Source organism: Nesoenas mayeri (genome assembly GCF_963082525.1).
Source record: "Nesoenas mayeri genome assembly, chromosome: 6".
NCBI lineage: Eukaryota > Metazoa > Chordata > Aves > Columbiformes > Columbidae > Nesoenas > Nesoenas mayeri.
The window spans coordinates 26,753,565-26,893,984 of NC_137545.1; the positions used below are offsets into that span (position 1 = coordinate 26,753,565).

The 140,420-nt window shown below is 39.2% G+C and overlaps 1 protein-coding gene across 2 annotated transcripts; it reads left to right on the top strand.

Annotated features, from left to right (window-relative positions):
* The first annotated feature begins 15,449 nt into the window (after positions 1 to 15,449).
* On the top strand, positions 15,450 to 112,333 carry RBMS1 (RNA binding motif single stranded interacting protein 1). Of its 2 annotated transcripts, none has more exons than XM_080346747.1 (14): positions 15,450 to 15,690; positions 45,147 to 45,322; positions 71,654 to 71,712; positions 74,600 to 74,691; positions 86,408 to 86,565; positions 89,579 to 89,658; positions 98,408 to 98,523; positions 99,390 to 99,439; positions 99,532 to 99,625; positions 102,928 to 102,978; positions 105,219 to 105,329; positions 106,001 to 106,081; positions 107,239 to 107,323; positions 109,777 to 112,333. In XM_080346747.1, the coding sequence occupies exons 1-13, from the start codon at positions 15,628 to 15,630 to the stop codon at positions 107,314 to 107,316; spliced, it is 1,209 nt and encodes a 402-aa protein (XP_080202873.1). In that variant the 5' UTR covers positions 15,450 to 15,627; the 3' UTR covers positions 107,317 to 107,323; positions 109,777 to 112,333. The 2 variants fall into 2 exon arrangements, with proteins under 2 accessions (XP_080202873.1, XP_080202872.1); XM_080346746.1 differs by having other exon boundaries at positions 15,510 to 15,690; positions 98,408 to 98,514.
* The last annotated feature ends 28,087 nt before the right edge of the window (positions 112,334 to 140,420 follow it).

Sequence of the window (140,420 nt, forward strand, 5' to 3'; positions counted from 1 at the left end):
GTCTAGAGAAATTCCAGGGCAAGGTAATTATCTAGTGTGAAATGGTGAAGTGGTGGGGTTCTCTTGTCATTGCTTAATATGCTATTTTACTTTATTTTTTTTTGTTAACTGTATTTTTCTATGGAAAATATAGGTGTAAATTGTAGTAATGCAACAGGCTAGTCATTGCAGTACAGATACTTTGCAGTTCAGATACTTTTGTATACAGAATATACATCGGAAGTTTTATTTTACTGCAAATAGAAATAATTGCTTTCACCCAGCTTAAGCTTGGTTATGGCTCTTAGGGAAGCCGAGTATACCTTAAGGCTTCAGCTGCTTCATGGTTGTACCACTGCATTTTAGTTGGCTTTTTCGTAAAATGTAGATTATATACTCATCTGTTGAACAGCAAAGCCCTCTTGGGAGCAAAATGTGTTTCTTCCTTAGCGTTTCTCTTTATTTTATTTAACTTGAGATAACTAAAATTAAAATTCTGTCCATCCCAACCAGTTTTTTCCTTTTTACTGCCAACAAAAGAACTGAGCATTTTTTCCATTCCTTGTCCAAATTGTTAAGATGCCCCTGAGGACCTTTGTTTACAGTGTCTTCTCATTCTTTTTTTCCTTGACATTCTCCCCTCCCTCCAGCAGTGAGATACTAATTAAAGAGAGGACACAGTGACCCTGGGTTGTTCAGAAGTCACAGGGGAGGGGTGGTGGCACAATGACAAAACCATCCCTGCAGGAAGTAATCGGGCCTGAGACTCAGCACAATACTCACTTCCATCACCTGAAAAACCCTTTCAGTTTGGAGATCCAGCCCAGAAGCAGATTTATTTTCCCTTTAATAACGTATCTTCATTACAAACAAAGCCTTCGTATCTCTGTGTGTCAGTCTGTTTGTTTAACAGAGTTGTTATACAAGTACGGGTGCTTTCTTAAACAATTACTGAAAAGTATTCCTAGAGTTTGTAAAGTAAAAGCAGCATTAATAATAGCATGTTACTGAATATCATGTAGTTTTGTTTTTCATTTCAAGGAAACTAATTGGTTTGCATATTATCTAGCAGGTTTACAGTCTTACCTAGTATATATGAATTTTGCAATATTGTTACGGCTATTATTACTTAATTACTAGCTCATTGATACTTGTGCTTTACAAGCAGCTAGCGACAGAGAAATCCAGGATTCATTCCAAATTAGATTTTGTAAGTGGACCAAAAAGTCATCACTTTGGATTTACACCTGTGAAAAGAAGATTTCTGTTTATCCCAAAATCTCGGCTGCGGGACACTCCCAGCGGCAGGCGCAGACCGGTCCCTGCATCGTTCTGCGGGCAAGGCCGGGGACACTCTGCTGATGTGTTAGTGCGGCCAGTTAGATAAATCAGCAGGCTCCAGCCCTGGCACTCAATCCTCAGTGTTATCTGTACAGTTTTATCTTGTATCCATAAAAGAATCCAGTTGATTTCAGTAGCTATCTACTTGGGCTGGCTTGCATAAATCAGATTGCAGTGTTGAAGTTAGCAACATGATACCTACCATTTCTGTTGAATACATGGAAAAAGATCCTACTGTCTGGGAGCAGGGTCACACTGCAGACAATATGCACTTTAAAATGCATCATTAAAGGATTTTTTTAATCTGTTTTTTTGTCTTACCCCTCCCCCCCCTCATTTAAGGCAGAGGAAAGAACACCATTGTGTCTTACTCCACACCCTGAACGAATCATTGTCTTCTTAAAAATAATCTCTCAACTCTGAGGTTTTGCCTTTTTTTTCTTTTTTAATTCTTGGAGGTATGGTGATACCTGGACAAATAATAAATTTTAGTATGTCCATTTCACTGAGTATTGATCTGTGCAACAAGGTTTACACTTAATTAAAAATTGTCTCTTCAGCACAATTTAAAATCTGATGTAACCCAAGTATGGTAAGACATGGATCCATCAGATCTGTCAGTTTCATGTATCTAACATACTTTTCACTTTCAGTGTTGAGGGGTGTAAAATATATGACACCCTCCCTCCCAAAAGAAAAAAAGGTCAGTGTATATGTTTTTTGAATTATTTTGCAAAATCTTTGATTATAGCAATCAAAAAGATCCTGATCAAATGTAAGGATTCATGTAAGAGTATCTATATTCCAGGTAACGGGCACCAGAATTTTGATAGCATTTGTTCTTTGAACTTTTTTTTTTACTTTTTTTTTTACTCTTGTTTTTTAAAGCCCTACTGATCCCTCAAAAATTAAGGTGCTGCCAGTTTTGATCGGTTAGTGGCCTTGCATCTTCGGGAAGACACCATGCACCAGCAGCCTAAACCAGCCTGAAAAACAGATCGTGTCCTTCCCTGCAGTGAGTGACTCTGTGACCCTTCACACCCACCCAGAGCATGAGCTGCCAGCGTAACTAGAGATCTGCAGAGTTCTTACTGTCTGGGCAACAGAAAAGGGCTGATAGTGCTGTGGTCTCACGATCATTAATTGCAGATCTGTGCCCTGGGGACTGCTTGGCAACACAAACATGACCAGATGAGGGATGAGCCCAAAGGGGCTGCGTTGCTGCTGCCAAGGCAGAGTGAGTAGTGCTGGGCTCATGGTCCCGAGGTGGAATGGTACCTGTGCCAGCCCAGCGCTCCCCGCTTGCCTGTGCTGCTGCTTGTCCTCGGCCAAATGCAGCTCCACAGCCAGGTGGGGCTTCTTGCAGTGCTGAGGGAACAGACTCCCCATCTCTGATGCAGCAATCTCTGCCCTGGCTTTGGAGGTGGTGACCAACTCCCTCCAAGGTGCTGGCTTTTTGGGGGGTTGGATCATTTGTGAGAGGCAAAGACAGGCGTGAAGGCAGTGACTGTCCAAGAGAAACAGCCTGCCTAAAACGAGAACACTGACATTTTGGGCACCACTGAGGGATGCTATGTCGGAGTAGGAAGGAGACAAAAAGGGACTTAAAAATTCCTCTGTCGGGGTAATCTTCAGTTGCAGAGCAGTACAGATGTTTGAGACTATGATGAGGCATACCTATCGCTTGACTAAAACGTCACCTTTCAAAAATTTGGAAAAAAGGGACATACAGTTTGGTTTTTAAATAACTTTTACCAAGGAGAGCCCATTTTTGCTGAGTGTTCACTGCGTTGCATCATGTGGCTAGTGCAGCTTTGATCCAGCAGTCTCCTAAAACTTGATTTAGTATCTCAGGGTATCACAGCATAATTGATTCAGACCAAAAAGTAACAGCCAGTGTTCTTGACATCACTGTTGGTTATTGCGGTGCCAATTTGACTGGATTGTTATTGTTCGGATTCCTTTCTGGTTTTGTAATGGCTGTATTTCACATTAAAGTTCAATGGTTTAATTAAGGAAATGACTGAATAGGAAGTTACTGTAACCATGATTTCAGCTTTTAAAGAAAGATTTGCCCTACACGTGAAGAAAGTTGTGAACTTAAGCTTTTTGTTAAATGTGCAACATCTCCACTTTTTAAAAAAATGACCGATATTCAGATGCATAAATCACACCATTTCCCTTCTCTTTGTGGAGCTTCATTAATTTGTTTCCAAGCATATAGTATATTGCAGTGTCTTTCCCTAAAGTATGATTTTAAACAAAGATGATTTCATTTACAAGTTTAATTGAGATCCAAAGACAAAACTAAAGGCATTCTGTGTTTGCAAACGTCTCTTGAAACGAAAATATTTTATGTGCTGCTACATAAACCCCTGAGTAGCTGCTTGCTTTCGGTTTTGCGTCTGGTCAGGGCTCTGCAGTCAGGCTGCGTCTCGACATTGCTGTTTCCTCAGCAATTGGGTGGGATTTAGAAGTTCCTGCCTCTGTGGCCAGGTCCAGCCAAGCCTGTTACGTGTTACAGCTGCTCTCTACATCAGAGCTGGGAAATCAACCCCTTAGCAAAAATATATATGTATATCTGTAGATTTAAACTGTATCCGTTTACTTTTCTGCTTCACAGCATACCCGCATGAACAGTTGATTCAGTCCAGTGAAGGAGTGTGGTAATGTCTGCTCCGAAGGGTGAATAAGGGGCTGGCATGGATGTGCAGAAGGAATGCTGCGGTAGGGAGGGACATCTCACATCAGATCTGATACAAAAGGAGTGGAAGTCTCAGTGAAAAATAAAAAAAGCTCACATCTACTCACCACAACAAGTACCCACTCTGCCAAATGCTATGTTTGTTAGTTTGATCAGCTACCAAATAATTACAGTGGTGCAGTAAATAGCATTAAGTACTATGCGTCATCTGAAGCCTGGAGTTTCTCAGCATGAAAAGGCATGACTTTTTTTTTTGTTGTTTTTTCTTTTTTAGTATGTTTAGTTTATAGTTTACAGTTCTTGAAAGGAGTAAGGAGCAGTCTAGTTGTCCAGCACAAACTAAGATCCATAGATAGGTATTATCAAATAATTTCCATTGCAGGGTGAGCTGCCTAGCAGGCAATTGACACTGACAGTCAAAAAGTAGCTGGCAGTTAATGACAGGCACATTGCCTGACTGTTTTAACATTTGAACAAAGGAGCTAGCACAGTTTTGATTCAATTCCTGAATTTTATCAGCCAAACATAATAGAAAATCAGTAATTAGACATTTTAAAGCATTTAAACCAACTGTAGCCAAGGAATCTAAAATATAGATTATAAAAGCATGTATTATTTCAAATGGAAATGTTATGGTAATACATTCTAGAATTAACCTTTTAGTTAATTTAAAACTGCCTTTTGTTAAAAAAAATAAAGGTTGTCTACGTTGGTGACATTTCAAAGACAAACTGATTTTTTATTTTTTTTAGGAAAATAAACAGATTTTTTCTATATTCTACAATGACACTAGTAAAAACTACAGTAAGGAAGCTCAGCATGAGTTTCTTGTTTGGTGTGATTCTGCTCGAATGGATTTGTGGTCAGATTTTATGTGTTTTGATTCAAAATATGTAATTTTTTGTTTAATTTTTTTAAATGGAGATTCAGAGCGCAGTTTATTTTGCAGTTTAGGTCATTTATATCTCAACATTTTAGCTTCTCCTATTTTTCTTTTCCATTCTGTGAGTAAGAACAATTTGGTCAAGTCTGCTGGTGTAGCCAATGCACAGCCCACTGAATATAGACACCAAGGGATTAATACAGCACTCTGGCTTTTTTTCACTCTGGCCTAGTTCCTGCAAAATCATGTGCCTACATGATTTACTCACATGAACTGTCATATTGTATGTCGTTGCTAGGAAAAAGGCTTTATCCTTTCTCAAGTTACCGAACACTGACGTAGATAAAGAAAAGGTAAAAACCTAATAGTGTCAAAAAAGTTGGTAGTTTTCATAGGTTTTATCAACTGGTGTCAGGAGCCTGCAGTTGAAATTAGCATTGCAACATAAGGATTTTTCTTTACTCAGACCTCTTGTCAGTACCTCCGTCGTAGATTTAAGAACGTTTTTTCTCCAGGTAATGTCACTAGATTGCATACATGCAAGCACAGAAGTTAATGCGTATGCTTAAATGGTCTGAAGCAGTGTTGGGAACAACCCGCCTGTGGAATGGAGTAACAACTTTAGTGGAAATAAAATGAATAAGGGGATTAAAATGGAAGCATTTAGACATATTTAGATTTTCAACTTTCTTTTCACGTCTTTTACATGATGTCTGTAATTCTGATAATTCTTCTGGAGTTGCGAAACAGTGGGCTCTACTCAGAAAACAAGCCGAAATTTCTTGGATGCGAAATGTATTTTTTCACTTTGTGCAGAATGTGATTTATATAACATCTCAGCTGACATGATCTGACATGTTTTTATGAATTCCTTTGCAAGGCAAAAATGCATCTAGTTGCAATTTATAGTAATGAGACTGTCTGCTGTATAGTAACTGATTACAATGAAGGTATAAGAAGCAAGGGTGTTTGTCTTTCCAAGCCATTAACCTCTGCTCACTGCTGGACTACCTGAGCCTGTGTTCTGCAGCAATGTTATCTGTGGGTCTCCAAACTCCATTACTTTATCCAAACATAATTTTGAGTGTCCTTCACCAAATATAGTTGGGTAGTATTTTGGACTGGAGTTCAGTCAGTCAGGTTAAATAATAGAGACAGATAACTGTGAAAAATACGACAAAGCTCCATCTATAATTATGTAAACAAATATTCATGTGAACACTTTTAAATGATGTTTAGAATAGTGAAAGGTAAATTGTCTCAGGGTCAAAAGCAATATTATGGTAGTACCCAGTTGTCTTTATTATATTCTTCTGGATTACATTAGGGGACAACTGGATCAAGTCCTGAAGTGGGCATTTGATAATTCAGTAGTTTTGATTGATAGGTAGCAAAAACCCTGATGTGCATGCAAGGGCACATACTCACATAGATTCATATTAAAATGCTATAGAGAAAATTATCCAAATTTGCTTCTCGCTAGAAGATCATCGTATTTCCTGCTAGTAAGTAGTCCTGGAAGGTTCCTGTAGCCATTTGCTGAAATCCTTTTTGTCTTAAAGCCATGTTCAGCAAACACTGCTGGGAGTTTTGCTGTGCTCAGAAATAAGTGCAGCAAGTTGTACTGCAAGCACTGAAACATTGTGAAGATCTAGTCCCCAGGGAACACAGTGCAAAATTCTTTTTGAAGATCCCAGAACGGAGAAAATCCTGGCTATGCAGAGCCTTTGACAGATGCTGCAATAGTGGAAGATAGGGGAAGGAGTTGCCAAGGCAGTGAAGAACTTCAAAGAATGCTGGAACTAGGGGCGAAAGTTCAACCTAATTCTTGTGTTATCTGAATTTGCTCACCCAACTCTGTTGCAGCGCATCTGCACAGAATGGCTGGGGTCTGGTTGGTGCAATAACCTCACTTTTCTGGAATCTGACTAGAAATGTATGGTTAAAAAAAATGGTAACCAGTGAAAACTTTTCTGAGTAAAATTCCATGAGAGAGCCCTAGACTGGGAGAAGCCACCCCACCAGCAGCACCTCCTCCCACAGACACACGCACTCCTTCCCCACCTTGCCTTCTCTCAGCTGCGTGCTCCTGCCACTTGGCTTGTGATGGTCTTGTTAGACACCTCGGTGACTCAACTCAACACCTTGTCGTGGCACAAAGGAAAGTAGAAAGATTTCTGCTGGGTTAGTGAGTTGAATCAGCAAGCAGAAGAAACAGAGGATCAAGGAAAGGGCTTGAAACCATGAAGCTTAGAGCAGGAAGGAGGAAAGGAACAGAAGATTTCTTGCTTTTTGGCATTGCTGAGTGGTTAAATGCACTCATTAGATCACAAAAGCACAGTGTAAGAGCTTTCATTCTGGGTGCAATCTGGGACCTGCTGGTAAAGCTCCTATTGATCAGGCCAGGATTTCATTCCATGTTTTATCTTTGATGTATTTGTATTGGTATTGGTGAAGAGACCTGTGAAATACGGTTGTGCAGTATCTGATAGATACTTTGAATCCAACTTGAGAGAATGTGTTGAAAACAACTTTAAGAATCTATTTACCTAAATAAGTATAAAACTTAATTATGATGCAATGAAATATTTTCCCACCCTGATTCTTGCTGCTGCCAGCCCGTGACACTTAGTATAGAACAATTAGTAAATAACTCTGTGAATTACTCCCTGAAATAAATTGTCTTAGCCACCTTGATTAACTTACTGATTACTGAATATAAATATTCAGATCATCTCTGAATTTAAAATTACAGGAACTGAAATGATGAAGGTGAAGACCCAGACTTGGGATAGCAATGAAGTTTGTTGCTAGTTTAGCTCACAGTAGAAGTGGAAAAAAGCCTATTTGCAGCTGGTGGCTGTACAGCGTGTCAGAAAATGGCTTTGGTGTTCTGCTCCTGCTTTTCACCTGTCTGTGGTGCATCAGCCACATATACCTGAAGGTATAGGATCCTATAGCCCTTCAGGGAAGGGCTGCGTCTGCAGTAGCCACATTCTCCATTCACCCCCGAGAGTGGGCTCTGCGAGTTCCAGACAATCCCAAGGCCTGAGAAACCTTTCCCTGCAGACGCCAAGTGCCGTGCTGGTGGAGGCCTCGTGCTGCCATTGCCAGCGGGCAGGTGACTTGTGTGAGCGCTGAGATTACATGGGAGGAAGAATTTTCTTATTCTGAAGATGCATCTGTTGATAATGTTGTTCTGTGTTATATTGGTGGTGTGTAGGTGCTATGAAAGTAACAAGTATCCAACTTCAAAACTCAGCGGGGTAGAGCATGCATTTTTAGGGAAGAAAAAACCAAAACAAAACAGTTTATGCCTTCTTTGGAAGGCTGAAACCCATAATACCTGTTGGAGATGTAAGCTACACCAGGTACTTTGGGAACAATTCTATCAAGGTTTATGTAGATACTTTTATTTTAAAGATATTGAAACTGAGATAAGATTCAGACTCGAATATTTGCTGAACTTGTGCCACATGATCTCGTTTCTTCCCTTCATACTCTAAATTAGGTCATTATAATCAGATTGTCTATTATAAACAAATGTCTTTCTGTTTATATGTGATTATAAACCAAACTTGGAGGATAAAAGCTGTAATTTTGAAACAGATACAATGTATATGCTCCTTTGAAATCTACAAGGAAATTAGTTTCTCACACGCCAACTGAGATGGTGTAAATGGACACCAGAGAGTCAGTACAGTGTTGTCAGGGTACTCGGGGGAGTTTGAGTGCTGTAAAGACATTTGCAGGTCAGAAAAGAGGTTAATTGACAGGGATGTGTGTGAGGACAGGAAAAATTTGCACAGTGCTTGTCAGCAGGTAGAGCTGTCAGTTCTTCACTTGACCACTAGTATTTGTCGAACAAACACAACAGGACTTCGTTCCAGGGAAAGAAAAAAAAAAGGCAAGCAGAGTCATCTTAGGACAACAGCATTGTTTGGAAAGAGCTGTGTTTTGTGGTTTTTTGCCAAGATAACCACACATATACACCTACGGTACACAATCTCCAGCCTGGCCTGTTGCTCCTGCCCATGTGGCTGCTATCTGCAGCACAGGCTTGTACAGCGGTATCTGCTCTGGTTTTTCCTCAGCTATTCTTCAAGCCCATGGCTTGAGTGTGGAAGCCTGGTTGTGCGCTAGTGACAAGAACTCCCTCTTTTATGGCATATCATATTTTAAGTGACTTTTTCTGCCTTTTTCCTCTTTTTCCATAATAATCCATTTTGGATACAGTGTGTGTTATGGTTCCAACCTGCTTCTCATTGCTCTAATACAAAATTTGCTTATAATACAAATAGTGCATGTTTCATTCAAGGCTTCAAAGTATATGTTCCGTTTTATAGATGTGGAAAGACCAGGTAAGGGTCTAATTTTTTTTTTCTGTAACCACAGAGCAATGACAGATCTGAAGTTATTTCATGGGCTTAGATACCAAGAAAACAGCACACAAAGGAATAAAATTTATGTCTGGCTGATTTTCAGTCGGACCTTCCACTCTGACTACTGTGGAATGATTTATCTTTTCAGTGTCTTTAGCTGTTCTCAATCTTTAAACATATTTTAATCATAAGACCATTTTTATTTATTTTCTTTCTTTTTTCTAAGATTCTAGTAAAATAGAAACGATTCAAGCCTGGCCCACATGATGAAAAATTTCATCCAAGAAAATCCAGCACACCAAAACTGAATAAATGGTGGCTAGAAAGAGTCTCTTTTCTGTTGGAAAACCAGCAGATATAACTCTACTTTAAAACCATACTAATTCTGAAGGTTTAAAAAAAATATTTGTGTATTTCCAGATTTTGCTTCATCTTTTATTAATATTTCTATTAAAATGTAAATATGTAAAATACATTAAAAAATCAAACAGCTGTATAGAATAATTATTTCCCAGAAAATACTTAGGAAACATTTTTGCTTTCTTCTTCTACTGTTCCATAAATTTATTCTGCACAAAATGTAAAAAATATGCAGTCAAGAAAGCGTGTTGAAACAGTGAGCTCTTAGTAGTCTCACTTAAAACATAAATGTGTTTTAATATAATGATGAACAACTTCCTACATAGTTAATAACAAAGCAGAAAAAACAATATACTTTCTCATTTCTGACAGACTTTATTATTTTGTTTTATAATAAATCTGGAAGCTGTTTACAGGCTTTGACTGTTTTATCATTTCAAACAAGTGTCTGGCAACGTTATCAAGCTAATGGCAGAATTCAGATCTTCTAGAGTCAGTTTATTCCACAAATCAAGATTGGATTCTGTCCTGTGTTTTAATTACTGATTATGAGCAGCCTCCATAAATTCCTGTTACATAGTAATCCTTTACTGTAATTCTCTTTCATACTTGTGCTTCCCAGAATATACAGAATATAATTAGGAAGGGGGTATTTGTTTGGCAGTGGAAATACTTCTATAAGGGAATATCTTGTTGTGCCTTTCAAAGAATAAATAATGCATTCCAAAATACAAAATGCTGGCATGGCATTAACAAGAGATTGTGTTGCTCCCTATGTTCATATTCTTAACACCCGTCATCAGTGAAGGAATGGCAACAATTACTTATTATTGTGCAATTTATAAAGTGTCCTTCTAAGAACTTTTAAAGCAGCATGGAAGGAATGAACTGCAAGCTAAAATGGATAGGAGGAGCCGGAACATGTCATGGGAGCCACAAACCCCCTGGCCACAGCAGAGGCTTCTGTGTGCACTGAAAGGAGCAAAGAACTGCTCTTGTTTTTGCAGAGAACTGTTGGATTTAAGGGAAAAAACACGCACAGTCGAGGTGGTGGGAAGATCAGAGACAGGTTGGAGGATTCCCAAAGAGAATGAGCTGATGGGTTTGAGTCAAAAGAAACCTGTTATAGTGACTGTGCACAGGTGTTTTATGATGAGTGATAAAATGGCTTTTATTTTTTGTATTCTAGTCTAGAATATAAGTAATTTGGTATCTTGGTACCAATATTTGAAATGGTACAGCTTGGAAAGATTATTTGTTTTCCCTTTTTGGTTGTGATCGTCATGGAGATTATTGTTGTTCTATATATTGTGTGATTTAAACAATGGCTTCTTATTCTGTGTGCAATACCTCACTCAGTAGATCGTATACTTCTGCAAAAGTCATTGTTTCTTAAAAATCTTCTTATTTGAAAAAAAATACAGAAGTTTTTATATAGAAAGTGTTTTGCATGTTAGTGGCATTACTGTGTCCCTTTTCTACTGACCTTTCCTTCTCATCCCCACTTTGCAAGATACAGTTTGTGAGTTTTTTTGTTTAGTGTTTCTTTTTGTTGTTTGTTGTTGTTTTTTCCCATTACCTGTGTACTGGGGATACTTAAATAATAATTAAGTCAATTAATTATGGGATTTATTTATCTCTAAAGGAGTGTTCCATGTAATGAAGTTTACTTTTTTCCTTTGGCTGTTATAAATGCTTTTCTTGCTTTCAGTCCTGAATAAATGAATTTAAGCCTAAAATTAAAAATCTATTTCTGTACAATACTTAGCTTCCCATACCCCATTATTAACATTTTTCAGGAAATGCTTAATATCTCTCAAAGTTGAGCCTTGCATACTGTTTCCTGGGCTTGCGTAGGGTATTTCAAAGTATTTTTGCATTGTCGTGGCTCAGCCTCATGCCTCCTCTGGTTTGTATCTTGCTACATATGACTGGGTGTGATGAGAAGATGGATCGTCAGTGAGCATTGTGGTGGTAAGCCCATAGGTCTTCTAGGTCTGGTCAAGGTCGGGAAATGAGGTGCTCTCAATCACTCCCTGACTAATGGGTCTTCAGGAGGCCCTGAAGTGGCCAGGAGAGCAGGGTTGTGAGGAAATTGAGGACATCCAATCTGGACTCACAGGGTTTTGCAATAGACTGAAAGTTTCCCTTTTAAAGCAGATCCAGGGCTCAGGGACCATCTGTCCTACAGAGGCACTGAATGCCCTGAGGGGAAATAGCTACTTAGGTTGAATTTTGAGATAAATAAGGGAGGCCATGGATTTGATTTAGAACAGAAATGGTAAAGTAGCAGCTTAAACGTGCAGAACTGTTCTCAAAGTAATGGCTTAGTTTTGCAAGTCCACTATTTGTTAAGACTGACAAACATTACTGGAAAGATTCTTGAGGACTTCCAGTTCTCTCCATGTTTTCAAAGAAATATTTTTTTCTGTATTTACCCAGTCTCCCTGCAAACCTAAATTTCTGAACTGTACATAAAAAACCCAACCCAAACAAAACCAAACACAAACAAACAAACAAAACCCCAAACAAAACAGAACAATGTGATTACAACATTGTAGCTCCAAAATGCACCAGATCTGCTCAGCAAGTTTTCCTTATTTCTGAGTAAGCAACTCTGGGTAATTTAAAGAAGCTCTGACCATAACTATTACAGACTCTTGGATTTTCTTAGACCCTATGGTCACCTTTGTCCCACAGGATCAAAATGAATTGCTCATTTATAACTGTAAGCAGCAAGATGCCTGGCTACCTGCAAGTCTGTTCACACCTGCTGTAACACAGCTAATAATAAAGTCCTTGAACATATGATTTAAATTATCACATCTGTACGCATTGTATAGATTAGGTGTCTCAGTTTAGGGATTGCTAAATGAATAAGACTGAGACTGTTCTTTGCAAACAAGGCATGCTTCTCGCCTCCCAGAAAATATGTAGGGAAACTTTTATTAGTGTGTTGAACTGATACATCACTGTGCATGTACTGAAAAGCCAAGGGAATTATCTTGAGCCTTATCAACTTAATCTCAAATACAGGGTTTTACACAGAAATAATTTTGCCTGTATTCTGGAGTAAGAACAAAGCAGCTTTTTCTTATGAGCATAGGTTCAGGTTGGAAGGCACCTCAGGGGATCTCTAGTCCAACCTCCAGCCCAAAGCAGCATCAGCAAAGAGATCAAGCCAGGTTGCTTAGGGCTGTACACAGTCTGGTCTTGAAAACATTCAAGGATGGGGAGTGCAGAGACTCTCTGGGCAATGCCTGCTGTCCTTGTGTCCCGTCAGAAATGCTATCATTTCAGTTTAGGTCTGCTGTCCCCTTCCCTCCAGCCACGCTGCTGTAAGGAGTCTGGCTCTGTATTCTTCATAACCTTGTCATAGCTATTGGAAAGCAGCTATTCCTGTGTTTGAGACAAAAATGGAGACAGATTACTCAAGCAGTTTAGAAAGAACAGAAAATGATTGTAGGTAGATTAGCGTGTAGGATAGGACTTCAGGTCTTTCTAGAAAATTCTGTGATGTGTTTTTCTTCAACAACAATAAATAAGCAGATAGCATTCAATTGTGATCTAGTAGATGTTTACAGGACTATGTTTGTTGCGTTCTGTTTTCTTACTATGTTAGGAACGAGAGTAATGGTAACCAAGGGAAATGTGTCACATACTGAATCCAAGAGAGGGAAATCTGTGTCCGAATCACGGAAGTCGTGGGACGTGTGGTGGCAGAGAGGGCAAGACAGCAGTTTCAGATCCTGCTTTGGAATGTTCTTGAGTGCCTTCCCTGGTATGACAGTGACTGAGAATAGGCCAAATCGAGCATATAGTGTTTACATCCTCCAGCCTCTTCCCTGGGGGATGGGGCAGGAAGAGGAGAGGGAAGGAAGCAAGGGATGATTGATGGCTTTTGAAAAGCTTTTCCCAGCAGTGGGGAAGGTGTGGTCACTCTATGCATCTCCAGTGAACAAAGCCCCCCTGTAGGTGTAGCAGATGTAAGCTTTGTCACCCCTTTGGTGACCAGAATACTGTGCAGAAAAATATTGTTCCTATTTTTTGTTTGGGAATACAGATTTGAGCAGAAATAGCCTGTCACTGTTAACATTTATACTGCTTTAAGACACTGTTTCAGCACTGAATCCCATTGCATCATCTGTGACCATGGGACTGTAAGACTGGAGCACAGATCGCCTACTATATGTAGTACATTTAGGGAAGGCATGAGCACACAGCTCCATTTCTATCAAACTGAGCCACAGGTACATTAACATATCAAGCAAATAACATGATACTGCTGCCAAAACAAACAGTCATATCCACCCTCTTGCCCCTGCCTATTTACTCCCATGCTACCTCCTCCATTACTCTGGCACAAGCAGTAGCACAGCCACATGCTGAACCAGACAGAGGAAATGATCTGGAAGAAAACTAACCTGATCAGAGAGAAAAAATGAAGGTTTCACCCAGAATAATTTGCTGAACCATTGCGTTTTCAGCAGTGATTCCAATTGATATTGTAAAGTGGGCATGAGGCTGCAGCCTTAACCAGACCAGGGAATATGACTTTATCCTAGCTCTAAGCCTCTGTGCTAACTTTATGCCAGCAGTGGGAATACAAACGATCCATGAAACAGCATGAAACAGTACAGACAGGCAGTACCTGATCTGGCATAAAGTCTGCCGGCACAAATTTATTCCATCAAACATTTTTCAATGGCAGTAATCACTGTGTGGCTGCAGTGCTTTTCATCCAGTACTAGCAGCCCTTAAACTTGTGTTATCAAATCCAGGCCAAACTGAGAGACATCCATTTTAGAACTTGAAAGAGAAAAAAGAAGGAAAGTTATGCAGAATGTAGTTCTGCCAAGTGACGGTGCTTTCCTACCGTCAGCTGTACTCTGATCTGTGGTGGCGATATATTAGGATACCAAAATAGTTGGTTATTATTTGTAGGGCACTGAGTAACTGAAGATTATGGCTTCTGTAGATACTGGTGTTGTCATATGGTGCTATATTACTTGGCCTTTCAGTAATGAACTACCTGGCAATTTTTTTTTTTTCCCCAGCAGTTTCCCATTGTCATGTTTGTGTGTGTGAGCCTGTGGCCGTGGTATTACCAGAAAGAGGAAGAGAAACCAAAAGGTGCCTGGTGGTGCATGTCCATACCAGAAAGCCTTCTGCAGTGTCACCAGTCAGAAACTCAGTGGCTTAACAGAACTATAACTTGACTTCTTAAAAACTGGATTACCAGCATCACTGGGGAATGTAAATGTAATAATGTAAACAATGCAGTACTCTGCATTGTTTACATTATTACATTTACATTCTCCAGTCAGGGAAGTTGGAAACCCTTTTTCTCTGTGTGTCCCAATCTTGTTACCTAAGAACTGTGATGTTTCCTAGGCCCTGGACCACCTCGGGGGTCGGGACCGAGCCGGGCGCACCTCGCGGCGGAATGCGCGGCACGCGGGGCCAGGCGCAACTTGCGCCTGGCCCCGCGTGCCGCGCATTCCGCCGCGGGCCCGCTGCCCCCCACCCCAGTCCCGCTTAGGCGCAACCATTGCGCGCCGCGGGGGCACCCGCCGCCCGTCGCCGCGCCTCCCCTGGCGCCGCGCCCCGCTCAGCACCGCCCCGCTCAGCACGGGGGCGGGGCGCGGGCGCCGTGCCTGCTCCGCGCTTCCCCGCTGTGGCGCGGCGCTCGCGCGCGCCCTCCCTCTTTCTGGGCGGTGGTTGGGGCCAGCGGGAGGTGGGAGCGGCGGGGTTGGGGCAGCCGGCGCTGGTCAATGAGAGCCCGTTGATGGCAGCCGGGGCGGCCGAGGCGGGGTAGGGTCGGCGCGGAGCGGGGGACCGGGGGTGGGGAGCGAAGAGCCGCAGCCGGCGGGGAAGGCACGGAGGCGGGGAGCGCCCTGCAGCCCCGCCGCGCCGCAGCCCGGCGGCCGCCAAAGTTGCTCCCCATCCCGAGGGGCAGCCGGGGATCAGGCGGGGCGATGATCTTCCCCAGCAGCAACAGCAGCGCGGCGGGCAGCAGCCGGACCCCGTATCGGAAGCAGGTAAGAGAGCTCCCTCTCTTGGGGGGGGGCTGTGGCTCCCCAACTCCGCTTTCCCTTCACACCCCCCCCGAGGTGCTGGAGGAGGAGTGGGGAGAGGGGTGGCGACTTGCGTGAGTTGCAGCTTGCAGCCTGTTAGCTTCTCGAGAGCTGGGATTTATAAAAATAAACTATTTTTACTTTTTTTTTCTTATTTTTTTTTCTTTCTTCCTCTCTTAAAAGCTGCACTGTGACCTTGCCGAGTGCCCAGGCGGCCTCTGTCGGGTGACCTTAGCGGCCAGGCCCCGCCGGGCGGTGCGGGGCGTGCGGCTGCCCAGGGCCGGGCGGTGTGGCCCCGCTGAGCTCGGCAACAAGTTAGAAAGGACCCGGTGTTGTAACACGGGCCGCAAAGCGAAACTTCGGGCTGGATGTTTTTCGCTCGGTGTGAAATGAGCGAAAGGGTCGCGGCGCGTGATTTTTTTCAAACAATCCTCCAAAAATCCGCCGCCGCGCTTCAGGCTTGCACCTTTTCCCCCGCCCTGAAGCGCACAAGGGAAATCCTGTGACATTTTTATGGGCAGACAGATCGCTCCGATAAGCTCAGAGCACTCGTATCTATGAAGCGATACTGAAAGAGGTATTTCTTTGTTTGTTTGTTTAGTCACTGGAAGTAAAATGGTTGAAATAGTTGGGTTACAGCCTTGCTGGGCCCTTGTCTCTTTGGCTGCACTTTGAATTTTTTTTTTCCCCAAAAAAACGTTGTCATTAATGCTACATTCCTTACTGCAAAGTGTGTTATTTTTCATGAATTCTTTCATTTAAAAAAGAAAAAAAAATTAAGTTCATTGGAAAGTGTGCTGTGTGTTTGTGTGCCAGAGGGTAAATGGAGTAGAGGTCACTGACGAGCTCCCAGCTTGACAAAGCTTGCCAAAAATACTATGGCAGGCTTCTTTCCAGGTGAGGAAAAACCCTTCTGTGTCTGCTGCCCTTAGCAGCTGAGACAAGTAATTTGAAGGGCTCAGTTAGCAATACTGGGGGAGTTGTCCAGTTTTGCTCAGGGTCAGAATTCATTAAGAGCAGAAGTAGCAGATTGGATCTTGCTGCCACACACAGTGGAGAGTTTCCTAGAAATAATGGGGATATGGGCTTAGAAATTTTGCACTCTTGGTGTGTAGTTGGAATGGCGTGTGATCAGTGTCGCTAACCTGTGTGACAGTGGAAGTTAAACTCATATTTTCTTGAAGCTTAAATGAAAACTATTTCCTTTCTCCTCCTCCCTTGTTTTATAGAAATATCATTTTGATAAGAATTGCTGGTGTGTTATCTCAGCAGCACTCTGAAGATGCTGCCTAGCAGTGCGTGGAGTTATCTTTGTATCTTGTACTCAAAGTGTTCAAGTCCATACATAATAAAACAAGCTTATTGTGTGTGCTGGTTTTGGTTTGTTTTTAATAAATGCCCTGCATTACGCCCACACTGGTGATCTTGTCTGGTGCTTCTGCATACTTGGTAAATGAAGCCAATTTATTAGATACTATTTTCTTACTCTACCTGAAAAGACCATTAATTAACGAAGGCCCCTTGGGTGCTGGGCAGGGTGGGAGCAGGAGCAGAGGGCAGCATGGGGAGGCCTGTTGCTGGTAGGGGTGTGTTTTGCGTGTGGATGAGAGTTCACTAGCTGGTCTGGAGCAGGCTGATAAGATGCTCTTCTTTTCACAGTGCACTCCTTAGATTGGAAGAGCTGAAAGGGCTGACTGAATCGGAAAAACAAACAGACCCTTTTTTCCCCAACAGGCAGAGAAAGAAATGAATGTGGGGGTATTATGTGGGCTTAAGACCCCGGGTACCAAAGGTTTCTTTTGTTAGTGTGTAGCCATTCTCTGCTCAAACACTTCCTACATAAGGAGCAAGGGCCTGTGCCTTTCTCCATTTAAGTCCATGGAAAGCTCCTATTAACTTGATTCATGTAGACTAAGGTTGTTTAAAGATTGACTTTCTGATCTCCCTTTCACTCAGGCTTCACCTGCAGGGGTGAGCTGATGTCAAACAGTGCTGAAGAGTGTTGTGAGCCTAATTTTTCAGCTCTTGATAATTAAGAATAGTCGAGATTAAGTCTCCCTGTGTGCTGCGTAACCCATATTCAGACAAATGAATTGTAATTTTCTTTAGTCTGAGATACTAGGTGCTGTTAGTGTAGGAAAAGTAGTCTACCATCGTCTCTGGAAGGGGAAACTAGATTTCCTATGCTAACAGCATGTAGGGTATGAAGCTGGAAAAAAAAATCAAATAACTTTAAAATGAAATTAAAAATCTTTGGAGTAGTTTATATGCTTCTATTAGTACTGTAACATACGTGATATCGGAATGGTATAAGAGCACTTCAGTGTTAGTACTTTCCTGTTACGTTTTTAGGGGTCTACAACAGATTCAGATGGAAAGATGAGTGATCTATGGTTAAAAGGCAAGGCGCTACTCCTGATTTAAGGGACTGTAATGTAATGTGAAATTCTGCCTTTGTTTAAAACATTGACAAAATACCAGTTAGCTACAGTGGGTCCAAAGTTTTGCCCATGTTCTCTTTTTGTTTTCCCAAAGAACTATGTTTTGTTTTATAAACGAATCTGTGCTTATAGTATTACGTTTGTTATCTGCTATATCTATTTCAATGTGTAGCTCAGGCATGTAGGAGCCAGTTGACATCCTTGGTTTCAGGTTATGTTCAATTGGGTGGTGCCTAATCTTTTTCTGTCTCTTTCAGAGTACTTGTAAGAACACTACAATATGGTCTCTAAAGTTATATTTTCAAACGGATTTCCTGTGTTATGGGTAGACAAGCATATTAAAATACTTGTACCAGGCTTAAAAGTTAGATGTTGCTTAAATGAGTGGCAGCTCATCTGAGAATTGGCTTAAAATGCAGATTCAGGTCTAGATAAAGAATGGAAGCCATACAGTATCTGCAGTAGTAACCTATCACAGCACTCATGGCCAAGTGTCCTATCTGGAAAAGTTAGGCATGAACTAATATTTTTACTAACAAGGTTACTTGTGCTATGCAAAGAATACACATGTGCATTGGTAACGTTAAGGAAACAAAATGACATATGACATCCTCCTTAATGCAGGCTTTCTTAGCTCTCAGTTTGTGTGTGCTGAGAACGTGATGATTCTCTGTCCCTCCTGCTTTCGTTATTCTCATGCAAATCTGGAGGCACTCCACTGATGTAAATATTTCTACATTCTGTAAAATTATTGTAAATGGAAAATTAGGCTTTCTCCTGCCAGCTGCTCCTCAAATCCACAGAGCTAGTGCAGCTATTTGATTAGGGATTGTAAATTGCTTTGTTCAGGGAGGTGTCTCTGCTCTCAGATTTCTCCAAGAGGAAGCCAGCAGCGGCTCTGGGGGCCGGGAATGGAGGCGAGCGCGGGGTCCCACCTACCGCAGCCTGGGTGCTCGGGAAGCCCAGCATGCCTGTGCCTTTTAACAGCTTTATCCAGTAACAGTGGTTCTTGTTACCTTTCGGTGAGTGTAATGTTTATCTCGCCAGTGTAAGGAGATTTACATAATTTGCTGCTTTTGAGCAGATTAACTGGGCGTAGCTGCATGTGAGGAATTTAACACTGATTTGATGTTTGGCCTGTGCAAAGAGAGACATACAAAGTTTTTGATTAATCTTTTCATGCATATTAACATCAAGTGCCATGACACAGGTTGGGTTTTGTTAAAGGCTGAAGATTATGGTGGGTTTCTAATGATGGCTAAACGAAGAAAGTTTTTGCCAATCTTAGGCTAAAAATGTAGATTAGATTTTCACTCTATCTGTAGGTTTAAAGTAGCAGGAAACTACACCTGTAATCCTACTTTATTATTTCCCAGCTGGTGCTGTGTGTGGTGTCTGTGTGTGAGAAAGAACCTCATTAAACTTGCAAGACCTGAGCACGGTCATAACTCAAAACATGCAGCTCCACATGCAGCCTGCAACCAGACCGATTTGACATTACACCTCTCATGTGCATACACGGTGCTCTGGGGGAGGCTGAGGAGCCTAAAAATGAACTTTGGTTACCTAAATAAATGTGGTTAGTTTATTTTAGTTTCTTTCTTTCAGAACCATAAGAATTATGTTGCTCTGTATCATCAGCTTGTGCTGACAGAGTCTGTTTCCCCTTGCATTACATACTATGTTAAAGGATCTACCTGGGTTTAACAAGACTTAGCTCTTATATTAAGTACCAGCTATTTTAAATTTTTAAGTGCATCTCTAAGAATGTTTGTGAAGTTCTCCTTTACTCTCAAGGGAGCAAAACTGCTCAGTCAGTGGGTTTCTATATTTGTAACACAAACGTGAATGAAAGAAGTAGAAGGAAGGACCTTATCTTGTCAGGCATGATGTTGTAAATTATGAAAAGCAATATGATTGTCTTATCAGTATTAGCAATTTGAAGTTTTTGTTTAGTGTTTCTAACATGGTGAATAATGTATTTTTGTCTCTTTGGAAGTGTTATTGTTTAAAGTATGTATCTTTGCCATTAAGCTTCACATGGAAGGGAAAATAGAAGCCTGTGTCTTGAACATCTGCTGGTTTGGGTTCATTTTTTTTTTCCCTGAAACTTCCAACTGTTAAAAAATTTTGCTTGAGTTAACACATTTCAGAAGGGTTAGGTCCTTTAAACTAGGATTACTGGCAGGGAGGAGAGGGGAAGGAAGGAAGGGAGGGAGGGGAAAATCCTTTCCTGAGAGCTTGAAATGGCTCCTAAAACATCCGCACAGTGCTGCAACCATGTAAATAAAAATAGTGGTTGTTCGACATGATAGCTGTTTTGGGCTGCATTTTTAAAAACCTTACAAGTCTTCCTTGAAATTGATCTTTGCTTGTTACATGAGATGGTATATAACAAAAGAAGTCTGTGGAGAATAGGAACTCTTTTTACTGGCTTTCCCTCACGGCTGTTTCTAGCTAATTATGAATGTTTTTCCTTGTTTCTACATCAGATTATTTTTAGAACAACTTACTTAGGGACACTGTGAAGGCTTAGGAAGCTGTAGTCCTAATGAAGAGGTGCATGGAGGTGTTTTGATCTTGAATGAAGGTTGTTGGTCAGAAGTTTTCTAGAAAGCCAACAGAACCACATTTAAATGCTCTCAGAAACTTTGTTGAAGTAATGGTTACTTATTTTGCATACGTTTCAGAATTGCAGTGTCCTGTGGTAATTATAACAGCCCTGCAGAAGCCACTGTATTTGCAGCTTCCTGATGCAACAGGAAAGGGAAGGGATGAGTTACAAATAGAGGAGAAATGTGGGGGGGAACCATGGCTTAGATAAGAACAAGCCTTTCAACAAAAAATCATGTGCTGTAGGGGTGGTTACTGGGATTAGCACAGGTTTAGCTCTGTTTCCCTCAAGACACTGCAGTTAAAACAGTGTTGCTGCAGCTGTGTGTTGACACAGAAAGTAGTTTTTAACTGCAGTTCAAGTAGTTGAGTGCTGGTGAGGGATTGCTTTAGGCAGATTCAAGATCAGCTGGGTTCATGTCAGTGTAAGTTAGTTATTTATAGCAGTTTAAATTTAGTAAGATTTGTTACAGTTTATGTAAATGGCCTTTTTTAACGATAAAAGTTTATACCAATTTTAGGGCCTAACCTGTGCACTAAGATGCTCTGGCTTAAAAATATCCAGCAAGTATTTTGAAGTGTTATAATATCTTCAAAACAGAAACATAGTTATAGCACTTAATGTCTTTTTCTGTATTTGGTGCAGAATGATGATATATCAGCTCTATAGTCTATGCAAAATAAAAAATGATAATTAGAGATATGTACAAATAGACAATAGTATAATGCATAATAATATGTTTTTGTTCATGCGTCCTCATAAAAGCAGTGTTGTTTGCATAACCATGGTAGTTTAGGAAATCACTGATGTGTGTCTTATTTGTTTAAAGCATTCTGCTTTAGAAAAATGATGTGTCAAATAGAGCAGGTGTTTTGATTTTACTTACCTAGTTGGTAGAACTGTAGAACTTGGTGATCTTGCAGTGGAAAGAAATAGAGGATTGTCCTGGGGAGCCTCATTTGGGCTTCGCTTGACTTGGTACCTTGGATTTGACTTGCTTACTTGGTTGAAGAACAGCAGAAACAGCAGGTACGGTGAGCATCAGACTTAGTCTAGCCTGACATTGACCTGTTTGTGAAATGAGATACTTCTTTACAGCAGCTAAATATATGTAACTTTATATTTCATTATTGAGTCTATTTCTTGACAGTGTCTTTCATTAGCAATGGTACTTTCACACCTTATTCTAAGTGTTTTTTTTCTGTTTCTCCACTTAGATGAGAAGGGGATTTATTTCTTTCCTTACCTTCTATTGTGTTTTGTTCTTTTATATCTGAATCTCCTCTACCATATGGTGCTTTGCTTCAAGGAAGTGGAAACATGACTCCTTAGGTTAACTACAGCTTATATATTGTCATCTGGCTACTACAGTGTAACAATGTTATAATTCAGTCCTTTAGGATGGCCGAGGTACTTGTGTGGCACTTCCATTTTTAGTGTGCTTGGGGAATGAAGTCTAGGATTCAGGTGCAACTTTGTGTGTTACTGGGAGCTTTTCTCAGGATTGTTGGTCCCTGCAGGACACTTCTTTCATGTCTGAGGTGTCTCCAGCTCCCACTGTGGTTCAGTGGAGGAGTATCCAGTTATCTCTGACAAACTGAAGCAATGTTTGTAGATGTTTGACTCCTCCAAGGTGATTCAGAATCCTGTTTTAGGGTTTGTCTGACCCACAGGAACATCATTAGGTTGTGCTCATGCCACTGCAACAATCTGAAATCACTCAAACCACCAGGCAGGTGAGAGCAGAATCAGATGCAGATCCTTGTTTACAAATCCATAAACAAAAATATAAAATTCTTAAAACTGAGGAATGGAAAAAAACCTCTGTAAAATGGTGGTAGAGGACCTGAAATTTTCTTTTACTTTGCATGCAGCTGTCTGGCAGACAACCTCCAACCTTCCCAGGGGGACTGATTATTGTGCAACCCTATTGCCTCTGGTTGTGTTCAGAGAAGACGCTGATTTAAGGCTCCATATTTCCTTTTATTTTTGGCACATTTGAAGGGTAAGGGGTAGAGGTTTCTTTTTACTTTTTAAGTCTGTGACTCTTTCACTCAGCCTTCTTTCTCGAGACCATAGGTTGTTTTTTCCTGCATTGGAAGTAGTAATGTCTCTTGGGCTTCGCCAGGTGCGATGCTGCCTGTGCAGACTTTGGAGTGCCTTCAGTGGAGCTCTGAAGAGATGGTTGATTTGTTGCAAAAGACATTTTATGCTATGATGGATTAATTTCAAGTCTTCTCATGTTTTTATTTCTACCTACATGTATAATTTGCTAATAATGCTTTAAACAGTTGTGTAACAGATTGTACTTGGGGCTACTTTTGGAGTGAGGGAGACCCTGTTATTGGAGCCACTGCAGGTGACTGACAGCTGTGCCCATCTTTGAGGATGGTCATGGTGACCCATTTTAAACCATTTGTATTGCTACATGCATGTGTTTGCTCTGGCTTCGTTTAGCTATTGACTTATCTAAGATTTTCAATAATCTATTATGACAAATAATTCTTTAACACAAATTTCTACTGTACATTACTTCTTGTACTTTAATTTGGCCCTCTGCGGCTGTGCAGTGGGAAGGAGGGACAGAACGGGTATGCTGGGCATCTGAGGATGCATCTCATGGCTGGGAAGGTGCCTCCTGTGAGCCCGGGAAGGCAACACCCCCACCAGATCAACCTGAGCTTCGGCAGAGCCAGGCACAGTACCACAGATTTCTGTCTGGTATGAAAGCAGCCGCCAGCAGGATGAAATCCTTTGAAGTGTTTAGTGGTCTGTCCTCCAGATGAGTTCAAGAAGAGTTCTAAAAGTGTGGGCCTGAATTTTAAGACTCTTGCTTATGCCAGCGCATATTTACATACCCAGTGGTGCCACTGCCTGCAGTGAGACTACTGACATGAAAAAAATGCTTATTGAGACAGAGAACCAGAAGACTTTTGAATTTCCCCAGTGAGAAACCTGAGATGAACATTTGGTGTATCCTACGTTTGGTATAGTATTAGACTGACATTCAGCTGAATCAAACAGTATTTAAATTACTTTAATATTATTCCATCCAATCTATTTGCCTTACGTGATCCTCATTATGACAGTACTTGTGCGTATTTAGTAATACTTCTATGTGATTTGGGAAAAACATTTCAGTTAGGTATTAAATACAACTGCTTAGCTACTAACCTTTGAAACAGGAACCGTTCTTGGCTTTTCTTCGGCATTCCAGGAGATGTAGCTCACAAGGCTACTTGTGAGAAGTGCTTACCCAAACTGGGTTTTTAAAAAAGCATTTCTGCAGTGCTTAGCTTAAACTAAAAGATAAAGGATAGCTGTTAGTTTATTGTCGTAGGGCAATGGTGCTTCCAAAGCACATGTATGCATGTAAGTATTCCAGAATTAGGGACCATTTTGAAAGGAGAAAACTGGCAGCATCATGCAGTACTGAGGAACTCTAGAGCATGTTTGAAAGCTTGTGTAATTTTTATGATGAAGAATACCAAGATGCGATTCCCTATGTAGAATTTCAGTTGGTTAAAGGTAATAGTGAAATTTAGGGCACACCATGGCACCAGTAGAAGAATGCAGTGGTTTTTTTTGGTTGTCTGAAGTTCCCTAGGAGCTGCTTCCATTCCCAGTTCCAATATTCCACAATCCTATGGAGGTTAAATGCAAGATGGAAATGGTTAACCAAGTCATTCATTGTTTCAGCATTGTGTTGATATTTTAATTGCTGTAGTGACAAAATCAGGTTAACTTTTGAACCAGACTTTGTCAGATTGCCAACAAACATACTGTTCTTAGATCTGTCAGATGTGCACTGTCGTGGTCTCGGGGAAGTCACAAAGGGCTGGAGACTGGTTTAGTCATTAGAAAAGGCACTTTGGCTTTTCATGTAACCATTCTTTACATGTTCTGATGTGTTACTGGGAATTCCCTGCTCTGAAGCTTCTGACCATTTTGTGCTTTCTGTTTTAATGTTTCACTTGCAACTTCTTTGCTGTAGTATTGTTGATGTGTGGTTTTGTATTCCAATATGTAAGATGATAGAATGAAAGATTTAACCTATCTGCATGTTTAATCCTTGTATCAAAAGACCTTTTTTGGTGTAATACTTCTCTGATGACCCTCTTTTGAAATTACTGAATCTTCAGAGCTGGTTTCCATCTCCACCTTCCTCCCCTGAAGTAAGTTCTATGTTAAGTCATTATCTTGGGTGATAATAAAAGTCCTGGGTCAGCCACATCTGTAAAGTTTATTCAAGGACAGTAAAGGTATTAAGATGGTAACATGAAGTTGAAATTGTCCTGTCAGCAATATTTTGGATAATCTTGGGTAGACTGTTTAGGTTTGGCTCTTCAAAAGGTGTTTGTTAATACTAGTTTCCTTCCTCCCATGGATTTTGTACAGAAATATACTAACATCCAGAAATGGGTCAGATATTACAGCACTTAGGACTAAATATCTTATATATGTGTGTGTGTGTATATATTTATATATAGTTATATACATTTAAGTCATTCTCTAAAGCTGAGGACAGAGCAGTTTATTCCAAATGATAAAGGTTTGTGTTCAAGTTCTGCCTGTCATTTACTGTGTGAGTAGTTTCTTTACAGTCTTATGAGAATGTTCATGTCAATACTAGTATTGATATTCTGGATTAATAACAACAGCAGTGTTTGTTTTGGCAAGAAACTGGGCTGGTAAAACTGTCTAGAACTCTAGTTTTAGAAAGGAGTAGATGTTGTTTTTCTGTCTTTATTTCGAAGCAGAAATTCAGTGTACAGTAAGCCAGAGTTCAGCCATTAAAATATTACTCAGAACAGGAATAACTCCATGAAGTTCTGCAGGTTGAATTTTGCAGGATTTTTATCTGGGTAGCGTTGGTGGTTTTGTGGCCTTATCTTTCCTACTAAATTAACTCCTTTTTTTCCCTTTCATCTGTGAAGTCCTTATTCCAATATTCTGCTGTCCCATTTTACTTCTGAAAGCCAATTAAAATGCATAAATTCAAATAATTGGTTTATTCTTTTAGGAAATGCAATGCGTGGTCTTTCAACTTTAATTTACTGTGACTGTTGTAGCAAACTAATGATGACTTACAAGATTATTAGTGTTGAACATCCAGTGGTTGCACAGATTGATAACCTGCAAAGGTTAGATTGCTGCTAAGAAAAGTGGAGCTGTATGTTCTTATTAAAAATAGAATTCCTTGAAATTGCTCTCAATGTAGGACAGCCTGAAAGCAATTGCTCAGGACTGTAGTTGTGCAGTAGGTAGAGCCAAGTGGTTAATTTATCTTAAAATGTTAGCTGGGCAGATTCCCTTTCACTGCCGTGTTTTGTAGTCATTATCAATTCCAAGTGTACTTGTGTACTTATCAAAAGTATTTTCCTTTATAACTTTCCAGTGTGTTCAGGAGCATGATTCCTCACCTGAGTTCTTGTACCAGGGGCCAGAACGTGACTAATAAAGCTGTGGATGAATTGGGTTCTGTGCCCAAATGAAGAGGTTTATTTCTGACTGGTGTTTGACATGGTGTTCATTGTCACCAACCATACAGAGCACCAGACGTGGTTCAAGTGAAATGTCACCTGTCAGAGAGGGCCCGTCTCGTGCCCAGGTCCTGCAGCTGTGTGCCAGCTGTGCTCAAGTGTGGCTTGATGGCTGCACAGGCTTCTAAATACATGGGTGGCTGCTGTAAGCACGACTTGTATCGCTTCTGCAGTTTTGAGCTGTGCTTGTTTGTATGTCTGAATTATACTATTGTTTGTGCTGCCAGGACCACTTAATCTTGGCAGTCAAATTCCTTGTATATTTAAAGTGTTGTGTTAGCAGTACATCTGGAAGCTTTCCTAGGTGTTATCTAATTCTTGTATTTTTTCATTTCAGAATTAACAATGATGTCTAGTAGTGTCTATGAAAATGATTCATTATGCAGTCAGACATTCACCCCAGCAGCTATTTGGAGTGTTACTTCCTTTAACTTTTATGATGCACCAAGGAACAGCATCCTACATTTGCTCAGCATACTGTTGCTAAATATTTGTAACTTAACTTCAGAGCTAAGTTTCTGGATGTAAAAGGAATAATTCATTATCATGCACTGTGAAGTCACCAACGTTTTAATTTTAGAATAAGTCATACCGTGTTGCATGAGTTTCAGATATCTGAATGACGTTCCTAACCACTTAAACCCACTTTTATCTCAGAATTAAAAATCTCTCGGAGTCAAAAATTAGCTGCATGAGTTAAAACTGTAGTTAACAAAAAATAGTTTATATCTTGATTCAAACGAAGACTGAAGTTTCAAATTAGAAGGCAAAATGCAAGGGAAATAGAGTATTGTACAAGTGAGTTAGAATAGCTCGTCTGTCTGCATTATTCAAATATAAATTTCAGATTTCAAGAACAGGAAATGATAAAACAGACTAAGTACACAGGTGTTTTGGAAGTGCATGCGAAAGGATTTTGGAAAATATTGTCATTTATAAGGAGAAGATAGAATGTTTTCAGCAATCTGAAAGCATTGAATCCAGTAAGTGATAAGCATCTACTAAAACATCATCCTTTAAAGAATGAAGAAAGACTGACTTGGGTTTGTTTCAGCTAAGGTTGTAAGGAAAATCTGACCCTAAGGCCAGAGTAGCATTGCTGCCTGTGATACGTATGTGGGATTTCACCAAAGGTTTAGCAGGCAGGTTTGTTCACGCTGCTTGTTGCCTTACTTGTAAGTCTTTGTTACAGACATAGGTACCACAGGTATTTACTGCAGTTGTCCTAGTTTGTGTATGGAAAACCAAAGTTTGTTTAATTCCTGATTGTTTTGACAGCCTAATGTTATTTTGTTGCTACTTTTGTGAGTCAGCAGCTATGGTAAAAGAAGCAATCTGAACTTTTTTTTTCTTTTATTTTGTGAGTGGGACACACTGGGTGCGGGGCAGGAACAGCTGTAGGGGCAAGGCTGGTGCATTTTGGCAGCAAGTTCAGCTCAAGCTGTTCCTTGAGCTGCCATCTCTCACACTTGTGGCTCTGGGGCAATCCAGATCACAGAGCTGATGCAGTTGAGATGCACAGGACCAGCAGTTGCCTCTGTTGCACTTTGGTCTTCTCAGCCAAACTGAGGGAGAGGTTGGCTCGAAAGCTGAACTGCCAACAGGGCTGGCAAAGTCATCTTTGTTCTTTATTTCGTTCTGCACCAAAGCCAGCTTATCAGACCAGCAGATCTAACCACCAGTGTTAAAGCTCTTTGATTTCCTTATACCACCCTTTTCCTTTTCCTTTTCCCTGTCTGCACATCCTAGATCTCTCACAAAGTGCGGTTGCTACTTCACAGCTTTATCTGGAGTTGACTTGCCGTGTTAAGACACCCTATCAATAACGCTTGAAAGATTTCCGTGCTCTGTGCTGTTTTTAGTTGACATGATGCCATGTTCAGACCATCAAAGGTTAGTACAAACAAATCATCCCTAATGTGCAACTAGACATCTGCTGTGGGGAGCTCCACCAGAAGTTACCTACCCTTGGAAACCTTGCCCTAGTGTTTATGGATGAATCTTCAGTTTTAATCTTGCCTACCTTTACAACTTCAAGAATTTCATCCTACTGAAGGAATACTGGTTTTTTTATTTATAAAGAGAAACAAACTGCTATTTATAAAAGCAGACTCGTGCTGGACTTTGCTATGTTGATTTTAGCATACTCCTTACTGTGTTTCATCAAGTCCCCAGATTTGTTGTGTTCACAGTATTGTGGTGAATTGCCTTAGTGTATGAAAGGACTCCTTATCTATGCGTCCTTGATCACTTGCATTTAGGAAAATATTAATTTTTTTAATAACTTTGCAGAGAGAGTATTAGATTTACTAATTGGTTAGATTCCCTAACTACTACTTTTAAATTAAATGTGTCATGCTCCTATTTGTTAAAATTCGAAAGAGATAATCTTAAATCAGTGCTCAGCAACGTTGTGCTTTAAACAGACTTCTAAAGTCAACTTTTCTGGGCCATGGAGGTAGACGTGCTGCCTGAACTGGTTTTTATCAAGCAAAGCAGAAACAGAGCGGTTTTGCTAGAAACAGCCTGGATCTGTTGAGGCTGATGCCAAGCAAATGCCAGCAAGCTCCACTTGATCGAAGTTGAATGTCATTAAATAGTATTTGTAGTATACTAAGAATTGTGTTCTGGAGTATCCTACTCCCTCTTCCCTCAAACAATGCTGGAAAAGTGATCTCTCCATCAAATATGCTGGTAATGAAACAAGTGATATATGTATTACTGTAACATAAAAACTATCCTTAAAGAAACGTAGTAAATGCTCTTGTGCATAACAATTGTCTAGCTGGGGAAAGAGAAAGGTGTCAGAGATCATAATCACTGTGCGCTGTGAGGTGCAAAAGGTGTACTGACTGGAAATGTGAGAAGAAAGTGCTTCCATCTAACTTCTAGGAAGCTAAACCAAGCTACAGTTGCAGGTTAGTAGTTTATGGACATCTAGAGACAAGAATTATGCCTTCCTTGTCTTTTCCATGAGAAAATTTTCCAAATGTCAACATTTTCCTTGTATTCTTTGTAGCACGTAGTTTAAAGAAAGCAGATCATAAAAGCTTGTGGAAGGAAAAAGTAGAAAGTTCGTGATAATTGTCTCAGTCCTCAGTCTTCAAACAACCTGGAGTTTAATTCAAGATTCAAGTAGATGTGATACACAAATCTAGAAGACCACAGATATAACTGCTTTATGTATGCATACTCACACACATTCACTTTTGCAGGATGGTGATAAGAAGTCAGAGAAACAACCATAATTTCTTGCTGCTCGCCTAGCTACGTTTTCTGCTGCTAGTGTTTGCTGATCAGCTGGGCCATCTTAAGTTGTCTGTGTGACTTTAGCAGCATTTTCTGTAGTAGCAGCAGCTGCAGGATAAGTGTTGTTTGGTATCTGAACAGTTCATCAGCTGGATGAGCTGTTCTTTTTTCTGTCTTTCCCAGGAGTTAAACATAGCTGCTTTCGTCATGCTAAACTGATTGTATTTTGCTCTGTGGTGCCTGTGCACAGGTAAAACTCTGTGTGCTACATAGGAGAAAGCTGTGTTAACCATTCTGGGGATGACAGACCACTCTTTCTTTTCCTGAAAAGCAGACGGTATCCTGTCTGTGACTATATTATGTCATACATCTGTAGAAAATGGACCTTTTATGCTATTTATGCTGGATATGCTATAGTGAACATTTGGCCAAAAATGTTTGATGTGCTTGGCTTTGGTGTGGCTATGTAACAGTGCAAGATCATCTCTGAGGAATGTCAAATTTCACTGGTATCCACTGGCACCAAAAATTTAGAAACAGTTCTCCTTGATGGTAACACCTAGTTGTCCAGCACACAGCTTTCTCAGCTCTTGCTTTAAATCACTTTTGCTGGGTATGAAGTGTACTTAAAGTTGTTAGCATGCATGTAACTGCACTGATATAGTTGCATTAATGCAAGTTGTTGGTCAGTATTCCTGCTATGTCACACCCAGGCTGCGGACACTGAAGCCAGACACTGGCACTGAAGTTTGCATGGGGTTTGCAACACTCCTTCCTGAATGAGAAACGATGCAAGAGTAAAATGTTTTAAAAGCAATGAAGTTCAAATCCAGTTCTTTTCTAATGGGATTTGAGCATCTATGTTTTATTTTAAGAAGCCATGTAGAATCTCAAGAGTAATTTAGAAGACTTTGGGAATTTCATTTGCAGTCTCATTCATGCTACATATGGTCTTGTTAAAGGCAAAGAAAATTGCTATATGTGTTGCATGTGCAAACCAAGCAGACTTTGCTCCCTGGTACTCTACAGGGAAACCCTATGTTGAAAAGTTTTGCTAACATTATACACTTGTGTCTTCTGGTCTGTCAGCTTTATACAACGTTGAAATGTGTAAAACTCTGGACAGGTTTTCAGCTTGTGTAAATGAATGCAGAACCGCTGTTTGAGAGATCTTTAAATTGAAGTTGCTGGGGTAGAGGGACTTCAGTTTATCCCACTCCTCCCAGTTCAATGCTAGTGCCAGCAGTAGGTGCCCAGAACCTGGAGAAGGATAACAGGACAGTAGGAGAGCACCTGAAGAGCAAGACAAAGGAATCCCAGCCACTCCAGCCAGTAAGCCAGCTTCATTTGAGGCCCAACTTAAATGCTTCTATGGAAACACATGTAGCATGGGCAGTGTACAAGAGGAGTGAGAGATGTGCAGATGCCTGCAGGGCTGTGAGCTTATTGGCATCATGGAGGCTGGGATGGCTCCTTTGTCTGGAGTGTTGGAATGGAAAGATACAGGCTCTTTAGGAAGGACAGAGGAAACGAGGAGAGGGTGTTGCCTTCTGTTTCATTGACCAGCTGGAGTGCATGGAGCTCTGTCTGGGGATGGATGAGGAGATGACAGAGAGTTTATGGGTCAGGATTAAAGGGAGGGCAGGGACAGGTGACATTGTAGTGGGGGACTGCTACAGGGCACCCAGCAAGGAAGACCAAACGGGTAAGACTGCCATTAGACAGATAGGAGCAGCCTCGTGTTCATAAGCCCTGGTCCTCGTGGGGAAATTGAGCCACCTCGATATCTGTCGGAGCATAAGCAGAGCATAAGCAATCCAGGAGATTCCTGGAATGCATTGATAATAGCTTCCATCTTCAAGTGATAGAGAAGCCAATGAGAAGAGGTGCTATGGTGGACCAGGTAGCCTGGGAGGAATACAGATAAATTGTCTGAACAAGCAGTGATCAGGTTAGGAAAGCTAGAGCCCTGATAGAGTTAAATCTGGCCAGGGACATCAAGGGCAACAAGAAAAGCATCTATATGTACATCAGTGATAAAAAACAGACTAAAATGCGGGCCATCTCTGGAAGGAAATGGGAGACCTGGTTACTCAGGATATGGAGAGGCTGAGGTACTCAATGACGACTTTGCCTCCATTTTCACTGGCAAGTGCGCCAGCCACACTGCTCAAGTCACAGAAGGCAAAGACAAGGACTGGGGAACTGAAGAACCACTCACTGTAGGAGAAGATTGGGTTTGAGGCTATCTAAGGAATCCAAAGGTGCACAAGTCCCTGGGACCTGATGAGATGCATCTGTGGGTCCTGAGGGAACTGGCAGATGAGGTTGCTAAATCACTATCCATCGTATTTGAGAAGTTGTGGTGGTTCAGTGAAGTTCTCACTGACTGGAGAAGAGGAAACAGCCCTCATTTTTAAAAGGGGAAAAAAAGAAAGACCCAAGAACTACAGGCTAATTGGAAAGACACAGGTTCCACGGATAGACCACTCGGTAGATAAGGAATTGGCTAGATCATAGAATCATAGCATGTCATGAGTTAGAAAGGACCCACAAGGATCATAGAGGCCAACTACTATCCCTGCATAGGACAACCCCAAAATTCACTCTGTATGTCTGAGGGTGTTGTCCAAATTCTTCTTTAGTATTGTCAGGCTTGGTGCCATGACTGCCTCCCTGGGGAGCCTGTTCTGGTGCTTCACCACCCTCTGAAAAAATGTTGCATTCAGAGAGTTGTGATCAACAGCTTGATATCCAAGTGGAGACCAATGATGAGTGGCGTTCCTCAGGGGTCTGTATTGGGACTGGTGCTGTTCAACACCTTTGTCTGCAACACAGACAGTGGGACTGAGTGCACCCTTGGCAAGTTTGCTGACAACACCAAGATGTGCAGTTGACGCACTGGATGGAAGGGATGCCATCCAGAGGGACCTTGACATGCTGGAGAGATGGGCCTGGGTGAACCTTATGAAATTCAACATGGCCAAATGCAAGGTCCTGCATGTGGGTTGGGGTAATCCCAAACACAAGTACAGTCTGGGTAGATAATGGATTGAGAGCAGCCCTGTGGTGAAGGACTTGAGTGTGTTAGTTGATGAGAAGCTTAAAATGATCCACCAATGTGTGCTTGCAGCCTGGAAAGCCGACAGTATCCTGGGCTGCATCAAAAGAAGTGTGACCAGCAGGTTGAGGGAAGTGATTCTCCTCCTCTTCTCTGCTCTTGTGAGACCCCCCCTGGAGTACTGCATCCAGCTCTGGGGCCCGCAGCATAGACACGGACCTGTTAGAGTGAGTCCAGAGGAGGGCTGTGAAGATGATCAGAGGGCTGGAGCACCTCTCCTGTGAAGAGAGGTTGAGAGAGTTGGGGTTGTTCAGCCTGGAGAAGGCTCTGGGGAGACCTTATAACAGCCTTCCAGTACTTAAATGGGGCCTACAAGAAATCTGGAGAGGGACTTTTTACAAGGGCAGGTGGTGACAGGGCAAGGGATAATGACTTTAAACTGGAAGAGGTAGATTTAAACTATATACAAGGAAGAAATTATTCACCATGAAGGTGGTGAGATAGTGGAACAGGCTACTCAGAGAAGTTGTGGATGTCCCATCCCTGGGAGTGTTCAAGGCCAGGCTGGATGGGGCTTTGAGCAGGAGGTGTCCCTCTGTGTGTGTGTGTGTGTGTGTGTATGTGTTAACCTGAGCAACCACAATAGCTGCTCACTCACTCCCCTCCTTACGCATCAAATAGGGGAGAGAATTGAAAGGGAAGGGAGAAACTTGCATTGAGATAAACACAGTTTAGTAAAATAATGAAACACAAATATACTACTAGTAAATACGTACATATAAAATAGAAATAGAATGTAAAATAAAAGATACTCAATGCAATTCCTCATGAACTCTGTCAGCACTGAGCAGCCAGTCCCAGGAAACAGCACCTGGTCCCGACAGCTGACCCTGGTGAGAAAAGAGAAAAAAGGCAGAAAGGCCCAGAGGTCTCTGCAAAATGGCAGGATGGCAAAAAGCCAAACTAATGAAAGTCCTGAACAGAATTCCCCCAACAGGTCTCTGTCCTGGCTCAGACTGAACGAGGAAAAGAACTTAGCTGAAAGATCCTGACTCTCCTTAAATATGAAGCATGATGCTAATGGCATGGAATATTATTGATCAGTCTGGATGCCCCTTCCAACTCAGGACATTCTATGATTCTATGTCAGTCAAGTTCTGCCCCTTCCATGCCCTCCTTACTGGCTTCCTCACACCTGTGGGCAGAGCACTCAGAATGTCCTTGGCTCTCAGACTAGAGCAACTGAAATCATTAACTCTGTCCCGGGGTTCTACCTTTTTTTTCTCAAACTAAATCTAAACAATGACCGTGCTAGCTATGAAAAAATGGTTTCTAACTGCATGAAGAAAACTAACTTGTTTTTAGTCAAACCAGCACACTGCTATATTAGTTAGACCTGGAGACACAGAAATGCATTGGATAATTAGAAAAGGAAGAACATTTGCAAACTGAGTAGGAAAGATAAAATATTTAAATGGATGTCTACTTTATAAGTTGTGCAGCTCAAGAGCCTGCTCATGGAGTCATCTGGGTTCAGTCTCGATGATTCAGTCTTGCAAAACTAGCTTCTTTTTCTGCAAGGTTTTTCTGACATGCCACGTTTCCTGCAGCTGGAGATGCTGGCTGCAGTGAAGTGGGTGTAGTCTGTCAGAGAAAGATTAAGATTTAGGAGTGTAGAAGAAAGGGCCAGAGTCAACTGCCTGCACTGTCCCATCTATATTGTCAAAGAATACATCAGGAGAAGCTGGAATAATCTGGGATATACTGTATTGGGCTACCTATAAAATACTGGATGGCCTTGCCAAAAAAGCACGTACATCCTTTTCAAAACAGAATGGAGGGATGCTCAATAACAACACAGCCACTGTGGTGGGCGTAGCACACTGCCTATAAGGAACCAACAATTGTAGACAAAGGGATTTTGATAGGAATTAACTCCCTTGTACATGGTTGGGCACAAGTTCTTAAATTTATTTTTTAACTTGAATAAACAGAAAATGACATAGCAGATCCTGTGTCAGCCAAAAGAGCCATCTGTGGTCTAACCCTGTGACAAACAGTATAGCAATAATTCCAATGCCACCAACAGTGTGGAGTTTGCCAAAAAAGCAGATGCTTCTTTCAACATGCATCTTCAATGTGGTGCCGTTTCTATCCTATAATTGCTGTCTATGGAGGGAAGGTGGATAGAATAGTCAGATGAGCAGAAAGATGAAATTGTAGTTTGGAGGGACAAAACAAGAATTGGGAAAATAATAGCAAAAAATAAAAAAAGAAACCCTATAAAATTAATTTTGAGGAAAAGCTGAAATAAAGAACTGCAGAGTTTTCATATGTGCTTCATGAAACCTGTGACACTTTTTAAATAAGAGACAATACTTGCAAGAGCTTATCAGAAATCTTAAGTATAATATAATGTGGAAGAACAGTAAATAATACTTCAGAAACATTTCTGCAGAGTTTTTAGCTTTTGAAAAGAAAACCTTTCCTTCTCTATTATTTTAAAGAACTAAAGGTTGGCCCAACATACTGTTTTTTACTGTACTGCCACTCTTTTTGATACAGATACTCCAACAGGTCTCTGAATAAGCCGTGGTGAGTATCTGTGTGTCTACTGTGCTATTTTTTAATGTGGTACGTAGACTCATCAACAACAGCTTTATGAAATATATAGACTTAGCTGGACTAAGTATCAAAATACAGTGATGGATGGCATCCTTAATTGTTGAGGAAAGAGGATGGCCAAATGAATGTTGCATATTTGCTACTTTTTGAAATTAAAAACTTAATTACCTACTCCCATAAAAATATGCATTTTAACATATCATGAATGGAAATACTTGAAAACTGTAAGTATTCAGTCCCATTGAGTATTGTCTGGCCTCATTTGTTGACACTGGAGGCAAGACTTCACAACAAGTAATGACAAAAAAGGTGAACAAAACAGCAGTTGAGCTGGAGATCTGCATTCTTCTAACAGAAGAGTCGATTCTCTGAACAAAAGTAACTGTCTTGTGTGATGCAGGAAAGTCTCACTGCTGGAGCTTAGTTTTGCAGGATTCACTCACAGAAATGGTTACCTGCTGTCTCTTATTTTCCTAGAAGGAAGCCAAAAAATTCCCAGAATAAATACAGATCTCTCATTTTCCATATATTTAAGACCCACCTGGTGCTGCTGCTTTTGGTGTGTTACTTTTTGCCATTACACTATAAATGCAATGAGAGGATAATACATATTATTTATTTTCAGATCTCTGCACACATTTTTCCAAATTCCATGAATAAGACAAATAATTGCCCTGTTTCTTTTGCATTTTTAATCATGGGAGATGTCTGATTGTTTTTAGTTTTTCCTTAAAAAAAACCCCAACAAAACAAAACAAACAACAACAACAAAAAAAACCAGCAGGAACTTTCTATTGTCCTAACCAACAGCATTTTCTACTTTGAGGTCTGCTTTCTGATCCTCAGTTTTGTTTAGGGTAACTTCACTCATTAAGCAGTCCTTAAACAAAAAGCTTCTGAAGCACCATGAATTTGAGGACTAGGGAAGAGGAGGAAGCAGTAGGATGGATGATGCCTTCCAGTGTGCCGTTTGCTCTGCTTCCTGCCCTCCGGTGGCTGCACACACTGAGAAGCTCAGGAGTTTATGAAGTAGCTCAGAGCTTGTGCTCTGCTCCAGCCTGCACCTCACTTTCTGCTACAGAGTGCCTGACAAAGGCAACCACTGATCCAGGCAATATTTCTCTATTTTGCTGATGAGAACGTTATGTGGGACAGTGTCAGAAGTCACAGTCAAGATCTCTAGATATTTATTGCTTCTGCCTTATGTACTAAACTGGTTGCACTGGCAGTGAAGAAAATGAGGTTATTTTGGTGTGATCTGTTACTGTTTGCTTTTATAGTCCTTTTGTTATCTTCTAAATTCTTGTAAGCTGTTTGTTCAATAATTTGTTCCAGAACATTCCCAGGAATTGAAGTTGGGCTGATGGCTGTGAAGTTCCCTGCGTCTTCCTCTTCTCCTTAAAAAATAAAATGAATTAAAAAAAAATTACAAGATGCTCGATGACTGACAGAGAAATGAAACTATACATTGTAGTTCTCTGTGTGCCACCTGCAGTTTGGCTGGATGTTTTTTTTCTTGTCCTGGGCATTCAACAACTTTGATGAAGCAGAACAATTGACTGAAAACTTGTTCTTTTCTTGGATTTTTCATCTGCTTTGTGCTGACACCTGAAGAGTTTTTAAATGGTGGTAGTGAGTAGGAGTTTCCTGTTTAATGATTGCTTAGACGGAGTCCTGTATACAGTGCGAAGAAACCATTATGGTCTAGTTTAGGGATCTCTGAACCTCTTAATCGTTTGAGCACCAAAATAGTCACGTATCCGAGAGGCATATGCAAATGCTGCATTTCTGCATTTTTCCCCTTAAACCTCATAGCTGCTGCCTTCAGTGCTCTAAGAAACCCTCCATGTGCTTATCTATGGCATTTCATGGATTCCACGGGAAATATGGCTCATGCCACTGTGTGGGACCTTCCTGCTCGCATGTGACCCAGTGTGGCCCCTCTCCCATCACGCAACCTGAGACATGAAAAGGTTATTGAGTCAATTTTTTGACTTGGAGTCTTTGAAGTATTGTCTTTTGAGCTGCCATTGAAGTGTTTCTGAGCTGTATGTGGTTTGCCAGCTCTGATGTGACCATCCCTGGTCTGGTCTTACCTACTGTATGACACAGGAGTTAACTGCTAAGTTAACTGCTGCTTCAGTTGAAGCATTTCTCCTACCAGTGACATCTTGGATGTTTCCTGTTGCGAAGAACGTTGTAAGATTTTATACCCTGCTATTAATGTGTACCAACAAATGTGTAATGCAAGGGAGGAATTATTTTTGTTATTTGTATTTGCTGTCATGTGGTGGACTTGTTACCTTCCAGAGGCTTGCATAAACACATTAGTGTATGAGTTAAGCCCCTCTCAAAATGGATGTGTTTTCTTCTGATTGTAAATTGAATCCTCAGGCTGGAACAAAATCCTTAACATGGTCTGGGGATTGAGTACCATTTTCTCTCTGGATCCTGAGCTTGACTGCTTTCACTGAATGAAGTAGGACTGTGTGTTTACCAGAGTCAAGAAGGAAGTTGGCAGTGACTTATTTGGTGTCTATTGCTCAATGAGTGTCTAACCACAAAAACATGTACATTCTTTTTGGTCCGGTAGATCTTAGTACTAAGCTCTCTTTCTTCAGTTACTTCAGAGTCTTGACTTTCTTTTTATATTCTCTTAGTGTAGACTAGCCATTGGATTTCTGCAGCCCATTCAAGTGTAAGAAACTAAAACTCAAATATTTTGCTTTTGATGTGTCTGATTCTGTCATAGCTAGGGCATGATACCAATGTGTTGTTTCAGACGATTGTTCAGGGAATCCAGGTATAAAACTGAGAGGGCAGAGGATGCTGTGATTCATAATGATCAGGCAGAAAGGTTGACAGCATCTGCAAAGGAAGACGGCATAGCTCAGTTCAGCACTCCCGTCTACTTTGTCATACCTCTTGTGCTGTGGTATGGCTAATTTCGTGTGTCCAGCACCTTTTGTCTTTGGACTGGAAAAGTCAGTCAGTGGATCACTTAAAAATCCCTGACAGGGGATAAAGTCAATGGAGCAGGTGAGCTCCTGGGAACTCTGAAGTTTTTTCGTTATCAGTGAGACTTCAGAAGAGCTACCTGAACCAGGAGGAGCTTCCTGCATCCATTGCTTGCTCTGGTGTTGCAGTCTGTCCTGCCATTTTCTTGGAGAAAAAATGGTTCAGTAGCATCAGCAATGTAGCCAGGATTATGCTCCTACTTTATCAAGTGTCCTTATAAAAAGGAAATAACAGATTTGGACCTTTGTTTCATTATTAGCAGAAGGTCGCTGCTGCATTAAGCTTTAATATGTATAATTTAAATAGTATTGGTTCCATCTCCTGTAAAAATATGGGAATGTGACATTTTGTAACAAGCTGAAATGGTTTAAGTCAGTACTTTCTCTTGTTAGTTACTTTCTGGTGAGTTCAAGTTTAGTCCTGCTATGTTGTTGTGGAGGTTCATTTGTCCTCAGCATCCTGAGGAAAAGGAAGCAAAATAGCAGTCAGTAGAGAGAGCTTGGGTTATAATCAGAATACTTTCGGGGTAAAATTGTTAGCATCTGAGCTGTGACTAAGAGTTTATACTAGACTTTGTCTTGTTTCATTGCTGATAGAGCTACTCTTCATGAAGATCTTTTAAAAAGGAAGCTGAGAAAAACACCTACTCGCTCCTGCATTTCTGTATTTCAAGGGAGGGATTCTTAAATGGCTCAGAAAGAAGGTGTATTTACTGCTTTCCTGGATTTTACTGCAAATGTTTCTTGCTCTTGCTGGCAAGATGGTTCAAATTAGTTAAAACACAATAGACTTAATAAAAAAAGTCAAAGTGAAAATAACTTTTGGTTTTTTACTTTCTTAGATACCTTATTATATCCATCTATGTTTTTGTTTCCTTTTATGTCACTTTAATATGGAGAAGACTGTCAACTGTATTTAGGAAAATAGTTTTCATAGGACTTTGCAATAGCATGGACTTGGCTATAACATACAGGCAAGAAAAAGAGCATAACCCTTTATTTTTATCTTGCAAAGCTCCTCTTAAAACTTAGGAGTTAAAGAATAAAATTAAAGCTGAAAGGCCTTTTTTTTTTTTTTTTTTTTTTTTTTTTTTTTTTTTTTTTGTGAGTACTTGATTCTCAAGCTGTTTATCGCAGTCCATCATTATTGCAACGGCAGCTGTAGTATTTTGGTCATAGTTTTTCCATGCCAAGATAATGGAAGGTTTAGACAGCTTTTTGGGAGAAACCCAGGGCTGGGTCTCCAGGTGCTCCTGGCCTGTCTGGGCTATTTCGTAACAGGGGAGAGTCTGTGCTTGGTGCCAGCCTCCACCCACGGGGTCCGGCATCTTCCCAGCTCCTAGTTGTTTCTGCTCCATCTGGCTGGAGCAACAACACCCGTCTTTACTGTCTAAAGGAAGATGGAAGAAGCTTGGATCCTGGGTGTGCACATAGCTGTGTATGATCACAAGACACGGTATCTGTGGCCGCAGCCTTGAGCAGTAAACCAGCCCTTGCTGGTATAGCCGTGTTGACTCTTAGAGCATCGCTGTGAGACTGTGTTCTTTACCTGCACAAAGAAAATTTAAGGTCAGTGGTTTAACTGAAGGAAATGGTGCAGGTCGCAGGGTTTTCCAGTCCTGACAAGGTTTTCAGCAAGAGTCTAGAGGACCCAGCTTCTGAGATTCTCTACGTTTTATGTGTGTTATACTGAAAATGCTTAGAAAGCAGCTGACTTGCCGAAACATCTTGTGACAAGTGCTGACAGACTGAAGAACAACAGCTGGAGAACCTACCCTGAGGCAGGAGATGTGAATACAACAGCAACAGATCTTTCTATTTCTACTGGTTGACTCATGTCCACTGAGAACTGGATGTGGAGAGGCCTCCAGAAATTCAGATTTTCTTGCCATAACATTGCAAACATGACGACAGAACCCATGAAATAGGATAGTGCAGGACAGGACACTCAAAATGGCATCCCCACTACAGCCATCAGTTTGCAGGGTTAGACTAAATGATAGTTTAATGATTCCTTATCTAAAGGAAGGTGATAAAGCAACTGTCTTCATCAGTGAACAGTCATTTCTGTCAGACATTTGGAGTTCTTTCTGTTAAGGACATGATTTTATTCCAAACAACCTCCTGTTCCCTGAGTTGTACACTAAGTGTGTGCCTTCTTTCACTAGATGTGGTGTATTCGAAGTTTCCTGAGCCCTAGCTCTCACTGTACACACAAAGCTCTATGTTAAGTTGATTAAAAAATAAGTGAATAAAAAATCATCCCCCAATTTAATCCAGAAACTTTGCAGATTCACGTAACTTAATATTTTTTATCACTGTTGCACACATCCACAAAAATATATGGTCATGTTTATATAGTGGCATTTACCAAAGGTGCTGTTTTGAAATGCTGTTTAGTGAAATCAAGAGGGTTGGGCTAAGGGAGGTGGGGTAAGCAGGTACTTGAAGCTTAGTCACCTGAACAAAGCCAGGCAAACACAAGTGACAAGATTTTGAAAGTATGAGATGTTCCAAGTAGCAGTTCAGGCTAAATCAGATAAAATATGCTGTAATGTATGGTTTGAATATAGAGTAGATATGTGAGAACTCTGTTATTAAAAGTCACAATATTTTTCCCATTAGGAGTTTTAGCTGAGCGAAGGAACTCAATTAAATGCTAGCATGTTGTATAACTTCATAGACATGCTTTTGTAACATGAGGTTAGAGACTTAAATGGATTGCTACCATAGTATTCATGGTCTGTTTTGGGCTAATTGTTATCCAAGTTATTTTTTGCTTCTTGGACGTTCCTTGGACTTTTGCAGTCTAAAGGCAGCAAGGATTGGTATCTCTCAACTCCTTGGTCAGAGCAATTTTTAAGGGTTGTCCCGTTTTCTTTTGGTTGGGCTTTTTGTGTGTATTTTTCCTGTTGACAGCGAAGCGATTCTTCTCCTTGGCAGGCAAAATCCTGCTCTGACTCATTTCCAGTTCTTAATCATAGAATGGTTTATAAGACAGACAGGAATCGTTCATACCAAGATGAATATATTCTCCAGTTGTTTTTCAGTACTTGTGATTGATCCCATTTTCGGGATTTTATATCAAGAAGAAAATGCAGGCAGTTTTTCTTGGTTTAAGGCCTTCCATGGGGCCTGTTCTGTCACTGAGCTTTTCCTGTTGAGGAGCTGTGGTTTTCCCACTGCTGTGCTCGGGCGGTGGAGGCTGGCGGGAAGGTCCCTGGGGGGTCAGGCCGGGGTGTCGGGAGTGCCTCACAGGTGGCTCCAGGCTGGGATGGGGTGATCGTACAGCATAGAGGATGATTGTTCTGTCGGTGGCGTTTTTTGCTTAGATGTTTGTTGAAAAGGACAGGAAGGAAACTGCTGTGGAGAAAGAATGATCGCTTATTACTTTTGGGAGTGAAGACTAAGGAGGAAATGGCAAACCAGTGTGAAAATTATATTTCTTGTGAACAGGAATAGTGTCACAAGAAATAATGGTCTGTTACTTAGATTTATTCCTGTTCTACTTGTGTCCAGTGTTTTAATTTCAGATGGTTGAAGAGAAAAAATAATGAACGTGGTTTTATGTTATGTTACATTATTGCAAACTGTTGTGAAGTCCGTATGATAAAATCTTAAGGACAACTTTTGATACGAATTTGCAAGAGACTACAGTTTGTAACACAGAACTTTTCAAATTTGGTTTCAGGCTTTATAAAAAGCTTTCAGTTGATGTTCATGAAAGCTGTTTCTAAACAAACAACCTCAGACTTTGGCCAGGTCTCTGCTGCAGAACATCTTGCCAGCGAGCACTGTATCAGCCAGGGGTGTGGAAAAAAGTCATACATCCTCGCTGACATCGACATGTTGGCAAAACCCCAGGTGTGGATGCAGCTATGCCAGCAGAAGAGAGCTTTTTATCATCTTAGCTTATGTTGTTTAGGGAGGTGATGCAACTCTGCCAGCAGAAAACTCTTCTCTTGGCAGGTGCTGTGGGCGTAGGAGGCTCTGCCAGCAGAGCTGCAGCAGCGAGGCTCCGTGCCACCGGCCAGCGTTGCAGCAGCTGCCACGGGAAAAGAAGAGCCTCTTTGAACAAAAGAGGGACCTCTATCGTTTCAGTTTTACAAGTAGTTGTTGATGAGGAACAGAGTGGAAAGAGTGACTCAGATTTTAAAATTAAGTTTTAACGTAAAAAATGTGTTTTAGGATATCACTGGTCCTTTAGTGTTTGTCTGCGTGTCACTGGGTTGCGGGGTTTGAGCGCTGCAGTATGCGCAAGCATCTGTGTTTTGTAAAGCTTTTAGGGCTGGTAAAGGTATGAGTTTCTTTGGAAACAGTGGAAAACCTTCTGTCTGTAAACTTAGGAAGACAACTGTAATCACATTTACATTCCCATCATATTTGGATATGACCACTAGCACTAGAGCATCTTCATGTTTAAATAAAAGTTTAGATTTCTCAGAAGGGAGTGTTTATATTTTACAGGAAGACAGAGTTAGGATTCCTGCAATGCCTACACACACACACACAGAGTCATTTTCTTCTCTTGCCTTTGACTAGCTGGTGGCAATGCAAGATTTTATAAAACTCCAGTTTTACATAACATTGAAAAACAAAGATTTTAAGGGAAAAACATTGTAAGAAGTAAAGGCAAAATCAAACCAAAGATAGGGAAGAACAGAATGGAGGCTCTTAGTCTCTGATAGTTATTACCAGTTAAGATGATGATTGGTATGTATACATTGACTTTCATGGCAGCTGTGCATACATGGACGAGAGAAGCCTGTGTTTTGAAGCTCTGAACAGAGCAGTTGTGCATGTGATCACTGTGTGCACTTTGAGAACTCCGCTGAAGGCTTTTAGAAGAGCAGCGCCATGCCAGACTAAGTTTGTTCAGTTTGTTATGAAAATGTTTTGAAACTAGTTGCTCTGTCATTCGACATGGCTTGTAACCTAAAAATAATTGCCTGGCGTTACTGGAAGCAGAATGATCTGACAGCCCAACTTGCACTGCTATAGTTAAAATCTGTCAATGTTTCCATTACAAACTTGGAGAGAGGCTTTAATCTTTTTCCAATTTTAAATAATACCTGGAAGAAATTCTAGATCAGCGTTTCAACTCAGTATAAATCTTCTGGAAGAGATTTGATGTTTCTAAAAACCTTTATTTAAAAACAAACAAACAAAAGCCCCAGCCCTATGGCAATGATATATTGATAATCAGGTTTGAAATTTTAAATGATCAGGAGTATGTACTTGGTGGTTTGTGGTGTTTTTTTTTTTTTTGGTCATTTTCAGCTCACTTCAGTTAGGCGACAATGTTTCTACGTATCTATGTTGATTTTATAGCAAGTGTTTCAGTTTGCTGTTCCTGGCTGTTATTGCTGCATAATAAACTTTGCAATATGCCAAACTGGAAGATTTCAAAACTTTCATAGGGAAACAAAAAAGCAACACATAGTTATCATGAAGTATCTGATATAAGACATGCCTTTGTACTTTTCTCCCACTCACAATTCATTCCAATTTCCCGAGGTTATCTCCAAAATAGTTTCACTTTTCTTTTTTATTAAGGCTGTAGTTTCATGGATGCTTTAAACTGAGGTAAGCTATAATCCCCTCCGTTCTGCCCGCACATTCCTGCTCCCTGCCTTGTGACAGCCAAAGCTTTTGCGTAGCATAAAACCACATGTGGTGAACCAGATCAGGGAAGATAATTTTTTGGTTCGGGCTGTGGCTACACTAGTACGAGTCCAAAGATGAGGGCAGCACTGGGGTGGGAACAAGTGAGTCTACACTGACATCTACTTTATATTCCGCTTTATTTTTTCCCCCACTGCGCCTTTCCTCCACGGCTCACAAGGCGGTTCTTCGCTGGGAACTTCTCGAGCTGCGGAGGCTCAGGGTTTTGCAGGAAAGAGGCCACCGTGTGCAGCCAGTTCTTTCTATCAGTGAAAACCTTGTAGTCACAAGACTTCTACTGGTAACTTTAACTCTCTAGTAAATTTGTTAAAGTATTCCTGTTTTACAACACCGCAGAGCTGGTTATAATCCTTTCTGTACCACGTGCTGCTATAGTGTTGTTAATGCAAATGATTAAGGCTGCTCTTCTGCAGATTTTCTCTGTAACCTTTTTATGTTCTGTTAGGGTCTGATTTTAAGAACAATAACATTAGATACCTTCAGGACTAGGTAGATGTGTTTATGTGCTTACATCCTTTTGAATTTTTTGCCATCATACAGAATCTTTTTCTTGAGACTCTTAAAATAATTCACAAATACAGGGATCAGTGATAGTATGACAGTTCTGCCAAGGCACACAGTTAATGTGAAGTCTAGTCCTTAAGCTGTCTGTGCTCCCCTTCTATATTAAAAAAAATAAAAGCATTATTGTGTGAAGTACTAAAAGCCAGAAGAGATGCAAAAGAGGCTTCTAATTATTATTCTGTTTCTGGATAGATTAAGGAAATAGAGTAACCTTCATGTCTGCCAGAATAATTCATTTGACATGTGGAATATTCATCGTGATGTAAACTTAGTTTATCCTTGCTGAAACCTAGAACAACAATATCTCTTATTTCGTTTTCATACCAGATGCCACAATGAAGAGTGATAAAATCCTATGAGTAATATTCAGCAGAAGTTATATATAATTTGAGCCTGTGTCATGCATTGAGCGTGCTTCAGATGGTGGTTGGGTGTATTAGAATGGGCCTGTGAATCCTGTCCCAAACGGGGTGTGAAAGCAGGTGTATTTAAAGTACATGAGTAATTACGTACAGATTTAACACAGTGCTCCAAATGGTAAACAGGCTCCTGTAGACTGAGCTAATGTGCATGCTGTGATTGCGATCTCTGGTTTCCTCTAACGCGCTTTTTCCTTTGCAGCAGTCCATTGTACCAGCCCACCCAATGGCTCCTCCTAGTCCCAGCACCACCAGCAGTAATAACAACAGTAGTAGCAGCAGCAACTCAGGATGGGATCAATTAAGTAAAACAAACCTTTACATCAGAGCACTGCCTCCAAACACCACTGATCAGGACCTGGTAAAATTATGCCAACCGTAAGTACTATCTTAAATATATATTATTATGTCATACCTTAAAAGCTTATAGTAGGTATACAAAATGAGCGTTTGGATTATGAGGGAAGAAAAACAGATTTGTAAATAAAAATCCTTGTGCTATAATACGATAACAAGTTTCAACTTCCTTAGCAATCAGAAGGAAAAGAATGTATTTGGCACTTTGAAGAAGCAAAGAAAAGTCAAAATATAGTGGTGAACAGAAACAACCCATTGCTTGAGTGTAAACTATAATCACTTGTACTGCTGCCTGGTGCTTTTGAAATCACAGATAAATGAAAATTAACACCTGAATGTGAAACTTGCTATTAAGAACCTGCAACAGAGGATCCTCTGTTCACTACTAAGATAAGCTGTTGATGCAAACTCCTCAAATAATTGTTCCATATCACTGTAAATTACAGTGTGCATTTGAATGCTTATGCTAGTTTCAGGCTAATATATGTTGGCTGCACAACTATAGTTATGATTAGAAATAGTGCACGTAAGAATCCTCTCTAGTGGCTGGAGTTCTAGGTAGACTTGGCTTAGCAGGGGGTTTTCATGCAGTGTTGTTAACATGAGATTTTTTTTTGCTTGTGTGTTTTTGGTTTTGTTACTTAATTTTTACGGCAATGCTGCCTTTTAGTTACTTTGAAATGTGGGTCAGATGTCAAGAGACTGTGCCACTATGGTGTTTATGCACTGTTTAAAATCACCTTCCTTAAATGTTTTACTGAATTTTAAAAACCCTTAATACTTCCAAAATTTTTAGTGCATTTCCTGGATTGTTTTGAAATAGAAAGTACTTAGCTAAATTTTCAATACTACCAGTAGGAATACACACAAATCTTTCTGAAATGTGTGGAGATCATTAAGATTTATATATAACACTACCATCTGAAAATCTCAAAGTAATTTTATGTTCAACTTAGCAGGTAACTAACTAGGTGTTCACAAAAATACATGTCAGAGATCACAACACAAGTTAACCGAATAGCTCGGAAAACCTGTAATTCTTGGATCCCACCTTATTTGAGGCGCCTTAGTTTTCGAATATTACAAAAAATCTGATACCTAATTTATAGAGATTTTTCTTTTTTAAACAAAACTTGAACTTTCAGGATAGTAGTCACATATCAGTCATACTAATGTTATAATAAAAACAACCTGCTTTCAGGTCTTTAGAGAAAAAAATTTCCATTTGATCGTTTTCCCAACAACAAATGAAATCCATGTGCTTTACAGAAAAAATGACAGATTGTCAATCTGTGCAAAGATTCATTGATAAATTAAGTATTTTTACAGCTTCCCTTGCGACAACGACTTCTTGTCATTTGCATTTTAGTTGCAAATGCGTGGTTTACGGAAGTGGATTTTTCCTTCCCTTTTTTGTCTTTTGAACTGGTGAAAAAACCTTGGCGTGCACACTCATGTTATGTTAGGAAAGAGTTGTGAGGTTATTCTGCACTGGAGCCGCCCAGTAACTACTATTTGTGCGGTGGTTACTATAGCTCCTTAATCTCTTTCTGAAGACATTTTGGTTTGCACAGTCTTAGATGTCATTGATTCATGAACATCCTAGAAAAAGTATGTTCAGTACCTTGCTGTAACTGGTTCTTTTGCGCTTGGATAGCCAAAGTTTCTGATTTTGCTGTTCAATATATAATTGTAGGTGGAACAGAATTAATTTTGCAAATAAAGGCAAGAACTGCGGCCATGAAGTTATTAAATCAATTCTGATGTGAATTTACAGATTTGGAAGGTTGTGGCATTTCTTCCTGTGAGATATTTCTCTCTGAAATGTCTTACTTGAAAGGAAAACAGGCCATGTCTCAAAATTCTCTGTTTCTGCTGAGGAACCATGTGAGATGTCCAGAAATTTTGGGCTTGGAACATCTTTTAAAAATCTGGGTAATCTATTAAGAGCCTTAGGCATCTCTGCTAACATAGCCCCTGAGCAACTGACTTGATGCTGCTGTAAGACAGAAATCACAATGCTCTCTCCTTGTTCACAGAAGCTCAGTAATCCACTTTTACAGACTATGGAAAGTTTCAGATGCAAAATATTTCCTTCCTACAAATCTGCCCAAACTTCTCAGACATGGAGGGCAAGATATTCTTGAAAGTGAACCTACCATGTACATTGTTTAAGATGAGACAGTACAAAATAAATGGAGAATAAAATCTTGGACACATAGAAATCAGTGAAGAAACTGCCATTTACCCCGGAGCCTTGAAATATTTTCATTAGTTCTTTCCAAATGTCTCAGATTTTACTTTAGAGTAATTTTAGCTCCTTTTCCCCATATAGAATGGATCTTGCTGTCCTAAGAGGATGTCCATTGGAGTTCTTGATGCTAAGGTTTAATGGAAAGGGCCGCTCTGCGTATTGCAGAAATGGTCTTTCTAGCTGGCAATAAGCAGTGACAGAAAAAGGTCACTGGCTTTTGTTTTATATCTTTTGGCTGTTGTCATACAAGGCAGAATAACACCTGTGGGTTAAGGAAATTATGGTTGAAAAACGTCATTGTCACTATGAATGCCAGAAACATCCCATCTGCACAGATTTTCCCTCTGGTCATCATGGACTTTTATAGTATACTGTGTTGAGATGTTATTTTCAATGATAGTTATTGTAGAGCAATCTTGCTTTCAATGTAATCCCTCAGAATGCAAGGTACAAAAATCTACAGAGTTCTTGTGTGTGGGTCTGGTTATACAGTGACTTTTATTTGCTTTAGTCAACATGTTTGCTTTAGTTCTTGCTCACAACAGCTAGCAGTGCTAATTTTGGCTATGTTTTTATTTTGATTAATTATTTTTGGTGAATCACAAGAGAAACCTCTTATCAAATTACAGAAATGTTGGGCTTGCTTTCCTGTTGTAGCACAGCTGTGCAGTATTTACAAACACAGTTGGCAAATGTTCACCAGTTTTGTGGAAAAGTATTTTCCTGGCAAGAGTGCAATTTGCCAATACACGTCTCTACAAATCTGCTCTCCACCTTCATCTGCTTCGTTCTTTCTAGTGCTCTATTCAGTGAAGCTTTCTCCTCTTTTCCAAGATGAAAAGAGCGTACTATGATTTTACGTGGGAGTACAGCTATTTTCAGACGGTTTTACTGGTTTTGTTTGGGAAATGAAGCAGGCGTGTTTCTGAATAGTTTGTTCAAACTTGAGCCTGCTGCTCCAGTTCTACATTGGGAAAGCAAATTTCTTCATATCAGTTGTGCCAGAGGCAGAAGTGTGGGGAAGAATAAGGTAGGTATTATGTTTGTTGCAATGATGTCAGAACAGCCAACCCAGAAGCAGAGCCTGGAGTGTTGGGGGACACCACGTGAGTCAGTCCTGGCCATAAAAGCTTTCCATTAGGTATGTAAGGGTAGGCAGAGCAATTGATGCAATGGTCCACAGATACTGTCTTTTACATAGGAGGCTAGACAGGAGAAAACAGCTGAATAGAAGGACAGGAATGGAAGAGAGGAAAAATTAAAGAGCCGATGAGTGCGGTTTGGGGAAAACTGCAGGAAGCCTTCCAGCGTCAGCCCTGGCTGTGAGGCTCGGACTGATTTTTGCAACCATCCTCTCTGCCTGATTCTGCTGTGCAGTTTCTTTTCCTAAACCAGTTGTTATGTTGGTTTTCTTTGCTTATGACTATATTATTTATGCTTTAATTGTACTTTCTTATTCAGAGACTGTTAGGTGATCATTTATTGTGGCTTATTTCACGTATCTGAAGATGCAAGATTAAATCGATTCCAGTTATTCACTGAAATTGTTGAGAGTGCTTACATGATTAGGGATTTAAGCAATTGTGTTTTAGGAGATTCAGCAGTGCGCTTCTAACTTGCTTTGACACATTTTCTAGGTGCTTTCCAGACTTTCACTAAGCACTGTGCTTTGCTGTAGATGACCTTTGTGCCCAAGCCACACGGTTCCCTGTGCCTTCCACTGTCTTGCTTGTAATTTACTTTACTAGCCTGCAGCATGGCATCTCTGCAACGCTGAATTTCTTCAGAGAGCTGCTCTGGTGCCTTTTACATCATTAAATGACGATGGTGCAGCAGACCCTTCACACTCCTGACAGTTCCCAGTCCCAGAGTGAGATTTCAAGCTCTGAGGCTTAACCCAGATCTCCCCCATTCAGTTCAGCACAAATTATCACACCAGCCCACCTTTTGGTGTGCTCCTGTCCAGGCTGTTTTCTCATACTGTGTCACTTGTATCAAGCTATTTGTAGTCTATATGATATGTTTTTGAAATCTGTTTTTGCTCTGGACAGTTTTCACTTAAGGTTTCCTCCTTAAATTATTGCTATGTGGTTGTAATGCAGGTTTTTAATGGTAATACCATTAGGAAAGCAGCTGGTTTAAAGTAACAAAGTTAGTGACATAATTAGCACAACAGACCATTGTTCTGTGCCAGGATGGTCAGAACACAAAACCAGAACCTTGTAGCATCTGCCTTTGCTTACGTGTGTTGGGAAATCATGTTTCTTCTTGAGAGAGTATTTTAAGGATTCCATCCTAAGTATTCAGGATCATGAACACAAGCACAGCTGAAACTAATGGCAGGCTAATGGTGGGTTTGAAACGTTGGAGCCACTCATACTATTACAGCTTTGTTTCCACAACATGGCAACTTTTTTTTCTAATGTTTCCCTGTTTAGGGGCAAGAGCATCTAAGAGTTGTTTCAATTCCCTGCTCTTACTAAAACACAAGTTTTTACTAAGTCACATGGAACCCATTAGCATATTAATGTTACCATGTTCTTTGCTTGCCATGTAATTGTGACTTCTCCCTGTGCTGCCATTTCCCACCTCCTTCAAATACACTCAGGACTGAGAAGTGGTGAACTGGAGCTCAAATGTTTACTGTAGCAGGGAGCGGTCGTCACTGAGGTCAGTTAAGAGCAAGGAATCTGCTAATTTCACTCAGCATATCTCATTAGAAAAAGGACACGGCCGGACTTCAGGAAATGATCCGATTGTCTTTTGCGTTTACCTCTTTTGACAGAATGGTTTGGGCAGGTTACTGCTGCTCAGTGTCTGTAGAACATGAATCCAAGCCCTTCAGATAGATGATGTGGGTCAGGGAAAGTGGAATGGAAGATTTCAAAGCTAACTTCTCCATTTTTTTTTTCAAGTATTTTCTCTTCATTCCTTTCTCCTTTATTCTCAGTTTTTCTTGCATTTTTCTTTCATGGTTTGTCAGCTACAGTGAAATATTGCATTTATAATTATATGGAATATGATTTCATGTAATATAATTAAATGTGATACATCAGTGTCTCTGAAACTGTTCCCTTTGAGGTCAGTATTAATACTGATTATACTGGAGTAAGAGCCTATCATTCTTATGCTTTTTAGGGCAGTTAATTCTTTTAGGTGTTTATATATGCATTTTTTAAAAATAGTATTATTGCATACATCTCTGAATAATTAACACCAGCTTTACAGAATCCTTTGGTTGCAGGAGGAAGTAGATTCTTCAGCAATTGAGCAGTATGTGATTGGTAATGTTTAGCTTTATGCCGTATGGTAGCAGCATCATCTTTTTCCTTATTCCTTCTTCAAGGACTGTGGTATGGTTTGGATTTTATATAATCTGCAACAGAATTCCTTCAACTGTAAATTTTGATCCAGTTTTGCTCTTCAGAGCAAACACAACACCAAGAATGGTGAAGGTATGTTCCCTAGATGTAGAAACTGATTGTGCCGGTGCTGTGTTGCCTGCACAGGGACATGGTGGTGTGGAACACAGTGCAGTGCAGCAGAGAAACACCCGCAGTAACCTCAGGATCAGGGTTTAGATAATCTCCCTTGTGTTCTGCCCAGCTGATGCACCCGGTTTCACAGCTGGACAAACTGCCAGAGGAGGAGTCCCATGCCAGTGTGGTGTGTAAACCGGCTCTGCTAGCGTCTGCGATGCTGTGATATGCAGGGCATACACAGATGTCTTAGCTGATGATCTTTTAAGAGGTTCCTATCAGAAGTCAGTATCCCATGCAGTGGAGGTGAAGTAGTATTCAGTTTTGTACGTCACTTTTGCCAGATACACTGGAGAGATACAGGCCTGACATGGAGACAGAAATGCTTCTTTTTGTTGGGGCTTGACTTCCGCAGTCGATGGCAAGGCCTTTGCGTGGTGTGCCATGGGAATTGTGATTGGCCTGGATATGTGGTGTTTGGGTTAAATAGTCATTTCCTTTATATCTTAGCAACTGCTTTCACCAGTCATGTTATGAAGTGTCTAGCCTGGTGTGATATAAAGGAAGACTCTCTTATCTTCCTTTCAATATTTGCAGTTTAATTAGACAGAAATAAAATTCAGACAGCTTTACATTCACGATCAAATGAAATTCATGCTGAAATCTCTGAGGAGTTCCAAAGTATTTTTTTGTACAATAATGCCTTCTTGTAGAATGTCATTAGGAAGCCATGTGTATTTCTGAGAAAAAAAGTTAAAAAGTTGTCTTCTAGAGTTCTAGCCTCTGGATGCAGACAGTCTCTTGAGATGCCTTGAATTTAAAACAACTATAGTTTTAATTTTCTCTTTCTATTTTGTGATTAAGCAAAGACTGAAGTTTTTCGAACTCAGTATTTCATATAGCCTACCAGTAATCAGCAGTTCCCCATAGCACACCCTCTTAAAAAACAAGCAGTCTGAAGACAAATGCAGGGAGGAACTCTGTGTCTGCCCTGTGGTCACAGATGCAGGGACCCAGTGATTGCACAAGCTCCATCTCCTCTAGGAGATGAGGGTTTTGTTGCAGCGTGGGGCCAGAGGAGAGGTGATCCCATGGAATTTCCTTTAGGAAGTGGGGGCGAGGGAGGAGAGTGGAAGGAATGTTTCAGCCACAGCTGCTTGTAAAAGAAGCACTAGGAAAACAGATTGGTAAAAGTTACCACCATCGGAGATCTCTCGTTGGAAAACAAGAAGCTGATTTGGTAGCATGGGGCCTGTAAAATCTGTGAGCATTTGCAAGTCTGCAGATATTTGTTGTACGGAGATGCAACCCTTGTTCCCTGTCACGAAGCCACAGGAAAAAGCTGTCCTGTGGCAGCTGCTGGAATGCCTTTGATCAAGGTCCTGGTCCCGAGCTGCCCCATGGCTGGCCCCGTCTCAGATGGGAGGTGATAGCACCACAGTTATTCAAAGGAGTAACCAGCAATTCAAGAACATTTTGAAGAGAATTGTTGGATTTTGGTGGACTTCTGAAAATGGTAATTAGTACTAAAGGGACTTTGTAGTGGGTTCCATGATGCAGTTACCATAAACTGTCCCTTCTGTTGGAGCCTGCTTAGGCAGGTGGCTCAGTAAGAAATCATTGCAGAACTGATCAGGTTAGAGCGCAAGTTGACTTCTGCCCCAGTGTGCTTACATTAAACTTGCCCTTTTTCTCAGAATACCATTCAGCACAGAAAGCAGAATCAGTATTTGCAAACAGATTCTTTTATCTGAGGTCTAATATCTCATGTGGTTTCACATAACTCATAGAAATCTTGTGAAGTCTTGACTTTGTTTGCTAAAGGTTAGTTCTGCTTAGCTCTGATTTCTGTAATGTTAACTCCTTGAAATGAAAAAATGAGCCCTCTGATGTTGACACATTATAAGACCAGTTATTTTTTTGTGACCTTTCAGTATTTTTTCCCCACGCTGTTGTGAAGCTGCATTTAGGGTTGAGAAAGTAACACCTTCAAATCGTATGCAACCCAGATAATAAACATCCATAGCAAATGGAAATTCAGATCCTATTACCTCCAATGAAACTTGTAATTAAGTAAAAAAAAAGGAAGAAAAATCAGTGCTTATCCTTTCCCACAAATTCTACCCTAAAATTCTACTCTGTTTTGACATTCAAAAGATGTTGGTTGCCTCAGTTCAGTTTGAGCAGTGCCTCACACAAGACTCAGACCAACCCTGTAGAAAACCAAATTTCTAAAGGGCTGCTGGGGGAAGAATTAACATTTGATCTAAATATCTAAATATCTGATCTTTGCAGATAGATGTGCAGTACCTGGAAAAAAAGACAAATCTTAATTTAGATGTTGATAATGTTATGATACGTGGACATAGAGCAAAAAGCAGTAATGAAAAACATAAAAAGAGGAGACTTGGAGTGATTTGGAGTCTGTTTTAACACTTACTAATACAAATATTCCACTTGAAATAATCTGTGGGAGTTGAGTTAATCATTAGCAGAATCAATTTCTATGAAAGAGTTATGTTCTGATTTGTAGTCCTGTCCTGCTCCTTCCACTTCCATTGCTTCTCTTACTTTAATCTCCTTATTTTTCCAAAAGAGGAAAAGTTTGAAATCGGTTGTTTTGCTGCCACAGCGGAATTCCCCAAGCTAAACATTGTGTGTTATTTCACAAATTTTTTGAGTATTAATAATGACATTTAATTAATCAATCATTTGGCCATCTTAGTTGAAATACATTAGCCCAAAATGTGTGTTCTTTTATTTTTTTTTTTCAACTCTGTACAGTTGTACATACACCTTTTAAAAGACAGAGTATACATCAGAATTTTTGCCTAGGAGAACACTGTTGACTTAAAGCATTACACATTATCAGCATTTTAAATCCTAGTGCTGCTTTTTGGCTTAAACATAGTCACTTACAAGCTTTAACAAGTCTATCAAAATATCGGCAATTATTGTGGTGCAAGGACCTTTTCTTTAATGTCTGAGTGAATACATCTGTGAAATAAGTGTTATGTTAATAGAGGATCTAAAACCAGGAGAAGAAAAAACGTGCTTAATACAGGGTAGTACAAATATTGAAGGAATCTCAATTTTTTTATTTGTAAACCCTAAATGTCAGAAAAAAAAATATCTAAATACCGGAAAAAGAGCCAAGCTAATTATTTCTGGTTTCAAGGACTCTGCTGATAGAGGAACTGAAGAGCTTTTGGAGTCTGGGACGCAGAGTTTTACAGTTCAGTACATCGTTTTGTTTAGCATGTGTGTAAGGAACTGGTGTGTTAACAAACCCAGTGTAGCTCAGAAGTGCTTCCCTATGCCTCTAAATGATGGCAAGCTTGAGTCCTGTTTTGTTTGCAGTGTGCTTGCAAAGGCTTGACCCGAGGAAGCGAGGAGCACCGATGGGAGCTCCCAGCTCCTCTCACCAGTATCAGGGTTGAAAATCACTTACTGCTTGGTAGTGTGGACTTAAGATTTGTTTGACAGTGAAGGCTGAGCTTTTCAGCTGTGTCATTGCACAGTGCTGGATAAACTCCATGGTCTCTGGTTCTTTCTTTGGGTGTTTTGTTTTGCTTTTCCTTCTTTCTAACCTGTAGCTGTGCAGTACCCCAAGGCAGAATCCCCTGTGTTTTGTCTGAATGCCTTGGCTGAGTTGTGGAGAAGCTTCAGCAGAGAGAAGAGAGATTTTCTCCCTTCAAGGCCTGACGGTGCCAGCACGGTGGAGTATCCAGTGGAGCTGACGTAGCAGAGCGTATTTCCTTCCCCACATTGCTGTTTGTAGTACTGTGATCTGAAAGGAACTGTTTGTAAATCGTGCATTTTTTTGGCTGCATATATCCTGTATTCAACCCCCTACATATCCCACACTTGAAGCTACGTGTTTTTATTGTGTGTCAGGCTTTGTATTAACTTTATTGTGAAGACTTTTTTTATTTGTTGCCAAAAGCCCATTTGCTATATTTTGAAGATCTCAAATACTGAGAGGAAAAGTGCTGTTGCATGTTCCTTTTTCTCACTGGCAGTTTACGGGGCTTCCATGTTGCAGTACAGAGGTGCAGTACTGGAGTGGAAGGCCATTAAGCAGGACTGCCATTGAAAACAATCCATTGTCATACCAGGGCCTCAGCTTGAATGTACTCTTTATTATGGAAATTAGGATCAATTCGTTTTGAACATCTTCCAAATATTCAGAGCTCTGACATTATAAAAATATACAATAATCTGTCCCAGTGTTCCGTTCATCCCAAGTGAATTGCATGTTACTTTGTTCCATGAGAAATTCTGAAGTTTTTTTCCACCCATTTTGTTAATTGCTTATTCAGTTAAATATTTGTTAATTCTCTTTGAAGTCTAGGACACTGACTCTGAATTACGCAGTTTCGCAAATGTCATTAAATATTTTGAAAAGATTGCCCCCCCCCCGGAGGAGGGGACAGCCTTGATTGTCACTAATCAACACTTGAATGGAGATTGAGGTTGTAGTCTAAGGAGCATGGGCTCACTGGGACAACTGAATTGGGTAGAATTGAGGAGGTGGAAAAGTAGGTAGGTTTCAGTAGATCACAGAAAGGCCCAAGTTTTCAAGATGTCCTTGGGTAGGTAGCCAGGGTGATAAAAGTTTTTGAGTCTGATGCCTTTGAAAAAACAGGACTTAATTTTTTTCCTCTTATGTTCCTATTTAACCAATAAATGGCACTTTTTTGAAGTAATGACCTGAAGCAGATTCTCTGTTGGTCTAAATCAGTATGGAACATGGGACTTCTGCATCATTTGTGGTGGCTCTTTTGATCTTTTCTATCAAAACTATTGCTCTTTTTGTTGTTACTTAATATTCATTGATCAAGTGACACTGTCTCAAGATAGAGCCTTCCACCTAAACTCACTTGGGTCCAAATCCCGCAATTAATCAGAGGAGATAAGGGATTTAAACTCCTCTGTGGTTGTAGCTGAAAGGTGAGCAGTAGTGAGACTTTACTTTCAAAGGTAACTGGTTGCTGACCAAGCATCCTAGTGGTGTTGAAATGCTGGATATATGTTTTGGGAACCTTTTTAGGTTTTTTCATCTCACAGGATTAAAAAACATGATAATTTAATTAGAAACAGACCAGAATACATCTAAATATATAGCTGTAAAGCCAGATGCTCAATTCTTTATATTTGGCTTGCTGTGTATTTCACAATATACTAATAAAAACACATCTGAAAAAGGAATCCAATTCTGTTTGTATCATAACAATGAAAATATTTAAAATTTTGCCATGAAAAACTGAAATTAGTTTCTCTGGATGAAAATCTACAGATTCCTGTGATGGAAGGCATTTTAGTGCCGTAAGGGCATTTTAGCTTAGCTGTTCTTTCTGTGGTAGTTAGCGTGCCTTGGTTTTGCCCTTTACTAAAGTGAAGGGGCAGGAGTCAGCTTGAAGAGCAGAGGAAAGAGTAAGTTTTCATAATTTTATATTTTGGTCAGGAAGGCAATGGTTTTTTTTCTGATCATTTCCAAACTTCTGCTTTCTTCAGTGGGACAGAATTCGCAGAAATTTAAATTGTTCCTCAGGTATTTAAGTGGATTTGTGTTTGGTCTTGGGTCACTGGTGTGCTCCCTTCTTCAGGATCTTACAGTTGTGTTCCGCTCATGTTTGTGCCAAATGTATGTGACAACTCTTGAGTTCAGCTTCTGCAGTGATGGAGGAAATGTGAGGCTGTTTCTCTCAAGTTGCTTTCCTCTGGTGGTAGAGGTCAGCATTTGGCTGTGACGGATCTTTATTTTTTTGGCAGGCAGTGCTCTGACATTCTTGTTTCTGAGATCATCCCCACTAGGGCTTTCAGAGGAACATCTGACTGGGGCTCAAATTCTTCACCTTCTGCTGTTCTGACCATGCAGTATGTTGTAGGAAAGGTCTCAGTCCTTTACTATTAATAATTAATTTGCTTCTAGATGCCTTTTGTTGACTCAAAGTTCTGTGAATTTGTAGTTTCTTCCTTTCACCTTGGCTTGGTTTCATGTTAAGGGTGTGGATTCTTTTAATCCCAAGGATAATTTAAGAGGGGAAAAAAAAAAGTATCATTAAATTACTGCAGTCTGAGTCATACTTGGTCTATGAGTTTAGTTCCCTGGCCTTCCCACACAGCATTTCCGACATGCAGCGAGCTGAGGGCGTGCAGGAAAGACTGTAGAGTGACCTAGATACTGGTTAGCTCCTTACTGATGAGGGACTTTCTGACACTGGGTGTAGCCATCGCCTCTTTGGATTCTCAGTCCTTTTCTGTGTGATAGCTGCATCCATTGCCTTTTCCTGTTTCTGAGTGGTTTTCATAAAAAATATTTTAAGATTTCTGTTTGGTTTGGCTTAAGCATCTATTTAGATAAATTGATGGGAAAAATTAGTGAATGAACTATTTTAGAATCTGAAGCGTACGCATTGAGATTCATCTTCAAGTAGAACGGTTTCTTTCCTATAGTACCTTATCACTTCTAAGAGAAAAGTTCATTCTGCTGCTCTCTTGCAGGCAAAGAAATAGTCTTCTCAGGCTCTTGATAATAAAAACGATCTATAAAGCCTAGAAACACTGTGACCATGTCACACAAGTTCCCTCGTTGGCTTATGTTGTCGAATCTGTTCAGAAATGGTTGTGATACAGAACTAGCTTCACTGACTTTGGGTTTACCTGTCAGCTTTGCTGTCATGCACTGGTTGGTTGATTTTTCTTGGCTCTGCATGCGAATGTTTTTTGAATAGTTCCTTCTGTGGCTGTTGGTGCCCTAGATTTGCGAAACCACTGCTCCTTTTGAGAAACTTTGCATCTTTGTCTGTTCAATGTAGATGCCATCCAGGCTTGCAGTTGGTACAGGCAACTGGAGGACCCCAGTTCTCTTTGAGCCTAGTCAACAGTCTGGAGTAGCCCCTCTGCGCAGATGCTCGTGGGTTGGGTTTTCCCTGCTAGGCCAGGTTTAACCTCCCATGTCTGTGTTCTTCACTGTGAAGCCTAATGATGCAGGTGCACACCAGCCAAAGTACAGTCTGGGACACTGGATTTATCCTTCCGTGGCGGCACTTGACACAGTCATTATACAAAAATCACTGGAAACAAGGGCCTGGGAATCACATTAGTTTCAGCCAGCTGGGTTATGTTCTACATGACAGTCGTGTGCTGTGACTGGAGCTCTGTCTGCAGCTCAGGAGCCTGAAGGTGCAGTGATTCCAGAAGACTTCGGTTGTACTTGGCTAGCTGCTCTAGTGATGGTGTTGGAAGAGGTTAATGGTGTTTTTAAAGAAAATGTTATATTTAAGATACCAAAAGCAAATTTCCAGATAAGCGTCTATTACATTCTCTTTGCAAAACTGCAGAAATCAAACTCCGCCTCTTGCTTCCTTCAATCAATATTCAAAACACTGTCTATCTTAAGCAGTGTGAAACTGAGGAAGTGTCACTGAATATGACCCTAACGCATCAGCCACAAAGGTTGCACTTTAAGATTTTATGTTACAGCTTATGATTGCTCATGTATCTAAAATTTGGCAACAGATGGATAGTATTTTTTTTAATGCATAACACTCCTCTGTCCCTATCTCAGCACTTAATACTACTGCAGACATCTTTTCAACAGAGCTGTGCAGTTATAATCAATAATATGTGAGCTGATGTTTCTGCTCAGTAACATACAGCCACTTAAATGCCCTTCTGAAGTATTTTGACCCCTGGAGAGAACTACTTTAGTACAACCATTTCCCCTATTGAAATGGAGATATTTGCTGTTCAGCACAGCTGGGACTTGAGACCGGAGAAGCAGATTCAAATAGGGATCAAGTCTATATGTCATGCTATTAAGGGGGCAAGGCCGCTGCAAGGTTTAGCAGTGATTTTGAATAGTTTGTCTATTTAGTGCTGTTCTAGTCTGATTGACATTAAGTTGCCAGAACTTAAAGGATAACAGACTCTAATATTAATTGTACACTTTCTTTGTAATTAGGTTTTAATTCCAGTGTAGAATAGCTATTGAAAGCAGGATTTTACTGTATTTCATTTAAAAAAAAACCCCACAGTTAAGATGCAGTTCAGAGAGACTGGAAGTTATTTGAATGGATTGATTATTTTTTTTCTCTTCTGTCCTTAAGGCAGAAGAGGGACAGTCAACAGTTTCCAAGATTGAGTGTTAAATTAGTGCAAGTTGCAGGTAAGAAGAAATAGCTGTCTTTGTGTAGAAGGTATTTTAACTCAGCAGGCCAGGTCTTGGATTCATCCTGTTAGGTTCCTGGTGTCTTAATATCACAAAACCAGAAGAAAATATGCTAACATTTTTAAAAAGTTATCAATGACAGACATTATTCCAATGACCAAACATATTTCATACAAGATAAGTGTGAGAACAAGCATTGTGTATATGTATGTGTGTCTGTGTGCACATGTATTAGTTTGTACTTGGATATATGTAGTTTACACAATATGTGAGGCAGTTGTTTTGTAGTTCAGGGTTGACAGATGGGTCAGGGTTTAGGAAATGGAATGTGGCTGAAAGTGCCCTTGTAGTTTAGCAATCTCCAGTCTCATGGTTTGCAAGGCTTTGCCAACATATTCTTTGGGGTGTCATTTATTTAAACAGAGGGTATAAGACTTGGCTACCAGTTTTCACTAGAAGTTACATTAATAGGTAAGAATAAATTAAAGAGTAATATTCTGCGAATATACAGGCTTGTAGCATTAAGGGGTGTATCCATCCACTTAGGAGGTAGACTCACACTACCTAGTATTGTAACCAGGATTTGATTTATACTGTTCCGACTAAAACAAGGGAAAAAAGTATCGGGAAGTGTTGCTAAATAATTTTTTTTCCCCTTACCTTGTCCTTAATTCCTTCCCACAAGAAAAACAAATATGCTTGGGAAAAGCCAAAATACAGAACAATGCATCGTATGCTGACAGTGACTGAATTTGGCTTCCTTGGATGGAGAAGGAGGAATTGAAAAATAAAAGGTCTTCAGGTAGAGAGACTAATTTATGCTCTCAAGCTGATCTATACTATTTAGCACAGGGAAAAGAAAGGAGTTATAAATTATGAATAAAAAGAACTGCTCTCTTATGTCTTCATAGTTTTATTCTTTCTAGCCATTAAGTGTAGGCTCTGAAATCTGCCAAGATTTATGGTTGGGTGTAGAAATACTGCCTTACTTTCAGATTAAAACAGCTAGCAGTGGTAAATCAATACATGCACGTCTGCAGACCTGCCATGAGTTTGGCTTATAAATACATATTAGCATTCATCTGGTTTAATTTCTCATTTTCCCAAATGATTGTCTTGATTAGTGATCATTTCTCAGAATGAAAAAAAGGATAAGAGAAATTGGTAGACTGTAGAAATAATATTCCAGACTTGTAATTTGAACGTGTATGGAACTTTATTATTTTGCTTGCAAATGAATTATGATTTTCAAATAACCTCCGTATCTTTCATGGCTATGTGAAACTGCTCTCATTTTTTTAATATTCTTTCTAGGAGCCACCCAACTATGATAAATTTTTTTTAAAGAATATTGCTTCAGTTTTTGCTTTCAGTTGTGTATGAAATGCAGATTTTTTTTTTATCAGTGCTGTACTCTTAAGGTATAGTTTGTGTCCATTCTGTAGTGTTAGGTTAAGAGAACAACAAGGTGAGACCGTTTGCTTTCTTAAAATAACATGCCTTTGTTCTTCCATCTTGTAGCTGTAGGAAACTTTAACTCCCTCCCGTATACCTGAATAACCTTGTTAGTAGATGCACAGGCAAATTCCTGCAGAGAATGTAGATTGTCCTATGTTTTTTTGATTAAGAGATAGTAGTACTAAAAAGTAGGTTACCCAATAATATCCAGATATCTTTTGAATTAATTATCTCTTTTTGTAAAATCAGAATTCTTCATAGTTTGCTCTGCTAAATGGGATGCTGAATGATACAGAGTAGAAAGTGCAGCCTGCTTTGTGAGGCAGGAATGGAGAGGCAGACGTCTTGATTTTTTTTCTCCCTAATGTTATAGCACTGATAATTTCTTGTATGAATGTCTGAATGTATGTTAGTTGACTTGTGATAATTTATGATAATTCTGAGATTTATTGTTTCTGGCTGTCTGAATAACTGCACAAATCATTTTCATATGATAGATCTTCAGTTCTGTGTCTTATGGTAGAACTTCCTAGAATGCTTTTATTAGAAGAGTACATCATGTAAATTACAATATGCTATATTGGAAGTAGAATAGTAGCAAATCAGTTTCTTAACCCTTCAATCTAATCTATGCACATCGCTTCATATTCTGTCCAACCCTAAAATATATTTCTCAAAGAACAATGCCACATAATTTATAAGAAAAGAGCAGAGGGGCCTTTCACTAATGTTGGTTATCAAACTCAGTAGAAAGCTGGCAGGAAACACTGCTAATGTCAACCAGCATTTGTGTCCCTGCAAACAGATGTTTGAAAAGGTAATGTAACTCTGTGTAGTTCACACCTTTTAAAGTCCTTTGCATGTGAGTTTTCAAATGTATAAATAGAAAAATCTCCTGAAAGTGAAGGCAAAAATAAGTTATGAAGTGTTTACTTAGTTCTCCTGAACTGTTGATTTCATAAACTATAAAGATGATGTTAAATATAAACAATTTCCTTTTCTGCAAGAGCAGACACTTTGGTCATTGCATTACCGTAATTTTTATTTTCATTCAGTTCAGGAGAAAGCAAACTATGGTTACTTAGACAATACTCGCACTTCAAAGTGTGTCAAAGAGGAAAATCCGTTTGTGTTTCTGCTAGGTCATTTATCCTGCTTAACCTATAAACTGTAAAGTAACAAGGCTGCTGAACTGATAGACAGCCGAGCAGATGGTTAGAGATTACACTAAATCACCCCAGCTTGTCAGAAGTCAGGTTGGGTTACTGCAGGGGCAGTGGCTGCAGGAGACACTGAGCGGGATCATTTTTCTCAGTTTATTGCTTGAATTTCCATTTTTCTTCACAGCATGAGACATCTTACGTCTTTACAGTTAAAACATATGTAATCAACAAATTTAGGACCAGCATGTTAGTATCCTGGCTTTTATAAGAATCATTTGGATCATCAGAATCTTTAGGTCTGTGACACAGGAAGGCTGGCCTCCTGTGCTGTGTGAGAGGTTGGCTCTGCCACTTCTGCTGCTGCTGGTTTCTCCTTGTTCAATATCTAGAGCTGTTGCTTTGGTCTCTCCCTGCCGTCAGGTTGATTATTCTCTTGCTAGCATATGAAAGATTAAATGGAAATTAAATTCCATATATTTAGTAGCAAAAATGTTGCAGCTGAGCAAGGATAGGCCAAGATTCAGGGCTTTGAAAAAAATCTCACCCTGAAGAGTAGGTGATTATCAAGCATAGTTCTGCCAGATACCTGTATTCATATCCTCAGTGGAGTGACCAAGGCAACAGATGCTGAGAAACTTGTCAGAGGCCAGAACAGAAGTTATAGGTTCATCCTTCAGAATTTAACATTTTTTTTCTTTTAAATTAACAAAAAAAGCCCCAGAACAAACCCTAATGTAAAGATTTAATACTTAGTTTATTAAATCTCTCTTTTTTTTTTTTTATTCTACTGCTGTTTTATTTATCTGAAAGTAGCATCAGTTGAATTCTTCTCGATTCCTGACAGGGAAGACTATGAGAGCCTTCCTGCCAACTCCAAAAGCTCTTTGGGAGGAGGCTTCATGGGTTTTTATTTTGTTTATTTTTTTCTTCCTCTGTGATTTTGTCATCACAGTACTGAAGAATAACTTTTTTCCACATTTTGCAACATTGTTAAACTTTTAAAGTAAAAATAAATAAGCATGACATTATTTGTTGATTTAAGATTGGTGGAGTATACACCTCTGTAGGGAATTGTTGGAAATCTGTTGGTTTAGTACACACTAGAAAGCCACATTAGGAATGCTGTTTGAGCATCAACTGTAATATGTCTTAAACATTTTAAATACCTAAAGGTATTAAAAAAAACAATTTTCCTCTGTGGTGCTAAGTGAAAGGCCATTGTACAGCAAGTTGTGCTTTTAAGATAATCAATTTGTTGTGCAAAAGGAGCATACTAATTGAAAAACCTTTGCAAAATGTCATAAAAATAGCTGAGGATGCTAACAAGACTTTTTCCTCTTGACTTTCAGTCAACTTCTAAGGAATGGGTATAGATTATTAGCATCTCTACAAAGCAAGAGGAAGCAAGCATTTCCTGATTCTAAACACATTTCTTCTCTATCCTCACAGCTCTTCAGCTAAACCTCGAAATAGCTACGCTTAAGAAAAACAAAATAGGTAGCTGAAAAATAATCATCTCCAAAATCATCTTCCTGTGTGTAACTTTGCTATTATTTCAAGTTTAAAATTGCTGGGTTTTTTTAGTTATGGAGTACTTACATTTGTGTAGAGCTTGTACACTATAAACCAAATAAGTATTAATGAAATAGTGCTTTTTATCATTAAAATTAATACTGTCCAAGAAGATGAGAAGGCATTTGTACACACTACAGCAAGTTGTGTATGTCCATTATGCTGAGCATCTGCTCTTCTATGGATGGATAACTGTAAGAGCTAATCTGATTTTGCATCTGGTTTTGCTACTTTTCATTACTTATTGGTGAAATCTGGAATTGTAACCTAAGCCTGAAGAGAAGATTGTACATACCACAGTAAAACTAGTTTGTACTAGTATTGATAATCATCAGTAATGATGATGATGATACATGCTTTTATCCACCGATTCTTATTGAAAACATAAATATACAACACTTAAATGAAGAATTAAAGGTAGAGAGGTTATGAAGAAAGTTTTCTTGATCTTGTGAAGAATTTACAGCAGCATGTAAGGCTATCGAATTGACGGTAAATTCAAAGATCTGTGGGATTGGGGTGGTGTTTTTGTGGGGAGGAGGGAGTTGTGTTTGTGTGGTCTTTTGTGTTTTGGTGGGTGGGTTTGTTTTTTGTGTTGTTTTTTTGTGTGTGTGTGTGTTTAGGGTTTTTTTTAGTACACAGATCCTAACTCATCAAAAATAGTCTTTACGTTAATGGACGAACAGTAATTTTAGTCATTTCCTAAAGACAATCAAAACAGGAGTTGGCTTCCATACTAATAAATTCTGACTTATTTGGAAATTTTGTCTCCCAAGTAAAATAATAAAAAATGACCAGGAGAACTACATGGATATCTGGATATTTTGAAAATACCATCTTTCTCTCTGAAGTACCAGAGAGTCAGAGAGGCTATTAATAAGAAAGAAAAGAAGTAGTTTTGTGTCAAAACCACAGGTCTCTTTGACAGAGAGTCATCATCACTGTAACTTACATTTAGGTTCATAAGGAAGTCCTGCTTTGCATGTAGTAGAAAATATGATCCAGTGCCTGAACCAGGACACATCTGGCTGAGCTGGTTAACCCAGTGCTTCAATATTTGAAGCGAGTACAGGAGATTTTGTGGGACAAAGCAAATTAGAAAAGTTTATAACAATTTAAAAACACAAATTGTACGAAGCTGGATTATGCATACCTGTTAACTGTGCAAATAAAACCAAGAAAAACATAACTGCAACTTTTAATGTAATGTTTAATTATGTGCTAAAAATAATTGGTCCAGCTTTTGGTGGTAGGTACTCTTTATGTTCTGGTAGCAGATCTTTAGGTTTGTGATGGTCATAAAGCAACTGCATGATTCCAAAGAGTTTCTCAAAGAACAGTGTGTCTTCCAACAACAGAAAACAAAATACGGACAAAATGTTCTCAGCGATGTCTCCTTCTACACTAGGGCATAGATGTGGTGAAGAAGAATTTAAAAATGGAAACCATATGGTTTGATTCTGTTCTCCAAACTCAGTATTCTGCTGGACTGAATGAATTTATTTATCAAGTTTTTGTAAAAGAACATTAACCTGTAATTAAATAGCAGGATTTGAATAGGCTATCACAAGGACTACCAATATTGTATTGACAATTATCTTCTGAAATTGCCCTTATTGGGAAATAAAAAATTTGAGATATGGAAAAACAAAAACTCCCTGTGTTTATCTACACTTAAAAGGGAACAAGGGCTTAAGGTTCAGTGCACCACTTTCCAAAGCTGCAGGAAAGAGGGAGAGGTGTGTGAGCCAGATAAAACTTTTTTTACTGCTCAGGGGTGGGTTTTGGATCCAGCAGAAAAGATTGCTGTGGCTAATTGTGTTCCCTTGGCTGCGCTGTTGGCTGAGAAGCGCCCTGAACACTCTGGAAGAGCAGTGAGGTTTGGGAGCCAGCTGTACCAAGTCAGCTCTTGCTGACAGCTCCCTTGACTCTTTGCCTCAGTTGCAGGGAATTTTCTTTGCTGCTTTTGCACCAGGTGATGTAGAGGATCTGAGAAGTGCAGCACAGGCGCGGGCATCCCATGGACTGCTCGGGAACCTCCAGTGCAGGTCTCACTTGAGATGGATGGGTTGGACTTCCACATAGCCTACAAGTGACAGAGACTGTGGTGGGGGCTTGGCTATTAAGACCAGTAATTTCATGTAAGTGTTTTGACTGTCTTAAATGTTGCACATCACTGATTTGCGGAAGTCAATGTTTGTTGTGTTTGTTACATGCACTTATTTAGGGTCATATTAAAGGATAATATTATTCCCTTTCAAGCAGGAATTTACTCCATTTAGAGCCCATGCACGTTGCCCACTGACCATGTTGGGCATTGAAGAAGAACATGTCTGAATAAGAAAGTGGGTGTGTTTTTTGTTTGTGTGGGGTTTTTGTTTTGGTTTTTGTTCTTTTAAGCTGGTATAGAGATTAAGCATCTCCACCTGCATTTTTTGGGGGGGGGTTGCAATTAATATACAGGAATTGCTTTGGAAGTATTTGCTTTATCTGTTTTCTTCTAGTTATCTACCCTAGTCTAAAGCAAGGTTTATTTTGATGTGAATCCATTCAGCAACTGCAGTGTATTTTAGGATTAACTGATCTGCTCACCACATGGTCCTTCTTGCGAGATCTGACTGTTTGTTGTGCTCTCTCTCAAATTTGGTCACCTGGTGAGAATAATGGCTTCTTACTGAAATGTTTGTGTTCAGCCAGGTTCTCTTTCCTTTCACAATTCCACCTGAGGTACTCAGAGCCACTTAAATGTGATGAAATCCATGCCTGGTTTTACCACATGATTCAGGCTCTTAGAAATAAAGAACATTCCATGAAGGGCAGTGATAAAATGCTAAGATGTAAAAATTAAACTAGAATAAACATAGAAGATATGTGGCATTGTTTCTGCATAGCAGAGGAGTTCTGACAGCACTACAGTAATGCAAGGAATAGCAGCAGGATCTCTAGGAATGGTCCTTTTACAGCTGAACTGGACTTGAGCAAAGAGAGAACACTGCTCATCTTCAACATAAAGTTCTAGACAGTTGAGAATGCAGCAGCTCTAAAAGGGAAGGACTTCCCATGGCAGCAGGGATCCTTCTGGCATATTAGTGTCTGGGTCAGTGTCAGGTGGTAGAGAAACTCTTCACAGCACAAACTGGAAGACAGTTTGAAAGCACTGCAAAAGGAAGCACTGTGAGCTTGGTGGTATGAGGTATATTACGTTAAGCTATTGTGCACAAAGATTTGAACAATTCATTCCAGACAACCCCTATCAAGCCTCTCACTGCCTGTTCTTATTGTACCTCCCCTAATGCACACACAGATAAGTTCTTTCAACACTCAAAACAGCACTTGTCGCAGAGATTTTAAGCTATTTCATTCTCCATTCTTTGATATGCTCATGATGGCATCTTATCGCTCTCACGTTTGCAAGTATGTTTGTTATACTAGCGGATGTACAAAGGGAGAAAAATAAACGCTGGTTCGGTTTGATCCATGTACTTAGTTTTCTAGAGACCCTTTTCTTTCATCATCACAGAGGTCACCAAAATTAAGCTTCAGAGATGTTTTAAATGTCAAAAAGTGTTCCTAGCTATTTGTAATAAATCTGTCAATGTGATTATTTGTACTGGGTTTGACCATATTGCTGAACAATGTGATTTTTAAAAAGTGTATGTTCATGCTGTGCTTCAAGCCTTCCACTTCAAAAGTATCTAATTAGACAAAGGTATGGTGCTGTGTTTTGACATTCGTGTTGCCTGGCAGTAGATCTTGGGGCAGCTGAGATGGTGGGGTAACCCTTTAGTTTCTGCATAAAGAGTATGTAGTGGGCAGCTGTAAGCATTACCCTATTAAGCAGCAATCTTCCTCATTTGGCTTTTGAACAAGTTTCTTTTTTATCTCTTATCCTAATATACATTTGCATTGGTGTTCTATACTATAATGATAGCTTGTACACTGGTACACAGACTGTTACTGAACATACTCCTTTTAATCCCATAACCAAAGCACGCTGGCAATTATTTACCTGTCTCTTACCCAATCCCTCTCTTCCTTAATACATTCGTTGACTTTGGTATAAGTGCTGTATAGAAAAGAGATGCAAAGCTGAAAACATCTTTCCAGCTCCAAAGACAATTCAGACTTAAAAAAGAATGTGTTAGTAGCACTCAAAAAAAAAAAAACAACAAACCTCCAAAAAAACCAAACAAAACCACAACACAATCAAAAACCAAAAAAACCCAAACCAAACAAAAATCCCACAAATAAAAAAAACCCCTCTTTAGTGCTGCTGAACATTCATTTGATGTTATTTTGGGGAGAAAAAATAACCTACTTGCTAAGGAATACCCAGTTGCTTGTCACAAGCCGGATTAGCAGTTATTTCTCAAGATTAGCACTGTTAATTTAAAAGAAAGTGTATTTTTTAAAGTTGCTTTAGAGGAGGGGGAATGAGCACTTACTAGTCATTGTAGAAGTGATGCTACCAACCCTGAGAGATGTTCTCTGCCTTAGGTAGCAAGTCTTGAGAAGTGTGCAGGAAGGTGTTGGAGCAGAAGAGCCTCAGCAGGGTGCCTAAGACAGCTTGATGTGTGTGAGCTTTGGGAGGAATTATGATCTCCAGGCAAGACCTAACATCATAGACAACTTTGGAATATACACTTTCTCTTGCTTGCTACATTCTTTTTTGTAAGCGGGAGTACATATTAGTTTGCACCGTAAGTTTGGTGTGTTTTATAGCTCATTGATGTCTGGTGGGTATCAATTGCAGTTGCAACTAACGAATGCACGAGCCCATGTTAACAGCATGTGCTGGTTTGACTGAAAATGAGTTAATTTTATTCATGCAGCTAGAAACCTTTCTTTTTCATAGCTAGCATGGTCATTATTTGGACTTAGTTTGAGAACAAGAGATAACACCACGGGACAGAGTTAATATTTTTAATTGCTCTGGTCTGAGAGCCAAGGACACTCTGAGCGTTCTGCCCACAGGTGTGAGGCATTGAGGAAGGGGGACATGGATGGGGCAGAGCTTGACTGACATTCAGACTGATCAATAAGAGTGTTCCATCCCATTAGTGTTATGCTTCATATTTAAGGAGAGTTGGGATCTTCTGCTATCTCTCTCGTTCTCTCTGGCTTCTTGGCTTTCTTCGCTCTTTTTGTCAGAGTCGGGGCAGTTCTGATCAGGACTTCCGTTGGTTTAGCTTTTTGCCATCCTGCTGTTTTGCAAAAAACTCTGGGCCTTTCTGCTTTTCCTCTTTTCTCTCACTGGGATTGACTGTTGTGACCAGGTGCTGTTTCCTGGGACTGGCTGCTCCGTGTGGATGGAGTTTGTGAGGAATTGCATTGAGTATCTTTTATTTTATGTTCTATTTCTGTTATATATATATATTTACTAGTAGTGTATTAGTATTTTGTTGTTTTATTAAACTGTGTCTCAATCTAAGTTTCTTCCTCCCTTTTCTATTCTCTCCCTTACTTGGCGGTGTGGAGGAGGGTGAGTGAGTGACTATTGTGGTTGTGTTGCTAGCTTGGGTTAAACCACGACAAAGCAGTTTTAGGACTGCAGAATTCAGGAGGAAGGAAGTAGATTTTGTGACAGTCATCATTTGAAGGAAGCACTTATGAGGAACTGCAAGGAGTAATTTCCTCTGATATCAGACCACAGGGTGGGAGCAAGGACGGGATGTATCCCTCTGCCCGGGCTGCAGTGGGGTAAACTGCATTTCTGTGCTTCATGGCGTGAGTGGAGAGCTATAGCACTTGGGAGGGGTGTTCACAGGGAAAACTGTAGGAGAAATCCTGGCGATAGCTGCTATTGTTATACTGGTTCTCTGAATCGTTCCCAGGCTCACACTGATGAAACTTCTTGGCAGTCTTCCAAGGCAGCTGGTTCTTTGCAGGAGCTGTGCTACCTAGGACAGTGGACTCAATCACTAGTGCTCTGGCACGTTGGAAGACAGTCCATGAAGTGGTTGTAAGGAACTGACATGCAGACATATGTTTATGGGCTGGCGTGTGTCAGCATCTGTGGGGCGGCTCAGTCCACAGCCAGCCCCTGACCCTCCTCCATGACCAGACTGGCTGAGAGCTGCAGTTACTGTGTTCACACAGACACCCAGTGCTGTAGTTTCTCACTTTCTACACTTCCAAGAACTGAAACAGTAGCAGGGATGAGATAGTATTTCAGGTATTTTTTTTCCCACAAAAGGTTGTGTAGCTCTTCACTTTAAGAAGCTTAGAGAAGCTGGTAGGGTATGGAGAATTCTGACTGTCAAATATAATGCTGCATGCAAGTGGCTCGGGAGACAGGAATTTAGTGGATCTTGAATGGCAGTGTCCCTGATTTGCTTGCCTTTCTTGTTTGTAACATATACATTTACTCTGCACTCTGAAAAATGCTGGAGAAAGTTTCAGAAGTTTTGACTCAGGAGGTATAGAGCTTTCTAAATGGAATGACATATCTGGAAAATAAGTGGTACTAATAAGGAAGTACCTGCTTCAACTTTTAGGCACAATTTGTGTTGCTTATTACAGCTTCTAGCAGAATGTGTTTAGGCATGCACTGATTTTCATTGATACATGTACATTCTCAGGCTATAGATGGATAGTTCTATTTTGTATCAGTGTAGGTGCTCACCATTTCAGATACAATAAGGAAGCTAACACCTACTGTCACAGGTTTACCCCTTTGCAACTATTTGAAGCTATACAGTAACTCATTGAATAAACAGCAGGTGCTTGCAGCTGGTCACAAAGAGTGATAACTACACTGAAACATGTAATTTAATGTTCTGTAGGGGGAAAGTACTTTGTAAATAGGTTTCGTCGTTTAATAACTGTCACTTTGCAAGTGAAGAGTTATTTGAGTAATCTTAATTAACTAAGCTTAACTTTATTTATTAGACTTCTCATATATTTTGAAGAACTTTTAAGACTAATATAGCCACTTCAGAAATGGAGTTAGTTATCTTTTGAAATAATATTATTTTGAAATGGTACTCTGTTGAAGTTATATTTAGCTGTTGAACTGGCAAAGCTTCTTTTTTCCTCAAATTCCACTTTCTTATTCTAATAACATTTATCATAATTTTCAGTTCATTTTGTGTTCTTGTACACTGATAACGAACCTCTTAGCACACAGTGCTTAGGTATACCTGTTAATGTAATAAGTTAGATTATCGTGTGAAAACAATCTCGTGTTGTATGGTTTTTCTGTTGTATACTTGCACACTGTATCAGCTGCGGCTCACAAGGAAACAGAGGAGGTTGTGCTAAGGAATTTGGGAAACCTGTGCTCCTTTTTTCATTCCACTGCTGATTCAGGCCGAGGGAGTTGCTTTTTTAAATGGAAACTGGGATTTGACTTACAAGGAAAATTTCAAGTTTTCACCAGCAGTGACAAATTCTACTCTAGATTTGTTCAAAAAAGTAATACTGATAAACTTTGCAGAGCACTTCAGAAACAGCAATCGTTCTTGTAGCTGGGATTACTGTCCCCCAGTTTCCCAAGCTTAATTGGCCTTGCATCTCTGGATGCTCACCTGTGAACTGTGTGGCAGATTGGCACCTGGACTGCCCGGTTACTGAGAAGCTGAGGAACAGGCAATGAATCTGGTTTTGTTTGTTTGTTTTGTTTAGTTTTGTTTTAAAAAAGTTGAAACTTTCCTGAGAAATGTTTTTGTTTTGGTTGAAATTGTTTACATTTCAACTTCCTGTTTAGAAATACAGAAAATTGTTTACCACCTTTGCTGATCAGCTTTTGTAAATATTACTTGCACTTGTCACGTTCCAGAAGAGCATTTCTGATCTTTTTCAGTGAGGAGGGGAGAAGAGAGATCTAAGTTTTCACTTCCCCCCTCCTATACCACATTAGCTAGCAAGGCTAACACTGACAACGCAGTTTCTCTGCTTTGTTTGGTATATATACTGAAAAACTCCGAGCTTATGTCTAAAACGTGGTTTCTTACATGTACCAGGATATTAACTGTGTTGTATTCCTTTTGGTAAAGCACTTTTTCTCTGGCTTGTTTTGTGATTATGCTGTGGCACTGAGAACACTGAATGGAACAAGTTCATGCTTGAAATTGATGGTCTTTTTGTCACTTCTATCTACATGAATTTTCATTATACAATTATACAGTCTGTATTATTCCATTTTGTTAAAAGTGAAGGGTAATAGGATATAGAATAATGTGAATTTGGTATCTGTTGTACATAGGATGTTTTTTCTCATTTTTCTTACATATGTATAATACATTTTAGGTATGGGAAAATTGTATCCACAAAGGCTATTTTGGATAAGACAACAAACAAATGCAAAGGTATGTATGTTAGCCTTTATATTACATTAACCTGCAAGTCCCAGTTGATTCTCTAAAATACACTAATGTTGAATTTTATGTACATTCAAGTGTTTTATTTGGTTTGGTTTGGTTTTTCCCATTCTTATTCCTAACCTAGTCTTATTCTTGCCCACGGCCAGTGTATTCAATACGTTTGCTTCCAGCAGAGCTGGCAGACAGCCTGTGTCAGTGATGCAGCCACGCTGGAGCGGAGCTGATACGCACAGTGCTGGCTGGCAGTTCGCCTCTGTTTTAGAAACAAAAATGGAGTTAAAAGCAGCTTTTCCCCTTTTGCCTGGAGAAACTAGGGAAGTGTACAGAAGACCATTCAACTCTACTAAGCATCTGAAAAAATTATATGTTGTGGAAATCAGCTCCATTGATTAGAGTAGTTTAAAGCAGCACTTAATTACATGTTCCAGTACTCTAATTGTGTTTTGTTATATGCAATTGAATGTATTGGGAGCAAAGAGAAGGTTCATTTTCACCCAGGTAATTGCAACTGGAAAAAAATACTAGAAGTCCTCTAGATAAGCTGGATGCATCAGTTCACTGATTTTCATCACTCTGTGCAATTAGAGTGAGCTCATACCCAGCAACATGCAGGGTGAGAGAAGCTGTGGTAGTAGGCACTGAAATATCAGATTTCAGACTTTCTTTTTTACAATTAAGAGGATAATTTCTAAGCAAAGCGAAGAATTAAGTCAGCTGATTTAGCAGTGTTAATAAGCACAAAGCTCATGAATGAGCGTAAAGCTGATAGGCAGAGGCAGGAGAGGAGAGTTCCTCGTTAATCAAGATGCAGTTTTTATGCAGAAGTTGGAAGCAGTGCAGGGGCAGCTTCTTGACTCCCCATCTTAAGCAATTAAAGGGGTGTGGACAGTTTGGAAACAGAAATTTCTAGTTTGTTTTTTTTTTTTTTCCCCCAGCTTTTGTATACAGATGACATCTGTGTGTATTGTGACTAGGAAGGATCATACGCCCTTTTCAATTATTTTAATTCACTAATACATTTGTGATAGCACTTAACTGATTTATTCTGTCCATTCTCCCAGTTCCTGAAGATTTCAGTAGCTCTGTCAGTGATACAGAAATTCTCACATTAATCTTGTAAAATATTTAAGCTGACTTTTCCAATATTGATTTTAAATCTTGTTGGTGAAAAGCAGTAGCTAACTGTCTGTTGTAACAATATACAGCAAGTTAAGGCTGCAGGGAAGCTCACTGCATGTCGTTGAAATTACAGTAGCAACATAAGTAGGCAGAATGAAGATATCTAACTGGAATTGAACCAAAATATTGACAGCTCTTCCCAGATTTAAACTAACTGGAGCAACAAATAATTGACTTTGTGTGTATTATCTAGAAGATGGCAAAGCCGGCTTTGGTGTTGTGCTTGGTGTCAGTGTGTAACTTGGTCTGTATTGCACCCTGCAGTGTGGTGGTGGCGATAACCTGGGCTGTCATGGGTTTGGAAAGCTTGTTTGGGGTTTGGAAAGCTAGTTTTGCCTTGGCAGCACAAAACTTGATGTGAGTGAATTCTGTTTCGTGTCAAGATTTAACAGTCCACACCACCACGTTACACAGAACAGCATCCTCGTTTCTTCAGCTTTTTGCCATATAAAATAAGCTTGTGCTGATGTACAAAGCTACATGAGTTGTTTTTCCTGAGTTAAGAACTTCAAAGCTGATTCAGTTATTTCTTTACACAAACATTTTATCCTCATTATAGACATAAGAGAATACTGTTACCTTCTGAAGAATTAATTCTATTTTCTATTCCTCTAGAGCTTTTTTTTTAGGTTGTTTGGTTTTTTTTTTTTAGTTTTTGTTAAGTTTTTTGTAGTTGTTGAGTTTTTTCTTTGTTTTCTATTAACCTAACTTATACGTTGGAGAGGGATTTCTTTAATATTTGAGGCTGTTCACTGGTTAGAAGGAAGGGGGTTGAAAAATACAGAATAAGGTTTGCAATAACATCTAGGACAAGTAGCTTCCAAACTGTGACCACCTTTTGGTGAGACCCAAGCATCCATCTCCCAGGTTGCATTAAAAATCCCAGCCTGTAACATCAGTGTCTGTGAAGGCCAAGATATATCACTGCTCAGATGTCCTGGAATCCATGACCTGTACATTAGTGTTCAGAATAAGAATAAGTTACTGCAAATACATGGAAATTGTTGCAATTAACTTTACATTTACTTTAACATTTAAAGTTTGCATTATGTGGCATAGAAAATGCTTCCAGTATAATTTTTTTACATTCTGGTTTCAGTAACAATAATGGGAGAAACTCCCTTGCTTTCATTGAGCTGAGTTTTTGCTCACTTTTTAAATTTAACTTTTATATACATACAATGAATTCACCAAAAATTGGGTTATGAAGCAGTAGGTATATGTCTTTTAAAGTAAATTCCTCTCTCTGTTTTGAGTAAATGATGTGTAACTTATAGGCTTATTGGTTATTTATTCAAACTGGTCTAAGAATTTAGTTTGGAAAAATTAAGATTATGCTTTACTCAGTGATCTCTATGATAAATAAAATGATGATGTCACATTTACTCTTGGAAGGTACATATCTGATAACAAAAAGCAAGCCACCATACTACTTGTTAGTAATTTGGACAAAATCCTGATAATGAGTGGACATGGATTTGTTCTGCTAGTGTAGGTCCTTACCAGTTCAGGCCTGAAGGACTTTGGTAGATTGGTTTATTGTTTTTTTGGCACTACATATAGAACTTGGGGGTTCAGTTTTTCTCTCTTCACCAACAAGAAAATTGTATTAAATAACCGTGCTAGTAGCATATGAACTGTTTGATTATAAGCTGGTTGCTGTCTCATTAATTAAATACGGTTTCTATTTCAGGTTACGGTTTTGTTGACTTTGACAGCCCAGCAGCTGCTCAGAAGGCAGTTTCTGCTTTAAAGGCTAGTGGAGTCCAAGCACAGATGGCAAAGGTGAGTTAAAATAACTGGCTAATTCTTGCAGTGTGATGTGAAGATGAAAAGCTTGTACGTTAGCAGAGCATCAGCAATGTGAATTTTCAAGTTGCAGGCCCTTTACAGAGAGCACAGTCATCATGCCTCACATGATATACTATGATTACAAAACAGAGGCTTTCAACTGCTGCATCCCAAATCATTTCAACTAATGAAATAAAGAAATGTAGTATGGTAAAGCCGGCAAACTAGAGACTTGGATTTATCAATTTATTCATTATACTATTTTCCATTGGCTTCCTCAAAAGCAATAAATTGTAAGATCTACAGCACACTAAATGGTTTAAATGCAACATGTTATTTCCTGGAACAAATCAATAGTTGAAATACTTTATGTCACAAAGGTATGAATGGTTTTGTACCTTGTCTAATTGCTGTTACTAAGGTTAGCAGCCTTGCAATTTGGGGATGAATTTTTAAGCATAGCATGGCAAAATTTAACCTTGTGAATTTTTCTTCAGCTTTTCTAGTATATTTTCTGTTAATGTAGGTAAAACTTAAACCTGGGCATTCATGATAGATATCTTGAAATTCTTAGCCAACTCTTTGACAACCTATTTCTGCATCAGGGCAAACCCAAGTATTATTAAAAATAAAGAAGCATGATCTTTCTTCTTTTTTCTCTCATTTTTACTGATCTCTGCCTCTGAACCAGGTTATTAGCCAAAAGTGATCTTCAGATGAGTGGTCTTTCAGCATAAGTTTCTGAAATCTATGAAATCAGGGAGATGATACATTAGTAATGATTTTTGTCATGTGTTCTTGTTAGGTCAGATGGCCTGGTTCCAACAGAGTGCCATAAACACCACTACTAATTTATTAAATAAGAAAATATTACCAACATAATGTGTTCATATCATTTGTGGTACCCCTTACAGCATTTTTTTTTTTAGTTTGAAAATTATATCTAATTTAAAAAAAGATCCAGTAATAAAATAGTGATCTCAGAGGCTTTTTTGAATAGTCTGCCACACATCTAGCAAATCTTTTCTAGTTATCCATTAGGTACAGATTTTTTTCAGATGAGATATTTTCCACAGCTTCTCAGCTGAGCAGAACAGTTAAGCTAACAACATAAAATGTCTTTGGATGGATTCCAGGGCAACAAAATGGAAACCATATGTTTCATACTTAATGCATGTTTCGTTACAGCTCTGACACAAACATACATGCTTACTGGAAAACACCTTTTTTTTTTAATAAGGTTTTATGTTTGCTTAAAAAAGAACTCCTAACTAATCTTTAGTTTTTAGGTAATCACTTTAAAATATATACCAGATTTTTTTAGTCCCTGTCTGCCATCTTATGGATTTGATATCAGGGTAGGAGGGCAGAAAAGAGACCGTTAAGTTATGTAAATTCATTTTGCTAATGAATTTCAATGTCTGGCTTAATTGTCTTCTTGAATAGACAGAGAAGCTCTAATAATTCACTGTATTTATCTAATGAATAGTTTCTTAGTTTTTCCAATAGTATATTTTTCTGACTCATTTCCTCTGGCAGTTTCAATATTGAGAGTATTTCTTTCTGCTGGCATTAATGAGAAAACGTGCACCATAGTACATGACAGTTTTGATTGATTTATCTGACATTGTGTCAAACTTGGTGACCTGTGGGAAATCTGTAACTATAAAATTTGCATTCCAGTGAAACTTGTTCTACCTCTTAACATGGAAAGAGGGTTTGAATTATTAAAAAACCCAACCCCAGAACTAACCCAATGAACAGTACCACAACAAATAGTCACAAGTGACTAGGAGTTTGAGTGCTTTGATTTGGCTGTTTTGTGCCATTGGATTTTTTGTCGTTGTTTCCTGGGCAGTGCTGCTTTCTTTTGGTCTGAAAATCCTACTTCTATTTGGATGGTCCAAGTTGGGAATTGGTCACTTATAGTTGTTTTGGCAAGTTTAGCAAATCAAACCCTTCACAGGCAAGACACTATCAAAGTTTGTGTATTTGTGTGTTTGTGTATTTTTATTTAAATTTTATCCTTTATAGTTTTAATTTATATTTTATCCTTTTGCACATTACCATCTGAAATGGTCTTTTTGTAGTGAAACTGTTTGGGCTTTAGCCTGAATGTCGCAGGGGAAAGATCTGGAGGACAATTTCTCAGCTGTCTGGCCAATGGATTTCCTCACTGACCACTATGGCTTCTTCAGTTTCAAAGAGAAATAAATACCCGTTGGCACTATTTGTCTGTGGGAAGGCATTGTTACTGGGCTGTGTCCTGGGTCTCACCCACAGCACAGATCCTCAGTTTTCTCACCCTCCGCCCAGATGCAGTGGTGGCCCCTGACCCGCAGCAGCCAAAGGAGGAGATGTTATTGCTGAAGCTTTGTTCTGACTCCGGCTGCCATAAACCCCTTTTCTCAGTGTCCTGCTGCAGCTGTATGTCAGTGACTTAAAAATTACTCGCATGAGCAAGATCATCTACAAATCCTAGTTTAGTAGAAGTGGTTCAGATTATACACGTTAAAACCTTTGTTAGTTTTATATAGATAACTTCAAATATTTGTTTTTGCGAGCTTTTCCTATCCATGGGGTTAGATCATGCTGTACTCAGTGGTCTGCTTCCAAGTTGACCTGACTCCAGAAAAATACAGTCTTGCCCTCTGTGTTTTGGCTGTTGTTGAGCAGACCGGGAGGGCCTGGGGCCTGAGACAGGGCTTCACACCACATCCTGCCAAATCTGTTCCAGGGGGTTCACTGTTTCTGGAGAACTGACCATGATTTGAGAAATGTCATGTTATAGTGTCAGTGAAGAAACCCAGTGTCAGACCACAGCTCAAGAAACATTATGTCTTTAGTTATTCTGCTCTCTCTGAGATCTGAATTGGGAACACTTGACAAAGGCGCAGCAGCTTGGGAAGGGGTTTGTTCTGTGCTGGTTAACATTATCTTCCAGTCACTGCTGTAACAGAAATGCCTCCAACAATTCTTGTTGGTCAGATAATGCTGCTAGGAGCCCACATGAGATGATACTGCATTGCCAGGGGATAGGAGTAGCTTTTGGATGGTAATTTGAAATGAGGGTGATGGGTTATTGCCCGTCTCCTCTCCGGACACTGAGCATTGCCAGTGTTCAGCCTGGGCAGTCATCTTTTTCAGTGGGTACAAGTGGCTGTGGAAAGTGATCAGGAGGTGATGTGAGCTGTAGTGATGGCTGACTTCTTTCAGGACCTGGCACAAAACCAGTAGCTTATCTCTTAGAGATAAAGTACAGATATATGTTCTGCAAGAGTACTGTTATTTCTAAGCTGGTTAGTAACTGGCTGTCTAGTTTTTATTTTCATTCATTTTAATTTCTTAAATTTCCCTGCTGTAATCAGTTTATTGTCCTTGCTCTTAGAGGAGTGCTTCGATAATAAACCAACAAGTTCAGAAGCTCTGATTTTGCAGAGCTGTGCATTCTTAGATAAGATTAGTAGTAATATTGAAAAGCTCTGCCCATTTTCTTTGTTAGAAAAGTTGTTACGGTCACTGTCAGAGTGAGCTTTCTGAGAAATGTCTCTCTTCTCTTCCTTGCACCTCACATGTAAAATCAGTGAAATAGCTGTTCAGATAGCAAATGACCTTGTATAGGAAGAAAGGTACACAGAAAATCTATTGTATATTGGCATTTTCAATGTATATTTAAAAACCTGAGAATCTGTAAGGGACGTTTTAGAGATGATGAGGTCTAAATGCTATAGAGATATGAGTGACCTAAATCTTCGTAAGATTTTGACCTTGAACTTAAGGTATTTGAGTCAGTGTCAGCCAGAATTCTGTCTCATCAAATGGTATTCAGCTCAGTTCAACTGTAGTTCTTAAAGTAACTGTGTTTCAAATGATTGGAAAAGTGTCACTTTCAAGTGGAAAGGTGAATTTGGTTCGTATTCTTCTGGATATAAACTAATGTGTAAATACAGAGGGTAAAAAAGAACTACTGAATAAGAATGGTTAATAAAAAACACAGTTGTTCTCATCTTTCTATCTAGCAAAATTAAGCCAGGAGGAGAATGATTGTGTTTGCAGCCCAGATAAAGTCAGCTAAAGAATATCTCTATTGATAACAAGGTAGAGATACACAACCAGCTGTAACACCAGCCTGGCTGTGGCAGCTTAGAGTTCATCAAGTGCTTACCAACTTCCTTCCTGGGGTGGCAGTGACATTTATGGAGCCATCTTGTCTAGGTAGGTTAAAAAGTTCTTGAGAAAATATATCTACTGAAATGGTTCTATGTATGGAGTTACCACTTTTTGCCAAGAGCTTGTAATATACTTTGGGCGTCACAAGCAGGATTAACATACATTCCAGAGTTCTCACAATTGTATGTCAGCCCTGTCCTTAAAATTAGTCTAGTGCCCTCCCTTTAAAATGATTTAACCATTCGAGTCCAACACAATTGTTACAGACTCAGTCATAGAACAGAATCGTTTAGGTTTGCAGGGATCCTCAAGATCAAGTCCAACCATAATCCAATGAGCCTGGTCCTCCAGACTCTATGTTATTGAAGACTTGCCTTCCTTCATATCTCCTTTATTCTCTCTCCTATTAATAAGATTTTTAGTTCTTCCATAAGTACAACTCTAAGATTTTCAAGATCGTAACTTGAACAAGTGATATTCATTCTTTTCCAGTTTGTGTTTTCATTTTTTTTTTCCTATGGAAGCCCAAACTTACCTTTAGTAAATATATGCCATCTATAATAGAACTCCTAAAGTAATTCATGAACATGGAAGATTTCTATGGGCAATGAAACTCGTTAATTTGAGCCAAGAAATGCTGTTCCATATATGAATGTGCATTTTTGGGGGAAGACTCATTGTCTATCTATTCAGAAATTTCCCCCCATTTGCACATTTTTGTGATTTAGGGCTTCAGAGTCATTATGTTATAATTTCCTCCTTCTTAAAATCTCCACTTCCACTGACACAATTAACTATGCTTCAGCTTGTATTGTATTAACTCTCATGTTAACAACTTACTAAATATTTTCAGCTATTTTAGGTTTGTGCAAAAAATTAGGGCCAGCTCTAGAACTGTTTCTTATTCAAATTGTGTCAGAAGGATGCCTGTGATAACAATGCAAAGTATGTTGTATCATCATTTACTAAGTCTTCCACCATTCTTAAGGTACGATTTCCATTTTCTGGAGAAGTTTGTTGGCCTTCAAAGCAACAGACCAAACTCTCTGAAACTCATTACATAGGGGTGGTTTTTAGTTTGTGATAACTATTAGCCCAATGTCCAAGTTCACATCAATCCTCCAGAACCCAGAGATTACCTGAATTTGGAATCTTTGTATTTTTAACTAATGGTTACAAAGGCAGAACTGTGAAGCACTCCCCATAAGCTGGTAGCTTTATCTTTCTTTCCAATCAGTTTTAGTGCGGGAACATTTTTTTTAATATCCTAAAGTTATTTTAGGTGACTTTTTTCCAAGGGTATTTGGAAAAGATGAACTGTCACCCTATATAAAGTGTGAACCGCACAGCAGGTGTGGGGTTTTGGGGAGGGAAAGGCTGCTTAGTCACTTGTCCTCATCTCTGTAAAGAAATCAAGGCTTTTTCACATCTATTTAATGCAATACATTAAAGGCAGTCTTACGTCGCTGATGAAGAACATGGTTTTAAATTAGCAAAAAATGAGAAGCAGATAACTTTTATGACTTTTAATAATGTATTGCTTTCTGTACTTGTCTTCACTGCAGCAGCCTTCTGGAGAATTAAATCAGTTTTCATTCCTGCAGAGCAAAGTAAGAAAATAAGTTTAGGTTACCATGGTAGCTAGTGCACTAATCTAACGAGAGAAGGTAGGCATATTGCAATTTTTTTTATTCTGCATCTGGGCTTCTGAATGCCAAAGAACAGATGACAGGCAAGCAGGAGCTAACTCAAGCAGATTTCTCCAGCAGTTTTTAGCAACTGTTTTGTAAGAAAAGTTTTATTTTTACCTAGTTTGTAGTATTTTCTGTAGCCCGTACTATTAAGTCCTACTGTAATGGACTATTTTAAGTAAATATAATGATTTTCCTCCTTTTATTCATAAAAGTTCTTTAAAGCCATTATAAAATAAATAGAAGGGAAGCCAAATTTTGCTTGCCTGGGGGCTAAATGACCATCATTTCAGGAATGGCATTTGCATTAAATAAGATGGCTAACAACCCCTTCCCTTGAATACACAGCTTATTGCAGTTAAAAATTCTTTTTCATACAGTTCTTATTCCTCTTTATAATACAAATGTGCCTGTAAAAATGAATTAAATTTTTTTTTTTATTAATCGTATATAGTGTTTATGCAATTCTGGAGAATAAGTGAAGATTATGGTAGTGATTTTTCCACTGAATTGTCTTGTTTGCAGTCTGTGGTCAGACAGTATTAAAACTGTGGCTAAAACAGACATATTTCAGTGAGACACAGGCCAATTGTAAATTTTAAAGTAGTTTCTATACGAAGGCAGACAAGCATTTAATCCTTTCCCTACCAGCCAGAGGATCTTCCATGCTGTGAGCAATGCCTAGTCACATGTTTCTGAATGGCGATCTGTTTGCTCTGACCTTACACAGAGCAAGAGAAAACAGATGTCTTATCGTTTTGCCAAGTTTCTTGCTTGCAATTTAGGAACAGTTCCACACGCACAGGGAGGTTTTGGTAATGTCTTTCAGATGATGGTAGAGCATTTTGCGTTATGTAGGACTCCTGATCACCGCTTCTCTACACAAATTAGCATTAGCTGTAGATCATTCCTATCCCTTTACTGAGAAATACTGTATCTTGTAGTCAGCTTATTGAGTGCTGTGAGTGCTTTGTAGGAATAAGAAGTGCATTAATCTGCAAGAGCACTACATCTTTGTATTATTATGTTCTGCTAGAGGAGTTCTAGAGACCTGGCTAAAGGTATTTTGTGATAAAAGACCAGTAGAAACTTGCTGATGTGAATTGCTAAAAATAAGACTTCCTAGTTTCCTCAGTAATACGATACTTATAGTAGCCCACAAGTTCCTGGACATTGCCCAGAATCTGAAAATAGGAGCTCTTTCAGTATGTTTCAGAACGTGCTGAAAAGAGACCCTGCATGAGATATGAAGAATCTTAAACAGTTTTCCTGAATTGTGTAGAATTAAAAAAAAAAAATTAAAAAAAAAAAATCTCGGTGGTTCAGTGGTTTATATTTTAATGTTAGCTTGCTAGCCTGAAGTAGGAAGCTTTCCACTGACTTCAGTAATTCTTTTTGATCATTCCCATAAAATAGTTTGAATAATTTAAAGAAATTTAAGATTGCTAAAGTGAAAGCAGCTCATGTGATTTCATGGATTTTAAGTGCAGGAGAAAACCCTACCTTTGAAAGCACTGGGAGTGATTACAGTGTGTAGGCAAGATTTGAGCAGAGTTGTTATGTTTGCAGATATTTTTGCCAGTTTAACTTTTTTGCTGAATTCTAGTATAAAAATTATAAACCTCTATATCAAAGGAATTATTTTTCTCTTCTGAAACTGAACTCTAATAACCATGTGAATTAAACTGTGGTGAGACAAGTTTTGGTAAGGAAGGGAGTCACCGAACTTAATGTATTAAACTACTGTTTGCCACAGAGACAGAAGGATGAGTTTAAAAGTTTGTCTCTCTCCTAACTTTCTGAATTTTTAACTTGTTTAACCATTTTCCCTGTCAAAACCTTGTATAAAAGCAAACATCTGTTTGTACTATGCCTTTTGTGTAGGACAGGATAGAGATGGATGCAGAGTCCTAGTCACAGTTGCCATTTGGAAGTCAGCTTGGAAATCCGTAGTGCTCTAAGGGGAAGGAAATTACTTGCTGCTTACAATCTTCCAAAACGTACCCAAATAGCTGTTTTAAGGTTTAGTAGTCTTGTGGAGATGACAGAAGCTTGCACAGTGGCTTAAGTAATTAACAGGGGGAGAGGAAGTGTTTTGCACATTAATAGGTATAATTTTTCTGCTGCCAAACTGTGTAAAATTCCACATGCACTCTGGAAAGAGTTCAGACTTGCTTTAGTATTATCTTGCTATTGTAAATGAGTTCTTTTGAGAACCAATGACAATTTTTGTTTTTACTACAAAGTGAAGAAGTTAATTAAATTAATCTATCCTGGGCTAGTTGGACTTGATGATCCATGGGTCCCTTCCGACTTGAGGTATTCGATGATTATATGATCTGTCCTTATAGCTGAACTGCAGCCACTCCCGAGGGTGGCTGCACCTTCAGTGCTGGTGCATGTGGAATGTGTTGGCATTTCAACGATTTTGGTCTGGGAGAATTATAGATGAAAGAAATTTCAGCTTGTATTCTAGGATTTCAGTGTGACATCCTCATGTTGCTCTTCCTCTCCCATGTCTGCCATCTTTACTGGTCCTAGCTATGGACATATGTAGAAGTATTTCAAACTCCCCTTTTTCCACTGTGGTTGGTATGTCCTGTCAAAGGATCAAAAGCAGAAATAACTGAATCCCTGGGAGAATTCAAGCTGTAATAGACTGACATAGAGAAAGGGTCAGGAAAGCAGAATTAAGTCCTTTCCAGTCACCCTTTCAGCACGCACTGACTAAAACGCAGTCTAGTTACTAGTACAAAATACAGGTTGTTTCATGGGATGTAAGTAATTTTTTTTCCATCACAAAATGCTTTCTGTTCAGAGAAAGCAATTTCCTTAGAACAGTTTCCTCAGATGCACTTTTTTTTTCTCCATCCCAAAGGGATTTGCAATGTGGGTTAGTGGTGAAGTTGCTAATACTCTTTCAAAGTTGAGCATTCCCTTCTCTAACAATGTTGTTACATGATTTTATGGCATGAAGTTTTCCCCGATAGGTGGATAGGTACAAGAATCAAGCTTCCCACCGTGTATGGAGGAAGATCTTTATATGTGACATTTAATTGCAGTAGGTCTTTGTGTCCCTTTTGGCAAGGAAATCTCATGATCTCTCATCCTTTATACTGTATAATGCCGAAGTGTGGTAACCCCCCTAGGCTGCATTAGGAGGCTGAGAGAAGGGGAATGTAATCTCTCCAGATACCTGAATAAAACAGATTGCTCTGACATTTTGCAATTGACTGAATTTCTTTCTCTATTAGATGTTTGAATGTAAGCATTTATTTTTTGCATGTAAATTACATTTTTATTAGTGTGAACAAAATGGGCCCTTTTTTATCTTTCCAAATGCTGTTAGGCTTTTTAATGAGAACATTTTTATAATATAATTCAGACTTCCTGTTATTATAGAATAAAAACATTAGGAAATTAGATGAAAATATGCGAAGAGTCTGATTTTCCAGCTTGTATACTTTTAAAGGTTATTTAGGGAAGATCTAGGATATTTGTGTGCAATGTATTTTACAGCTTATAATAAATTTTTTTAAATTAAGTTTTTTTCCTTTCAAATACTATTTGCAGTTTCAGGAAATTCTGCTATAGGTACAAATGCAATTTTGTAATACCCAGGGCTAAAACCTCCTAGAAAGCTTTTGCTACTAGTGTTCATTAAAGAAGGAAGTAATCCTGCATATCTCAAGATGCAAAACAAAGCTGGCTAATACAATCTAAGTAACAAACTAATTCTAAAAATGTGAAAGCTGTCATCTCCTCACATTCCTACCTGAGGAAATTTGAACTGTATGTCAAAGATACAACTAGTTCAACATTGGTTTTCCCTCGTGGTTGAACAATACCCAGTAATGAATATTAATGTCAGCTCTGACCTCTCAGTGAATCCGTTTTCTTGTCTTCTTTCTTCTGATTTTTAATGTGAAAGAGAATTCAGATACTCTAAGATAATGTAAATCACAAACTTCTTTGTCTGCTGTATAGATTCAGCATTATTTTGGGAGGGGGGGATATTCCCGCTAGGTAACACAAGGTAAAATATACTTGGTAGTCCAGTGCCGTTTCTAATGGACTATAAAGTGACTGACTAGGATAACACTTGGGCACATGGAGAAGTTTTTGTTCTGTAAGGTATGTGGAATTTCAGTGGGGCTAGGAATTACAATCATATTAGTACCCTAGTGTGCACATCAGGTGAATGTAATGGGAAGGTATTTCCCTTTCGTAGGTTCCTTCATGCTGATTTCTCAAAAACCTTCACAGAAAATTTAAAAGCCCTTTCTAAATGAATGGGAGACTCAGGATGAAAATGCAAATAGTGAAGGTCCATAAACGTAGAATTTGCTTCTCCATTTTTAAGTTTCATTAGTTTTTGGAACATGAGAATTCATTTCTGTGCCTGAAAGGCGTGACCTCCCTCCCCAGCCCCCAGTCCTTTTATTTTTTTGTCCTAGGGAAAACCAACCCCAACTGAGAGGTCATATCCAGGATAGTTAATTATTTAACTATGCAATATCCTACCAAAGGTACAGAGATGTTATTAATATAAGGGCAGGTTAAGGACAAATTGATGTCTAATCTTTGTAAGAAGGTATCACCACCCGTACAGCTATAATCTCTTGTTTGTTTGTTTGTTTTGGGGTTTGATTGTTTGTTTGGGGGGGGTTTGGTGAGGATTTTGTTGGTGGTGGTTTTGTGGGTTTTGGTTTTGTTTGTTTGCTATTTTGTTTGTTTGATTTCTGATTTGGTTCAAATTTCCCTGTAAATCTGTTAGCCCTCCTGTACAGAATGAAAATATGATGAGGTCTGTGCCAACAAAATTGTATTTGTATCAGATCGTATCATTCAGACAAGTTCTGCTGAATATAATGCATCCTGCTAAGACTTAGATCCATACAGGGAGCCGCAATGGCGAGGTTGAGGCTTTGCACAACTATAAGGACCAAGTCATATAGATCTGTGTAGATTAAGAATGTATTTCATCACGGAGCACGGCCAGCAGTTTGCAGTATGGGAGGGATACAAGAGATGCTTTCAAACTACAGCTGGAAAAATCTGTAGACAAACACCGGAAATGATCAATTTCAACAAAAAATGTTTATTTGAGGTAGAATCCAGAGATCAGATGAAGTAGATAGCCTGAGGTCAGGGGAATGGCAAAGACGTGACTACATTTATCTCCTCCTAATCACTCATACCCTGCCTACCTCCCTCTGTCATTGTGTCTGTTTCTAGAAAAAGGTTTTGGAAGACTTCAGTGTTGTCTGAATGCGTAATGTAAAAGTTTGATGAAAACAAAAAAACATTAATGTGTGAGAGAAGAAGACAGTGTCCCACTCACTTCTGTGTCTGTCAGCCTATTTTTGTGGTAATATTTTCGCACTGTGCACACTCTTAAAGCATTGTCTCCTTTTTTCCCCATATTATTTTCGAACTGTCATTCCACTAATTTTTTTTATTTACATCTGGCTTTTTTTAGCTCTTTCTGCCAGTCTGTATTTCCTTGTCTGCAGATTCCTTTACTTTGTTTTTGCTTTTTTTTCCCCCTAGAAAAATCTGAACCATGAAGTTGTAATACACACTATAAACTGGTCAATTATTCACCTTTATCTCCACTTAAAAATATTGTTGTCAGCAGTAATAAGAGAAGGGGAACTTTTCTCAGGAATGCTATGTACAATGACAGAAGATGGAGGTCACAAATACTAGGGAAGAGCAGCCTTTAGAAAGGGGCCTGAGAAGCAGAAATCTGTACCAGTAGTTACATGTAATTGCTGTGTTATTTTATGTTCAAAATATTTTTCCAGTGACGAGAGCAATAGCAATTGTTTTTAATTCTCTTTCAGCAACAAGAACAAGATCCGACTAACCTATACATTTCCAATTTGCCACTTTCAATGGATGAGCAGGAGCTTGAGAACATGCTGAAGCCATTTGGGCAGGTTATCTCTACGAGGATACTGCGGGACTCAAGTGGGACAAGCCGTGGAGTTGGCTTTGCAAGGTACTTCAGTGGCATTCGCCATGCTGGCAGCTTCTAGTCCTTTTTTTTTAATTAAAAAGACAGATGTAGGAGGAAAACGTAGATGTTCTGAAGATTATCAAGCTTTTAAAGAAAGGCAGCTCTAGATAGAGATACCTGCAGGGTTTTGTTAATCCTAATTTTTGTAAAGCAAATATGACTGTGTCTTATCTCACTTAGATGGCTGAATCTGAATCTGCTGCTTTTACTGGACAACTATCTAGAATAGGACTTCACTGTCCACCATTTCCTCCTCTTCTCTCTACTTCTCCTTTCTCCTCTATCCCTGAACCAGTAAGCAAGAGATATGCAGTGCTTCACAGAAACTTCTCTGACATTTCTGGCTTTTGAGGATTGAATTGGAGATAGGAGACCATAAGGAAGAACCCCTCCTCCCTTTTCTTTGTTTCTTGGGTTTTTTTCCTTCTTTTTCTTCATTAGTTCCTTTGAGAAAATTGACTTATTGCTGCCCTTTGAACATCAGCCCTTTGAATTTTCTGGCTCATTAACATATTGTCATGTGGGAAAGAAAATATTTTTATTCACTTACAGGAAATCTCACCTTAAAATATTTGACAGCTTGGCCAAATATCTCTCCCACATCAACAAGACCAACTATTTTCCGTAAAGCAGTAGATACTTCCCAAACTTTTTCTCTAGTTAATTCAGTTATTTGTCCTGACGTCTCTTCATCAAAGCCTTTTCTATGCCTTTCCAATATTTTTCTCATTAAACCTAGTATGGCAATTAACATTTGGAGGCTTTAGATTGGAGATTTCTTTAATCAAAAATAGGGACATGCTTTGAGCAAAGAACTGGGATTCTCAAAATATGTTGTAAAATCTCTGTCAGTTTCCAGGAATTCATATGTACAGCCAGTATTACAATAGCTCTGTATTTGAACAAATAGCAGAAAAGAACAGAAAAGAAGAACTGAACTGATTGTATCTCCTGTTGAAGCCAAAACATTTAGGGATTAGTTTCCCTGTGAGTTGGCTATGGGTAGTTCACAGTCCGATGATAGTGGTTTCTACCAAAATTTCTTCCTCTCCCCTTTAAATAAATCAAAAATTACTTGTAATGTTTTTGGTGTAAGTATAATTGGATGATTTTATTTCATTCATACACTTGTATTTTTTTCATATAAGCATATGCATAGGTGTTTGAGTGTGAGCTCCATACAAGTATACATAGAATGTGTGTATGAGTTTTTGGATGACGTACAAAGCAATATATATCCAAAAGTTACATTTACTAATTTTGAAAAATACTGATACTTGCTTAAATGCAGCTTTCACTTTTTGGTACTATGAAGGGCACAATCTAGCAACGCCCACGCTAAAATTAATTTGACATTATGAATTTATTTAGTCTTTTCTCCCTAAACTTGCTTACCAACTCTACCTTGAATCAGTGGTATTTTAGGAATGCTTTTACTCTGATATAGATAGAAGAGTTTTAGAATTCTATGTAAAATACATGTACTGAAGACATTAAAAGAGGATATTTTAAGAGTATTTATCTGTATTATACGTTATAAGTTTTATATGTATAGATAAACATGAGGTTGGTTTTATATACCTATTTTTTATTTAGATACATATATATCATATATAATTTATAGACTAAGCTGTTGCTATCATCTCTAATCAATGTCTCCTATTCTGAAAGGTAGGTATTGGATCATTTTTGGATAAATATTAGTTAAAGTTAAAATTGTCCAAGAAACATGTGGGCATTAAGTAAAAATTTTCATTTCCTGCCTTTGGGAGCATTTTATTAGGTTAATAAGGAATAATATATTTTATCAAGTCCAGACTTGAGTCTGAGACTAAACTATATTTTTTGTTTTGCGTGAGAGAAAAAAAAAATAGATTTCTTTGATGCATATCCAACAATCCAGCACTTCTGACATTCTCTAGAAGATATTTTTCAGACCATGAAGAAGACTTCTTATTCAGTCCGCCGTTTTGACAATTTTGCTTGTTGTTAATGATGATATTTTGTCGGCCTGTGCAGAAAGGTTATCAGAATTAAAAAGGTGCCAAGACTTAGTAACTTTTAGTATTACTTCTTTGCTGCTGAGGCCATTCGCCTAATTTGTGGATCTGAATTAGCAAACTTAATGAACAAATAAAGAGAGAATCTCTGTTCAACATTATCCAAATACCATCTTTCCAAATATATTACAAACTATATTCTTATTTTAAAATAAATTTTGTCGTACTTGCATGTCTTGGTCATCCATTCCAACTTAGTCCAAGCTGACAATTAGGACCAACACACCCACATTGCACCCCAAGGATGGAGCTGCAACCTACAGAGCTGCTCCCAGACATACCAGCCCACCAGTCCCCCAGTCTATAAAGGCTGGTTTTGACAACACAAGTGCATGAACCTGTTCAGGATGCTGGATAAGATCTCAGTAGCCATGACAGCTATTCTGTTATTAGTTCCTGTTTTGAAGGGAACTTGGGGACAATTAAATAAGAGACAGGTATATGATTTAGTTGTCGCGATATGTATAAGCTAAGAGCTGCAAAGGCAGTTTGGGGCATGCAGCCAGGCATGTTTATAGTTGAGTTTATTACTCCCAAACTGTACAGACACTTCAGAATCCTCTATCAGAAGTGGCATTAGCATTTGTGTATATCACAGACACATTCAGCTATGAACAATTGTGGCTCAGTCTTTCTGCTTCCTTCAAGACAGTGTAGGTACTTTGTATTACAGCTGTCCAGGTTGTGTTCTGCCTAATTTCTAAGTAAATAAGGGTATCATATTTGCAGTTTGGCACAAACACTGGCCTCAAAAGTGTGTAAAAGGTTAACCAAGTTTAATTTTACCTTTCTGAAGTTGTGTTTTCTTAGAAAACATCCTCTCTATTGCTTACATATGGGAAAGCAAGCCACAAAAGAAATACGCTGAAAAAAATCACAAACATGGGAATCTGGATGAGTGTCTAATTTATGTAAATTATTCTTTATTTTCTCAGGATGGAGTCAACAGAAAAATGCGAAGCAGTGATTGCTCATTTTAATGGAAAATTTATAAAGACACCAGCAGGAGTTTCTGGTACGCTGCATGTATTTCTAACAAGATGTATGAATGGGTTACTGCTTACATAGTGGAAGCCTGTTATGCTGATTGTTGTATCTGGCTTCTCATTCAGAGGCAGGCTTATAAAAATTAAACTGTGTCTTGTTGGATAACTGTAATACTTGCTTACTTGGAACACAATATATTCCTTTTCTACTATAAACCTTTTCTAGGAATTTAGTAGTTTTCTCTCCTAGCAGATAGACAAGCAGCTAAGATGCCTTAAGACAGCTATGAATTTACATCCCACATAATCCCAGTTGAAGTCAGGAGATAAATATGTGTTGTATGTAAAACAGAACAGAATTTGGCGGATTGACCGTGGACAGTTTTTCTTTGAGAGAGGCAAAAAATGGACAACTTTTGCCATCTGTTGATGATTTTTTTGGAAGTAATTTTCAAAAAAGGATTTGATTAGAAAAAATAGATTCTGCAGCAGTGCCTTAATGCCAGGCACTTTCATTGATTGGGGAGCTCTGACTCCCAAGTCAGAGTAGGCTTTGAGGTTCTTCAGGAAGAAGGAAGGAGATGAGTGAAGAATGCTACTTCTAGAAATATTGTGCAAGGCAAAATGCAGAGAGGCTACATAGTGCAACTTTGTTGTCACAACAAGTTCCTCATCAGCTTGCCTACTTTGTCAGCATTACTTCTAAGATACAAAATGCATTACTCCACAAACTTAAAAATGAGGAAAGGAAGTTCAGAGCATCAGAGTGAAACAGGAAGAAAAGACGATAAAGGATAAAATACATACTTGACATTGCAGGCAGCTTTTGGCAACCATTTTATTGAGAATCCCAAGTAGGAATTTTATACATTACTTTGTTGATGTGTAGTTCCATGAAGTCACCTTTATCCCCCTGGGGAAATGTTCTCTGCAGCCAGACCCTGACAAAGGAAGAGGAAAGCAGCCCTTGGCAGAGAGACAAGAATACCTCTTGTTTAGTAAAACTACATACATGTCTTATCCCTGAAAGATTTCTCCATTTTGTGGCAGTGTGTGCTGCGGTAGGGATGGAAAGCGGCTTCAGAGCACAGGAAACCACTCCCTTCACCAACACTAATCTGTCACAGGGTTTTGACTTCCCTGGCTTGTCTTTTGCAGACCATTTGCATTGAGATTGATTACCGAGATTATTTAGTTAAAACTTTGTTGTACATAGGGGCTGTAACTTTTACTTTTCTATTGCATGTATTTAGCAGTCGGTGTTTTGTGAGATGGAAAATCCCCTTAGGGGCAAGGAGATCATGGAATGATTTTGTTTGAATGCTGACTGTGCTCTGATCCACTCTCTCATTAGTTTTATAGTGCTGCTATAGTTTGGACATCATCAAGAGTAAAAAGTATGGAGAAACCAGGAGTTCAGATTAACATACAGGAGTTTCTGTTCAGTTAGAGAGAGTAAAAAAACCCACCCAACCAAAAAAAACAACTGTAATACAACCTCCTATTAGTGCTTTTTAGTTTGCTCATTTTTATTTTCACTTTCATTATCCTCTTCTCAATAAACAAGGTGTCAGGCATGTTGTTGCTAATCATGCTCTCTCTCTGGTGGGCCACTGCTGAAGCTGGAGTTGCACCCTTATATGATCAGGTTCAACCAGATAGAAATAAAAAGTTGCTGCACAGAATTGTAAGAATGATTTCTGCAGCATGGAGGAAAACATTTACCAGAAAAGTGTGATTAATTAGGGACAAGAAATTTGCCAAGAACTGGTGGTTGTCAGAAGGTGGGTACTGAAGAGGGATCTCAAAATATAATTAATCTCACAGACTTCCACTTCTACTGCTTACCTGGTAAAGAAGTTGTCGAGGCTCTCTCTCTGAAATAGGTAAAGCAGCACACACCTCCAGAGACTGATGTATCTTTGCTGTCAGCTGTCCTTGTGGTTACAAAGGGTATCTCAGAAATAGATAACTCTAAATGTCTGAAAGTCAGTTAAGTGAGATGAGTCACACCCTCCATGACACTAAAATGTGACAAGCAAGTAGGTGCATGAGGGAGTCATGAGAAACTTGTTTATTAAAGACTCTCAATTTTGTTGTACAGCGTACAACCCTAACTCTACTTTTCCTTGCTGGTGCTGTGAATTGTATTGCTCCTTGCAAAGGTTTTTATGGAGTTCAAATTCTTCCTGGAGCTCCTCACCGCATAGCAAGTGCATGTCTAAAAATGCAATCGTATTAGAGGATGCATAATAATATGCTGCAGTATGCCAAAAAGTGGGGCATAGTCATGGGGCAACCATGGTCTTAGACCACCTGCACAGAGAAAAGTGGATGTACTGGGAAAACTGTTGGACAAACAAAGGTTAGGAAAATGTTTTGGAAAAGATTAGCATCCTTTGGGGTTATAGAAGAGCAAGTTCAAATACACACATGAAATAATATCGTAGAACTGGAACTATGTTTAAATTAAAACATTGTGTCCTAGAAACTTGGCTAAAATCAGCAAAGGGAGCTGGCTATATAAACACTGTTATCAGGATGAGGAGGGTAGGAGAGACGGGCCTGTAATGAAATAGGTGTGGGAGGAAGAACATCTGTTCAACAAAAACATGCTTTCATAAGGCAGCTTTGTTATTTTAACGAACTTTGGGTTTAAATGAAAGAATGGGTTAAACACAGCTTTAGGAAGCATAGGTGAAACCACCTCTGGAGCATGAGAACGCAGAACAGAAAAACCTCTGAATCTGGGAGGTGCAAGGTTGCCACAGGGCGGTCACAAAAGCCTTGACTGTAAAGTTTGAGTGAGTGACTGGGCATTGATGATACTGAGCAAGCTGAACCCAGATGTAACAAGTTATTCAGGCTTTATTACCCTGCCCCATATTAACTTAATTAAATATATTCAATATTTAGTGTGTCTTTGTATGTCTTCAGTCAAGAAGGGAGGTTAGCTCAGAGGGCAATTTCAAATGCACTGTGAGTTGGTATAATCCTGTAACTCCTAGGAGTGGTGTATTAGTTTCACCATTTGTTCTGGTTGGGATTTGTACTTTTGTAATGTAAGTTATTTTGATAGTTTTTTCTGTTTCATGGACTGTGACTTTCTGTCCATTTCTCTCAGGACTTTGATTTTTGTATTTCATTCTCTTCTCAACTGTATGTTTATTACATGTTTGCTATAATCTTAAAATAAGTCTTGCATTTAGTTCTGCTTTTCTCTTTAAGGTGTTATTGTTTCCAGTGAATAAAGTGATATGTAAAACTTTTCTGTTCTCCTCTGAAATGTGAACCTCATGACATGAATTGGAGGAAACAAAGAGTAGACTAGTATAAGGACCCAGGACACAGAAGATGAGTAGCGAGGACAGAACAGTGTACTTAGCCTCCCCCCACTAAAGATGATACTTAGTGATTGCTGTCTTCGTCTTGGGTTGGACCCATAACTATTGTAGAAATGATCTGCTGGGCAAAATCATGAAAGGTATCTCCTCCCTGTCACAGCAGCATGATAATACATGAGAATAATCATAATAATAATTACATAAAGCAGTTGTGCTGTAGAATACATAAGGTAAATGTAAATCTGAGTGTTTGTCTCTCTTACATTTAAAATGAAAAATACAGAAGTTTAAAAGTTAAAAAAGTTTTATGCCTGTTGTATAGGCTTTAGGGATTATTTGATACTTCTTTTACTGAAAAAATAACTTAGGTGATTTAATGGATGTAAGGTAGAGGGCATTTTTGCTGAGCAGCCTGTACCATTTTGGCTTCAGGAATGGTGGGTTGCAGAGATGACTCAAAAATCGGAGGTTATCCATGACCCACCCTTGTCTTCCCACTCAGGGTAAAGGTATTGATCACTCAGATTCTGGTCTAGGGAGGAAATCAAAGGTATTTGTGAGAGCCCTGCTCTTGCCTCTGCTCTTGACTGTAGACTAGGCAGAGCATCCACCAGGCATGGTAGACACTGCTGTTTGAAATGATTCTGATCTTTGACATCTTTCTGGTGCAGGAGAGGAGAGAACATGTAGCCTTGAAGTAGTTATCTCTTGGCTGTCATTTTCAAGCTTTTTGTATTTGCTTACCTTTACAAAGTATCCAGCACTGCAGATCTCTGTATAGTGTATTTAAGCCATTTGACCATAAACTCACATTTCTTAGTTATCTTTCACAGGTCCTTTAGAAATAATCCATGAACTACATTCTGAAAGCCACTGCTAAAGGATATCCGGAGGTCACAGTGCTGGTGTTGCTCCTGATTGTCACACTATAGGCAAAGGAACCAAGATTTTACCCATTAGATCAAAGATTAGAAGATTTTACTGCTGTAATTCTCATAGTTTGTAATTACTGCCAGCTTTAAGAAGCAATATTGGAATAGAAAAGAAAAATACTATTCAAAACCACTCCAAATATACTGTGACAAATTATTAAACTGGGTAAATTATTAAAGAAAAGTAACTCAGAGCACTGTGTTTAAGTGAAGATTAGGATGGTGAAGACTATATATTTCATTTCTCTTTAAACATATAAAGTTACTGAGATCTTCAGTTGCACAACTTCCTTAATTCCTACAGCTTTAGGCAAAAGTTTCTAGCTCTGCAGGCTTGCTCTATCGTTACAGTTATGTTTTAATGTCAGAATTCATTAGTCCCTTATGCTTTGTCACTAGAAAATATGAAAGTCACTAAAAGATGCAGTTTAATTGAAAACTGATTATAAGAATAGTATTTTTAAAGTATTTTGTTGCATTTTTTAATATTGGAAAGCAGGGTTCGTTGAAAAGTTGATAAAATTAGCCATGTAAAGTCAAGGGTGTAAACATAAAGTCCAGCAAAAGAACATCAATTTTGTTCTTGCATTTATAGTAGCAACTGGTATGTATTTGGGTAGACACTAAAGAAACGAAGACTGAATTCTAATGTACACATGTGCACAGCATGTGTACAACAAGCAAGTATTTACTCTCTGGACTAATAGTGCATTCCTATCTTTTTTTCTGTTAAAACATTAGCTCTAGAGGAGAGTGCTTCAGGGCAGGAGGAGATTGTCAGTGCTTCCCACAGCCAGGTTTTATAGCATTGACCTGCTGTTAGAGCATGGGAAAGCCCGTGGTTACAGAATGCCTCCACAGCAGTGGCCCAATAGACACCTGCAAACCATGGAGAGTGTCTGTTGGTTTGTGTTAAGTGTCTGTAGAGTGGGCATTTTAAACATCAGGTCTTAGCTGCAGAAGCATAAGTCCCCTGTACGTTGTAGCCCTTTATGTTGGCAATGTCCTAGCTGTGAATGCAACTCCAGATATTTGTACTGTGCCTCTCTGTCATGCACATATAGACAAGTCACTGAATGATTAATAATCCCCATCATCACTAGGCCTGCACACTTCCCAGCAATTAAACAATAAAAATGACTCTTCCTTCCTTGGGTTGGACTAGATGATCTCCAGAGGTCCCTTCCAGCCCTAACCATTCTGTGATTCCTTCCTGAACCACAAAGAAAGAATGCTTGACTGGTCTGTTGGGCTTGTTGGAGTTTTTTGTTTATATATACATATATGTGCAAGAGAGAGAATATCTTACGTTATTTGTGAAAAATATGAGGAAAGGTAAGCTGAAGAAAGAAATTTCAGATCTAATTTAGAATGAGTAAGGGCTGTGTTCATTCTTTGGTGGGAGGAGGATCAATAGATCATACTTGTCTCCCATGAAGGCTGATCTTCTTCTCATTACCCTCCCTCTGATGACCATCAGTCATTGTGTTCTTGAAGCAATGAATATGATAGTGTTTGGGTCAGATGGATGAAAGAACAGCCAGGAATTGCATTTCGGCTTTCAATTGCAGAAGTCCTCACTATCAGCATGCAGATCTTGAACTGGAATCAGGGAAGGCAAATCCTATAGACTCTTTTCACAGCAGTTGGCTGTATTAAATAGATGATCTGCTTCATTTTTTTTTTAATGTGAGTTGGAGCTTTCACAGCATTCATCTTCATTTATGAACACAATGAGGAGCAAGAGAAGCTAGAAGGTCAGAAAAACAAGCATTCCCATGTCCAGATCTGTGTTCAGTAAGATGGAACTTGAACTTCTGGCAAATCACAAATTAATGCTTTTCAAATTGTTTTTCATTGCTGCAGGTTTTGGATATTATGTATGCAAAATTCAATCCATGTGGATAATATTTGTTCCATTTTTTCTTCCTCTTTAAATTTGTCAGGAAAGTGTTTCCAGTGCACCACAGAAAATGATTTTTCTTTTAAAATGTAGCTGTTTTCAGTTATCTACTAAGAAAAAAATATATATATTCTTAAAATAGATTTTTATGAACATTTTATTCAAAGAATTGGACAGGTTTACTCTGACTTTAAAAAAAATCTTGAGAGATGAAAAATGTAAGCAAAATAATGCTCTCAGAAAAGTTCTATACAATTCACTATGAGGATTTTTAATGAAAGCATAATGCAGCTTAAAGTATACTACCTGTGAGTGCTGTAATACAGAGTCATAGGGCTAGATGTTTTTAGGTATTTTCTGATGTCTTTATAAGCCATTCTTATGCCAGTTTCTTTTGACTTAATCCAAAAATTTATAGTGTGTATTTTGGAAGTCACACATGCTTCCCACAATACTAGGTGACTTGGAAAAATTTATAAGTAGCCAGAGATACTCAACTTGAGGAAGAACTTTTCTCATTCAAGGCAGTTAAATTCAGTAGTTGGATCTCAGCTCTCCCTTTCTGATGGATTTTTTTTTTTTTTCCTCACTGTGTAAAATCAGAATCAGAAGAATTTCAGTCCAGAATCTGTCAATTTTACCCGTATTGACTTAGCATCTTCTGAGATTATCTTCTCTTTTTTCAACAGAACTGGATGTGGATTAAAATGCTATGTAATATGACCAAGGTTATTGGGATCTAGCTTTTATAAAGTAACATGAAATGAGCCATCAGGGTATTGATGTAGAACTGTTTTGCCCCAAATGTGCCGAGACAGAAGTTGCTTCTCATGATGGAAGAGCCCAAAGCAAAACTCAGTTCTGGAAATGCCAGAAATGCCCTCAGAAATGCAAGATTTTGAAGATTATGTTCTCAAGTTTCTGCCTCTTCAGGGTTTCTGTTACTGTGTATTTATTCCACTGTCCATAGGTCTCCACTACTTTTTCCAGTGTCATTAGCCTAACCTTTCACTAGTTTATGATTGTAGTATTTTAATTACCGTTCTCTGTAAGACAACACTTTTAAAATCAATTCAGTCGTCATGTTTAATACTAAAGTCTGGGTCTCTAATATTGAAGTTATTTGACTGCTCAATAACAGTGCACTTGTAGGAGCAGTACAAGCCTCTGATGGATGTGGCGTCAATGTTGGGGATGAGACAGGGAAGCACTTACCATTTCTGTCTCCCAGTCCCTCCATCTTTTCTGGAGAAGGCTGTCAAAAGATGTATCATGTAGGAAGTGGATATTCTCCCTGTAGAACCAGAGTTCATGTTTTAGGAATGCCATCCAGAGCCAGGGCTGACTTGGCCATTAGTGCTAGTTTTGTGCCAGCGTTTTGAAAATCAGACTCTTTGCCAGGTTGTAAGTCTCTGAGGTCTTCCATACCAATGGTAGGATACCAATAAATGCAGCCTGTGTGAAGGACGCATCAGGATTGGCCATGGTTGACTAATAGATATTGCATGATACAGAGAGGCTAAAATTTTTCTTGAGGTTGTTTTATGGGTTTTTTTTTGTGGGTAGCCATCTCGCCCCATGTGTTTGCTCTGCATTTGGAATCTTGCATGTTTTCAGATCTATCCGTGTCTCATGAAGGTGTTTCCAAACAGAGAAGGACTGGAGGAGTGTCACGGTAAAGCTTAGACAGCTCATGTGTCAGGAATTATTGGCAGAGAAGTGTTCGCATCCAAGTCATAGCAGTGCTTCCACCCTGTGATTAGGGAGGGTGTGGTGTGGTGTAGCAGAGCTGTGCTTCAGCCGTAGGTACTTGGAAACTATCATAGTTTAAGCTGGTAACAGGGAAAAAATGCTATGAAAACTCTTCTTTTTCATCTCTTCGATTTTGACATTAAAAATTGAAGCCATGGTCAGGATTATGTTACGCAAAAAAAAAAAAGTTAAATAAAACCCAAAGTATAGCGATACCATTTCATGACAGTATGAAAAGAAAAGAGAAAAATCTCAAAGAATTTCTGTTTGCATTGTATGCTCTTTATAGAGCAGGGATTAAAAGGGAATGAACAATATCAGTGCAAGGTGGCAGGAGATAAAGGTGCCCACTCCACCCTGCCACCAGTTGGAGAAAATGTAGGCTCTGTGCCAGCTCTTCTGGCTATTCTGGATGAGCAGGGTGGTTTCAGTTCTGGAACATTACTGAAACCTCCAAGGAGCAGGGGGAATATATTCAAGATCTTTGCCAGATTTATTCTCCACCCCCATTAGGTGCACCTCCTAAGACGATGAGCTCAGAATTCAGATGACAGTTCTCATTTATCCCCAGAATAACAGACATATACTCAGGATATTCAAACAATGTTTCTTTCCAACAGGTTTTAGAGCAGTAGTTTAAAATAAAAGATAAAAGGCATTCCAAATGCTCTATTTGTGCGTGGCAGCAATCTTTGTGCTACACAGAACAGTCATTGATGCTGTAGGATGAGTACATATTATTTTAGCTGCCATACTGGCAATGTAACTTAAAATGCATACCTCGTGTGGAGCGCTGACCACCTGGGTATGAACACTACTTCAACTAATATTCCTTCTTTCTTCTCAGTTCCTGCAGAACCTTTATTGTGCAAGTTTGCTGATGGAGGACAGAAAAAGAGACAGAATCAGAATAAATATATACAGAACGGAAGAGCGTGGCACAGAGAAGGAGAGGTGAGACTTGTAAGTCCTCCCTTCAAGCTTTAGTGTGGGTGTGCAATAATGAATACTTATGAAAATGACAGGCATTGAGACTTCTTGGCTTGGCTCTTTGCCATACTAAAAATGTGCAGGCAGCTCTTACCTGACAGTTTGCAACTCTATGAAATATTTAACTCTATCTTTCTTAAGAGGAAAAAGGCAAAACGCAAAACACTAAATTCTACCTTGCTAAAGCGAACAATAAAATCTCCGTCAACTTGGTCAGGAAAATGCCTGAGAGATGTCTCGTATTCTAGAACTACCTGAAACATAACTTTATTTACATGTAGTAAATAATCCTTTGATTTATGGAGCACTGAAATGCACATTACTTTCGTAAAATTAAAATAGGATACCAATGCGGTGCAGCATTAATATTTTTAGTCACAGGTTTTTTAACTTTAATGTTCAAGATAATAGTTTCATAGGCTTACTGTGGTTAGCAAGCCTAGACACCTCATTTATATGAGACAAGAAAATACAAATGAATCTTCTGAAAAACAGCACTCCCCATTCATTCTTACAGTTAATGTATTGTAGGCAACACCCTAACATAATCATCTTCATGCCCTGCCTCTCTAACACACACGTTCTCTTAGCCACGTGTTTCATAGATTGCATTTTGTTTCTCATGCTGGGAACTTGGAAACTTGTATTCATAGCCAACATGGCTGACTCTTCACTAGATAATTACTTCTGGCAATTAACCTTTCTCTAACTTACAGCAATGAACTATTTCAGTGCAAGTTTTCAGTTGAAATAATACAACTAAAGGAAGAGTAAGAGAAATAACTTACAATCAAAATGAGTTTTGTCAACTCTTTCTTTCCACGTTTGTTTTTTTAAAGGCTGGAATGACACTCACGTATGATCCAACCACAGCTGCTTTACAAAATGGGTATGTTAAGTAATGCCACACTAAGAAAAAAATGATTGCATTGTGAAAGATACACAGAACTGGCATTTAATAAATATTTCTGCATTTTCTAGATTTTATCCGTCACCCTACAGTATTACAGCAAACAGAATGATCACTCAGACATCTATTACGCCATATATTGCTTCTCCGGTTTCCACATACCAGGTTTGTATTTAGAACTTAGTAGTTGAAATGGTTCATTGAAGCTTATGTTTATTTATCAGTTGCAACACCTGGTTTTATTAATTCTTCAATAATACTTAATTTTAATCAAGTGGCTCCTTTGTACTGTACAGCATGACAATGAAGGCCTTAAAAACTGAAAGTGTGTTTGTTTCAGGAAGCACAGCAATTTAATGAGATACCTGGTGTCTTGCAAAACAAAGTCTCTAACTTGTGCTGGTGGTTAAGGTGTTTGTAGCCACTTCTACATTTCATGTATGATTTTTCATTTTCTCTTGGTGAAGTTCTTTAAATGTCAGTAATATATCTTTAAAATAATCCGTTATTTAAAACCTTCTTGATTTAGTTAAATTCTGTTTCAGATATGTTTCTCCATGCTTTTTGGGCTTTCCTCCAGGTTTATTCAGTGAAACAAACAAACAAACAAAACCACAAACAAAAAACCCCAAAATAATGTGTTACGTAGTTGTACTACAAAAGGTACAGAAACTTGCTTGACATTAGAGAAGGAAATTTGAAAAAGAGTTTGGAGTTCAAATTTCATTAGCACTCAAATGCAGTGTTTTCATATTGGGAGTAAAGCATTTATTAGTCTAGAACTGTGTTTCTAACCTAAAAGTTACTTTATTTTGAACAATAAATTAAAACATTAGTCATGCACATTTTTTGTTCTGAGAGCCCAGTCCAGAGCTTCTTGAAAAGGAATTTTGATAGTTGCCACCTTGAGTCCCCTCTAAGAGGTATTGACAAAGAATTCAACATGCTGAGAAATGATATGGAACAGTTGTTGTACTTGGGTGTAAATCTCTTAGGAATGTTCAATTCTAAGGCATCGTACGTTTCAGTTTACAAGCAACTTGCATTTAATGCAACTAGTATGACAGTCTCAGATAAAAGCTCTGTAATTACTACTTGAGACATGCCAATTATCCTAGTGTAAGCTAAATGATCAGCTATTTTGGCATTTTATTGTTTAACGCATAGACGAAGTGAACATCAGTGATTCAGGTAATAAATAACAGAAACTAATTACATTTGAAAAATTCTTACCTCTATGTGTCAGGGGAAGAAGAGGCTGTTTGCTCTTTAGTGGGAGAGATGTGCTGAGTTTTCTAGCTTACCGTGGGTGTCTAGAAGGCTATGTAGAAAGCCTGTAGAAGGGTAACAGAGGCACTGTGGGCGATTTGGTTAGTATTCCCTTGCAGAAATTTGCATGTACCCTGCCATTTGAGGTGAGAAGAATGAGGAAGAATTGTCTAATATTAGTTTGGACTTCTAATACCTTCTTGTGTGAGTGAAGCATTATTTAGGAGGGTGTACTCTGGGGTAAAGAGCAGCTGGATTAATTTTGTAGTAATTCCTGAGGTGACTTACGCAACCCAGTGTTCTTTCGGCAGACAGTGCTAGGACTGTATTTTTCAGTGTGTTGAATCTCTCTGCTTTGTACAGCAATATCTCAAAAATTGCAGCAAGTTCTTACCCAGAAAAATATTCCAGTAGAATTAGCTGCTGTTCTGTATTAAATTATAAATGATTTGTCAACGTAAGACTATCAGATATTCAGAATCCAAATAAAAGTTGGAAGTTGGCATGGAAACATACTTCTTGGGAATATAGTATTGCTTTTCTGGGTTTATACTGTATGGGTTTATACTGGACCACAGTACTGTATGTGTCCAAAAATGTTGTTACCAGTATTTCAACATAGATGGCATGGGGTTTAAATTGTTGTGGATGAAGTTATTAACATCATTATGCTTAAAGTGCCACGGTAGTAGGAACTGGAAATTAAATTCAAGTATACTGTACTGGAGAGGAAGGAGGTTCTTGGCCAGAAGAGTTTCACAATTTGAGCATTAGTCACATCTTCATTACTGATCCCTTCTCACTGAAACCTGCAGCGTTCTGTCATCTACACAACAGATGTATCATGAGAGCATGATTTATTTATTTCTTTTTCTTTGAGGCATGGTATAACCTGTTCCTAGATTTATTCTTGTTAAAGGCAAACAAATTCAATAAAGTTTTGGGTAGAGTTTGTTTCTGCCACTCGTACATACCCAAATGACAGTACTGAGCTAGTTACTATCATGGTATGAGTAGATTAACCAAAGCTTTAGTCAAGTCTTGCCAGTAGTTTTGCCACTAAGCTTTTGCTTGAGGAAAGGGAGGGTTGAAGTGCTTTCAATTTTTGAACTCCTGTTTGCTCTTCTGCTGGTTAGAAAAAAAAAAAAAAAAAAAAAAAAAAGAAAAGAAGAAAAGGTAATTACTCTGACTTGAGAGCCAGTATCAGAGGGAAGAAATGTTTCCATCTTGCAGAAAATACCTCACCTGAGTTGTTTTCAAGAGTATCTGTTCTGTTTACAAGACTCTGGAAATGATGGTAGATGGTAGAGGTGTCGAAGGGTTTTTAAATGCCGAGCAGCCATGACGAGTCAGTTCTGCATGTGCAGTGCAGGGCAGAATCCTGCGTTATGCTACACACCTACAGGAGGTGGGGATGAAACGTTTCCATTCTTTTAATATTTCTTGCAGCATAATTTTTCAACGAGCTGTTGCAACTAGCTCTTTTCAACTAAGATAACCGTGCAACTCATTAGTTTACTGTTTAATCTTTTTAGTTTACCTTGTCATGCAAAGTTATGCATCCTGCCTCAATTAACTATTTGGGTAGTCAGTGTTTTAGGAGAAAAAACATGCTAGAGCAGGATTGCTCATCAGAACCTTCTCCTCTTTTTGTGCTTTGGGAATAACCACAATGTCTTGGAGAAGAACAAGTCTCCTGAATGTTCTCTTTGTTCCTGGAACAAGATTCCAGCAGAATTCCTAGTTTCTTTTACCCTTGTGAAAATCCAATTTTTTTTTTTTATTCTGATCACACTAGAAGGCCAATTCTGCTGTGCCTTCTGAGATCCCAATTGCTTTTCCCCAAAGCAATTTCAAACACCAAAGGCACCTCATTTTTCAGTACAGCGTAAGTCTTTCATGCATCTATTTGGACTCTTGCAGTATACTTGATAAAGTTTCTGAGACTTGAACGTAGTTTACTGTTCTGAAAGGTGTATGTGGTATGTTGTATTCAAATCTTGTTTCTGATTTGCAGGTACAATAAATACACTTTTCATAGATATCAGTGTTTCTGCACAGTGTGACTAATTGCATTAAAAAGTAAATAAATAAGGCATGGGGCTTGGTAACATGATTTATTAAATTATTACTATATCTCGGAGTATTCAGGAAAAGGAATTACTAAAATGAAAAATAAAGTATTGATTTTGTTCTAGGTTCAGAGTCCTTCTTGGATGCAGCCTCAACCATACATAATGCAGCACCCAGTAAGTTTTTATACTTCTCTGTGTTATTGATTGTAGAAACACATTACATACTTTAAACAACAGGAAATAGATTGATTTCTGGCCAGTTGCTTCCAGATTTTTGACAATTACATCATTGTTAAATCATGGATCAAAATAGAAAGATAGTAACCTGAATTGGGGCTTCAGTTTATTAGGAAAATAAGAAAGTTGCCTTCAGGATATTGAGACGATGAGGACAATAAGAGTTACCAAATCAACAACCTGAAGAAACTTTTTTTCTTTTTTTTAAATGAAGATGAAAGGTACTTTGCAAACCCCAATGTTTTACATACTATTTACCTATGAGGAGCTGGAATTGAAGATCCAAGGTTTTAGAATGGGTCTAGAGTAAATAGCCCAGACTGGATAACTTGTGAGACAGATAGATGTAGTGATACAAAGGACATTATGGGCACTCACTTGAGAAAACCTGCATAGCTTGTTCTGGCTTCACTGCTCATGAGTAATGCTGGTCTCTCTATACTTTTGGTTGTGGCATCTGTAGCAGACTGTCAGGCATGCTAATCTGTACTCTCCCATGATATTTTGCTTCTTATCTATGTCCTTTGCCAATTAAGTACCATTAGATCTAAGACTTACTTTTTTGAGATGAGCATTACAAATAATAACAGGCACTTTAATGTATGCACTCCTGTAGTTAACAAACAAGTCTGTTTCCAGATATAGAAGGGATATTGTCTTGACTTTAATTAACATGCAGATTATGGAATGCAGATTATAGGATGTAAATCTTCTTGGCAGGACGTTTTCTTCTTGTGCATGCAGAGAAGGTGATGCTGAACCAGAGCACCCTCTCACACACTTAATTGTTGTTGTATTTGTGATTTTTGACATTAAACACACACTTAATTGTTGTTGTATTTGTGATTTTTGACATTAAACACACACTTAATTGTTGTTGTATTTGTGATTTTTGACATTAAACACACACTCACAACTGGTTTTTAACTTTTCTTTCTACCAACACATATTTTCGTTAAAAAATCTTGCAAATTGTGCTGTGAAAGGCACAAAGTATGATGTTACAATGCTGTAAGGCATATTAGTTTTACAGGTATGCAAGATGAGATTTCACAGTTGAAAACAGAGATCTAAATTTCTGATTTAAGTTCAGTTTTGGCCTGTGCAAAGGCTGGTGCTGTCTTGCTCATTTGCTTTGCAGAGAAGCCTGCAGTCTACAGACAGGAAATTCTTTTAGTGTTTGATGTGCCTGTGACTCATTTCATCTACACTGATCACATGGTTGTTTTTCCAGCTATACTCTGTAGGTTTTTTTCTTTTTAAGGATTAGTTATTGATTCAAAACACTGGCTTTCAGTACACTGCAATTATTTCTGTTAGTTTTGAGCTTCCACCAATTTTAATCAACACTTCTGTAAGCATAAGTCATGCAAAATATTTGGAAATGTGCTTTTGTAGAACATGATTGGTAAATGAAATTTGTTGATAAACCTCCGTTTCAGATAACTCTGAAAACCTTACGAGTCTGTCCTCCATATTTAGCAATCTCAAGTGTTTAAAAATAATATGTATACTTTTTATGATGCTAACAAATTGGTACAGGACTGAAAGAAAGGTCATCACAGTAGCTAGTGTTTAGACAAAGAATCAGTCTTTTACACGGCATTGCTATCTTGCTCTTCTAAAATGTGTGTGTGTGCTAATGAAACCAGCCATTAGTTAGGGCAGCTGTCTTGTGTGTGAACGTTGCATGTGACAAGTAGAATTCCCCTAATACAAATGTTCCACCAAAGCCTCCTTTCCTAAAGAGAAGACAACTGTTTCTTCCTAAAGCCTGAAATTCCAAAGGTTAAGCTGAGTGAATCAATACCTGATAATGTGTGCAAATGTTTACTTTAAAGTTAGCATCTGGTTAAACTCATCTTTTACAAAGTGTTTTCAGCAGCTGTCTCAAGTGCATCGTACATCAGTTACATGTTCAATAGGGAGTCAATGCTTTTCTTACCCCATTACCAAACTGTGCACAACGCGTCTGCTCAAGTAGAATATTCAGAATGCCCCAGACCTGCGTCCTGAGTCAGTGTCTGGGATTAAGGAGAGTTCTTGTGGTATATCCCTTTGAAAGGACAGCCCGTACTTAGACTCTCAAATCAAAAATGTGATTAAAATCTGAGTGTTTCCACAACCATTTCTTTCTTTCTTTCTTTTTTTCTTTCTTTCTTTCTCTGTTTTAATAGGGTGCTGTACTGACTCCCTCCATGGACCACACCATGTCACTACAGCCTGCATCGATGATAAGCCCTCTGACACAGCAGATGAGTCATCTTTCATTAGGCAGTACTGGAACAGTATGTAGCAATTTAATACAAAATACAATTTACACAAGTAGAAAATACTGTGGGTAGATCACGATATGCATGTGCAGCTTGCAAGTAGGAAAAAAAGAATTCTTTAAGTAGTCTTTCATCCCATAAAATACTAAGAACTGTCTCCATTTTTTAATCATATTCAACAGTTTTTATTCATTCTATTAGCAGCTCAGAAATTGGAAAGGAATAAATAAAATAAATCAAAGCAAATGAAATGAACCCAGGAACTCCAGAGTTGTAGCGAAAAAGAAAAAATAGTTGGTTTTGCTCTTCAAATCAGAGTTGCAGAAAGTAACAAAAAGTATGTAACAGAAACTACACCAGAAGAAGAGATGCAGGCTAGCTTCTGAACGGAAAGTCCCTTCTTTTCTGAGCAGATAGATTTTAAAAAAGAAAATATGATGATCAGGATTAACAGAGAAGGAAAAGTCCTTTACCTATTCTTTGAAGTTTAAATTTGAATCTTCTCAAAACTGGTATCTCATTTTTCTGAAAAGACTGTTGATTTCAGACAGAAAAGTCTTTCTCTCATGGATATTGCTTTAGGGAAGCAGTCAGTGTCTATTAAACAATACTATGATAGGTATTTTGAATACTATTAAATTTAGATTGGGCTTCAACTCAAGTTAATGATCTCTCTGTCTTTCTAGTACATGCCAGCCACAACAGCTATGCAAGGAGCCTACATACCCCAATATACACATGTCCAGACAGCAGCAGTTCCTGTTGAGGTCGGTATATTTTATAAAAGACCAGAGTTAAGAGGTATGGATATGATACTAGATTTTGGTTTTCCTAGGAAAGCTACCCTTTAAAGTTTAACATGGTAACTGTGAATGTACTGTGAAGAGAATGTATATTAAAACTGTATATGAAGTGTCATTATTCTCAATGAATATCACTAGCATTAAAACAAAGAATGACCTGTACTAGTAGCAGTACAGTACTTCGAGCAGTCTTCCTTACGAGCATAGCTGAGATGAACTTTGTGTTTTGTGAAACACAACTTTCAACAGGAGCAAAGCAGGGGAATTATTGTCGTTTTGACCTTTTGTTTAGTTTTAATGTGAGCAAACTTCTCTCCCAACAGACCGTGATTGTAACATTTTGCTAAGAATCCTGATTTTACCGTAGCATCTCAGGACACCTTGCATATTTGCCTAATAAAACCCTCTGCAAGTCCAATTGAAGGGTGTAACTAAATAGCACACAGTAGTTTGTCTATTATTTTGCCTTACCTTGCAGCCTTTTATAGGCCAGTACTTCTTTAACAGAAGAGCTAGACAAGGTATGCTGCAGCTCTTGTATTCAGAATGAGAGCTAGACAGACTCTTACAGATCCTGTAAGAAAAAAACATGTCAGTTCAAAGTCTGTTTGTCCAGAAAGTCCAGAACTTGTTTTGTTCATTTTATGCATTTGCCTATGTGGGTCAGAGAAAGACTTTTGGTAATGAGGTGATTGCACTGTGTGCCTAGTTCCAATCAAACCATGGTGCTCAAAGCAATAGTGTTTGCACATGTGGTAAGTAGATCTCATTCTCTTTGATGCCTCTCAAATGGAGAGTGACAGAGTGCTCCTTTACATTTGCAGATACAAAATATACTAGCAGTTATTTGTTTCCTGTATGTATTTGTTTCTATGATGTCAAAGGTTTTTTTAATTATCATCAAAGCAGCTGGAGAATTGCAAGATTTGCACAGTGATACAATTTATTTACTGAAATGTAAATCACTGCAAAGTTATCACCTCCAATTTGGAGTACCCTGCTTGAGAAATATTAGAAAGACTTTAAATTTGAAGACTGTTAGTTGCATGAGTCACATGGAAATACAGTTTGCAGATAATGCTGCCTGATTTTGTGTCTCATGTCTTCCATTTTATTTGCAGGAAGCCAGTGGTCAACAACAGGTTGCAGTAGAGACGTCCAGTGACCATTCTCCGTATACGTATCAGCAAAATAAGTAACTGTGAGGTAGGGGCTCATCATGTCACATGAAAGATATGAATTCAAAGATATTTTGTTTCATAACTTATAGTTCTCTCTATTGAGATTTTTTTTTAGTATCATATAACTAACACTGATAGTATCTGGGGATAGGCAGTGAAGTTAAATTGAACTTGGCCAGAGTTAGAAGCCAGGAAAGGAAGCATAGGTTCCAGAAGTGAATTAATGACTTATGAGTAATAGTGTTTTAATAACTTCTCTATAGCATAACTGGATTATTTTGTATTTTAATTTGTTCATCTTGGCACCGTACCGTGTACAAGAATAAAAATTAACTGGTGCAAAAATACTAGAATCACAACACTAAAGGAAACTGTATTTATATGTGTAATATGCTCTAGTTCTGCAATACATGCAGCTTGGTGACTGATTTACAGACCATAGGCTGGGTCCGGGGAAAGGTCTAGTAGAAATCCTTGCTGACCCTTTATCCTGAAGGCTTCCTTGCTCATCATTTATTCTGGGGACAAAGCAGTTTGGTCCAGAATTTTGACGGTTTTTAATCCATGTCATAGCTTGGCTCCAGTACTTTCATGCTCTAGGTTTCCTCTGGTTTTGCCTGCATGGCCTTGCTTTACTAACCAGCCGTTAGCTTTATCCGAACTCCTTCCATGTGAAATTTTTGCTTTCTGTAGATTGCCATCCTGAAAATATTGTTTGCACTAACCACCCCCTTCTTCATCCTCCACGTTTTAAAATTCTGAAATTTAGTTTTTCCTCAACACATCTTTTTCTGAGGGCTTTGTAAACCAGGCAACTTGACTACATTACTTTTAAAATCCAATTTTGTAAGACCTCATACTGAAAAATTCTGTTCAGCTGCAATGGTGTGCTAGAGAAGAGTTTTCTACAGCTCTCATGGCATTTATTGAATACTCAAAAATCATAATCAGTTATGTGTGAGGAACTTCCAATTGGTGATATTCCCCTTAAAATGTACAGGTCTAACAGTACACACATTTTGCCATTACCTCTGATTTTGCCGGTCAGCTGTGTTATTTGAGAACGCTGCTCTCACTCCCATTACCGGCATAAGAATTTCTTATATGTTCAAAAATGTAAAGATAGAAACAAACCAATGAGGAAACTTCACACATTCAACAGATGGCACAGTCTGCATAGCGCAATGTATGACCTGTGTTTATTATTGTAGTCTGGCCAAATGCCGGCATCTGGAGAAAGCCACGTCCAGGGCAGGGAGAAAGCAAAGCATGGGCTCTTCTTATTATCCATCTCCTGGTGTTGGAGTCATGTCCCCTGCATGTTTCCTATACCAAGTCTATTGGCTGGTATTAACTGCTTTCAAGGAATTATTTTGCCTTAAGTCTTCCCTGCGGGCATGTACAACCTCCTTACCAAGAGAGATCTGTGGCAGACAGTGAAGTGCAATCCTGCGTGTCTCTCCTCCTCCTGCCTCCCTCTCCCAGGCTGTCAGTGTCTTCCCAGAGGTTGGGGCCGGGCAGGAGGAGCAGCCTTTGGTCTCCTGAAGGGATGAGATATGTTGCCATTTGAAACACATTTTATAACGATGACTCTGTGTAGAACATGGAGCTCTGTGAGCAACCCTGTGCGTTTGCTGTAAGCCAGTCCTCCATGTACTTAATTCTTCAGAGAAGTACCGTTACCTGTATTTATATGCAGTAGGAGCCAGTGAAATCTGTCAGCAATGGCAGTGGGCGCGTGAGGACAGTTAATATTACTCAGCTGATTTCAGCCTCAGAGTATGGCATTTGGTATTTCTGTCCCTGGAACATGCTGGTACTTGCCATTTTCCAGACAGGTGAAGGGGAGGGAATTGGCAGTCATTTCTTGCCCTAAATACGGGGAACACTGCAGTCTCTTCATTGTTGTGCTTTTGTTACTATTGTCAAATTGAAACTACTTTCTCAATGCACATGCAGCATTTTTGGGCATGTCCTGTTTAAAGTTAGTATGCTCATTGCTGTAAGTAAGGGCTAAATGACAACTAGCACATTTGCACAAGTGGATGCAGACAATGAGAAATACACAGCATCTTTCTTTTAATGGCTACATTTAATGACTCTGTAGCTTCTTTTAAAGAAGTTGCTACTATGTGAAAATAGTCAAAGACTCTTGAAAAAAACCTGTTATAATTGTATATGTGCTTATAAATGTACAAACCTTAAAATACCAGACTTTGTCTTGGCTAGAGAAATAGCTGAGTGGGTATTGGAGGGAGAGGAAAATGCAGCTGGGGTTGTGTCCTAGCAGAGCTTTCTCCTAGGAAGGGCCAAGCACCTGTACTGCCACCTGTGTTCCTTCTCTAGTTTGTACTCAGATTAACTTAGTTGTCTCATAGCTGTCTGAAATAGGACATGGTTTAGTTTTATGGACAGCTACATTAGAAAAAACCCGTGAGATTGTAACTATGCTCTAGCTCTGACCTTTCTGTGTTACAGATGCCCAGTGTTGACCTGGCCTGGAGAAGGGTGCAAAGGCTGAAACAATCATGGATTTTACTGATCAATTGTGCTTTAGGAAATATTGACAGTTTTGCACAGGTTCTTGAAAATGTTATTTATAATGAAATCAACTAAAACTATTTTTGCTATAAGTTCTATAAGGTGCATAAGAAAAACCTTAAATTCATCTAGTAGCTGTTCCCATGAACAGGTTTATTTTAGTAAAAAAAAATTTTTATCAAGTGTTATGACGCAAAAAAAAAAAAAATTCAAATTTCTGGGTATGCACAGATGACCACGGAGACTTATTCACGTGCATGACAGAATTTGTGTTTTGGTTTATTTTTATTTTGTTGGTTTCTTCTTTTTTCTTTTTTTTTTTTCTTTTTTTTTAATTGTATGAAATGGGTTTTCTGAAGTTTAAAATAGTAAAACATCTAAGATGATGTTCTGTGCTTGCAGTGTGTGAGTGTTGCTTTAGTGCAGTGTTGCAGTTATAGTGTCTGGTCTTTTAGCTTTCTGTTTTTCCTTTAATGTAGTGTGAAGTGTCTTATCCTTTTCTATAAATTCCAATTTGCCTTAAATCTTTCAATGCTGTAGCTGTTTCAGTAAGTAGTCCAAACTAATGGTGTAGAATGCTTTGACCAAATGAGCTGGTCTATTATGCCTTGTAAAACAGCAGCATAGGGCTTCTAAAGGTAGTCAATAAAAATTGCTGAAAATTTGGCTTTTTTAATGTGTAGTAAGTGTTTTTAATGATTTTTCACATAATATGTAAGGTAGTGAAATGCAAGAGGGGAAAAAATGTTTTGTGTGAAACACATTTTCTGACTGGGGAAGTTTTAATAGGATAAATTGTTTGTAAGGCCATATGCCAATAGTTCCCTCTGGTAGTTTGAATGATTTAGGAACTCTGCTGTATGATGCAATGTAAAATCTTTTTTTGCCTTTTTTCAGAAACTAACTTGATGTTCTAGTTTTAGCGTAGGGAGAATTAGAGTAGGGACTTCGGGGTGGGGATATCACCGAATGTTTTTGTCCTTCCTTTATACTAATGATAGTGCTTTAGGATGAGGATTGTGCTGAGACTTAGCAAACAGAAAAGTTGCTATTGCAGCAAAATGGCAAAAGCTGAAGAACTCGTTTTCAAACACACGCTGAGATCTAAGTAGAAGCATAATTGATTGGGTACTAGCTCTCTATAGTAGGTAAATAAAAATAAAAAGACTTGGCACTTTTAAAAGGTAACTTTACCAAAGAACAAAGAGCCAGTAACCAATAATTCTGATTTGTCTCAGCATTACGTCTTCTGTACTCTTTATTTTTGCCGGACCAGTTTGCGGTTAGGAGAATGTGCCTTTTTTGTACATTTGCATTTAGGTTTTATAATTTTAACTGATGTATGGACACAAAAGCATGAAGGAAGACTTGGATCCAAGCAGTGCCACACTTTACATCATCACTACAAGTGTTAAGTGTAAAGAAAACCAGTTTTGAAACTATGAAATTCCTGATTCATAAATACAGTTATTTGTACTTCACATATTAGATGATTCACTGCTACTAAAGCTCTTTATTACAATTGCATATGTTTTAAATCGAATGATAAATTAAGTTGTCTTCCAAAACTGTGTACTTCTCTGGTCAGCTGTATATGATCAGTTATCTACCTCAAAGTTTATTTCCTTTTGTATTGGGACAGGTTGCTGGCCCTCCCTGTTTCCACAGACCAAATCATCCTAGCTCGGGAGCTAGGGCTAAGCAGTTGTTTCTTTCGAGTATTTTTTAGTTTTTAAATTTTGTGTGAGTATTGGAGTATAGATGTCGGTGACATTTCATAGTTTCAAAAGTAAATTGCTGCTCTGAGAAGTGTAGATTCTAGTGAAATACATAGTCATAAGAGATGTGTTTTTGTTTTTTCTTTTTTTAAAAAAGTTGTGGTATTATTGGTTCTATGCTCCCTGGAATATTACTGCTTTGTCAAAGTCCAGACTTCCTGCAGCACCTTGCCTGTATCTGGTGACTTTCCAAACCTGGATCTCTCACTACTTGATATTTTTGCGTTAATGACAACTGCAGTATGATAGCTGTGTTAGAGGGAGGGAAGAGCTGCTGCCAGAAATGTCTGAACTAAGTGCCATACTCATTGTCTGGGTAAGATTTGGGAAATTTAACCTCTGTACATAAAGAAATAATCAGTTACTTAAACATCACATAGTAGACAGCCATTAAATTATAAAAAAATTAATTTATGAAGAAAGACCTTTTGTACAGATTGAAAAAAAAAAAAAGATTTTCATAGAGATATCTATATGATCAAGAGAGTTAATTTTTTATTTTTGTTTTACTAGTGCCACAAACTTGCCAGTGGTAACTTATTTGTCCGGTTCAAGATAACTCTGTAGTTTTGTTTCCTAGGACTTGTTGTTAAACGCCAAAAGACATTTTTGAACTGTAAATTTGATTAGATTGTTAGCTTTTTCTGTTTTATTTCTTTGAAAACTTTTGAATAAAAAATATCCAAAAAAAAAAGAAAACGCATTGTCTTTTTCCTTCAACCCTTCCTTTAATGGGGAATGACCTGAACACGTTATGGTAAGGCCTTCACATTTATTTTGGGGTGCTTGGAGTTGCTTTCTGCTTTACAGGTTGGGTTTTTCCCTTCTCTTGTCTTTCATGAAAATCACTTTTTAACTTTCGAGCCACATTACAAAGTCACTTATTCTTTCAGATAAAACAGGAAAAGACAGATAAGAAATACAGGTTGAAATATCTGACTTAAATGCAAGAACTCTGTTGTTCTGTGTGTCATCCCACACGGAGAGTTGTATGTAACTGTGTGCACACTGTAGTTGTAAATGCAAGGCCACTTTTCTAGAGGTGAGGGTCGAGATGGGGAGTCACTGAAGTAGTTCATAGCATTGAATTGCTGCCTAAAAGTCCTTTTGTCTTCCTAAGCGCAGTGGTGTTGGCTGGCATACTCAGTTCTGGAGAGCAGAGATGACACTTCACTGGAAGTAAAAATTATTCCAAGTGTTTTTCCTTCCAGCTGCAATCTTTGAGTATTTTATTTCTTTAAAGATAATCTTGGATTTTATTATATTTTTGGCAAGATCACCACTGCTGATGGTGCATATCAGATGGAGGATTGCTCTGCCCAGAGTAAGGCTTGGAAAAGGAGTAAAATATCAACTAGTCTGTCTGCTCAGCCAAATGCCTTTCCAGTCACACAGTCCTTGACATAGCTTTGTATCGATGTGTTGTACTGCGGCTCTGACCTGGTCTGGGGCGCTCGAGTGCATGCAGTGGCAGCACGGGGGTGCTGGGTGGGCTTCTGTTCCTTGCCACGGGTGCTGGAGAGGCAAAGGGGAGGCTCACTGGCTGCCGGCTGTGCCACCCCGCAGAGCCCGTCCTTTACGTTATACACCTGCGTTTTGACATATCCCAAGGGCTCTGCCAACCCTGCAACAGGCTGAGCTTTCCGTCACACAATGCTGATGTGAAATACTGAAAATAAATGTGTTTCCAGTGGAGCTAGTGAAAGGGATTCACCTAGAGGTTAGGAAACTTGATTTACATTAGCTTATGTAATAAAGACATACTTGACAAGGATGGCTCTTATTAGTAATTAAGAGAAAAAACCTCACACTGTATGCTGCTGAAGACATTTAGACTCATGTAACTGAAGAAATGCCATTTTACCATTCAGTGGTTATTTAAGTACTGGCCCAGTATGTTACCTGTCTAAAATACAATGGATGAGAAGATGAATACAGAAAACAAAGGATTTTGTTACATTATTCTTAGTCACCACCATACTGAATTAGTCTCAAATTAATAAACAGTCTTTTTGAATTAAGTATGAATATTGCCTTACAAAAGTGATATGTAATAGATTCAGAATAATGCAGGTTAGAAAGGCTTTTTGCTATCTCTTTGCTTTTCTAATTAGCCTCATGATAAACTTAGCTCTCTTACCGTAACTCCAAATGTATTTTATAAGAATGAATGCTTTCAGATTACCTTTTGCCTGATAAAGTAAGTTGTGTGTACCATTTCTATCAGGCAGTCTGCAATAATGCAATGTCTTTATGTGAGAGACTTTTATTATATATAATAAAACTAATTTATTACCATCTGTCTTGTTCAAACATTGACTCCATCCTGTCGAATACAATTTGTTTTGAATCCTGCGAAAAAAACCCTGTTGATAAAATTTTTTACCTCTTCACAAATACTCATGTATTTGTATCATATTCAGGCAGGATGATGTTAAACTGATGCAAATATTCTGTGGAAGATTATGTACAGACTCTATTATTTGTTGGGTTTTAGTGATTAGAATATAGTTTTTCTTCAGGTGCTGAACAAAATATTTTCTCTTTCTCTGTTTTCTAAATTAACTACACCAGGCAGGTGCAAGACAAGTGCAAGCAGTGCATTAACAGCAGTGTAACCAAGTACTGTTGATGAGCTGGGCCCTGCTAATGACTTCTCACATATATTGGGCTAGAATATTTGTGGAGTAAATCAGAGTATTCTAAAGCACTTTCCTGGTACTCTTTGTCAGTTTTTCTCAGGAAAAAAATTGGAAAAGTGCTGGTTTGCTCTCCCCTTCTGGCTTTGATTTATGCTCTGGTACTTCCACCATACCAGACAAATTCGATGATTGACTAGAACTGTGCCACCTTGATTTCCGCAGAAACATCATATGAGAAATGCGTTTTATGTGCCAGAATATTTATGTGTCTGTACTCCTATTCCTCCTGTGCACACTTCTCTGCACTTTTTCCTTTTGCTTTGATCAGCCACTGCAAAATTGTTTGCAAACTTTCACATGCGTTGGGAGATTCAATCCCGTCGTGTCCAGCAGTGTCTTATTGTGAAAGCCAATGTGTTATTTGGTGCATTTAAGACACGTATGCTGCTATCTTCCAAACACTTGCAACACTGGCGTACTCTTTCAACTGTGAAAGATCATCTGTATCATTCCCTAGCCAACAAATTCTGGCAGTGATTAACCCAAACAAATCTGAGGCTTTTGGCTTTCACACTTGGTCCATTAATTCTATCCAGAACTGGGGTTAGGATATACAAAACCTATTCTGTCTGGCAACTTCTCCTCCAGCTACTAAGAAAAGTTGAGCTGATGTCAGAACAGCAAAGATTTACCGTGCACTGACCAGCAGAGTGTGTGACAGGCTGCATGTGGAGTGGGTTGGTCTGTCCTTTTCAGGACAGCTCTAACTGCACCTACCATCTGAGAAACCTGTGCAGTCCATTTCTCTAGTAAAGAAGAAATCATATCACAGGAAAATACTGCTGGAATTTTTCCCATGTCCCAGAAGACAATGGTGTTCTGAATTCTGCTGTTTTGTCCTTCTCTCTTCAGCTGAATAACATCATCTCTTTTCAACAGCTTCACTGGAATAGAAAGAGATTTTTTGAGAACTCAAAGGATGAAGGTATGTGGCACCCTGAAGACTTCCCACATGCACACTACTGGTGTTCTGATCAGCTTGCTCAGGTACCTTTCTAAGCAGCTTAATCGTTTTAGGGGCCTAGCATGCTCGGGTTACTGAGGCAGAAAACATTGGGAAGATTATTTGTGCATGTACGCTGCTGATCCTAAAGAAGTCGTCTGCAGTAGGAATTTTCCCCAGTATTTTCGACACCTGGAATTCACACGCATAGCTGATGTTTTTATGTAATATCTGTAAAGCACTTAAAGGTAATGGAATAAACATTTTAAAAGGAGGCCAAGAGAAAATTTACTAGTAAATATGTCTTGGTAGGTTGCTTTAGCTTTTTGGAAGCACAAATAGAAAATTACTTTTCCTTTGTGTGCTTCAGTCTTTCGTCAGTGGGAAGTACTTTTCCACCAATGAGAAAATCTCTACCTTTTTTTTTTGCCTTTGAGCAAATGTAAAAAATATGAACACATATGTAGAGGTATTTCTTACAGCCTCACTTTTGCATCAGTTTATTCAAGTATATTCAGACAGTCTCAATGATAATCTGTAAGCAGAATACACATAACCAGGAGCATAAAGCAGTTATTTATTGACTAGCACACAGAAAAGATAGGTAGGATTTAGTGAGTTATTAGGCCAAGCCCAAGCATGCTCACCCAGCAAGGTCCCTGTGGTGGCTTTGCTGGCCAGAAAGGGCCAGTCTCTGCCGCTCTCCGGAGCAGACCCTCAGCATTGCTGCAAATTTCCATCTTCTGCCAAGCTGTGTCAGCCTCCCTGGCACTGATGACTTGCCCCAATGGGCTGACCTGATGCTTCCTGACTATCTTTGCCCTTTTTTTCCTTTAGATTTTATAACTTTCCACATTGCTGCTTTCCTTCCTGAATCCTTGAGCTACCAGCAATCCTGTCTCGACAGCTCTACCTAACCTCTCTCTCTAATTTTACCTTTCTTATCCCTCCACAGACTTTCTCATGGCTTTTTTTCAGCAGTCTGAGTCAAGGTTACGCAGCTGGGCTGGATCAGAGCTCGGCCTTGCTGTACAGGCTGCTGCAGCCTGGGAAGAGGGGTGGGAGGTGTGCGGCAGCGGCTGCACCAAGTGAGTGACACACTCCAGGTCTTGTGTCAAGAAACATTCAAGTGCAGCTGGAGGAGTGGGCATTGAAAGAGCTGCAAGTGTTGCTGTCTTTGCCAAAAGAGAACGAAAACTAAGTTTCAAACAGCTTTAAGAGAGGCCAGTGCGCTTAGGTGGAATAAAAAGCTCCAGAAGTTACCAGCTGTGTCTGTCATGAGCTCCTGACCTCCTTCAGCCCTGCTCTGCTCACTTGCCATAGCTAAGTAGTTCCAGCTGTCAGCAGGCAGAGGGTTCCTGCCTGAGTGGGAAGCTCATCAGCAAGTCACAGGCGTCACACAGTAAAAAGCCTGTTGCGACTTGCACAGTCAGTTGCACAGTCTCTGTGCCACGAGCTTTTGAACTGCAGAAATTACTGAACAAAGACAGCAGTAGGGACATCAGCTTGCTTCTGAGAGTGGAGCCCTTGATTTCTAAGTTGTTTCTTAGTAAACTATATTTGTATTCGAGTGGTCTAGCTCCATCTTCACCATCACATCTCTAGAAACAGCAAAGCTCTACCCTCCATTCTAGGGTGAATTGTGTACCCAAGTGTTGAAAATCCTGATTTCAGTTATTTAAAAGAAAAAAAAAAGAATTAAGTGGTTCCAGGAATTCCTCTCCTGAAAATATTTTGCAGATGAAACTAGCCGGTCTTCTCTGGGAAAACCATTCAGGACAAACCATACCATTGCATGTATTACAGTAAGCGTATGAACAGCTCATCTCTTCCAGATGGGGATGATCTGATCAGCCCTGCAGTGTGCGCTGCTGCCCTCTTTCAAGGCTGCAATCCATTTTCTAAGCAAGGTTGTGCTCATCAGTCACCCAGCCATAGGGACCCATCCTTGTTGAGCTGAACTCAGGCAGGTGAGCGAGTGGTGCGGAGTCCTGGGCGCAGAGGGACCCTCTGTGCCAGCCTGGGCTCTGGCTCTCCCACTGCTGCTGCCCATGGCTGCTTGCGCAGGCGGGAGGACACTCTGGGGACACCCCTGCACCCTAGTTGTCTCACTGCTGCTGTTCTTACCAAAGAGCTTAAATAACATCTTATCTTGCAACCACCAGAGGGCATCTTCATTATAAGCTGAAATACTCAAAAAGAATACTCAAAAAAGGTGAACAACTCCCATTCATAGGATGTAATTATGGTACATTTTTAGTTTTTTATTTTTAAAAGCAAAATATCATCCAGCCTTTCTACAATACAATGCAAGTGCTCATGTTTCTAATAATGTGTTCTTGCTCATTATTAACAACAGAATTGTCTTTATCAGAGGAAAAAAAAAACAGCTGTAATTTTATTTTGGTTAATGAAATGATTAAAGGTGCTTTCCCTGCACAGGAAAAAAGAAAGAATAATCAGAACTACAACATCACCAAGACCACAAGTGCTTCAGTCAGGGAGAACTGATAAGTAGCTTGCATATGACAGATGAATGCAGGAGGAGCCAAACAGCAAGGGAATTCTGGAGAGGTCAAGCAGACTGCGAAGATTCAATCCAGACCAGATCGAGAAACCTATACTACAAAATAAAACTATGCAGCTCATTTTTGCCAAGTTCATTCAAGAAGACTTTTCAGTGGTCATTAAAGATTACCGCTTATGTACGTGTCCAGCTTACTAGCACAGAAGGGGAAGGCATGAAGGAAGGAACAAGAAAAGTAGTTATTTTTGCTGCTTTATGTGTAGTATAGCTTGTATCCAATGAATAAATTAACTGTAACCCACAAAGGATGTTAGTGCTTCAAGTCTCAGAAGCTTTTTGTAGCATCCCCCTTGGTGAAGGGGAACAGGCTTGCCTACGCATTTCAGGCAGTTGCGTTGACTCTGGTTCTGCTGAGCACTCGGCCTTATCCCGCATTGTCAATGCCCCGGGCCAGGCTGTGACTCTGACCTACGCGATCTTGCTCTTAGATGTGGACTACAAGAAGCATTTGTTAATTTCTGCCGGGATTTTGTCACTCTTCAAAGTAATTAGATGAATCACTCTGGACCAGGCCAAATTGCTGTATCAGGCACTATAAAAGACCCAAAGAGCAGCCGAACAAATAGGACAGTTCATAGACGGTCATGAATACAAATACTGTAAGTCTGGAAATATAAAGTATTTCTCTGTTTTGCATACGCCCTAGCCTTAGGCTAAACAGTGCACAGACACAGACTTGAATTTCTGGAAAAGTATCTGATGCAGGCGTGTGTTTGCAATCTTTGAGGATTGCTTTTTAGATTGAATGAGCATTGGAGAGAAAAAGACACAAATCCAATTTTTTTTTTTTTTTTTTTTTGGCAAATTCCAGATGGAAAAGCTTTTCTTCTCTGCATTTTTTTTCTTTGCAGACTTGAGTACTTGTGATTATCTTCTTTTGGCATCCACCTCAGTGTCAGCATGACTATGTTTGTCGCAGGTTTTGTATGCTGCTGCAAGCAGGACTCAAATTAGGATTGGTGTGACCAAAGGACAATAGCTCTGCCAACAAGACAGACTTTTTTTGATCTGGCTAGCAGATGCTCTGCTAGCGTCTCTCACTTCTTTGCCACTCTCTTGCCTAAAGGACTGAAACCAGCCTGTCAGTGTGATCGTACTCATGGGAGCTACAACTGTTTGCACAAGATCTGAATCCAGCGTAATACCTGCTTTAATAACTGCTTCCAAGCTACTTGTGAAGGCTCCGATGGTAAATTCCATTCAATATACTGTAGCTTTAAAAACCAAAGATTTTTCCAGAAATTGCTGATCTTTTTATAGAGGCTATTTTGCACCCTAGTGGATTATTTTAGATAGTATTAAATTGTTCCTGCATATCCCTGGTCATCAATCACTTGCAAGAATAATATTGCGGGGGAGGAGGCTAGAAAGAGACCCTGCTGCAATTCAAACCTTGAATTCCTTTTTTTTCCCTCCCCTGTTACTTGATAGTAATTTGGAAGAAGAAGAAACTACCAGACATATTAAAGACCTGGCATAAAATATTGGACCAGCTTTTCAGGTGTCACTGAGGGGCAGCAGGTCTAGAGCTGTCTCTCCAGTCCAGACTTAAGATCTTAACTAGCTTTAGCTTTTCAGGCAAGCCTGAAGGCTACTGACTGCCAGTCATCCTGACAAGGTGATGACTAATGGGGACAATTAGCTCCCTCCCCCAACATGCTGTCTGTCATGGCGATTTGAAAGAGAATAAGAACACTTTTCCCTAAGGAAACAGGTTGGCAAGTGGGTTTGGGTCTGACAAAGCTTTAGTGTATTTTCATATTAACAAAATGTCAAAAAGTTGTTCCAATGAAGAGCAGGTTCAAGCCCGTATTGTCTGCTCTGTAAATGCCTATTTAATTCATGTTCAGATATTGAAAAATTCACTCTATAGCAAACCTGTAATTCCACAGGAGTAAACTGCAGAATTTCCATTAATTCCAAAGGGAAAAAGATAACCATTTTGTGTTGTTTATTTCAGAAAGTAACAGCTTTTTAAATTATAAGTAGTAACTAGTTATTCTGTATAGAATGAGTAAAAAAGTAGCAGCCATCAGTAAAAAAGTTATTTTTCTGTCTCTTTCAGAATTATATTTCCAGTTTATAGACTAAATTGAGACACATCTGGCTGATAATCATTGAAGCAAATAGGAACAGAAGTGTCCTGCACCTCTGAGTTACTGGTTTTAGCACCTATCTCACATAGAACTTCATTTTCTGATTTGCTGAGTGCCCAGAGCATGAAGGTCAGTTTGTGATGTATAATCACGGTTGAATTTTAAAGCCCAAAGTTCCTTCAGCTGGGCAACTTAAAATTTTTCCTTAGTTCACACTTCTTAGTGAACAAGCTTTAGTATAGCTGGCTGCATGGATCTTGGCAGAACTTGCTGAAAAGAAAGGAGAAAGACAAAGGGTTTGCTACCGCTGAACCAGACTACTCTTTAGAGTAGCCAAGAAGCAATCAGACTATAATCTGAGAGCCACTGTGAAAAGCTACATGGCTAATCCGTATTTTCATTGTGTGACCAGTAGAAGGAAGGACAATGTAGTGCAATAGTCAGTTTATTGGAAGAACAATGTAGTCATTCAACAAGGCATTATTCTGAACTGATTTAAATGACAGTAGAGCAGCCCACCCTTGACTTAAGAAAGCACAAGTCACTCAAATTCTGTATCTAATAATGACATTGTTCCACTGACTTATTTGTTGACATAAATTACATATAGCTAATATGTTGCTGTTGCAGCCCCTGAGGGCTCTTTGTTTATGCTAAACGTGGATGTATTCTAGCACATGAATTACTGTCCTCCTGCTTGCTTCTTGGGCGCCTCCAGAATAAGTAATACATTGGCATAACTTTGCCATTTGTCAGCCAGCAGTCTGGTAGCACATTTGCTCGTCAATCTAATTTTAACCTTTTCTCATACAAGCACTTGGTATTTCATGTAAATCAACCAGACAGTCTGTCATTCAGTAGGATACTATCTTCATAGTCTCTGAACTATGTGCTCTATCTTATGTGTTCATTTTTAAGTAGCAGAGGAAAAGTAAAACTAATACATTACTTCTGGTTTCTTAATACCAGAATGCCAGGAATCTCTTTATTACCACAACAGAGACAAATGATATGTCTAGCAGAGGTTTTGGACAAAGGGCCTGGTATTGAATGTATTCAGCACTTTCTGAATTGAAAGGTCTGTCTCGAATGGTAAGTAGTGGTTAAAGGCTTCATAGCACATATTCTAGATCTGTTCCTATAATCGTTGTAATTTGTATCTAAGAATACAAAAAATACATGCAACTGATGAATTAAAAAATGATATATAGATAATTACTCTGTGTTTCCAACAAGTTTCTTGATAAAATACTGATGCGGACTGCAAAAGAGAACATAATTCCTTCTGAAATATAGATAAGTTCATGAATGCTCTTTTTTTTTGATAATTTGTGTAAATAACATGAAAGGTTTACTGGCATATCCTTTACTTTTTAAGATTTTTCAGAAACTGATTTGGCTATGAAAATGTTATGCTTGAAGTTTAGCTGTTTTGTCAGGGTTGCTATAACTATGCATCACATTAATAGCTTTTATTTTTTAAACACAAATGAAGGCTGTAGTCCATTTATGCAGCCAAATCCCATTTTTCAGATATTTTACTGCATTGAGAATGTTTTAAAAAGCAATCATAAAGTTGTACTGAAATGATCTGTGGTGTCTGCTGAGAATGCAGTCTCACACGACATCTGTAATTGTTCACTGCATGGTACAAGAGTTAACTGTTTTAATATTTATGAAACTCATAGTTTGATCTAAATTTTCCTTATTAATACCTTGAGACTACTAACACTGCATTACATTTCACTCCACTCGGACTTCTGACTGATAAAATAAAGCTACGTATATTTAATACTAGATTCTGTTCTGAATAGTAACTTATGACACTGTACGTGCTCTGGGACCATCTCTGAATGGTGCCTGCATGTCTCACCTGCACTCTGCTTATTAGTCCCTGTACCAGAGAGCAGAAGCAGAGCTCATTCGCTCCTGTAGCATCACGAAATCCCTCCTTGGTCCATATTCTTCACTGCTGCTGTTTACTTGCAGACTCTTATCACCTTTCAGTCCATCCTCATTGCAATGCCCTTTTAGTAGCAACTTCTGTGCATGGGATGCACCCCAAAATTTACCCCTGTTGCTGTGGAATTAATTCACCTGTGTTGAGTTTCTAGGTATGAGTTGTATCTAATGATATTTGTGCAATTTCCACCACAAAGTTCTGTTTCTGATTGAGATAGTGCTATAACAGAAGTAATAACACATAAACTGCTTCCACCACCACCTCCAGCATCTTTTATATCTACAAATCAGGTACAACCAGTATTTGCCCATCGTCATCTAAAGTGATACAAGAATTTAGCACTAGTTCAACGCAAGGTCTTAGCTGCAGACTAAGTAAATATCTTCAAGAACGCAGAGCTGAGATTTCTGGCCATAAGTTTTATCTTGAATAAATATACATCAGAACGATTTGTCCCATAAAATATTCAGGCACCTCTATTATTGAATTTTGCATAGCAGAGTTATACATGGGAGTTTGTTGGGCTTCTATATCTTGACTTTTTATGCCAGACACCTTCAGTTTCTGTATCTAGGGAAATTAATACAGTCAGTGAGGTGGACTGTCATAAGTGGTGACAGCATTTGGTTTCATTGTGCTTGTCAAAAATAATTTTATGTGTAATTTGTTTGTTGTATATTAGATCCTCCAGTTTGCCACCACTATTGTTGCAGCTGTAAGCTTTACCTATTTTAGGGAAGTGTAAATTGCAAATAAATGTTTCCTCTGAAGAAAAGCAGTAATTTTGTGGGTGGGGGAGGTCTGCATTCCATTACAGGAGAACAATGTTTTGGTCCTACTGTTTTTACATTAGGGCACATGTAGTTTTGTTCAACAAAGATCCTCTTTCCCTTCAAATTTTCCATGACTCTTGATCGTTATGGATTACTGAAAAAATATAGTATATCAACAGAATCAGAACTTACAGATTTACATATGGGATGAATCTAGCCTCAGATCTTTATTTAAGAAGGAAATTATTATTTTCATTATATGCCTGTATGAAGGAAAAAGAAAAATGATGGTTACATGTTGCTACCACCGCAGTCAACTTGGGTAATCTTTTTGTCTGGGATACATACCAAAGGACAAAATCAGTTCCAGTTGTTAGCAATGTATTCCTTCAAGAAACATCATTCCACATCCATGTTTTCCAGGCACTTCTGGCCTCCTAATTAACAGCCAATTTACAAGTGTAGGCCCTAATTAGCTTACAGGGACATATAAATGAAAAGCCATGATGTGAGTTCATAGGGGACAACAAGTGTGGCTGTTCTTCAGAGTGAAATTTGTCCTCTGCTAGTTTTTCCATCTAATTCTAAGGGACTCTTCTCTTACAGTATAACCTCCTACTCTGACCTTACTGCCTCTCCTGTCAGTTCTACTTTAGGTCCATCCTTGAAGCTCTTCTGCTTGTCATTTGTTGCTATTCTCCCTTCTCTCTGAAACACCACAGCTTGGATGGTCTCAGAGAAAATTGCCTTGCACCACTGTCCTTTCATACTCTAGGACAGGCTGAACTGAATGCAGAGCCACCTCTGGCCTAAGGTGACTTTCTGTCGAAAAGCAGACACAGGCATGAGTGACACTGACATTAAAGAAGTACCCTCCAGCAGTCACCGCAGTGTGCCTCCCTGGGCTCTGCTTGCCAGGCATGGTTCTGCCTGAGCATGGCTCTGCAGAACAGCTGGTCCTGTCTGAGGACGGGACACACCAAGTGGGGCAGACCTTGCAGGGTGCCCTGCAGCACCCCACATCACCCACCCTCCAAGGGACACTGCAGCTGCTGTGCCACCAGCCTGCCGGTGGAAGTCACCCACAGGCACAAGGTGAGTGGAGTTTGCTGAGGGATTTCATTTATTTGAGGGGAGGGTGAGAGGACAACACAGGGTGTTTATTCTGCAGCAGCACACCCCACAGGCTTGCAGCACAGGGAGAATCCGCATGGAGCCCATTGCTTCCATACTTGTGTGCACCAGCCCAAAGGGCTGTGACCCAGGCAGGGGCAATGGGATGTGATGAGGGAGGGTGGAGCATCAGCTCTTCCTACTTGGATCTTGCAGGGACAGGATGGTTGCTCTATTTATTACCGCAGGTAGAGGGAAAGTGGCGGTACAGGTGGTGAGGGGTGCCCAGCTGGGACTGAGGCCCATGGGGTCTGCATTGGACTCCTTTGCCTCTGTAGTAGGGCAGCCTGGCCATGGGGAAGGGGCCAGTGGGCTGCTGATCCCACTGTGCCACTGCAGGGTGCCCCAGGCACCACAGATCCCAGCTCTGCTCCAAGTAATGCCCTTTTCCTGCCTCTTCTCAGGTTTTTCCAGTACTGCACTAAGTGCTACATTAGATACCCATCTCATCCCTGTCTGCTTCCTGTGTGCTTTCCCTTTCCTTACAGTGCACCCCCAGCTCTTCATCTCCTGCCCAGGGAAATGATGTACACACTAGGATGCCTCTGCTCTTCATACTCAGCTTCCTACTTAGTACCTTAGAAGAGAATTGTACAGCTGTTTGCAGCTGTGATTCACAACCGAGCTGGTACTGATGCTTTCTTGTTCATACCCTAAGGTAATTTTGTCTCCCTGCCATTTCTGGTTTGGGCTGGGTCTTGTCTGGAATTCATCTGTTGTTTATCCCAAGCTAATTGTATTCTGCTACTTAGTTCAAATGACCTGATTCTACATCTGTGAAGATGAATTTGCAGTGTAGTTTATGGGGAAGATGCACCTTCAGAAAGTGTGTGTGACCTGGGCAGAAAGCAAGTGCATGAGAGGTGGAAGCACTGCAGCACAGAAAGAGGGTGGATTAGGGTTATAATGAATGTAAAACTGTTAAAAATCAAAATAGCATCAACATTGCTCATTAAAATAATGGATTAATTATTCCAGTAACATTGTGCTATGTTTCCCATGGTAAGAGGGCTTTTATTTCTTTCCTCTGGAGTAAGGAAAGAAAATTGTTGCTCAAATCACTATTGACGTAAAGCACGTGAATTCCAGTTTTGTTTTTATGAACAGCCTCTATCATCATGTCTTGTGTGGACTGCCTCATGCTCATTGTACTGTGGGGTTGGACACACTGCCACCATTCCTATAAATAGCCTGCTCGGTTATGAAGGACTATTAGTGTTCCTCTGTGAAGAATAGGACTTTTGACTAATGGCATTTTAGGACACTTTTCTTCAAGCCTTCTAGAGGGGTTAGGGTTTGGGGAGTAGAAAACCTGCTAAAGAAAGCCAGTAATCAAGGTATTGATGTTTAAAACGCAGACACCTGGCGAGCTTGCAGAATTCACAAAGAAAACCGAAGTTAGAAGGAGCAGGACGGTGGTGTGGCTGTGAGGAAGGAGGCTCGGCTGTGGGGCTGGCAAGGAGCACGGCAGCTGCCATGCGGAGAAAGAGAAGCTCCCTGTGATCCAGCAGAAAGCTGGGCTGCAGCACCAGGACGGCTGCACCCAGGAAAATGCTCACATGTACTGGGGAATGGGAGGTAAGGTAACGTGTTTTTCTATATATGTTTGGAGCAAAGTAGGAAGTAATTGTGTGTAGAAAATCTTGTGTATCACCTGTTTAGCTGATAGTATGATCCTTTAAGTGTGGAGAGCACCTGCAGATGCCTCAAGGTTGGTTTTGTAGGGGTGGATGTTTTTAAGTTTGTAGACAGAATGGGGATCTTTGGCTCTAAGGATATAGGTCATTTAGGCTGTGTGACCCTGTTTCTGTGAGTAAATGTGCTGGAGACACCAAAGGGAGCACACGTCCTGCTGGCCACGCAGCCAGGGAGGTTTTACTGCATGCAGTGCGAGAGGTCAAGCACAGAACAGCTTTGAGTGACAGGTAACAAGATTAGGTAGATGTCTTCTCCTGGTTAGTCAAAGTAACAAATTTCAATATATTTGGGGGTTTTCCTTACCATTAGCAACCAGTGTGGAATTCGGACCCCACCTCCGCATCCTGGGAAGTTTCCAAGGGTGCACTGAATCAACAGCAGCGCCCTTTCTGCAAACTGAGTCTGTACATAAGATGATCGCCTTGCTGAAAGGAAAGGGCCGGAGCATTAAATTTAGAGATGTGACTAACTTCTTCTGAACAGCGAGAAAAGCACCACACTTGCCAGCTATCTCTTTTGTGTGGCTGGGGCCATCTGATGTGTGTTTCCCGGTCACTCACAGTACAGCTCAGTCTGTCTGCTGTCAGCAGCTAATGGAGTCACTCACAAGACGCCATCCCTGGGGACAAGTACTGCTATCAATAGACCTGTTACTGCGTCTCTGGTTGCAAGGCTCTCAGCATTTCTTTTGCTGTGCCACCATCTCTGATGATTGTGTCATTTTTGAACAATGGTCTTTCACTGTAAAGCTGCCTCTGTTCAGGATGCCAAAAACCAATCCTTGTCCTTCTGGAAGACCTCTAGATTTCTGTGAGTGACCTCTGCTGTCCTCAGCAACAGACACAGTTTCTGAGGTACCACAGGCTTACCAAAAATGTGCAGAAAGTGAATGAGTAAACTTATTGGAGCAAGTACTTTGAATAATAGTCTGCAATGAATGTCATCATCAGATGCTTCATCAACATACATCCTACTATGAGGAGTTAAAAATAAAGCTGTGGGGAGTTTTGTTTGTTTGTTCTTAGTTTTTTGTTTGTTTTGTTTGTTTGTTTTTCTCTGAGAAGAAAATATTTCCATGCTACTGAAACAGAAATGGAAACTGTTAATCTGATAAGAAGTATTAGCAAATATCACCTATTTGCTCAGCTGAGCTTGCATGTCTATGTATTATTAAAATAGTGTTTATAAGGAGTTATGTGTTGGTCTAGACAGAGGTGAGCTAGAAAAAGAACAGAATTAAGAAAAATAAAAACAGATAAAGAATGATAAGCCATGATAACATATTGGCCAAAGTATGCAAGATCATGTAAATACTTAACACAAGTTGTAAGGCATACAGTCTTTGTTAGTGCCAGTAAAGTCGAGGACTAGTCAATGCAGTAAGTCACCTTAGTGACTGAGTCACGTGGCTGAGACCTAATCCAAAATAATTTTACAGTTAAACACCCTTTTAAGAAACTTTAGCTGACAATACTAATACATGGTCAAAAAGAGAACTGAGTAAAATAGCACTCAATTTGAACATTACCTGTTCTCTCTTTAGTAGATGTGGGGGACAACTTTATTTAAAAAGGTGTGTTACTTTGTTGGTCTGGTTTGGTTTTCCTTATGTACACAGATTTTTCTTTTTTACCACAATTGATGGTCTTAACACGCTCCCCCAAATCAAGTTGTCAAAATGTTAGTTGTCAGAAAGCTATGGTGAAGTCTTCAGCAAAATACCAATGTAGATTTTTCTGTATTAGGATCTAAATGTCTGAGCTATTTTTACATGAACAGAGTTAAAGTTGTCTCATGTGAACCTTTGTTCAGGTGCCTCATTATCCTGTTTACATAAGAATGAAAGAAGAAACCCCCTTGTTAGTCAGACTTTTCATAGTAATTCTGGATGCCTGAATAAGTTTGAGTGACTCATGACCTATGTTAAAATTTAATGCCAGCCTTTAATGTGTTCAGCCCGAACATGGTGTATCTTATAATATTGATATATCTCATTGACCTAGCAATCTGCATCAGCTTGCTGAAGCATGCCATGAAAGCAAAATGATACAGTAGTCCTTATCTATTTCTCTGTCAAAGCTCTAGTTAAAACTTTCACACTATCTGTTAAGAGTGAGGGGGCTTGGGGAAATTCATAAGATGGCTGTCCTGTATTAACAACATTTCATTCTGAAAGTTTAGGAATGCAGGAATATGCCTCTTAAATCAAACTTCTGTGACCTGGTCAGCATCTCCATGGTATCTGAAACTCTCATCTGACTTGCTCACTGGTATCCCATATATAAGAAAACACAAATGAATGCATCAGATTTTCCCTGTACTCTTGCTCAGCACTTTCTCCCAATAACAACTGAAGCAGCTGAGGTGAGTTCAGCAGACTGGCAGAGTCTTCTTGAGGGTACAGAGGTGCAAATCTAAGGCCAGGTTTCTCCTTTAGGGCTTGTTTCCCATTGCTGGCACCCAGACAGCCTGAAGGCTGTGACAAGGCAATATTTGACCATCTGCAGGCTTGTCGGCTGGAAGGTAGAGTCTGATCAAAATGAGGTTTCATTTAACACTACCTGCCCCTGCACTGAGACCCTGCCAGACTACCTGGGAACAGCACTCATATGATCAAACCTTCTGGCTGTGTCTGCAGAAGTGTCTTATTAAGGTCATATAGAGATTGCTTTACCTCCCTTAGGAAAACCGTCGAGTGGTTAGGACCACAAATTCTGCTGTCCCTCCTCAGGGCAGAAAACCAACTTGTAATGATGATCTTTATCATCACCAGAAGATGCTTTTTGCCTCCTTCAATCCCACAGTGCAGCAATTCCTCTCATCCAGTAGCAATGGGTATTAAACCCACAGCTAATACCTCAAATGGCTGTATAAAATCAGCTTCAGCAAGCTTTGCTCTCTCTCTGACCGTTTCCTGGCTTCCATACCTCCTGTGCTTGGCTGTCCTCCACCCAGACTTTCAGGCTCAAATTTGGAAATCCCCTGCTCCTGACATGAGACTGTTATTTTTCTGGCAGTATTTACCTGCTGTCCTTGTAGAATAGAATCAAGGCCTCTGTGATGCCTGTGCTGTTATTCCGAATATTAATAGACATTATAACCAGAAAGAGGTGGACAGATTTCTCCCACAAGAGCTGCACTAAGGAATTTCTGCAGCCAGAAAGGCTGCCCAGGTTGGAGCTTGTAATGTGCTGTCTCACCCTCAGCCTGGACTGATTCTGGTTGCAAGAGAGGAGCAACTTCTTCCAAGGAACAATATTCCTCAAGGATCACTATAACAGCAGAAGCAGCACAGTACCAGGATCATAAAGAAAATTATATATTATGAAGACTGCAAACTTAGAAGAACATAAGCAGAAGGTCAGGTCTTGAAAGATTTGTTAATATGTAAGTTCAGAAGCATAAGCTAAGTAAAACTATCATTGCTCAACACACAAGGATAGCAAATAAACCTAAGAGGTTGTTGTTGGTTGTTTTTTTTAAGCACCGGGGAAAGAAGAGAAAAATACTCCTATAAAAGTGGTAAGGATGAATCAGATGGTAATGCATGAGAACAGAAATACCAGTTCAGGATGAAGGAAAAATAGGTTTTATTACTCCACATGAGCAAACTGATGATGAAGGAGACATAGTAAAAATGAGTGGTTTTATCAGTAATGTGACTGCAGGCATCATCAGTAGTTGGGTATCAGCACAGTCTGATAAATAACTGCAATGGCTTTGTTTGCTTCTGTATACGTTTGAAACCATAAATATTGACCAGCTTTCCAAAAAGGAAACAGAAAATTATGACAATGATAAATATATTCTTTCCACAAGCACTGCTGAGAGTATTTATTGGATAATCTTGCTTGAAATTGTTACCATGATTTTGACTTGTAGGTTATGTACCCATCCCCTTTATCTTCAGGTAAGCATGACACAGGCAGAAGAGGGCGTTTATGTTTTTCCTACATGCAAGAAAGTGCACACACTACAGAGCAAAAGAGTAACTTCCCTAGCTTCGAAGTCCAGAAAGACAGCTGAAAAATAAAATGAGCAAATGGTATGTTGGATTGATATTTTCTGGTGCAGATTTCTTCTGTGTAGCAGTAAGCACCCAATGTGCTCAAGTTGGGAACCAGTTTGCTCTTGACTGTATCTCTAGAAACTGCAGAGTGAGGCACCTCCTGTGTGTGAGCCCCAGCGCCGTGTTTGCTGTTCCTGGAGGTTTGCTCACAAGCACTTTCAGGGCTTGGTGGAGTCTCTGGGTGCGACCAGAGCACCAGTATTTGACTTGTTTGAATTCTTCCTTGGTCTCTCCTGTTGCTCTTAGACATTACTGAGCAAAGTACATCCTCTGATGTAAAAGGGCATTCAGATACCTCTTCCAAATTAACATAACTCATTAACCTCTTTAACCTTTTGTATATTTTTCATACATTTTTTAAACTTTGTCGCAACCTTATGGTAGTTAGAAACTCAGACCTTCCTCCTTATTAGAGTGGGAAGGGTCTTGCTTTAATTGAGGAAGTCTCACCCACCAGATTAGTATCTTACTGTAAATCAAAAGCAAGAATAATGCTGAAAAGAATCACATCATAACTGACTGAAGTATAATGAATAACTGACAGCTATGACTCAATGTCTGCATTTCTTCCCTAACACAACACTGTATTGTAGACTGGCTTTGAATTGTTTTTTTTACCTATTTCAGGTAATGATTAACTCCCAATGACTAAAATACCTCCAGGAGAACTGATGAGACAGCTCACACAGTTACTCAGATTCAAAAGTATATTAAAGCTTTTACTTTATCTCTTTCATTCAAAAATACTTTTATTTTAACTGAACATATTTTAAAACTATCCCATAATTGTAAAGTCAGCAGTACTATTGCAGCATCATTTCAAGCTAAAATGGTTGTATTCCAGGTAGATGCACACATAGTATGTGTGTGCAGGTTTATTATTTATTCCATTTATAGAACAGAAGCCATTTTAGTGTCTGTGGCAATGCAATAATCTCTGGGATGAAATATAACTTTGTACCAGCTCACATTGTAGGATAAAAGACTGAAGGAGGACTGAGATGAACACAAAACGGGAAATCTGTGTGAGTAGGTTTGTCCTGAAGAAAAGGCTCTGACTGCAGCGTTTCATTCCTGAAGAGGGTGTGTTAAAGCATGCAAGATAATAAAGAGCAGCAGATGTCTTAAGAATTGATGTTATGAGGAGTGTTGCAAGGCATTTAACTTTTGAGAAAAGGATTTTTCACACAAACTAGATGAACTCCAGTAGAGCAAACGTGGTATTAGTTTTCTGGAACCAAGATTGTTATTATTGGTATCAATATAGTGTAACATACTGCAAAATAATACATGATAAAAATATATATTGATAAATCAGTATCATAATTGTAAGCTAGGAAATAGAAATTTGGGGGACACTTATAAGTAACTTCCACGCGTGGTTCTGAAAAGGAGAAAGGAGCAAAATGGACAGGAGCAATCGGTACTGACATGGGTGGGAATGTGATGTGAGTGTTCTGGATGTCAGGAATAAAAAGAATGTGAGCAAAGTAATTTTTAAAATTGCACATTATCGCAGAAGATGAGCTGAGGTGTTTGTGTACAAAAATGGTGTACACACTGACACGGGCTAGAACTGCAGCAGCCAGGCTGACCCCAAATCTTCCACTAAGAATAAAGTATGGTGGATGAGTGATCTATGACTGAAGTGCAGTTAAATCAATGTGTAGACGGTTAAGAAAGCTGGAAAAAAACCAGAGGCACAGAGGCATCACTTAGTGACAATGAAGTCGCCTACAGAGGCAGTGAGAGGTGGCATGGGCAGGATGGAATTTGTCAAACTAAAGATCTTCTGAAGGACCATTAAGGAACTGTTACATATATCCAATCCAGATGACGACAAGCATGAAAGAGAAACTTTCAAGCATTGTCTCATTGCAGGAGATTTTAACTGCTCAGAAATAGAGTATAAAGCAAATGTTACTGATAACGGTGGAGCCAGTTGTTCCAGGGTGTAATAGCTGGAAGATTTCATCATTAAGCACTCATTGGACTACCATGATGCTATTCTAGGTGTTAGGTAGTGATGACATAGAGCAGCTGGTTGTAGAAAATAACTTGGCTAAAGTTATCTCAACTTGATTAAATTGAAAATAATTTAAAAATAAACAAGAATAGGCCTGTTAGTTTATAAAAATTTGTCCTTCCGAAGTGTCGTACCTACAGAAATTAGTTTGCAATGCCAAGGGGATGAAGGTTCCAAATCTGAGTATTATAGTTTCTTTAATTTAAAGAATATTTTTAAAATCTGCATTTTGGACTGCAAGTTGAGAGTGAAGGGTGTTAGTACCTTATTGCATAATAAATCCTTAAAAAAAATACCTAATAGGAGTAAGCAAACAGAGTGAAAGTTATAAGGGAAGAAAACCCCACCATATCAGATGACCAATGAAAATTGTATCTTGGGAACCAAGAAACAGAGTTTGCAGTCAGATTTGTCAAGGTTACAGATTTATGATGTGCAAACAAAATTTGAAAGACTGGAAGTTTCTTCTACCATATGAGTAAATGGGTGTTCGGTATTTGGTAAGGATGGGGTAGAGACTAGAGATTGTACAAATACTGTCCAAACCAAATACATTATGTTTCTTCTTTTTGGTGAAGAGGATGGTATAGAACATGGAGAAAAATAGAACCAGGATAGGAAGAATCTGTAGAAATAAAAATTAGAATTTACAAACTTGAAAAGTAAATCCAGAGTATAGTAGGCCCACAGTGGAACGATGTCTGTTTTCTATCCTAAAATGCTAAAAGAATGAGCAAATTAAATTTCAAGTACAGAAGAAAGTTTTTCTTAAAAGATCTGCCAAAACAAAGGAGAGAGAAGAGCAGAGGAAAAAGTGACATCACATCTACACCTTTGTTAATCTGACCTTGGTAACGTGGAAATTCTGTACGTTTTTGCTAGAAATAATAAATAGGAATGTGGAGACAAAATGGACAGCATAGGATGAAAGCAGCAAATGTTTAATACAATGTATAAGGGCTGAGAAAATGTATGTATGACACCATCTGTTCTGGTAAGGAAATTATTGGGGCACCTAAAGGCTGAGTAGTGATTCTCAAGCATTACAGTTTCAGCTGGTCTCTGAAAGTATTATTATTTTCATTGTTTCTGAAACTGGCATGGTCAGATAAGAAAAATATCCATACCATTACATGCACATTGTGGAGGAATTTGAGAGATGGACGTGTTGGGTGGAATTTAATTGCACAAGTGCCAGATCATCCACAAACTGAGATGGAAACAATTTCTGTTACAAATTGTGGCTTATCAGTTGGGCAAGAGAAAGCACAAAATGTCTTGGTCAGTTGTAGAACGGATGCTGAGAGAGCTGGGATGGAGCCATGGGAAAGGCAAAAATGGTCCTCGTGAGATAAGATGCAGGAGACAGAAGAAGGGATGTGTAAGCACAGACACTGTTGCAGGAAGCTCTGGTCAAAGCTCCTCTGCAATACTGTGAACAGTCTGCCACTCGTAATTAGGACAGAGGATTGAAAGAAATGCAGAGAAGTAGTACTGGACAAAACAAAGAATGAGAGCTATACAATTGCTGTCTATAAATACATCAATGGGGTGGGGGGAAAGAAGGGCAGGGCAAATACTAGGAAAGGAAAGAAGTTATTTAAGTTACCAGACAATGTTGTCATTAAAACAAATGGATATAAATTGAAAGTGAGTCCATCCAGGCTGGAGCTGAGGAAATTTCCAGCCATGAGAAGAGTGAAGTCTCTGAAACAGTCTTCTAGTAAGAGTGACAGGAACAAACCACTCTAGGTGAGGGTATCACAGTAAAATGGAACTTATTTGCTTGCAAATTGGATAATAGAGACCTCATCTAGTTCTTGCAAGTACTACAAAGGTGAGTAGAACCACTTTCTATTTGCCTCTGTGCCAGAGTTGAACACTCTGAGCAGTCTTATGATGGATTTTTCATCAGTTTATTAACATAGTTAAGTCAGGTGAAAGGACACATCTTCAGTATCTATGAGATCCTTTGCGGTGTTGTGCCTTCTGCTTTGTACTGTTTTTGCAATATTTTTTTTTAAATTTCTGTTCATTTATTGGTTCAGATAGAAAGCATGGCTATGGCCTCCTGTGACAATGTTAACACATTGTTAAGAATTAATTTTTTTAAAAAAAAGGTTTAAAATTACAGTGATTTTGTGTGCTAAGTGTCCAACAGAAGCACAGCAATGCACTTGCAGACCTATGAGATAAGAAGCATAAGGTGTCAGTGGATCAAATATTATTGACAGTATTTACGTGATCAATCATTTTGAACTCCTGGAAGACATTGTTAAAGAAAATCTGCCCTGCCTTATCCTTTTGGTGTTACTCAGCCAAAATACTTGGAATTGATTTAGTTGATTTTATTTTTATTTAGAGATGGTTCTATCTGGATGTTCTTAGTCTTGCATGGTTTTAGTTAGATATATAGTATCAACTGTTCTTACCAGTACTTTAAGAAGAATTGTAGAAAGACTAATCATTCTATATGTTTGTTTTCCCAATGTTTCTGTTTACATATGAGCAGATACTGTTGGTTCCAATGTCCTTCCCATTTCCATAAGAAACATGCACATAACAATAAGTAAGATTTTCAAAATACAGTTAATAATTTATACTGACAAAGATATTGGAACAGTTTCTGGTATTACAGAATCACGTAGCTGAGCTTATAACAAAAAACTGTTTACTGCGACAGATGAGACAGGAATTAAAAAAAGAAAAATCACACTAACAAAAAATTGTAACTGTAATATCACATAAATGATGAAATTGTTGAACAAAGCTATGAACATTTCCAAAGGTTCTTACATATGTAGCAAAGCAAAATATTGCTATAAGGTAATAGGGCTGTTAGTATCTGAACATCTTTTTTCCATAGAACTTTTAAAGTAATAATTTCTCTGCTTCAGAGTAGCCGTAAGATGGCAGCACTTTGCACAAAAGGCTCTGCAAACCCTAAATCCTGTTGTTCTCCCCAGCAAAGTCTGCACTCGCTATAGGGAGTGAGTGGCCTCATTGCTGTGTGTCTGTAAATAGAAACCACACTGGCCGGGTCAGAGTAGCTCCTAGAAAGCTTCAACAGTGCCTTCAGCCTCGCACCAGCACCAAACAGAGGTGCTTGTTCTGGTGCCCCAGCACCAGGTTTTTATAGCTCAGGGAGAACAAAGTCTACCATCTAACTGCAAAAAGCAAACAGAAACTGAGGCCGGATTTGATAGGTGGATGTCCCTGGCATGTTTTGAGTGCTGTGGGCTGGCTGGCAGTCCTGCTTGAAAGCTACGTGATTTTCCTATTGGTTCCACCTCAGCCCTTCAGCAGTCTGGAGGTTTGATTATTTCACTTTGAGAGTGTGTTTAAATCTGAAAAGCAAACAAATCTTTCAGGGTGCTCACCCACGTAAAGGAAATGAAGGACAAAGTTTCGCTCACACCCTCAGCTGGAACTGGTCAGAGCTGACGGCATGGTAAATATCAGTTGAAAACACTCTGGGTTTTCTGCCTGCTGTTCATCGCACAGTTGGTGAGCAATTCCTTCTTCTCCCCCCTCTCCCCCTCTGTTTGTTCAGAGGTGGGTTGTTGACTTCATGCCCTGACCTCATCTAACAGCAGTGTGCTGCTCCAGAAACGAAAGGAGACCAGAGCATGAATCATGGCCTGAGTCATTGATCCCCAACAAGCCAATTTGCTCAGAACTGGAGGGGAAAAATTCCTTTCTTCTGTGTGGCTTGTTGGTTCCCACAACCTACTGGAAGGAGCTAGAGACCCCTCATCTCTTCCTAAAGCTGCTTTCCATTGTGTGTAGCTATGCTTGGCAACCACGCCTGAAGAGGGGAGGAAGAGAGGTTTTGCTCTCCAAATACCTGCCCACGTTTTGGGTGGGCTTTGTGTCTTACCCTGCACAGCAGTGTTTTGGTCCCTATTGCAAATGGGACATGATATTGGTACACCCCAAAACATGGGAGCTTGTGTGAAGCAGCTCCGTCACCATATGTTCACATCTTTGCTTACTGCGGGGTCCATGTTGTTAATACAGGACCGAGATGCTTACAGTGGTTTCTTTGAATTGATGCCATTTCTTTTGGAGCAATACCCACCTCTCACCATGCTGATTAACAAAGAAAGAGGTAGCAAATAGTATCACCTGGCATTTAAAATTAATAAATCCAGGTGCATTTATTTATTTACACCATGATTTGCTAGGTGATACTATTGTTTTATATCTAGAGAAAAATATAAGTAAAAAGAAAAAAAGAGTAAAAAATTACTGATTAATTACATTCACTGTCATTGTGAATTTCTCCACTAAATATGACTATTCATTAGGGATTGTTGCTTCCTTTTTAAATGTTTTTGCCAGCTCTCCCTAAAGTATTTCTAGGACTTACACTGCAGCAAAGGTAGAGACAGGAGAGTCTTCCCAACATTATCCCTGTATTTGTCTGTGATTTCTCTCTGTTCTGGATTGCCCTGTTTGCAGGACTTTCATTCCACCATGTGGCTACTCAAATCACCTCTGTTTCCTCAGGGATAAAACTAAGTTTCAAGATTGGAAACTTTTTTTTAAGCTTCCTTGCTTAGCTAATTGACAGGCATTCTCTGAAACATCTGTCATCACTGTTCTTTGGAACTGGGTCTGTCGGGCTGCTGAGGGATATATTTCTGGGTAGGCTTTCTCCAAAGAAAATGCCTTCCATTTCTGCTGGCCTAAGAAGCTGGAAGCACATGATTGTGCAGCTACAGAACATCTGTCTTCTTTGGAAGAAAGTATTTTAGCTACTAATTCTGTAGACTTTTGAATATTCTTGAATATTCTCAAAATTCTTGACCTAAACTTTCAAAGTCTACTTTGATTCCCCGTTAGGGATTGCAATGAGCTTTCTAGATAGCTTTGATTTGGAAGCCAACCACGGAGAGAAAAAGAAGTCATCAGATGATTCAAACACAAAGCAACCTGCCTCTGACCTAATGAGTGTCCCTCTTTGCCTCTTACTTGTGCACTGAGTTGGTGAATGTCACTGTAGGTGACAGAGAGCAGTGAGACCCCACCTCACTGTTTCCAGTCTTGCAAAACTCCCTGATGAAGGGCAGGAAGAGAGAAATGTTTTCTGAATTGCAGGAGATGCTTCCTCCCACATTTGTAAATATTCTGAGAACCATCTCAGCCTGTGCAACATTCAGACTTTAAATTGCTCAGTATTTTTCCAGTCTTTCAGGGTGGGAGTGTGTATGAGAAGAGCATTGGGCATTAAGAGCTGGGTTGCGTGTGAGGCCAGAAGATCTCTTACAAGGATTTTTCCTCCATCTGGATAGCTTTCCAGCTTAAAATTAAGAGAGATTCTCCTGGTTCTGATGAGCTTGGGACATATTAATCTCTTATGCTGATTGATAAGCTTTCACTAGAGCTAACATGCCACCTCTTCCAGGTTTTGTCGTGGGCTGGTGTCCCTGTATGTGTAATTACACTACATCAGTTTATACTCTATTTGCAGGAGAGGCTGGTATTTTTTCTAAAATGAAGTCTTTTTAGATTTGAAATAGCCAATGGTGAGGCACACTTCTGTAGGCAAACACTTCCCATTCTCGAACCTCTACAGACTCATCACCAGGCTAACTTGTAGTTTCAGCTCAGTGTGCCAGAAAAGACACAGCATTAATCTAGTGGAAAAGAAGCCCACTATTATTAGTGAAATGCAACTTGAGGCAGCCTGTTCCAGTGTCTGTCACTCTCACTGTGAAGAAGTTTCTTCTCATATTTAAGTGGAACCTCTAGCGTTCCAGTTTGTGCCCATTGCCCCTTGTCCTATCATTGGCTGTCACCGAGAAGAGCCTGGCTCCATCCCTTTATATATTTATAAACATTAATGAAGTCACTCCTCAGTCTCCTCCAGTTGTTGGTTGGATGAGCAAAATATCTTTCTGTGCTATCATCATGTGTTATAAGTGTTAGGTATGGGAGAAAATGCACTAAAGATTTTATCCTATACAAATTTTATTACATTTTAAAGAACCAGAGACTTGCATTGGTCAGCATTGCCCATACTGAAAGATAAAGAGCTGTTTTCTTTTCTAATGTTGTTATTATAAAACCATAACTCTGATTTAATTGAGACCAGAATTTTTTCAAAAATTAATATATAGGGGCTGATGAAAACAATAGTAATTATGTTCTGTCTGTACTATAAACTACCTTTTTGTTACATCTCTTTGGATTGATGCTTCTAATGTGGGTGAACAAAACATGACTGTCTTACAAACCTTCTTGAAGAAGGGGAGTCTTGCTGTCAAACCAAGCAAGGCCAGGACCCCAAAGGCTTTTACATATCCTCCTCACATCAGCATGGCAACTCCAGATTATGATTCTACTCTCCTAGCATTTGTGATAGTTAAAGCAAATTAAGCATTAAATTAGTAGAGGAATTTCCTAGTCAACTTACCTTTAGATATTACACAAGATTTTTGGTGACGTTTCAAAACAAGAATCATCTGTCAACTTCCTGCCTAGGTTTTCTTGCCTTGCCCAAGATCTACTCTTGGTACATGCTGTCTCTGTTCCTGGACCTCTCTTAACCTCCCATGCCCCTGTCAGTGTGTTTTTTCACTCCCACTGTGTCCAGTCTTGTGAGTTTCTCATTGTGCAAGTTTTTAAAATCAAAACTGACCTTGATTTTGTCTTTTTTTTTTTCTGTGTGTTTTTGTTGTTATTTGTTCTGCTACTTTCTTTTGCTTCTCTGCTGTCTCTAGACAATCTGGAGAGGTCTATTCTTAATTATTTGCAGTAACTTAGTTATTTTATGCAAGCAAGACTTACTCAGTCTTTGGCAGCCATCCCATTCAGAGGCAGGCACTTAGCCTTCAGTTATGCTGTCCTTGCCAAGACCTATATAAAATATTACCACACAAGCAAATGGGGAGCTGATAATATCAAACAGAATTTGTATGTTTAATGTAGGCTGTGTTATTCATTCTATTGACACTAAAAAGTTTTATATCTTGAACCTAGGAATAAGCATTTTGTGATTGCCAGCTGTTCAGCTGGCTGCTCCCTAATCTGGAACACTGCTGGTGTCTGGTACCTTTTGGTGGCTGAAAGACTGCCACCAAGTCCTTTGAGCACACGCTTTGAAGTGTTGTTATATTATCAGGGACTAGTGACAGCTACAAAGTGACCTTCTACATTGAAAGGGAAAGCTCTGGGTTTTGGAGCTCCACAAAGCTGTAGACATAGCAACAATATTAGAGAATGCATACACAAATGTAAATTAAAAACAGGGAAATAAGATGTGTTGAATGGGACTTACAGGAGGTATGAGATAACATTTTCAGTTGATTTCACTTCTTTTTGACCTTATGTAGTTACAGTGTCCTCACAGAGTTGCATCTTCACCATCTGAGGAAACATAATCTAATCGATGCTTTTTTCCATGCCACAGGAAATTGCTGTAGCTGAACAACTGCCTTATGAAGGGCACTCCAAAGTATAGAAAGCAGTTAAAGAAGACTAAGAAATGTTGTGAATAGAAATGTTAAGATACAGTTCCACAACAGCCTGAGCTGGGCTAAATAACATATTCTCACCTTTCCTGCCAACTCTGCCCGTCTTTCCTGCTCCCTCCCTTACCTGGCACTTGCCCGGGACTGGGCAGCCACATCAAGGGACCCGCCCAGGTGAAAAGCACCCACCACCCCCGCCCCGGAAGGTGACTGTATTTTAATTGGATCACTTTGAATCAGCTGCTGTTTGTTTGGATGTGAGTGCTGGTAAGAGTGAAGGGATGGGAACACAAGGGCAGGGCAAAGGTAGGCTTGGCATAATTCATCTTGAGCTGTTATGAAACTACTCATGGACTGTGTAAATACTAGTAAAATTGGATGTGCCTGGGAATATTTCCAGGCATTAGAGTGAGATTGTCTATGCTATTAAACTGTTAAAATGCTCCCTGGCATGAATTTGACCTCTTCCAATTAACACTCTCTGCAAACAATTTCTGGGCTGAGTTTGGTTGCTAGAATGGTCCCAATAGGCAATTTGCAAGCATAAACTCAAGTCTTTCTCTGCCAGTTGGCCTCAATGCCCAGGAATGTTTAAAGGCATGTTGATTTTAACTAGTATAGACCCATCCCTACCATCACATCCTGCCCCATGACTGCAGCTACCACCAGTTTGAAAAGGGAGTTCTGATCCTGCCAGTTCTCTTGGTGAGAACAACCTACTTATGAGCTAACTTTGGTAGGATTTCTGACCCCAGGAAAAAAAAAAGGATCTATGTTTTCAGACCAGCAACACAACCAATGAAATTATAATTTTACATGGCAGTGTGTAGAGTTGGTTGCAAAGCTTTATGATAAGAGAGGGCTGGTCCTGAACAAATAATTTTCAAAACAGAAAATACCAGAGCATAAAAGATGGGAAGAGATGAAATCTACAAATAAGAAATTTCCTTTAATAAGGTTGTAAGAAATGCACATTTTGCTTTCATTCCAGGTGGGAGAAGAAAGAGAGAGCAATAACTTGTCATATTGTCATATCTGTGCTGTGGCGTATTTGGCCACTTATTAAACAGAGTTAAAGCTGACGTGGTGTTTTTTTCAAGTCAGTTGCAGAACTGAGAATTCATTTATTCCTACTACTACATATTAAAAAAATCCACAATTGTAGCATTTCCTTTTCAGTTTGCAATGCTAGTAAAATAAATGTACTCTGTATCTTGAATTACCAAAGCCAGGTCCTCAGTTCTCATAAATGATTGTTTTGGTTATTTTCCTTTTTTTTTTCTCTTCTCTCCCCA

Bases quoted from the DNA above. Each gene is read 5' to 3' on its own strand.
- RBMS1 (XM_080346747.1), top strand. From the start codon at position 15,628: ATGATCTTCCCCAGCAGCAACAGCAGCGCGGCGGGCAGCAGCCGGACC. The intron at 45,323-71,653 runs GTAAGTACTATC...AATACATTTTAG, and splicing joins CTGGTAAAATTATGCCAACC to GTATGGGAAAATTGTATCCA. The intron at 99,440-99,531 runs GTATGTTAAGTA...TGCATTTTCTAG, and splicing joins ACAGCTGCTTTACAAAATGG to ATTTTATCCGTCACCCTACA.